This window comes from Strongylocentrotus purpuratus, unplaced genomic scaffold, assembly GCF_000002235.5.
Source record: "Strongylocentrotus purpuratus isolate Spur 01 unplaced genomic scaffold, Spur_5.0 spur5_scaffold_11, whole genome shotgun sequence".
In the NCBI taxonomy this organism is placed as follows: Eukaryota; Metazoa; Echinodermata; class Echinoidea; order Camarodonta; family Strongylocentrotidae; genus Strongylocentrotus; species Strongylocentrotus purpuratus.
Window position 1 is genome coordinate 6,926,649 of NW_022145596.1, and position 144,179 is coordinate 7,070,827.

General features: G+C 36.9%; 9 protein-coding genes and 1 long non-coding RNA gene across 11 annotated transcripts in view; 6 read left to right on the forward strand and 4 right to left on the reverse strand.

Moving 5' to 3' along the window:
• Window positions 1-13,687: 13,687 nt before the first annotated feature.
• Window positions 13,688-25,107, reverse strand: LOC115918492 (membrane-associated progesterone receptor component 1-like). The gene is made up of 3 exons (XM_030980500.1): window positions 24,626-25,107; window positions 17,588-17,743; window positions 13,688-16,228 (listed from the first exon to the last, which is right to left on the reverse strand). The coding sequence occupies exons 1-3, from the start codon at window positions 24,897-24,899 to the stop codon at window positions 16,137-16,139; spliced, it is 522 nt and encodes a 173-aa protein (XP_030836360.1). The 5' UTR covers window positions 24,900-25,107; the 3' UTR covers window positions 13,688-16,136.
• Window positions 25,108-36,326: 11,219 nt separating this feature from the next.
• LOC115922359 lies at window positions 36,327-75,004 on the forward strand. Its single transcript, XM_030981263.1, has 28 exons — window positions 36,327-36,513; window positions 36,909-37,088; window positions 46,347-46,519; window positions 47,288-47,396; window positions 48,102-48,311; window positions 49,231-49,515; window positions 50,015-50,557; window positions 51,338-51,493; window positions 52,231-52,367; window positions 53,413-53,575; window positions 54,860-55,075; window positions 58,475-58,609; window positions 59,189-59,392; window positions 60,287-60,484; window positions 61,294-61,454; window positions 62,661-62,955; window positions 63,444-63,623; window positions 64,408-64,602; window positions 65,994-66,191; window positions 66,590-66,693; window positions 67,259-67,418; window positions 68,235-68,392; window positions 68,590-68,869; window positions 69,499-69,763; window positions 70,165-70,339; window positions 70,721-70,931; window positions 72,519-72,727; window positions 74,292-75,004. The coding sequence occupies exons 1-28, from the start codon at window positions 36,381-36,383 to the stop codon at window positions 74,466-74,468; spliced, it is 5,610 nt and encodes a 1,869-aa protein (XP_030837123.1). The 5' UTR covers window positions 36,327-36,380; the 3' UTR covers window positions 74,469-75,004.
• On the reverse strand, window positions 37,748-42,757 carry LOC115918493 (RWD domain-containing protein 2B-like). The gene is made up of 2 exons (XM_030980501.1): window positions 42,374-42,757; window positions 37,748-39,173 (listed from the first exon to the last, which is right to left on the reverse strand). The coding sequence occupies exons 1-2, from the start codon at window positions 42,650-42,652 to the stop codon at window positions 38,463-38,465; spliced, it is 990 nt and encodes a 329-aa protein (XP_030836361.1). The 5' UTR covers window positions 42,653-42,757; the 3' UTR covers window positions 37,748-38,462.
• LOC115922188 lies at window positions 55,619-58,010 on the reverse strand. The gene is made up of 3 exons (XR_004063350.1): window positions 57,734-58,010; window positions 56,991-57,138; window positions 55,619-55,692 (listed from the first exon to the last, which is right to left on the reverse strand). It is a non-coding gene; the product is annotated as an uncharacterized LOC115922188 (long non-coding RNA).
• Window positions 75,005-75,471: 467 nt separating the features above from the next.
• LOC115918494 (thrombospondin-type laminin G domain and EAR repeat-containing protein-like) lies at window positions 75,472-81,134 on the forward strand. Its single transcript, XM_030980502.1, has 5 exons — window positions 75,472-75,778; window positions 76,637-76,884; window positions 77,403-77,599; window positions 78,862-79,014; window positions 80,266-81,134. Exons 1-5 carry the CDS (start codon window positions 75,716-75,718, stop codon window positions 80,313-80,315), a joined length of 711 nt encoding a protein of 236 aa, XP_030836362.1. The 5' UTR covers window positions 75,472-75,715; the 3' UTR covers window positions 80,316-81,134.
• Window positions 81,135-82,726: 1,592 nt separating this feature from the next.
• Window positions 82,727-101,560, forward strand: LOC592091 (medium-chain acyl-CoA ligase ACSF2, mitochondrial). The gene is made up of 13 exons (XM_030980503.1): window positions 82,727-83,094; window positions 83,646-83,811; window positions 85,239-85,421; window positions 86,351-86,469; window positions 87,140-87,305; window positions 90,454-90,549; window positions 92,835-92,983; window positions 94,291-94,459; window positions 96,408-96,515; window positions 97,318-97,469; window positions 98,628-98,769; window positions 99,627-99,737; window positions 100,848-101,560. Exons 1-13 carry the CDS (start codon window positions 82,928-82,930, stop codon window positions 100,965-100,967), a joined length of 1,848 nt encoding a protein of 615 aa, XP_030836363.1. The 5' UTR covers window positions 82,727-82,927; the 3' UTR covers window positions 100,968-101,560.
• Window positions 101,561-107,719: 6,159 nt separating this feature from the next.
• LOC593448 (medium-chain acyl-CoA ligase ACSF2, mitochondrial) lies at window positions 107,720-114,884 on the forward strand. The gene is made up of 9 exons (XM_030981264.1): window positions 107,720-107,872; window positions 109,794-109,976; window positions 110,716-110,834; window positions 111,277-111,446; window positions 112,194-112,288; window positions 112,821-112,969; window positions 113,366-113,534; window positions 114,448-114,555; window positions 114,852-114,884. The coding sequence occupies exons 1-9, from the start codon at window positions 107,720-107,722 to the stop codon at window positions 114,882-114,884; spliced, it is 1,179 nt and encodes a 392-aa protein (XP_030837124.1).
• A 56-nt stretch (window positions 114,885-114,940) lies between these two features.
• On the forward strand, window positions 114,941-118,301 carry LOC115922189 (medium-chain acyl-CoA ligase ACSF2, mitochondrial-like). Of its 2 annotated transcripts, XM_030980505.1 has the most exons (5): window positions 114,941-115,035; window positions 115,767-115,848; window positions 116,264-116,323; window positions 117,156-117,266; window positions 117,598-118,301. In XM_030980505.1, exons 1-5 carry the CDS (start codon window positions 114,965-114,967, stop codon window positions 117,718-117,720), a joined length of 447 nt encoding a protein of 148 aa, XP_030836365.1. In that variant the 5' UTR covers window positions 114,941-114,964; the 3' UTR covers window positions 117,721-118,301. The 2 variants fall into 2 exon arrangements, with proteins under 2 accessions (XP_030836365.1, XP_030836366.1); XM_030980506.1 differs by lacking the exon at window positions 116,264-116,323 and having other exon boundaries at window positions 115,767-115,908.
• A 3,913-nt stretch (window positions 118,302-122,214) lies between these two features.
• Window positions 122,215-131,758, reverse strand: LOC593435 (transmembrane protein 144). Its single transcript, XM_792908.5, has 9 exons — window positions 131,507-131,758; window positions 130,041-130,163; window positions 129,328-129,427; window positions 128,429-128,509; window positions 127,767-127,890; window positions 126,256-126,356; window positions 125,348-125,445; window positions 124,326-124,543; window positions 122,215-123,613 (listed from the first exon to the last, which is right to left on the reverse strand). The coding sequence occupies exons 1-9, from the start codon at window positions 131,613-131,615 to the stop codon at window positions 123,476-123,478; spliced, it is 1,092 nt and encodes a 363-aa protein (XP_798001.1). The 5' UTR covers window positions 131,616-131,758; the 3' UTR covers window positions 122,215-123,475.
• Window positions 131,759-132,317: 559 nt separating this feature from the next.
• LOC593424 (lipoyl synthase, mitochondrial) overlaps window positions 132,318-144,179 on the forward strand; it is a 13,754-nt gene continuing 1,892 nt past the window's right edge. Inside the window, exons 1-10 of the mRNA XM_003724425.3 lie at window positions 132,318-132,407; window positions 134,532-134,719; window positions 135,271-135,364; window positions 136,478-136,558; window positions 137,167-137,323; window positions 138,563-138,620; window positions 138,933-139,061; window positions 139,597-139,742; window positions 140,427-140,609; window positions 144,140-144,179. The exon at window positions 144,140-144,179 is cut by the window's right edge and continues 1,892 nt beyond it. Coding sequence (XP_003724473.2) covers window positions 132,354-132,407; window positions 134,532-134,719; window positions 135,271-135,364; window positions 136,478-136,558; window positions 137,167-137,323; window positions 138,563-138,620; window positions 138,933-139,061; window positions 139,597-139,742; window positions 140,427-140,609; window positions 144,140-144,179 — 1,130 coding nt within the window. The 5' untranslated portion in view covers window positions 132,318-132,353. The remainder of the gene's footprint in view (window positions 132,408-134,531; window positions 134,720-135,270; window positions 135,365-136,477; window positions 136,559-137,166; window positions 137,324-138,562; window positions 138,621-138,932; window positions 139,062-139,596; window positions 139,743-140,426; window positions 140,610-144,139) is intronic.

Consider the following 144,179-nt stretch of genomic DNA (forward strand, 5'->3'; position numbering starts at 1 on the left):
TGGATAGGCGAGTGCGTATGTGTGTTTAGGAGAGATGTGGTGGGGGAGGGGTGCAAGGGCCTTTGAATGTTTTTTGAAACAGATTTATGGCGCCATACAAATGCTGTTCATCATCATCATCATCATCATCATCATCATCATCATCATATTACGTTGGACAAGGTAAGCTCATTATCATTGTTCAATTCATCTATGCTTCACTTGGCCATTGCATAGAGACTTCATTATGGAAGAAGTGTGTACAATTCTGTAGCTTTCTTCTTATGAAAGAAAAGGAGCAATGCAACATGAATATGAATGTTATGAAACCAAAGCAATGCATTCGATAAATAAATAGGGAGGTAGGGGCTAAGAAAATGTACCTATATGCGTCCAAACATACGATGAAACCTTCAAAGTAACAACATAACGTAAATCCAAGTGGTGACGTCACTGGGGCTTTAAAAGGAGTCACTTTTACTTCCCTCTGCGGAAAGGTTGGTAATAAAAGATGCCTCAAAGTTGACTGCGACCCCTCTGGTTTGAAACGGAGGTAACGAGAGCAGTCATGACCCAAGTGTGACGTCATCAACCGCAGAAAAAATAAACACTTGTGTATTAAAAATATCTTTATCGCAATCCAAAATCTGTTTATATCATTAGAATAGTTGTCGTAATCTTTGTTGTCATTGCATCGCAGTCAATGTCATATTTGATGCAACAGATTTCTTAAAACATAATCATCAAGTACATGTTCTCTGAAAAAATGTTCCCTATCTGAACCTGAGAAGAGGAAAGTCTTTGGCCTTATCGACCTCTCCTTGCAGTCGTAACGCCCTCCCTCCCGCTTTTTTGATAAAATGATATCCCCTTTCTTTTCTTTTCTTCTTCCTCTTTTTCCTTCCCTTTATCCCCTCTTACCCTTTCCCTTTTCTTCCTTCTCTCTTATTTTTTGATTGGAGGGGGGGGGGGTGCAACAGCCTGGGAGGCAAGGCCTTTCGCCCCCCCACCCCCCGATCCCCTTCTTCACCTGTTTCTTCCTCTTCTTCCTCTTCTTTCTTCTGGCGCTACACCTCTTACAAAAACAAAATGCAAAAATATCCAAAAAGAGAGGACTGCAATGGGGAACTTTGATTTAAGCTACGCGACCATTATTCTCTCATTTCCTTTCATATTGTATCTCATAACCATGAGAATTGCCAAGCTATTGTATACGTTATTTCGTTACACGCACACACATAAACACACGCACACGCACACACACACGCACACATGCACACACACACACACACACACACACACACACACACACACACACAAGATCATAACCTGCACGAGACTACAAGGTGTGAGAAAACTCTGATTCAGGAAAGAATGCAAGGGTGAAAGTAAAAGCGAAAAAAGTGGACACTCTCACATGGCTTCCACGGATGCCGTCTTTGTTCTCTTTTTGCCTTCTTCTTACTCCTTGACCGTTCGCGCATATTTTTTTTTACAAAACTGTTTAGCCATATATAGTACACAGCGCTCAAAATACACGGGGGCGGTGGGCGATTCGCCCCCGTGAGCTACATAATTGCCCCCGTCAGGTTGCTCACGGGGGCGATTGCAAAATTAAAAATCGCCCCCATGGAATTATAAAATAAAGATTATCTTTTCTGTTATAACTTTAACACAATATTGAGTTTCAATTTTCAAACCTTAAACCAATGAAATGGAACTTAGATTAGCGTGCAAGATTTCTCGTTTTATGAGTAGGCCTAGTTATTACCGATTCAGCTCGCAGTGCAGTGCTGCCGTCATCAGTGGTTATAGGCCTACTGCGCCGTTAGTAGCGGTACTTGTGCACGCTGCCGCGCCATGTCTGCTGGAGCTGGAGGCGATCGCGCAAGGGCAGAAACATGGTCATGGAGAAGTTTTTCGTTGTGAAAGCGTTAACCCGCTGAAATCTGGTGATTTCAAATGACCAGCAAATAATGAAACTCGACCAGTAAATCAATATTAGGGACTTTTAAATTTGCACAATGACGTGGACTGCAACGTGTGACCTCCTTTTAAGCATAGACGTAATACAAAGGCAGTGCCAGTGCTTAAAAGGACGTGACGTGTGGCTGCCAGTGCCTTAAAAGGACGTAACACGTCCACGTCCACGCAAATCTAAAAGTCCGTATTGAGAAGAAGAGGAAGACCAAGATGTCGTGGAATGATATGGTAACATGGGCAGATCTAGGGGGATTAGGGGGTTTAACCCCCTCCTCCCGGCCCCCTTGGGCTGCCAAGTGAAAATGTGACATTAAAGCGGGGGGGGGGGAGATGCTGGAGAGGAGGACTACTAATCTATTTTATTTTTTTCAGGGGGGGGGAGTGAAGCGCCGTTTTAGCATGACTTTCTTTTTAACTCTTACTTTCACTCTCAGATAACCTAAGTTTTTGGTTGCTGCTTTATATGTATAGTTGATAATGCATGATTAAAATAAAGAGAGAGAGAGAGAGAGAGAGGGAGAGAGAGAACCACCATCATTTTGCAATGGTTCAGGGTTCGTGTAATGTACATTTGAAACCATTTCTTAGCGTCTCAACCCTAAAAAAATAGCAAAACTATTTTTAAGGAAAAGCATTATACTGAATTAAATAAAGATTAATAGCTTTATATTGGATCATACTAATACTGATACGGGCTAAAGACAATGTGGTAGTTGTATAGAGGTATTTCAAAATGACATTCTGATAATCAACATATTTTGTTCTGGTATCATACGCATTATACAACTGATCTTTATGATTTCTTAACCCTTACTGTACTGGGGGGGGGGGGCCTGGGAGGCCCCCCCCCCTCGACATTTTCGGAGATTGCGCCGCAACCGCTTGAAATTTTGAATTGTCGTTTCATGACTTTTTTCCCTGAAGTCTTACGCACGTTTTGATACCATTGTCGTCGCAATCGGATATACTTGTGAGGTGTTACATAACAATTAGTATGCGCATGTCATCAAAAATATGCTATAATTGCATATATTCATGTACGAGCAGAAATGTGAATACAGGTTTAGATGTATTCCTTCCTAAGTGGGTGATATGAATTGATATCGAATTGCTTTTATATGTTTCTCAAAGTAACTTGATGTATTCCAGAACAAAAGAATACATAAGAAATAAAAACAATAGATATAATAAGAAATTAAAAAAAACAATAAAATACATAAGAAAATAAATATTTGAAAATCGCATCAAATTTGCATAAATTATCATTATTAATTACATCCAAATAAATATTTTGTGTTAGAAAAAAAGTTTCATATGAATAATGAGTTTCAACGTTCAAAAAGTGAAGTTTGACACGTTTTCTGTAAAATGCATAAAATTAGCATTTTGCATAATTAATTAGGCTATAACGACAAAAATTTGCATATTCGCAAAAAACTAATTACACCATCTTGTTCGTTACGTAAATATCTACAAACATGCAAATTTTCGTGTTCATCGGACATCCTACGGCCGAGATCATAGGGGGGGGGGCCTCCCAGGCCCCCCCCCCCCCCCCCCCAGTCAGGAGGTGCTCAAAATAGCCCAGTACAGTAAGGGTTAACGTGACATAGCTTCTTCTCCCCCTGCAAACAAAAAAGAAAACAAGGTTATTAAATAAAAGGATCATGTGACAAATAATCATTGTGATTCAAATTGATGCAAGGATTTTTTTTTGAATAAGCAATGCTTTTCACCAGAATCTTCTTTGTAAAAACGACATTTACAAATCTCAGCCATGCAAATCTGCCACTGTGTTGTAAGATCACTTTCAGATTAGGAGAAGTGTATTCTATAATGAGTATTTTACATTGAATGGAACGTCACAACTCAGAAAGCATGGATGAGATTTGTAAAAGTTGTTTTTACAAAGAAGATTCGGGTGAATAGCAGTGCTTATTCAAACAAATATTCGCATCAATTTGAGTCACAATCATTATTTGTCGCTTAATCCCTTTTAATGACCTTGTTTTCTTTCTCGTTTGCAAGGGGAGAAGAAGATATGTCACAAAAGACATCATAAAGATCAGTGTTGTATGCGTATATATTATATACACAGGCCAGTAACAGCTATGTAGCTTGTACATTTTGTAAGAGGGAAAATGCTGATTGAAATGATAATGATGAAATAGCAAATAATTGAGGAGTATCGTAGGTACCAATTCAATGGATATTTGTATAAAAAAGAGCCCCCGTCAGTACTAAAAGAGCCCCCCGTGAGAAGGCTCACGGGGGGCTCTTTTTGGGGGAAGAGCCCCCGTGGACAAAAAATTAATTTGAGCCCTGATAGTACATGTGCAAGCACGTATACCCAGGGAAGGGAAGGTAATAGAAAAGGGAAAACAAAAAAATACATAAGGAGAGTGCAGAGGATAAGGAGAAAGAAAGACAAAGAAAAAAAAAAGAAATACATAACGGAAGGGCTTTTAGGCACCAAATTACGCATCTAGGGACCCGCCTTAGGCCCCTTGGTTGAGTCCAGAGGGCAGAGCCCCCGAAAGCTCAAGGACTTTAGGCATTTAATTACGGCCAGATGAGCAAACAGGGGTCCGCCTTAGGGCCCTTGGTGGGTTCCAGGGGGTAGAGCCCCCGGAGCTCATGGAAAAATACTGCCATTTTAGCAATACTTGTAAATCACTGGTATCAAATTGAAAATAACCCATGTTTAAATTGTATTGGGGGGGGGTTACTGCCCCCCCCCCCCATTGGTACGCCAGTGAAAGAGGCGGAGGTGACGGAAGGGACTACCCCCATAAAGCTGTATGATAAGTCTTATATGTAAACCCCTCACAGGTTTTTGAAGTTTTGTTGTGTTACAAAATTACATTCTTTAGCAAAACTATAGCATAAAAACAAGCAATATACTTTTTTCACGCTTCACTTTTACTTTGTGCAGTGTGCAGTCCGAAGGGTTGTAAATATTTACTAGGTAAATTTTAGTAAGTACTGAGCAGGAAGGGACTTCTTAAAAGAGCAAGCTGAATATTCATTTTTGGAACACTGATCTATTTCTATAACTTTTAATTTTGTTAACATACAGTGTAAACTGTACATACGTGATACCAACAGAATACGTATTTTCTACAATATTTACTTGTATATTTTTAGGATATTATGCGAAGGAGCGTAGCGACCGAGCGAGAAAATTTTAGCATTTCTATTAGTCTATACGCTGTACTCTTGGGCCCACCAGAGCCTTAAAGCGTGTTGCAGTCTTTATTCAGTATTTGCTATACATTTTGTTGGTGTGCACTTTTTCAAATTATCCATGGGGGACGACCCCCCTCACAAATTGAGGGAAGACGTGTACCCCGTCCTTCCCCCGGGATCGCCGCCCCTGACTCACACATTTCGCTTTCAATTGCAGAACGCTCTAGCTGTGTCCAAGAGAATAAATTCTCGGAATGTGGGGCATCTCGCAAAAGACATGGGGAAAAATGTATCGTGTGAAAAGCCAGGGAAGGACACAGATACAAAGGCCCGAATTCACAAAGGCCCGAATTCACAAAAGAGGTAATTTGTAGACAAAACCTATGTTTATGTGCGTCATAATTATATGACGCGTTTCAGACCAAGGTTTGTCTAAACCTTGGTCTGAAACGCATCGAAACGCGACATATTATGAAGCACATAAACATAGATTTGTCGACAAACCTCCTTTGTAAATTCGGGCCAAAACCTCCATGGGTGCGATGTGACCTGTGTGGACGTTGGCTCCACCTATTTTGTGTTTTGCTCAAAAAACTATCCACAAAAAAGGACTATGTATGCCTCTTTTGTGAAGCGACCTATCAATATTAATGTTCACATATCAGTCCCTTTTTGGATTGCCCTCCTCCCGTCCCCCCCCCCCCCAAGAAAAAATATTATCACATTGTTACATGTGTGCACAATATATATTGATGTGTCAACCTTACAAAAGTGGTGTTTTCATAATGATTATTGACCTCCTTTAAATTTATATTTATATGGAAGACTTAAGAAGACAACTGTTTACAGTCCAACTAAGGGTGTAGAGCATGCCGTGTAGACTAAAATGTGCAATGTTGTACAATTTCTGAATTCTTTGTTTAAAAAACTTGCTTGCTGTCAATAGTGTATACATTTTTATACATTTCAAATGTCTAGTCCGGTTAAAAATAGCACGTAATGATTTCATTATTTGACACGTACTTCACATTGATTTATCTTATCGATAAGCGTAACGATTTGCTTTAAATTAGTATCATATAACAAATATAACAGTAATGACAAGTATGGTTTTCCTGAAAATTGCATTATACAATGTATATTCATCGTTATGGAAAATGTTGTATAATATACAACAATGGGCATTAACATGTTCCAGACCAATTATTTAATTTCGTTTAATATTGAAGCTGTTGCCCTTTGTATATACATGAACTTGAAATAGTAGCCTTGAAAGTGTCGCAATAAATCATGTGTGAGTGAGCTTGAAGTTTAATGGTGTAGGTTTGTTTGATACTGTATAGCCTTTACTCTGTTTTTAATGAGATATATCTCCAATCAAATCAAACTGAGTGATATTATCGTACAACTAAACAATATCAATCTCCTGTTCTCCTAAATAAGCCTCTCTTTTCTTCTTTGTGAGTACGTCTTTTCAAGTGCGAGAAATTCCCCTTTTCACCATTGATATTTTTGCCCTTTTTTTTTTTACTTTGATTCGTGCCCTAAGCTTTTCCATTTTAATAAGTATACTTTTTCCTTCGTAATAAGAACCCTCTTTCATTTCTCTCAACCGCACATTTCATCTCTGATAAGCGCCCCTTTTATTTCGACACATGCCCCTTTCATAAGTGCCCCTTTTCCTTTTTTTAAATAATAATTATGAGCCTCTCCCCCTTTCCAAAATGCCCCATTTAACAGTTGATAAATGCCCCTATCAAAATCTGATAAGTGCTATTTTCCTTCAACAGATTCCCCATTTCCATGCCCACAAGTGCCTTTTTTTCTTTCCAGTGAGTGTCTCTTTTTAGGTGCAAGAAGTGTCATTTTCTGTTCTCCTAAATAAGCCTGGGAAACTTGAAAATTGCATTACAATGTGAATTCATTGTCAGTGAAAATGTAATATAATACACAACAATGGGCAAATAATTGTTTCCAGACCAATGATTTAAGTAAGAAGAACTTACATTTTATATTGAAACTGTTGCCGCTGTATATACATCAGGCGGGGATCCAGGATTTCTTAGGGGGGGGGGCAAAATTTGAAATTATGCGAGCCAAATATTGGTTCGTAATGGTGACCAGCAGTGACGTAATTGGGGGGTGGGTGGGTGCAGGGAGGGGCGAGTTTCCCCCTCCCTCCTCCGCGAAACGCGGAAGCTTACGTTTCATTACATCATTAGAGAAAGAAGACGATTGTTGTGTCGTTATCCCCTTTTTTTCTTTTCTTCTTCCTCTTTTTTCCTTCCCTGTATCTCCTCTTTTCCTTTTTCTTTCCCTTTCCTTCCTTCTCTTTTATTTTTTGATTGGGGGGGGGGGGGGGGGGCAACAGCCTGGGAGGCAAGTCCTTTTGCCCCCCCCCGATCTACTTCTTCCCTCTTTTCTTTTCTTCTTCCTCTTCTTTTTTCCCCTTTCTCTCCTCTTTCCCTTTCCCTTCTTTCCTTCTCTCTCTCTCTCTTTTTTTTGAGGGGGGGGGGGGGGCAAGGCCCGCTTGGCCCCCCATGGATCCGCGCCTGATCTAGGACTTATACATTATTGTCATTATAAATTAGGCTTATTTTTATTGTTCTTCTTTACTGTGAAGGGTTTCTAGCGAAACCAGCATTTTGCAGCCGGGAAAACTGGCTGAAATATCGTTTGAATACAATTATTTTGAAGAAGAAAAACAATCATCTTCCCATCTATATAAAGGACATTGATGTTGTAATGATCATTTTTGGTGTTCAAACTTAGAGGATTATGTTATAGTTTGATGTTAATTAAGGATATCTTCTTTTATCTTATTTGTTTACAGACCGTAATCATTGTTGAAGTCTACTGATATCGAGTGACACAAATAGCCAGATCTTATTTAAAACTGGTAATTCATCATCTATGTATTATAATATATAGACTAAACATCTCATTCAGTTGACTGTAATTCCTGGTTAGACAGACGCCACCCCCCCCCCCCCCACCCCTTACCCTCTGCGCATGGTGGGTGAACAAAACAACTCTATAAACACTCAGAATGTACACGACTGCTTGCCACCTCTCTGCATGTCGCACAATCACCTTTTTCGGTATAGCGCCAGCTTTTGGCAAACCATTTGAATACACTTTGCGTGTCTTCATTGATCAGTACCAAAGAGATATCTCTATGATCAGTACGTATTTCTTTGTTTAATAACGCCCCCATCGTTCATTTGTAGTTTGGGTGGACACAATCGGCTCACCATGCCCTATTTTTCAAGTAATTGGCATAACATTTTCTGGAAATAAATAGTCTTTCAAGAATCCGGAACCTGCAATTTAAGCCACCTGTTAACAGTGGCCACTTTTTCTGTTTCCCTTGGGTGACCATAAAAGACCGGTTTAACTCTATATACGAAATATTTTAGATGGTAGCCTTACAGAAAACCAAAATTTGTCATCTACTGCAACCATTGGAAGTACTTTTAAAGGACCCCAGTTTGCATAAAGGGGGGGGGGGGAGGGGGGAGTATCACCTGAAATGGTTTCTTTGATTCTTTGGGGAAGAAAGATAATAATTATATAAGTCTTTTGAGAATACGTCTATATTTGTATGCGTTTTTATTACTGACTTACAATGACAGCCTGGTATACTAGTATATAAAAACCAAGACTGGTATTACTTTTCTTTGTCAGAAATATGCCAGGAGGGGCAACCCCCCCCCCCTTCTTAAAATACCCCAGTGACTGCAACCACAATACTCTCGCACTATAATGTATTGACTGTAAACGTACTCCCTAAAAGTCGTTAAAAATATTATCTGTTTTATGTCTTTTGCAGGTATACCCATCAAAAAACGATTTTTATTCTTCTGCAGAACTGCTCATTTTTTTCTCAAAATGCCTCATATGCTTTACAACGCCTGGTAATGAAACTCACAGTGGCTTATCAAGGGGCAACCAAATAAATTGCCCCTGGGCCCCAAGGCCCAACTTAACCAGAGAGAATTTCTGGAAAAGGTGAAAATAAGTTGTCAGCCTTTTCATTTTTTTAAAATTTTAGTGGGGAAGAGTATCAAAATCGCCACTGAAAAGGATGGCTCTTCAAATACCCTCATATTCGAAATATGACAGGTATAACAGCTGATGAGATATGGAGCACAATTTTCATGCCATATGTTTGTGTACTTTCATAATTCATAAAGTACATTTCTGTGTACAATGCATGGGACTCTTCGCAAGACTGAGCCTATTTGTTATCATTTGTTAAGCTTTGATTTTTGTGCTACGTGATCAACCTTTCAACCTGCTCACTGACATACTGATGGGGGCTAGGGGGGGGGGAGTTCACCCCCCCACCCAATTAAAATTCAAACGTGGTTTATTTCTAATTCGATACCAGTGATTTATAAATATTGCTGGAAAGACTAGATTTTTCGTTTTTTCCCCTCACTTTTGCCTATTGTGGTAAAGACATAACTCCCGGAGGGGGGGGGGGGGGGGGAGGGGCATTGTGCCTCCAATTTTTCAAGCACCCCGAAAAAGCTCCTTTTGACATAGGACATTTGCCCCATTTATTTTCTAACAACTGTCCTTATCCTCTCTTTTCTTCTTTGTGAGTACGTCTTTTTAAGTGCGAGAAATTCCCCTTTTCACTTTGATATTTTTGCCCTTTTTTTTACTTTGATTCGTGCCCTAAGCTTTTCCATTTTAATAAGTGTACTTTTCCTTCGTAATGAAACCCTCTTTCCTTTCTCTCAAATGCCACATTTCATCTCTGATAAGTGCTCCTTTTATTTTGACACATGCCCCTTTCATAAGTGCCCCTTTTCTTTTTTTTTTTATAATTATGAGCCTCTCCCCCTTTCCGAAATGCCCCATTTAACATCTGATAAATGCCCCTATCAAAATCTGATAGGTAATATTTTCCTTCAACAGATTCCCCATTTCCATGCCCACAAGTGCCTTTTTTTCTTTTCAGTGAGTGTCTCTTTTTAGGTGCAAGAAGTGTCATTTTCACCTTTGATAATTGCTCTTTTTACTTTGACACGAGCACCTTTTCTTTTCGAATAAATGTCCTTTTCTCTTTTGATAGGTGCCTTCTTTTCCCTTCTCCATAACATGCAACCCTAATTCAAGGTGAGTTATAAGCATAGAGATATTAGTAGTATATATCTCTATGGTTATAAGTCACGTTTTCTTTAATTTTCCCTAGAGCTCGCCCTCTACGCTTGCTCGCATATTTTTTTTTTATAGATGTTATAATTATTATGCTAGTACTTATAAGAGAACTTTTCCGTCCGTCTTAGATTTTTCTTAATACTCGCAATAGCAGATATATATTTTTCCTAAACCAGCACAACATTTTTTAACATGCGACCTTCAAGTTTGACTTTAATAACTCAGAAATATAACATTAAAAATATGCAGGTAGCATTTATATTTTATTCAATTACATGATCCTACATATTAAGCGTTCATGATTAGACAGCCTCATTCAGGTCAAGTTTTATAAGGCAAATTAAATGCAGATTAAATTGAGCAAATAGTACATTCCTAGTTTGATACTTTTATCTTTCTATCTTCCTGTCTTTTATTCAAGTTATATATATAAATTAGTAAGAAAATAAATAAATAAATAACTACCAAATTTAAAAATGTCTTCAAATGATTATTTTTTTATATCAGATCATAGATGTATCAATTTTCTTAACATACATCAAATACATTAAAACAAAGAAAAGCAATGCAAAACAAAAATAAGGCAAATTATAAGAGAAATAGAGATAATCAATGATTTCAAATCCTTTAATGATCCTTACTTCAAAGAACTCACATTACATGTATAACATCATTCCTTGTTTTCTTTATTTACATTTCTTAAAACACAAAAACATTCAAAATACAATATGAAATGATGAATTACACTTAATCTTGAATAGAATATACAATGTGTGTTTAGATGAAGATCGTACATACATCGATAACCTGGAAGCATTTTAGTTTCATATACATCAGAGTTCAAACATAATGACACATTTCAAGCAATACAAACAATTACATGTCCTATACACCATTGGTTCTACACAAGCATAGTTATTTCTGAATTATGCACCTCCAGTTTAGTAAAGGGGTAAGGATTAGGGTAACCCTAATCCACATGTACACCTAATCCTTACCCTCAATGTGACTCTTTACCAAAACATCACGGGTGAACAGAGAACCAATGATGCATATGACTATTGGAATATCCACATCAAAATATATTCTGGCAAATTGTATACCTTCAGTTTTGAAAGATGTGCTATATGCCTTTCTCCTGTAGAAAAAATAAAGAATTGAAGATCTTACGAACATATTCTCTTTTTTGATGGAAATAAAGTATCTTTGGAACCACCCATCAACGAAAATAATATTATTCTTTTTCTTCTTAAAAGACATAAACTGTTTCTGAAGCTTGGCATGAGTTGAAAAAGCATATATGAAAATCACAACAAATAAAAAAAAACATAATAGCTGCAACTTAAACCATTGAAATACATGCCATAATTAGTGACTAATAAATTTCATTCAAAATATTAAACTGAATATGACTACAAAGGCTTTAAGCTGACACATATTTAGCAACCACTTACTGTTTGTTTTTTGGTTGTAGTGTACAATGTTTCTCAAAAAATATCAATTTAGTTTTCTTTACTATCGGCAAGGTAGAAATGCTTCATGTACGCTACATTGCAGGAACTTATCGTGCATGTATCATGTACTATACCTTCAAATCAGGCATGATGATTGAATAGCATAAATCAATCAAAGATACAAAATATTCTGTTTATTAAAAATATCCAAGACCTCTTCCTGAAAAGAGAAATGCTTTCAGACACCAAAATTGTTGGCCTCTGTTTTGTCATACTTTTGCATTTTCTCTGCTCTCTGTGGAGAAAACCATAAACAAGAACACAAAAGAGTACAAGGACAAACATCTCTTACAGCATTCTTTTCAACATTTTCAGTTGTTTTTCTACAAATATCAACGCAACTCAAGTGACTATCGAAAATTCATTCAGGGATACCCCATAGATTGACAATGTTGTTCTCATAAAGCCCTAAGAAGAGTTGTCAGAAGACCCATTGTACAATCTTGGAAAGGCCACTGATCTTGTGAACCTTCAGAAATCTTCTCAGAAAGCCTGCAAGAGCGATATTGTCGGTCTCATGGTCTACAGCCGACCCATTCAAGAATAACGTGCACTAATTTTTTCATTCATTTTATCTATAACACAAGAACACAACGATTGGCAAAAAGGGGTGCTCTATTGTACAGTAAATGCTGCAGAAGTGTAGCAGGCGTCTTTGCAGTGCACAGAGTTTGCGTGTTATGACAATATATTTGTGTACCTTAAAAAGCTTGCAGATGGCTTGCTGTAACGTTTGCATATTGATAATTGAATTCCAAAAAGATTATGTAAGGGTAAAATTGTGCTTCACATTTCTATAAATACAAGCATTATAGATGGGCGTATCCACTGGACCCCCCCCTGCCCCCACGGCAAATCTGGATCCACCAGTGAAGGAATTACTCATTGTTTTAATCTATAACATTATAACTATATTTCACAAAAACAGGAGGTAAAATAAAAAATCAAATTGGGTTAAATTTTCAGGACAAGAAATCACCTTTAAACCCAAACACCCTCTCCAACCCCCCCCCCCAAAAAAAAAAAGATAGAAAATAGTGTCTCAATATTGTAAAGCGCTTTGATATAAATGTCTTATAAAAAGCGCTATATAAGTAAAAGTTATTATTATTATTCTGTTACTATGAGACTGCCTGGATGGTTATACAGCTTTTGGAAGACCCATCTTAGTTTTCTCTGTTTACATATTATTCGTAAGTATCACTAATTTGATGAACAAAAATGTTTTGCAAGATACAATGTTTTGGAAAAATAGATGATTTATAAACCTTTAGGATATACCAGTAAAACAATATATATATCATTTATGAGAAGAAGAAAAAAGAAAAAGTACAAAATATAATTCAACATACTCTTTATCTCATCAAAAATAACGACAAAAAATTATCATTATACATGTAAAGGGGAATAAAAGTCAATGATAATTTGTGGTAGGGTGTCAAAGATGAGCTCACTTTTAAAAATAATTTCTATGAATAGACCAGTTCACGGTTAGCACATTACTGCAATGACCCCGAATATCCACAGATCTTCAAAACATGAAGAGGTCCCACTTTGTACATTTTGAAATAATCACTCCTACAGCGATGGAGGTGCTACATAAATAGCCTTTGTTTACCCTTTTCAAAGAATACTTCCACCTGTGTATCATGGAGTGCATAAATGAATAATGATTACATAACTTTCATGAGCACGTTTCCAGTATTTTGTCTCCGTGTATTTCACAATTTGTTCTGCAATGACCTGTATCTGCACATGCGCAGACTGCAACCGTGAACTGGCTTATTAACAAGAGAAAACAAGAATGAATATAATTCCCCAAAAATAAAGTGCTTTGAAAACAACAGGTGCCCAATATCCCAGAGCAAACTTTATTTACAAGCAATATGAATCAAGGACAACCATTATCAAACAGTTTTTTGAAATAGAAAATCCAGATATATATCAGCATAAAATATATCCATTCGTTCTTAAGTGCTCTTTTAAACAATTTCTAAGCAGAAAATATGTGTATCATATATTTTTTGTTTTGATTTGACCAGGGCTCTTATTGAACTTTCCAGAGTTAAAGCGCTCTCGAATTCAAAGCATACCAGTATTTGTCACTGACAGATCTTTGTAATTAAAGAAGAAAAACAGTCACAGATAGTCAGATACAAAATGAAATTTATGAACTTTTTATATCTTTTTCTTTACAATGTTAAAGCAAGTGAATCTGTTGCCTGGGCAACTAATCATAGGATTTACTTCCATTATTGGGAGATCTGTCAAACATTTTTCTTAGCACCCTAGTGAGAAAGAAAAAAATCCCTAAAAGGTAAGTATGAAGGCCTATTATATTTAAAATAGCAAGCTGGAAAACTAATCAATGTAGCATGTAATGTAATGCATGTAATTAATGGATTTATCAAAGAGCTCCTGGCTTTTCATATTAATTACATTAATAGAGCTTGGTTTTTACCCAAGTGCCTCACGTATGAATTAATGCTATCATTGTACTGGCAATGTGGAATGTTTTTTTTGCAACATTGCACAAAAAAGTCTTCAAAACGGGACAATATAAATGAAAAATCAATAGACTGATTTGAAGATCAACATCTGGCAGAAATGCTTTTGTGTGTGGGCAAAGTACCACAGCAAGTTCACCAACAATGATAGCCCGTACGGCAGAGAAAAACACATTCTATTCCACTTATTTATATTTATGTCTGGATTATGATTTTTATCCCATTATGTGAAAGCATTTAACTATCCACATAAAAAATGCTCATGAGAAATATGTGCACAAGCAGTATATTAATGAAGTGAAAATGTAAGGGTTGGTATTGATTAAATTTTTTTTTTAAATCTCGGTTTCACTTCCGGTTGAAAGCTGTATAGAGTTTGCATACATACACACTCAAAAGTAGCTAATTTATGAAAGATGCTTAGAGACATCGTAGATGTATTAGGCGCTACATAAATCTAGAACATTATCATCATCATTAATTTTACCTGAAGTAGGCAAACATTTCAGACGTCACGTAGAGTGCCTTCCAACAACTCATCTGTACTTGAACTCAACAGTATCAGCACCTGTTTCGTACAACACAAGATGATAGCCTCCAAACTACGGTTGGCAGTCAGTATGACCTCATCGCTGTGATCAATTCCTACCTCACCTTGAATCAGCTTTAACTGCTAGCTAATTGCCAGAAGGAAGAAATATACACCTTTAATGGAAGCATCCCTCTATCTATTTGCGTAGTAGTTTCGTAGTGCAATTCTGAATACTCATGGACTGCCATAGACCACAGGGCAGGGTTTCACAAATCAATCGTTGGCACAAATTTTCAGACATTCCATTGAAGCACCCGTTTTAACATCAACAACAATTTCAATAGAATGTTGCCAATTTTGGTATCACTGGTGGATTTGTGAGACACTGCTCAGGTCGTCTGTTAAGAACCAGAAGGCTGTTAACTATATTGGTTAAGAAGATTCAGTATGAATTCACTGTAAAAGTTCTACATCCATCTAAGAATGGCTGTGACCTACAATTAATTAGATTTGTCACATACCAAAGGTCGACTGTAGAGGGTAAGGAGGGCGTTTATACTCCAACCTGATTCTGTGACAATAGCCATAACAATTGGTCTTTTTTTACCCATCCAGAACAATATTTATCATCATTAGGTTTTGCCCGATATCTTGAATCACAGTCCTAAACAAAATATATCGAACTCATGAGCAAAGAATGCAAATATTTCTGAACAGTCGCGGCTCATTTTCTTTTGCATTAGCAAATATTACATGATACAAGAAATAACATAACATTAACTTAACTTTATTAAATTGGCAACGTGCTCAAATTCATGAATCTTAACTCTTCAATTTAATTTCATTTAAGTATTTCCACCTTCTTGTTGAAATGGTGTCACAGTAAAGCAATTATCAGCACTGCCAATTTAAAGAAGAGAGAGATAATCTATTTCTCCCTTTCAAAAAAATCCTGGTTTTAAATGGGTCAGAAAGAAAAAGGAAAGAAGTGATACTACAGTCTTGTGCATGGAGCCAACTGTGTAAGTAAATCTAAGAAATCTTTAAAACATCCAACGAATAAACAATTACTCAACATCCGCATCATTTGTGAATATCATCACATACACATGTATAGAAAGTGTCCCCAACGTACATAATTCATAACCCACGTTAATAATCATTGTGAGAATGGGGACGACATGAAACTTCGGCACTCTTGATTGAAGAAAATTGAGGAACAATGGCAGGTGCAAAACTTGAAGTCCGCAGAGGAGGATGTTAATTGTCCTTTTTGTCCGCTTCCTCCTCATCAGAATAGTCGGTGGGCTCCTCATTTGGCTTCAGGAGTTTCCCGATGTAGTCATACTTTTCTGTTTGAGGAACATCAAAATAGTAGAGTTAGAGCATACAAAGAAAAAGAAGAGAAAAGAGAAATAAAATGAAATCAAAATCACAATATTATAATGATGATAGAGGTGTTGAAAAATAATAAATTAATGAAGACAGGGATAGGGGAAAGAGAGGTAGAGTTAAGATACCAGGATCAACAAAGAAAATATAAATAATTGGTTAAATTAATTGGTAATATGGTTAAATTGAGAAATACAAACATAGCATAATTTGGGGAATGATTTGGAATAACTTTTAACTACTAACTAGCCATACAAAAAGACCTTTGATTGATTATAAAGTCAACATAATCATCATCAAGATATTTGTTCATTATATTTGCAAATACTTGGACAATTTGTTCAATCAAGCACGTGATTGTCAAGGTGCAAAGTTGGTGATTTGTATAATACCAGCAGGTCTACTTTTTGCAAAAAGTTGGCAAGTCTAATAGTCTATAGCCTTGCCTATACTGGAAACGTTGAAATTCAATCTGGATACATAGAAGTTTGTAAAACCATTATTCTAGAATTAGGTAGTTTAGACTCAAAGATCATGTGTTCAACTGAATGAATGAATACATGTTGACCTACACTTGAGATAGTAATTTAATATTTTCAAAGGTTTAATTAAATTTGTAAGTTCATCAACCTTAAGATTTCTATGAAGGTTTTTTTCCAAAGGATGGCAATCCTTAAAATGAAAACAGAATAATCGATCCCCAATTCCCTATTAAATGTAATTTTTGAAATTATGATCCCTATTTCATTTTGGGAATTGTGAGCCATTGGATAAAACAGCCTTTCAAAAATAATGGAACTTTTGCATACTTCAGAGTTATACAACAAATGTTTAGAATCATTTATTCTTTTCATTTTCAGAATTATAAGTAAAATCATGTTATGGAATTATGTTTCACCTGATTAATGAAATTTCATAAAAAATAACCGTTGGTAAAGTAAGAGCCCCCTGAGAAATCAGAAGCCTGCCATACTTGGTTAGAGATGGCCCTGGAGGACTTTAGGTGGTCAGTGGCACCTGGGCAACTGCTACATCACATCGAGAGTTCAGTGACACAAAGACGTAACTCCATATTTTGCCAAATGAGTATTTGATATCAAAATGTTCAGAAAAATGTGGGCTTTCCAGGAAACACAAAGACTTAACTCCACCCATCACCCCATTGAAGTCAATGGCTAGTGTAACATACACTTAACTCCTTAAGGCCCAAGTGCTCAGTAACTTTAAACCACTTTTTCTCAAAATGGCCAAAATGGAGTTATATCTTTGTGTCACTGACCCCTCGACATGTACTTTTTTTTATCTTTTCCGATATTTACCCATAAACTGCATTTCCCATTCTCTCACGCTGTCCATCTGTTCGGAGGTGAGGTCTGAAAGCTCATCAAACTCGTCTTTCAAAGTTTCCTTTTCCAGTGAGAATGTCGCTAACGCTCTTGATGCATCATGTCCAGCAAAAACACCATAAGGGCCCTCTGTGATTATAAAAAAGAGAAATCAGAAATTCTTAGAGTCAACATGATACATTTGTAATCTTTTGTCAGGTAATCTATGTATAAGTATGATGAGCTTTGACTCTCTCTCTACTGAAGTTATACAAATAGTAGCGGATTCAAAGGTTGGGTAGGGTGGGGAGGGGGTCCGGGGGGGGGGGGGGGGGGAACCAGATTTGGATCTGGCATACCTTAAGAACACAGTGAGCAAGGCATTTTATATAATTATATTGCCCCCTCTCCACCTAGGTGTTATATGGGTACCCAGTAGAATGCAAAACGTCATCGTGGGTTGATTAGCATACATGATATGCATGCTCATCAAAAGGCAACTAGCTGGAATGCTCCCCAAGGAGAGGAGAATGTGCACTGTTATGTGCAGAATAGTAATTGTAGTAATAATAATAATGTAAGTACTTTGGTCAGTTACCGGAAAATTGCTACATAATATAAGAAATAATATTATTATGAAAAAGAAAATGTGCCCTCTAATTTTGCCTCCCCAACCCCTGCAGCAAATTAAGACCCCAACAAAAAAGTGCATCTCGTTTGATCATTTGCTTGTCCCCCCCCCCCCCCCCCCGGCCCCACCCTCACCCTTGTGAAAAACATATATGTAAGTGGAAGCTAGAAAGTAAGACCAACAGCCTTTTCACACACAGCTAAAATTCATCGTATCTAGAGATGATTAGAATCACTCAACAGTTTTAAACATGTTTATAGACAAAATTTCCCAGTGTGAACATCGTTTATACGATGTTGGGATAGATACGAAGTCGCGTTCCATACGCCCCTAAAAGCAGGCTGCAGATACGAAGTTCGTATCTAGAGAGCTTGACATTTTGTGTGTGAAAGGAAATTCGTGTTTAAACGTGTTTAAACTGGATGGAGCGTGCGCTTTGATTGACATGACATGACCTTCAATGCGCAATGGCACTACTGCGCATTTTACGAGCAGAAGTTAATCACGAAACTATTAACGATCGCAACGAAATTTCTGTGTGTGAAAGGCTCGTGATTAGTTTAAACACGTTCGAAACACGTTTATACTAGTCATGTTTATAGAATTTTAGCTGTGTGTGAAAAGGCTGCAATTCAGGCCAACAGGCCTCATACACTGTATACATGTACATGTATATTAGGATACATGCCTTTGGCAACAGGCCTTTGGAAACAGGTTGTTTCATGTTGTTAAGCCACGTAGAGAGATTGGTGTTGTAAATGTACATGTATAAAACCAAGAAGGTTAAACCCCCCCCCCCCCCAAAAAAAAAAATAAATAAATAAATAAATAAAAGATGGGAGACTGCAAAGGTACCAAGGAACCCTAGTTGTATTTCTTTTAGGGTATGTTTATGCTCAACTTTTTCTGGCCAGAATCAGGCATCTGTTACGCGTTTAGTTTAAAACATGGTTGCGTCCTTTTCTCACTTTTGTAGAATCACTCACAAAAAGGTGCGTTTACGATCGGCGATTCTGGGGAAGCATAAATGCACAATCATTGGTAAACGCGTTTAAATGGGGTCAACGCACTGACCTCTAGTGGGTCTACGTAGCATGCGCAGTGCAGGTTTGCGAATCCAGCTGCAAGGCCACCCAGCGAGAATTGTCTGGAGGAGCCAGAGAAGTGAGCATAAACAGTACACCGTGGAACTGCGATTACAATGAGCGTTTACGATGAGCGTTTCAAATCGGTCATTCTGCCTTCAAAATTGAGCTTAAACGCACCCTTAGAATACACTCAGATGAAACTCTGAAATTTAAGATGGAAATAAAGACTGATTAGAGATTCTAAAACTACAACTTCAAGGCTTCACGCTAACAACCTGCCTAACACAGTTATAAATGATTTCAGATAATGAAATACTGTAGGCAGTTCGAGTCTAAAGGTCATGTCTAAGGACCTGTGAAATTGAAACTAAAAAGAAGCAACAATTGTCGAGACACAGTGCTTTGAATGACAAAGCACATGTATTCCATTTTCAACATGATTATCAGGTTGAGTCCCTGGAATAATGCATAAATCACTGGACTATATAAAGTACACGTCTCCTTACTCCTGTGTCAACAATCAGCACAGACTGCAAACTGGAAGGTACAAAAATCAGCCCATACATATTTACTCTTGAAGGCTACCCTAGTAGAGTATTCAAGATAAGCATGCCACATGATTATGTATACATAATGAGGGCTGAGCTATAAGAAAAATAGATTCCGTGCATTTGTAGTATACTGTATTTCAGAAGTGTCTTGGTATTTAAAAATATATATGTTTATGTATTCTTTCATCAAAAAGTTAGCTTGAAATAAAGTTGGCATGCAACCTATGATTTTTAAAAAGGCGGATTGTATAATAAATAAATTAGGAATTCACTTCTCAAAGTCAAGAACAATGTGCATGTAGGTCTGTCTAACATGTACAGCACATCATCTCATCACCTGCTGAACAATCAAACTTTTAGCCGAAGCAAATGAAAAGATCATTAGTTTTCATTACCATCTTTCCAAATATCAAACAGACCACTATTTCTAAAAAGTTTTTACTGAGTTTGGTATGTTTCCTCTGTATAGAAGTGAACCGTCTGTGGAAATCTAACTTTACATTAAAAAAAAAAAAAAAACAGCATGTACCTTTAAGCCGTTGAGGATAATGCCAATGAATTCTCTGGCTGGAGTTTATGAGAAATGTATGTTATAGAATAAAAACATCGTCAAAGGGTTAAGTTGATACATACTGTACATGTAGATTAGAATAGGCTATTTTCAAAATTTAATCAAATTTAATGCACAAATCTTTGTAAGTGCCTCGTTATAAATTATTTCATACACCTGTTACAAATAATTGTACTGTACATCAATAGCTGGAATGAGAATTGCATATGTACATTAAATGTTGTTAGGTAGGACAAGAAATAAAGTTTGGCCTACTTAGCAACAATTAATATATAGTCTGGTCTGGTAAGGTCTATTGCCTTTAAACCTGTACAGTATTGTAAAAAATTAACCAGCATACGTCTAGGCAAAAATAGGATGGTCTAAAAAAAGTAGTTCAAGGCAAAAGTACTATACACTGTACATTCTTAGCTTCTGCTACATAATCAATCTAAAGGTCTGTTTTCATTAGTCTTCTGGAGTTAAAAAAAAATTGCCTGTTGATTCTGGACTGGGGAGGTTAACCTGACTACAACTACACTGTACATGTAGCACAAACTACACAACTGAACTGTGCAGATAAGAGACAATTAGTGGACTATTTCCCCATTGTGCTTGGGGACTTTAGCCAAGTTATCATGCCAATCAAATTAAGGTTTAAAATAGGCCACTATTTGACCAATTAGTGCCTAATTCGCCAAGGAAGGTGTCCTCGGATTATGGTATGCTCTAAAGTTCTAGGTAATTCCCTGACCAAGCCAATTTGCTTGGCTCAGGCTAATGTAGACCATTTCAAGCTGATTTGTCTCATACATGTATCTTACAATCTCAAGACTCAAGCTTGAGCTCATGTGAGCTAATGAAAACAAGCCAACCCTGTATACAGCTCATAACGTCCTTGTGATTTTTTTCTTTTTATAGACAACAATGCAATTATTGCGGTTAGTGAATACTGAATGGCATTCATCATGTATGTGCAGATCCCCTCTAAACATTGATCCAGGGATGCATGGCTTCAAGGACTGCATTAGAAAGGGCTTCTAACGGTAAACACTAACATTTGACAAAAAACATATTTCCTCCAAACCTTTATTTTTTTTAAATTATGGGACTTTGTAGTTATAACCTTCACCATAAGGACTAAATTATTCATACCCCTTGTTAATTTGATGCTTTTTGTGTTTTTTCATAAGTCAAGAACTTGATGTACATTTTGGGGACATTTATGATTAGTAGCGCAATGTTACCTAAACATAAGTGCAAACCACTTCAAGTCTTCGAGGATTTTATACTTTCATAATTTGTGCCATATTGTGAGAAACATGATTCTTTTATAAGTGCAATGTAACAGTAAATCATATGGAACATGGTTTGGTTTTCTGACGCACCTAAGCCTACATGTACATGCAGATTATTTTGGATTATACTGGATTAGTTTAAATTAACATCAACTTTACATGAACATGGATATGTACATGTACATTTCAGGCCTGTACAAAGTTACAAACTACACAACTATTGATGTAAGGTACTGTCTGTAAGTACATGTACGGTTCATTGCACATTACATTTATCACAGACAAAGCTGTCTGTCCTTTGTGCTATTGTGCCGCTGATAAATGGAATTTTTTACACTCCTTACTGACTGCAATATCAAGTGACCTACATGTACAATTGCATGAATATAAATGGTACAACTTTAACATTTCCCCCCAAATACGGTATATACTTCAGGCCAACAATACAAAGCTTGAGTTATGATTTACAACAATAATCTGATACATGCTTTTAAATACATGTTGATGTTGTTACTTTCTGCTCCTGCAACTGACAAAGAGCAGACCATTTCCTATTTTGGAGACAGTCTCTCATTTGATTTGGGATATCAATTTCCTTTATTTACATTTGCTCATTTTGTTGCATTATCCCATTGCTTGGCACAAAATAAAATATTAGCAGATATCTAGTATCTACCAATATTTCTTAACAGCTTTTGTTAAAGATAAACTCCAGTACTGGTAAAAAAAAAAAAAAATTCTCACAGAATCAAACGAAACTTACACTATATGTTCAAGATTACAAATAAATGACATGTGCCAAACAATTTTGGAAGAAAATGTATACTGGCTGAGTAATGAGCATAGAAAGACAAGGAAATCAAGGTAGTACTAGCCCCGACACCATGTGTGTTGTCCCATATATAGCTTTTTATGTGAGTGCTTGTTACTTTACCAAGACTCGGTCAAATTTATTATGATTTTGATGACTCCAGAACCTTGCAGTGCACACCAATACTTACATGCTACATGATCAACTGTTTCTGATCCTTTCCACACCTTTTCTTTCACAATGCAATCGCATTACCAGTACTAAAGTTTATCTTTAAGATTCCCACATAATACTAATTGCAATGGTCTCCTGTACTCAAAGAGGCTAAAATTTGGCTGGGAAAAAAATAATATTCCACTTTTATATAGCGCTTAATACAAATGTCTCTAACAAAGAGCTTTACAGATATACTGCCATTTAGTTGCCATTTGTTGGTGTTGTTTTTAGTTTTGTAAGAAAGCAAGCAAACATCAAGAAGCTTGAGATGGTTCCACAGCGCTATATGTCCGCTTCATCTTCAATGACTACCGCAGTCCTGACAAGCAGTGTAGAAGCCATACTGAACCAGCTCAAGTGGCCAACATTACAAAAATGCAAGGCACTGTCACATGCTAAGGTGGTGATGATCTATCATATCACCAACTCGCTGATAGACATCTCACACACTTTCCTCACTCCATCTAGATCTGCATCCCTGGCTGTATAGATCTAGAGGGCATTCCAAGAAATTCATAGTTCCTTTTCCCTGAAAGCTAGTCTACTAGAGGAGCATCTTCCAAGATGCAGTAAGCCCCGGAGTCGGACTCTTCTGAGCTCTGGAACTCCCTCTCTCAGAAGAGTGTTAGGCCTACCGTTATTGTTAATTGTGTCTTGTCTGTGACGTCTACAAACATAAGCTTTCAATGAGTTTCATTATTGTACTGAATGAAAAGTAAATAAAGTAGTCTAACTCTAAGTATGAAGGGGTGACCAAAGTTCGCGGATATTTTTCTTTTCTTGCATATTTCAAAAAATCCAGATCAACATATATCATGTTCCATACGTCATAAGATTCGTAATTTATCATATAATCAGATTATATAACATTCCAAGGCTTTATTTACTTCAAATCAATGATAAGACGAGAATATCGGAAGCCTTACCACTACCGACGTCCGTCAAAAAGTGTGACCTAAGTTCGCGCATGATATTTACTGCCCTCTTGTGATGGGCTTTATATATGTAAACATTCCAAAAAGTTACGTAGTTTCAATCAGAAGCCGAACTTTATATTGAAACTTTGAAAAATATAATAATTTCTCTCTATCATTGAAATATTGCCCGATAAAAATACCCTTGTTAAATTTTGCAAATAAAAGACAATATTTTTCAATGTTTATGTGTTAATGTCAATGTAGTCCCTATCTGCATGTCATTTGTTTGTTTGAAAAAATTATCATGTGTCTCCATTTTATATGTCAGCCATACACGAGTTCTCGCTCTTTTCTCCCTTTGTCTCTCCTCTTTCCCCTTTTAAATTTGTATTCTTACGAACCATAGATTCATTGAAATTCACAAACACAGATACGGTGGAAGCAGGCGCGCAGGTTCCGTTTTTCGCGTAAGAAATTGGAATTTTATCATTATTTTTCGGAGTCGATCCCTCTAATAAACTGATTTTCATGTAAAAAAAAACACAATTTGTTATGATAAAAAGCGTGAAAAAGCTAGCTTATTCACATTTTTATGCCGCATTTTGACCTTTGGAGTTGTCGACGGTGCTCAAAGATTTCGTTGTCTCAGTCCCACACAGGCATCGCGTATCGTTCTCCTGTTATAAGCGCTTTTAGTGTTAGTACGCGAACTTTGGTCACGCGCGAACTTTGGTCACACCACCATATGTGTACAGTGTGATGACCTCTCCTGTCTCAGGACTTAAATCTAAATTTTAAAGTTGAACCAACTCAACCACTGAAGTGAGCTGAACCAGTGAGTGACCAGTCAACATGCATCTTGATCTTCAATTAAGTTCAACTGAACAAGTTAGATTTCAAGATTGATCAGTGTTATTGTTAAGTACATTTAAATTATTTCATATAGATTCTAGGTCTATTTCACACAAACCTGGGCCATAAAACTTTCTTCCTCTCGAGACATCAAAAACTTTTCCATTCACAGCAACCAAGATGCGTCCTTCGTTTTTAATACCATCATATTCGGTCAGTTCTGATACCTGGAAATCTTTCCTCTTCATCTTCGGCAGACGAGGCGGCTGTGGAGGCTCCGGTGGTGTTCTGTTGCCTCTGACGATTTTATAAAGCAAATAACCACATACCGACAAGAGACCAAGGTTGATTGGATTTAGAAATAGTTCACGCATCAGCTCTTCAAGCGCCATGATTAGTCCTTTATTTGTAGATTTTTTGCTAATAATTGCTAAATCTATGAAACTGATGCTACCTGTCTTGACCAATCTGCATGCTTTAACATGTAAATTCCCATATAGACTTTGCGTGCAAATGTTTCGCACATAAAACGGCGTCTGCTAGTCAGTTTACAACACGTATATAACGTACCGGTACGTACGTGGCCTGCGCTACGGAGATCGTACGATTTGCATTGGTCTTTATGCGATAACGTTACAGCGCGCGCGGGACAATTTGATAAGATTTTTTTTCCAGCTGTACCTCGAGGATGTAGTGGGTGTAATCCATAGAGATATATATAGATAATGGTGTAATCATAAACCTCATTGTATTAGGTTCATGATTAAAAGCATTTTTGGCGGATCCACTGTCCTATTTTGGAATTTTATATCTGTTGGTCCTCTGTTGGTGTATTATGGAGTTCAAATTTCTGATAAGTTGCAGCTCCTCGGTCCCCTCCCATCATTACACCATGAACCTATATAGGACAGTGGATCCGCCAAAAATGCTTTGAAAACACTATGGCTTACATCTCTTTCTGATTGCATTTTGTTTTCATTTGCTCTAAATAATCAGTTGCGGGTCGCTCGACATGTGCTTACGAAGCCCGTTCTGTGAAACTGAATGAAAGAAAGAGAATAGAATCAGAGAAGAAGATATATGGAGAGACATAGGAGAGAGAGAGAGAGAGAGAGTGTGTGTCGGAGAGAGAGAGAGAAAAAAAAAAACTGTGTGAGATTGTTTTGAGTCAAACCAACCGGGTTTCAGTTAAGCTTACAATCAGAATTTAAAGACTTGGGTGCCCCTTAACCAGGCGCGGATCCAGGATTTTCCAATAGGGGGGGGGGGGGGGGGGGGGGGGCCGGAAATTTGAAAATTGCGCAGACCGTTTTTCAACTCAACATACCAAAACTGACAAGGTCATATTAGAAGCACCATATGTAATTTTTTAAAACTTTTTCATCGGGGGGGGGGGGGGGGGGGAAGGCTGAAGCCTCTCGCCCGAAAAAGTAATATTCTGGTTTCACAATTCGGCTAATGAGCGAAGCGAGCGAGCAAAAATTTGAGGATAATATGTATTTTGTGAAAGTGTTATTTATTAGCAAAATATACGAGAAAAGACAGGCGCGGATCCAGGATTTTCCAATAGGGGGGGCCGGAAATTTGAAAATTGTGCAGACCGTTTTTCAACTCAACATACCAATACTGACAAGGTCATATTAGAAGCTCCATACCGGTATTTTTTTTTGACATTTTCATCGGGGGGGGGGGGGGGGGAGGCTGCAGCCTCTTGCCCGAAAAAGTAATTTTCTGGTTTCACAATTCGGCTAGTGAGCGAAGCGAGCGAGCAAAAATTTGAGGATAATATGTATTTTGTGAAAGTGTTATTTATCACCAAAATATACGAGAAAAAATATAACAAATTCATATTCGGGCAGCTCGCTGTTACCCCCCCCCCCCCCCCCCCAATTACGCGCGAAGCGCAGAAGATTTAATGTTTCATGAAATTATTAGAGAAAGAAGAGGATTCGTTGTACCATTCTCGACTCCTAATCCTTGTCTGACTTTAGTTCCTCTCCCCCCCCCCCTGCTCTCCCCCCGCGCGAAGCGCAGAAGTTTTGACCTTTCATTAATTGATATTAGAGAAAGAAGACGATTTGTTGTACCATTCTCGACCCTTATTCCTTGTCTGAATTCAGTTTTCCCCCTCCCGCGCGAAGCGCTGAAGCATTGACCTTTCATAGTTTAATGAAATTATTAGAGAAAGAAGATAATTCGTTGTTCCATTCTCGACCCTCAATCCTTCTCTGAATTCAGATTCCCCCCGCCAGCGCAAAGCGCAGAAGCTTAACGTTTCATTAAATTATTAGAGAAAGAAGACAATTCGTTGTACCGTTCTCGATTCTTAATCATTGTCTGAATTCAGTTTCCATACCCCCTCCCGCGCGAAGCGCGGAAGCTTTGATGTGTCATTAAATCATTAGAGAAAGAGTACCGTTCTCGACTCTTAATCCTTGTCTGAATTGAGTAACCCCCCCCCCTCTCTCTCTCTCGCGCGAAGCGCGGATGCTTTGACGTTTCATTAAATTATTAGAGAAAGAAGATAATTCGTTGTACCGTTCTCGATTTTTAATCATTGTCTGAATTTAGTTTCCCCCCTCCGCGCGAAGCGCAGAAGCTTAACGTTTCATTAAATTATTAGAGAAAGAAGACGATTCGTTGTACCGTTCTCGATTCTTAATCATTGTCTGAATTCAATTTCCATACCCCCTCCCGCGCGAAGCGCGGAAGCTTTGACGTTTCATTAAATCATTAGAGAAAGAGTACCGTTCTCGACTCTTAATCCTTGTCTGAATTGTTTGACGTTTCATTAAATTATTAGAGAAAGAAGACGATTCGTTGTACCGTTCTCGATTCTTAATCATTGTCTGTATTCAGTTTCCATACCCCCTCCAGCGCGAAGCGCGGAAGCTTTGACGTTTCGTTAAATCATTAGAGAAAGAGTACCGTTCTCGACTCTTAATCCTTGTCTGAATTGAGTTCCCCCCCCCCTGTCTCGCGCGAAGCGCAGAAGCTTTGACGTTTCATTAAATTATTAGAGAAAGAAGACGATTCGTTAATCTGTTCTCGGTTCTTAATCATTGTCTGAATTCAGTTTCCCCCCTCCGCGCAAAACGCGGAAGCTTTGACGTTTCATTGAATTATTAGAGAAAGAAGATGATTTGTTGTTCCATTCTCGACTCTTATTCCTTGTCTGAATTCAGTTTTCCCCCTCCCGCGCGAAGCGCGAAAGCTTTTACCTTTCATAGTTTAATGAAATTATTAGAGAAAGAAGATAATTCGTTGTTCCATTCTCGACCCTCAATCTTTCTCTAAATTCAGATTACCCCCTCCGGCGCAAAGCGCAGAAGCTTAATGTTTCATTAAATTATTAGAGAAAGAAGACGATTCGTTGTACCGTTCTCGATTCTTAATCATTGTCTGAATTCAGTTTCTATACCCCCTCCCGCGCGAAGCGCGGAAGCTTTGACGTTTCATTAAATTATTAGAGAAAGAAGACGATTCGTTGTACCGTACTCGGTTGTTAATCATTGCCTGCATTCAGTTTCCCCCCTCCGCGCGAAGCGCGGAAGCTTTGACGTTTCATTGAATTATTAGAGAAAGAAGATGATTCGTTGTTCCATTCTCGACTCTAAATCCTTGTCTGAATTCAGTTTTTCTCCTCCCGCGCGTAGAGCGTAAGCTTCTGACGCTTCATTAAATTATGAGAGAAAGAAGATGATTCGTTGTCCCATTCTCGATTCTTAATCCTTGTTTGAATTCATTTTCAACCTTCCGCGCGAGGCGCGGAAGCTTTGACCTTTCATAGTTTAATGAAATTATTAGAGAAAGAAGATAATTCGTTGTTCCATTCGTTGGTCCTCTTACAGCCCCTACCGCCCCTAGCTACGCATGCTTTAAAGGGAAAATAAAACAATCATGATTGTGATAGCATAAATGAAAGGGGAAAAAAAGATCTATTTAAACACCAACAATGAAATAATCGCGACCGGTAGCGTCATATCTTAGTTTTGTGTTATCGGGCGAGGGCCGGGGCGTGGCGACCAAGCGAGATTTTGCAATGTAGAATGCTGAAATTATGCATTCTAGAAATCCTTTAGTCCAATATGTACGTTCTTTCCGCTACATGTATATTTCTTTCTAGCTATATATCTAAATTTCCGGGGGGACGTGTCCCTCTATCGGGCCCAAGATCGCCGCCGCTGTCCATTATCACTACCAACATGAGTTCAAATATAAGCACAAGCGAGTTGGTATGAGCTGAATCCAAATGAAGGGCCAAATAAGAGTTGTGAAGCGGCCCAACCGTTAATTTAAAATTTGACTGTTTAGTATATAGCTTCTATTTGAAAGACATCCAAAATATTGTGCCCTTTTCAATTTTTTTCAAAAAGCAGGGGCTGTTTGTAACGTTTAACTTTGAATCCGTGGCTCGAGATTTTATGTGGCCGGCCCCTCTATTCAATAACGTTTCCCAAGCCTTCTGGAATGACCCCAAATCTCCCGATTACAGTTTTTCCCTTATTCGTCGTTACTGTCACTTAGCGCCATTTCCTTGTCTTTCCCCCTTTCTCACCCGACTTTTCTCTTCCCCTTCCCACCCCCCCCCCCCGCCAACCCACTCATTGTTATCTAGGGTACGCATGTATGTTCCCTCTCTTAGTTTGAAAGCACCCCTTTATCTTCGGTGTGTATAGTCATTGCGGGCCGGATTTGTGTGTATTACGGGCCGGACTTTGTTGCGTGAAAAGTAACCCTTTATCGGAAATTTTGGGAACACAAAATCGGTCCCTCCGACCCCGGAGTGGGAGTGGGAGTGAGGTGGGGGGGGGGGGGGTAGGGGGGTATCTTCTTCTTTTTTTTCTTTCTCTCTCTCTCTTTCTCTTCTTTCTTTTCTCTTCTCCTTTCTTTTCTCTTCTCCTTTTTTCTTCTCTTCTCCTTTCTTTTTTTTCCTCTTTTTTTTTTGGCGCCGCCAATAGGGGGGGCCGCGGCCGTTTCGGCCCCCCCCCCCTGGATCCGCCACTGAAAGATATAACAAATTCATATTCGGGCAGCTCGCTGTTCCCCTCCCCCTCACCCCCCCCTCCCATTACGCGTGAAGCGCGGAAGTTTTGACCTTTCATTGATTGATATTAGAGAAAGAACCCTATTGTTGTACCATTCTCGACTCTTATTCCTTGTCTGAATTCAGTTTTCCCCCTCCCGCGCGAAGCATTGACATTTCATAGTTAAATGAAATTATTAGAGAAAGAAGATAATTTGGTGTTCCATTCTCGACCCTCAACCCTTCTCTGAATTCAGATTTCCCCCTCCAGCGCAAAGCGCAGAAGCTTAACGTTTCTTTAAATTATTAGAGAAAGAAGACGATTCGTTGTACCGTTCTCGATTCTTAATCATTGTCTGAATTCAGTTTCCATACCCCCTCCCGCGCGAAGCGCGGAAGCTTTGACGTTTCATTAAATCATTAGAGAAAGAGTACCGTTCTCGACTCTTAATCCTTGTCTGAATTGAGTCCCCCCCCCCCCCCAATTACGCGCGAAGCGCGGAATTTTTGACCTTTCATTGATTGATATTAGAGAAAGAAGACGATTTGTTGTACCATTCTCGACTCTTATTCCTTGTCTGAATTCAGTTTTTCCCCTCCCGTGCGAAGCATTGACCTTTCATAGTTAAATGAAATTATTAGAGAAAGAAGATAATTTGTTGTTCCATTCTCGACCCTCAATCCTTCTCTGAATTCAGATTCCCCCACCAGCGCAAAGCGCAGAAGCTTAACGTTTCATTAAATTATTAGAGAAAGAAGACGATTCGTTATACCGTTCTCGATTCTTAATCATTGTCTGAATTCAGTTTCCATACCCCCTCCCGCGCGAAGAGCGGAAGCTTTGATGTTTCATTAAATCATTAGAGAAAGAGTACCGTTCTCGACTCTTAATCCTTGTCTGAATTTAGTTCCCCCACCCTTGTCTTGTCTGAATTGAGTCCCCCCCCCCCCCCATTACGTGCGAAGCGCGGACGTTTTGACCTTTCATTGATTGATATTAGAGAAAGAAGACGATTTGTTGTATCATTCTCGACTCTTATTCCTTGTCTGAATTCAGTTTTCCCCCTCCCGCGCGAAGCATTGACCTTTCATAGTTAAATGAAATTATTAGAGAAAGAAGATAATTTGTTGTTCCATTCTCGACCCTCAATCCTTCTCTGAATTCAGATTCCCCCCACCAGCGCAAAGCGCAGAAGCTTAACGTTTCATTAAATTATTAGAGAAAGAAGACGATTCGTTGTACCGTTCTCGATTCTTAATCATTGTCTGAATTCAGTTTCCATACCCCCTCCTGCGCGAAGCGCGGAAGCTTTGATGTTTCATTAAATCATTAGAGAAAGAGTACCGTTCTCGACTCTTAATCCTTGTCTGAATTGAGTTTCTCCCCCCCCCCCCCCCATTACGCGCGAAGCGCGGAGGTTTTGACCTTTCATTGATTGATATTAGAGGAAGAAGACGATTTGTTGTACCATTCTCGACTCTTATTCCTTGTCTGAATTCAGTTTTCCCCCTCCCGCGCGAAGCATTGACCTTTCATAGTTAAATGAAATTATTAGAGAAAGATGATAATTTGTTGTTCCATTCTCGACCCTCAATCCTTCTCTGAATTCAGATTCCCCCCTCCAGCGCAAAGTGCAGAAGCTTAACGTTTCATTAAATTATTAGAGAAAGAAGACGATTCGTTGTACCGTTCTCGTTTCTTAATCATTGTCTGAATTCGGTTTCCATACCCCTCCCGCGTGAAGCGCGGAAGCTTTGACGTTTCATTAAATCATTAGAGAAAGAGTACCGTTCTCGACTCTATAATCCTTGTCTGAATTGAGTCCCCCCCCCCTCTCCCGCGCGAAGCGCGGAAGCTTTGACATTTCATTAAATTATTAGAGAAAGAAGACGATTCGTTGTACCGTTCTCGGTTGTTAATCATTGTCTGAATTCAGTTTTCCCCCTTCCGCGCGAAGCGCGGAAGCTTTGACGTTTCATTGAATTATTAGGAAAGAAGATGATTCGTTGTTCCATTTTCGACTCTAAATCCTTGTCTGAATTCAGTTTTCCTCCTCCCGCACGTAGCGGGTAAGCTTCTGACGCTTCATTAAATTATGAGAGAAAGAAGATAATTTGTTGTTCCATTCTCGACCCTCAATCCTTCTCTGAATTCAGATTCCCCCCACCAGCGCAAAGCGCAGAAGCTTAACGTTTCATTAAATTATTAGAGAAAGAAGGTGATTCGTTGTCCCATTCTCGATTCCTAATCCTTGTTCGAATTCATTTTCCCCCTTCCGCGCGAGGCGCGGAAGCTTTGACCTTTCATAGTTTAATGAAATTATTAGAGAAAGAAAATAATTCGTTGTTCCATTCCCGACTCTTAATCCTTCTCTGGATTCAGTTTCCCCCTCCAGCGCAAAGCGTAGAAGCTTAATGTTTCATTAAATTATTAGAGAAATAAGATGTTTTGTTGTACCGTTTTAGACTTGTCAAAAATGTTTCTTTGTCTGCTCCTTTTCTCGTCCTATGTCCTCTTACTGCCCCTACCGCCCCTAGCTACGCATGCTTTAAATGGAAAATGAAACAAACATGATTGTGATAGCATACAATTAGGTCAGTAGAAATGAAAGGGGAAAAAAGATCTATTTATACACCAACCATGAAATAATCGCGACCGGGAGCGTCATATCTTAGTTTTGTGTTATCGGGCGAGGGCCGGGGCGTAGCGACCAAGCGAGATTTTGCAATGTAGAATGCTGAAATTATGCATTCTAGAAATCCTTTAGTCCAATATGTACGTTCTTTCCGCTACATGTATATTTTTTTCTAGCTATATATCTAAATTTCCGGGGGGACTTGTCCCTCTATCGGGCCCAGGATCGCCGCCGCTGTCCATTATCACTACCAACATGAGTTCAAATATAAGCACAAGCGAGTTGGTATGAGCTGAATCCCTTTCTCACCCGACTTTTTTTCCCCTTCCCACCCCCCCCCCCCCACCCACTCAGTGTTAACTAGGGTACGCGCATGTATGTTCCCTCTCTTAGTTTGAAAGCACCCCTTTATCTTCGGTGTGTAAAGTCAGTGCGGGCCGGATTTGTGTGTATTACGGGCCGGACTTTGTTGCGTGAAAAGTAACCCTTTATCGGAAATTTTGGGAACACAAAATCGGTCCCTCCGACCCCGGAGTGGGAGTGAGGTTGGGGGGGGGGGGGTATCTTCTCCTTTTTTCTTTCTCTCTCTCTTCTTTCTTTTCTCTTCTCTTTTCTTTCTCTTCTCCTTTCTTTTCTCTTCTCCTTTTTTTTTCTCTTCTCCTTTCTTTTTTTTCCTCTTTTTTTTTTGCGCCGCCAATAGGGGGGGGGGGGGGGGGGGCCGCGGCCGTTTCGGCCCCCCTGGATCCGCCACTGCCTTAACGTACCCTTCCCATGCTCTGGATATCAAGAGAGAGCATTTTGCTTCATTCAAAATTTAATTATTCGACTGAAGTGCCCTAATCATTTTCGAAGTGGAAACCGGATGGAAAAATAGTCCCCGGTAATTCCTTCTTTTTTTGAGCCACCTTTCCCTCAAAACTTACAACTTTTCATGTTATGTCGGTGTCTCCAACCATGGAGATTGTCCATCGCCCCTGACGGACCCCCGTTGTGGGTCATTTCAATCATTCTTGAAAACTTTGAATTTGTCATACTTATCGTTTACATATCTGGCAGTATTATATTAAAGCACTTTGTTCTTATCATGCGTGACTAGAGCACAGCGACCGGACAAGATTTCCCTATTCTGAATTTATGGAAAATTTCCACTGCGTATAATTATGATTGAAAGCTCAAACAGTATAGATAGCGGCGCACTCATCATTTATTTACAATGCATTTATATTGGAATTTACGGAGGACCTCCTTCCCTCTGGATCCCTCCATGATCCCTACTCTTGTATTCACTACACGTACTTTCGAGCTCATTGTTGCACACGGCACAGTAAAAACTTTCAACCAATCACAGCGCACATATAACACGCTGGTTTTCGTGACCGCTTGCGCTCGCGATGATTACGTATACCCTAAATCTAAAACGTAGATATCTTTATTAGTTTTTTATGCGGTTCAGAAATATTTCCGAAATTACATTGCGGAGTTTTACACATGTCAATGACCCCTCCAGGCCATTCTAGGCGGTGCCTGAAATATTTCAAGGGAGGAGCATCCACCACCGCCCTTGAATTGTAATACGTATCGGGAGATTCCATTGTGTAGCACTTGTAAAGCAGAGGAGAATCTCGGCCTTTGTAATACCTTCACAATATTGTAAGGTGCATCCGTTTGAGACATAATGAAACTTAATGTATTTTAAAGCACTTCAGAAACTAACTAAATACTGTGTTGCAGCCTTTACTCATTATTCATTATAAATATATATATTTCTTTTACATTTTGAACATTTCGGGGGTGGGGGTGGGAGGGGGGAACTATCCCTAATTAAACAAAAAATCACAGGAGAGGGGACTCTTCCCCTGTTGATATGCCTACCGGGCCCTGTCCCTTAAACAGTAGGTAAACAGCACGCCCAGTCAGAGTTTTTACAAACTATTTATAAGGCTTTGTCCAGTTAGGTGCTGTTTTTTTTTTTTTTTCGTCTGTAAGCCCTAAAGGCTTAGTACCAAATTAAGTGTATGTAATTTCTGGCTGGAAGATTCTGGCCTGTGAATGCTATGGCTACCGGGCATTGCCCCTTATATAAACTGTAGGTGAACGGCACAACCTAGTCAGGATTTCTAAACAAGTGGACGCCCAGTCAACATTTTTATAATGAGTTGCAAGGCTTTGTGAAGAGAGGACTGGTAAAGGATTTTTTTTTTGTTTTTGTTTTTTTTTTTTTTTTTGGGGGGGGGGGTCCAATAGATGTGGTCTCATTTTGGGCTGGCTGATTTGTATTTCGCAGGCAGGTTGGTAAAGTTATATAGGCCTACTGCTAAAGTGGGTCTGCATGTGATATCGAAATTCCTGTTCCGAATGACGGTCCAATATCCGCCCTTGTATAAATGTCGTATCCATTAAGATGGTACCAGTATATTGAAAGAAAAGCCAGCGTTACTCGCAGAGTGTCTAAGGGGGGGGGGGGGGGGGGGGGTTCCCTGTCACTGTAAGCAGTCAGTTTCAATCAACCTACCTTCTCCCGTTTGTAAATTTGTGGATACGGAGGTCCATTTCAATCGAATCGAAGTCAGTGGAACGGAACGACTTTTTTGTGGAAGTTATGGGGTCATTGCAAGTTGTCACGAAGACAGTGACACCAAGAGAAATGTTATCTTTGTTTGACTGACTTCGATCCTTTAACAAAGAATCCTTCAACCGCATTGTTATATAGTGATCTATTGTTTATAGTTCTTTATCTAAAAATAGTCTGGTCCAATTTACCCGACACTATTTTTGTGGTGAAAAACCTGCAGCAAATCTACGAAAGTTCGCGAGGTCTTCTGCTTTTGTTTCACGAAAGTTCGTGTATCGCGACTTGTTTGACTGCTTTCCTCTCACAACGAATCCTTCAACCGTATATAGCATTGTCATGGTGATCTATTCTCCACCATTCTTCATCACCACTGTTCTACACTCTCTTTGAAAGAAAGGACAATGACGTTCTTCCGACCCGGTCCCACGTAGAACGTAGCCAACACTGACGAAAACTACAAATAACACATCTAATCAAAGATACTGTTTAGAATCGTTATTGCTAATCAACGCAAACTATGACAAATATTTGAAAATGACATAACTATATCACTTCGTAAATATTTTTCTCTAGACGATGTCAGTCAGGGAGGATAATATTTTTCCTCAAATTTCTCTCAGATGAAACACACTTAAAGTAATGACAAAACCAGTTATGTATACGCTACCAGAGACTTATTTCTCTTTCAACATTGCAAAATATAATATTTTTCAAAAACCATATTGATTTTGAAAGAAGATGGATTTTTTGTTTAAGGGCAATCATTCCACCACCTCCATATTTTATCCCTGATCTGTCCGGTCTTTCATAAATCGGTCGTGTTTTACTTTTAAATATGGTGTTGGCCTTTTTATTATATGAACATTGTAATTATTTGCAGTTACCGTTCTTGGAAACGTGGGACCAGGGCTTCAAAGACGTGACCCCAAAATCTTTGAGTATCAAGGGATGTTATTAGCAAATAACATGAGCTCAACGAAGCAAACCAAAACAGAAAGAAACCTCCAATCAGTGAAGAGGATTCCAGTGCTCATCAGCTGCATCGGAATCTCATTTTATTATCTTGCATTCCTCATCGAGTCGCTTCTTCGTCAGGTATCACTGCTCTAGTTGCACCGCAATCGGCTTCATTTCCACACAAAACTGCTTCAAATTTCCCGCCGAACCTCAAGGTTGGTTCCTATTTTGTAGATGTTTATTTTGGCGGTCATCATTCACCAGATCTTTCATCAGACAGACATCGACATATCATGAAATAGCATTCAGGACATCTGATCGGTAAGAAGACATTTTTGTTAAAGCCATCTTCTGAATTTCGAATCAAGTAAACATGCACGTTCATAATTATATTCTATAATGAACATAAAGTACAAATCTGTGTCACATTGCAAATACACTTGCAAAATTTTACGAGTAATTCATTTAATAAATGATGTAGTGATGTGTTTTTTTACAAGCTCCTATATCTTCATACAGTACATCAACTTCTTAGCTGTGATCATAGACTTTATAAATCGATTTCATTATGTTCATTTTGAGGTCTCTATAGAAAGAATGAAAGTGTCTCTCCTATATACCAAAAGCCTATGATTAACTTTGTACTCTCTTTTTAAATTCTATATCAGAAACAAAAGAGAACATGGCTACCATAGTCATTGCCATGGTGATGCTTGGAATAGTGAAACAAGTGGATTCTATTCCCGTTGACCAGTTTGTCTCACCTGTCATAACAGATGGACAAGACAGATTCCTTTCTGGCAGTGGATTTTCAGGTGTGTTATCTTCTTAATAATTATTACACTATAAACGTGTTATCATGATTTATGTTATTATGTATACATTCACTAATTTGTGTAATACAGAAAAAATATAGCTGAAATACATTGTAATTTTGTTTGTGAATCTTTATCATAATCATTTCAATAGAATAATCTTGCCTGTCCCATTTCTCTGTATTATATTGTTGTGAGTTGTGTTAGGTGTTAGTGCTTTACAATTAAAATATAGACATGTATATCCAAGGTATACGATTGGTGTGATATGATTGGGTCAGTGAAAGTACATTTATATGTTATTTATAATTACATGTTCAATATTTATGAAATTAAATACATCTTAGAACAAAAATTACCAATAAAATATTGAAAAATGATTATTCATCATTCAGGTTCCACTCAAGTGCAGAAGGTGCTACAAAATCTAGTTCAGTATGCAGATAAATCAAGCAGAAACAACATGGAGAAGATACAGGAGCATCCCGACAACCCAATAACAAATGACAGATTGTCCAGAAGAAAGAGAAGTCACGAAGAAGAGACACAAAAGACACTGGATCAGTTGCAAACGGGTATGTCTAGTTTTTCAATCTTTATTCAACCTAGTTTGAGGAGTTTCATGTGGGATGTACTGTCCTCTGAAACCTGACAAAAATACAGATGTGATGGTAGTTTCTACGATGGAAAATTCTGTGCATTTTATGTTTTATCTATCATTTATTTTCATCAAAATAAGAAAATTCCTTGAAATGGCCATTGAAAAATGATTATTTGAATATAACTTCCATGAATCAGTGGTCACATCAAGAGACTTCCATCTTTTGATAAAAGAAACAACGGAAAAGTGCGTTGGTCGGGATGCATTGCATAAGAGTCGGTATAATTTGGTTCTTTCATGTACATGTAACTTTATGGTAAGCATCTATCCACATGCACAGTATCCAAAAATAATGGGCCCCCTATATCTCAAACTTGACCAAGTACGATGAAATAATGAACATGACCAACACTGAGAGTGTCCATTTACTAAGTGTAAAACTAGAAACTTTTGCAACATGAAACCTTCACAAACAGGTAAGGATGGCAATTTTCACAGTAGGAGAGTTTCGACCATTGGAAAAAAGTAATGAAGTGTAACTTAATTGAGGTTCAGTTCTCAAAAGTTTCAGGTTTTAATTTCATTTCATTCTACCCTAGCAGGGCTAGATCTATCAACATTGGGTGTTGGGTATGGATTGGAAGACCCGTTTTGAACTAAAAAAGTATTTGTTAAAATTGTAATCATGAAATATATTTAAAACAAATTGAGATTCAAAATGTATGCCAGTGCGCAATGTACAGTGTAGGTCATCAATGTCAAGTATTGTTTGTCGCATTCATGTTTTTACTTCTTAACCAGATTGACCTAAATTTGAAACCATTGGAAAAGTGTTCAGGTAACATAATGCTTTGCCACTAAGATGATGTGACATAGAATAATGTATTTACAATTGAGTTCTAAATAAATAAAAGAGCCTGTTTTAGGGGGAAAAGAGTATATTGAAATTTCTTCCAGCAACAAAATACATTATTTGAGGTAGGTTTGTCATGTTATGAATCTGAAATAATAAATCATTGCGATATATCTCAATACAGAGATATGACATAATGTCTGTTTGGAGCCAGAAAGGCACTTATTTATATCATCTTACACGGAGTTAATGCCTTTCTGTTTCTAAACAAGACATATGGTATTCATTGGTTGAAAAATATCATGAATTTTAAAAATAAAAACATTTATTTAATGATATTAGGCCTTCTGTCTTTCAGCAAGAGCTAAAGAATCAAATGAACATGTCTTTGAGCCAAAGTGCAAATTGCACTATTTAAAGAATTTAAATTCAATTAACATCCTCATCTCTCAAACTACATGTACTTAGTAAATTACAGCTGGAGAAGAAGTAGTTTCAACTTGTATCCTTTTGAGATACCCTTCCATCTACTCCCAATAAAATCTTGAATGCATCAGCACAGTCGTGCTTTTCAAGATATTGGAAAAACTGTCCTAGGTCCATGTGGTAGTCCCGAGAACCCCTCACAGCAAAATTAATCTCCTGAAAATCTGAGAAATGCCTGAGACGACTGAAATTCGTACTGAAGAGTTCTGTGTCATCAGCATCAAGGGCAAAATCTTCTCTGTGCTTGCTGGTCAGCTTTTTCCAGTTTAATCTCCGGAGTTTATGCCAGATTTCGTCCACATCCCCTTGGGATCCTTCGACACAAATAATGCCCGGTTTTCCTGGAAGACTAAACCCTGTGAGACCTCTCTCCTTGGACCAAGCAAAGATGTCCTCCCGTTTTGATCGGCTGTATATATGATGGCTGTGTATCCAGAGACGAGTGAAAGATGAGGGCTGCTGTTTTTTCTTGCTTTGCTCCTTCACGTTCCCTTGGCTAGGAACTTCTGCAGTTTTCAGGTAACAAGAGGCATTTTCCTGGAGCCATTGGACAGCTTCTGTAATGCACAGCTCTCCTCTGTCTAGGCTCTCTATGTGCTCCATCAGATCATCGTTGAGTATTCTGTACTGCTGTCTTGACAGTACATTGGATTGGACGTTAAGTTCTGGTAGAACATTGGGATAGTCTAAAGGAAGGCAGCACTGGAGATCCAGATCGATCTGAGTTCAAAAGATATTGATTTAAAAAACAAAGTAAATAGAAAGAGAATTGATAATGTTGCCAACTAACATGTACAACAGCCAAAACAATATTTTCAGGCATTGTTTTACGAATCGTGTATTAAATGAAAGAAGTACAAGTTTTGAAGTTGACAGACATCCCATCGACATGCATGTTTAATGTTTCTAAACATTTTCAATGGGATGACGGCAAACTGCATGCACTTGCATGGTTTTGTAAAATGATGCCCTGGATTTAAGAAATGTCAGGGGGGGGGGGCACAACCCCCCAAAAGGTTAAAATGTGTTTTTACATGTTTTTTTTCTCAAGGGGGGGGGGGGGCTGGGGCCCTCCAGGTCCCCCCCCCCCTCCCTGGATCCGCCACTGTCTAGATCTACTGTACATGTATTTCTAATTCTATCACTATTATTAGGTGGGCTGTATCTAATACAGACCACCTTATAATTTTGTTAAAATTGCCTTTATTATTATTTATTTATTATTTATTTTTCTTATTTCGACACACTTTTTTGTGAGCAAGATAACTTGAAAATGGTTCAATCAAATACCTTGAAATTTGGCACACATATGTATAGGCATTAGAACAAAACACAAACATTTTTTCAACCTTGACCTTGACTGATGACGTCATCTAGGCGCCATTTTGTGAAATTTTCTGAAAATCAACTCATGATCATATCTTCATAACCAAAAGTCATTTCTCATTCATATTTATCATAATCAAGGTCAATATCAGTCCGGTCAATTTCAGGTAAAAAAACGCGCGCGTGCGCGTACGTCCGCGCGTTAGTGCGCGCGCAAAATTTTAAAATGCTCAAAATCGTCTCAAATTTATTTTACATACGTTTCAGGCCATTTTAAGCATTTCATAAAAAATCGCGCGTACGAGCATGCGCGCGCGTTTTCGCGCGTAACACCATTACATAACATAGAATCGCCATTTTTTTTTCTTTCATGATATTTCATATATTTGTTTGTACAATTTGATACCACGTTCATATCTTTATGACCATTAATAACAAGATGAGCGTCCATTCAAGATAAATATCCGTGCGCGCGAGCTCTTATAATACATAGCATATATGGGCAAAAACATGCCTATAGAAAATCCATTATAGCTCTTTGGAATGCACCGGGATCCTCAATCTTTTTTCATATTTAGATAGAGTATGAGTCGGAAATATGATTTCATGTCTCATTTGGCCATTAAGTGTATCGTGACATCATCACAATGGCCTTGGAACTCAAAAAACGAATTTGCATATGATGACGTCATCATATATATGGAAAATTGATTGTATCTCTGTAAATTTTAAATAATTTACTTCCAAACTTAGATGAGACAATTCTCTACAAGATCAGTGTCCACTGTTTTTCATTTTGATGACGTCATCATGGTGAAAATTTCAATTGAAGGCGACATGTCAGAATTTTCTTCATTTGCGTGTATTGTCTATGGAAGGTGAATTTCGTCCACATCGTGAATCTACATGGCATTAATCTTTGAGCACTATCTCGCTTATTCGTGCTCTATTTTATCCCAAATTTTGGTATGTTATAGCTGAGACCATGGGCTACAAAACCGGTGTACTTTGTTTTTTGATCAGATGTTGGGATCATGTCGGAATTTTCAATCGAAAGTTGAAATTGCACATTTTCTAGAACTTTGAAGGATTTTCTTTATTATTATTAGGTGGTCTGTCTTCGACAGACTACCTATTGTTTTCGTCAGAATTTTCTTTCTTTATCAGGTGGGCTGTATAACGTACAGACCACCTTATAATTTCGTTAGAATTGCCTTTATTTATTAGGTGGGCTGTATCTAATACAGACCACCTTATAATTTTGTTAAAATTGCCTTTATTATTATTTATTAGGTGGGCTGTATCTAATACAGACCACCTTATAATTTTGTTAAAATTGCCTTTATTATTATTTATTTATTATTTATTTTTCTTATTTCGACCCACTTTTTTGTGGACAAGATAATTTGAAAATGGCTCAATCAAATATCTTAAAATTTGGCATACATATGTGTAGGCATATAAACAAAGCACAGCAAATTTTTTAACCTTGACCTTGACTGATGACGTCATCTAGGCACCATTTTGTGAAAATCAACATATGATCATATCTTCATAACGGAAAGTTTTTTCTTATTCATATTTTCCATGATCAAGGTCAATATCAGTTCAGTCAATTTCATGTCAAAAAACGCGCGTGCGCGTACGTCCGCGCGCCAATGCGCGCGCAAAATTTTAAAATGCTCAAAATCGTCTCAAAATCATTTTGCATACGTTTTAGGCCATTCTAAGCATTTTATAAAAAAATCGCGCACACGCGCATGCGCGGGCGTTTTCGCGCGTAAAACTATTACACAACATAAAATCGCATTTTTTTTCTTACATGATATTTCTTATATTCTTTTGAACAATTTGATACCACGTTTATCTCTTTATGACCATTAATAACAAGATGAGCGTCCATTCAAGATAAATGTCCGTGCGCGCGAGCTCTTTTAATACATAGCATATATGGGCAAAAACAGGCATATACAAAATCCATTATAGCTCTGTAGAATGCAACTGGAAACCAATATTTTTTTTTCATATTTTGATAGAGTGTGAGTCGGAGATATGATTTCATGTCTCATTTGGCCATTACAAATACTATGACGTCATCATAATGGCCTTGGAACTCAAAATACGAATTTGAATATTATGACGTCAGCATATTTATGGAACATTGATTGTATCTCTGTAAATATTGATCGATTTTCTCTCAAATGTTGATATGTTGTAGCTAAGACAATTTTCTACAAGCTCAATAGACACCAATTTTAATTTTGATGACGTCATCATAGTGAAAATTTTGATTAAAGGCCTCATGTCAGAAATTTCATAATTCGGGTGTTATGCCTATAGAAGGTGAAGTCATGAATCTACATGATATTGTTTTTTAAGAATTTTTAAGCAGTATCTCGCTTATTTTTGCTCTATTTTGTCTCAAATTTTAGTTGACCAGCCCACCTATACTTGTTCCAAACAAGTATTACATGTCTAGTTATTAACATTGCGTACGCGTACAGGAATGACTAGATTAGATACCACTTAAAAATAATCTGCAAACCTCCTCTCATTGGTCCTTGGAAAAAAAGTAACAAAATACTCAAACTTACATTTGGAATCCCATTATGCTGATCATTGATAGAAATCTTGATAGAAAACGACAGTTGCCTGATTGCGCCCGTGCCTCCTTTCCCCGAGGCTGAGTTACCAGAAATTCCTTGATCGGCTACGCCTGTAGACTCGGCGGATTTATCTACGAAAGTCTGTACGTCGGACAGCACGCTAGGGTCATCGAGGCAAAACTCGCCATCTCCAGGAAACATGCTATCAAGGAGTTCAATTTCTGATATCTGAAGTTCTAAATTTTCAATAAAATTTGGAGAAGCCATGATGCTCTATCATAGCAACAATACTTCCAAATTAGAATGGGCTGAATCCTTAGGAAATGACTAATGTAGATCTAGATCTAAATCCACTCACACGTTAACATCACTGATGACACTACAGTACTGCCCAAGCCTCTGTAATTTATCATCGGTATGGTAATCCCAAAACATTTTATCCTGACATTATACAATATTTTGCAAATAAATAAATGCTAATTACCTATAAATATTTAATATGATCCTGTAAAAATATATAATTTTGAGCTTTTTTACAATATTCCTTTAATAAAAAATGGAAAATAATTGTAATGTAAACGTGCAACGTTGGATCTGAGACTAGTTATCCATTTATTTTCAGCTGGTTAGGTGTTACTGTAAACACTATTGCGTAATCTTGCGCGACGCTTGAATAGGATCCCATTGACATCGTGCGTGCACCAGTGCGATCTTGTCGGAAAACTAGCAATCTTTCCATTCCATCGCCGATCACCAGCTTGTTCTCTGACCTTGCTACCTTATCTTCACTTCGAGAGATATGAGGTAACTAGACAGAACATAATTTAATTAAACTGAAAAAATAATGCATGATCATGGGACTGGGAGCTGGGAGGCCGGAGGGAGGGCGGCCGGCGACACACATAGGAGCATCACTTTTCTGGCTGTGTAGTAAAAGCTGTGCTTTTGATTATCAAACACCACTGTACAAAACACTCATGGTACACTCAAAATCGGTACTTTAGGGACAATTGATGACACCTAAATAGCTGTAAAACACTTTTGTTAACTTACTGATGTTAAAAAAAATAGTTTAAAAATTCAAATTGTAAGTCTACTGTCAAACTTTGCTTACAGCTTCAGCCGCATCGGCATGATTGTGTGCAGTCTATGCAATATTGTGTGGTGTGTATATTTGTGTACAGGGGTGGTATTCTGAACATTGTTGTAAGTTTTGTGTTATCTTTTGTTGTATCTTCCAGAGATAACACAGCGCTAATATTGTTGTAAGTTGGTATTCTGAACATCATTTTATCCCTGTGTTATCTCTCGAAGGACCGCCTCTATCTTATCTTTGACCACTATTGACACGCCCATATGTATGGACCCTACTAATCAAAATCTGTTTTATATAAGCATTATAAGTAGGTCAACCAATAGGAATAATTTAGGCCATGTCTAAAGATGAGCCTAGCGCATACTAATCTTGAGCGTAATTAGTTATTAGAGCACTTATTACGCGCGTCATCATTATGCGCTGTTGAATGTGGATCATGAAGACAAATCACGCTTTCACCATATTGGTTAAGATGAGAGCATGAAAATCGTCATATCCTAGCATGTAATTTCTTAGAAAGTTCTCATCTGTGATGTTTCCGGTTCTGGGCAAGAAATATTGCCGCCATTATATCACAACGAAAGATACAACAACCCCCTACCTGTTGTAAATATTGTTGTAAATACCATGCAAGATAAGATAAGATAAAAGATACAACAACTTTCAGAATACCAATTATCTCGACATATTATCTCTCGTGCGCATATGCAAATGAGGATTAAACGCCACTTTATTAATAATACGCACAATTACAAGCGCACCAAACTATGAGCGCAGGCGCGGCCAATGAGATGAGAGAAAAGATACAACAAAAGATAACACAAAAGTTACAACAGTGTTCAGAATACCAACTTTATCTTATCTTCAAAGATACAACAATATTAGAGATAACACAGGGTTCAGAATACCGCCCCAGGTCTAATAATACCTGCCTCACAGCAAGTATGCAGTGCTAGAGGTCAATACGCATTATAGCATTGACTCTCTATGCTTTGCTGGAATGGAGTGGGCCGCGAGGTGTCCGGATGCTCAAGCTCAACATACTTTGCCTTTCATGGATGATTTACAAAAAGTATGCATCAAATAGCACTTATAGTCTTATACCATCATATATTGATCCTTTATAAGTTTATGATATTGTCTTACAGTAACACTAACAGACTTATTAAATAAATTAGATGTATGGATGGTGAGTGTGACCATATAGTTTGTGTGTGACCTTAATTCGCTCTCTTAAAAATCGGTAAGACTTTGAGAATCTGATACCGCCAATGGAAAAAGGAAATTTTCTATGTACAATATTCCGTGTAAAATTATTAAAATATTGACGAAAAGATCAGCAAATTTTCGTAGTCAAAAGCTTTGCCATTTGGTAATAATAGAACCAATTAAGTTTGTGTATAGAAAAACAGTAGAATATGATAAATCATGGATCTAATATCACATTTCAAAATAATTTTTAAATCTCCACAAACTAGGCCATTGTGGACAAAGACTGTTTCTAGAATTATGTGTGCACTTTTGAGATTGCTGTCTGCGTTGCAACATCAACAGACCTGAATTTCAAAGAGAAATCACATTTCTAGAAAAATGAATTTCTGCCCTTTCATATGACACCTCAGTCAGGAAAAAATGAGCAAAGAATGACAAAGTTCTGTTTGTTATTAAAGTAGGGCTTGCATTTCCATAATTTTATTAAACAATTTCGTTTTCACTGGCTGTCTGCCGTAGAAACAAGCAGAATTGACAAAAGACTTGACTTCGTTTCGTTGACCATCAGCCATGCATGAAGTCTTTCGTCTATGGCTGATTGTTAACGAAACGGAGTTTAAGTCTTTTGTTAATTCAATTTGTTGCTACGGTAGGCAGCCAGTGAAAACAAATTCGTTTAATAAAATTATGGAAATGCAAGCAATACTTTAAACAAACCAAACTTTGTCATTCCTTGCTCATTTTTCCTGACTGAGGTGTCATATGAAAGGGCAGAAACTCGAAATTTCTAGAAATACAATTTTCTCTTTGATACCGTCCGCCAAATGACTTTTTGGTTTCTTCTCCTTAAGTTCATTTTAATCACTCATGCGTGAAATATACATTATACGAGTTGCATCAAATGAAAGAGGAGGATCTAAGCTTTTACCAATATGTGTCATTTATCAATTATAATTGTGATTAAGTTATGATAAAACATCAATAATTCTCGGTTTCGTTTTTTCTGGGACGCACTGTACAATGAATAATCTAATTGACGTATTCCTTCCTCATGTACAGTTTAGAGACTTGGGTCCATATTCTACTTAGAATTAATTGAAATCCAACCCTGGGTCTAAGATCATGTTTAACAAACTAAAACTAAGATCTCACTCACCTATAGAGGGCCTAGACTGACTTCCTTTGTTAAACCCAATTTTGCACAAGAGCGATAACCAAGCATTATACCAAGTACCAAATAGAATTACAGGGCCTTTTGTTTGAGAAAGATATAGCGTCGCTTGTGTGTGGGAGGCAATTAAAAAGCAAAGTAAATCACTATACCCTCCGGTCTCTCCTCCAGCCTCTCTCAGTATGACTGATTAGGTTTTTGCAGGTGGGCCACTTCACCAGGGTTTCCACTACACTTGTACGATTAATGCAGTGGGATTCTTAACGTGCCAAGGTGGCAAATCTTCTCTACGCAGGGCCTCCATTAAACGTCCTATCCGAGGGACTGAGCGTTTTTTTACCTGTAAGATGGCCTGCGTCTATGAACCAGGAGAGGCACGTTAACACACAATGCAGCCAAAGTCTGGAGGTAAGTTGTTGTTGGTTGGACCTGCTGTGATTCCTGCACTGGTGTTGTGAACATTGCCAATTTTCTCCTTTCAGGAATGGTGGAACTGGTATCTATCAGAGGGGTTCTGTCTCTCCCTGTGGACTACCCCAATGATGTGGAGACTTTGTTCTATGGTGATGATCTCTATATCATCATCACCCATGCAAGTAACACATCCAATCCATCTATCTGCGATGAAGTCCATATCTACAGATTTGACAACCAAGTAAGTTGGAGTCACTTTACAGTCCTGAAAATAAGATCAGTCTTTTGTGCGAGTGTTAATTACGGTAGCTCTTTTATTGTTTGGAAAATCTTTGAAGTATACAGGATAGCATTCCCCTAATAGGACCTCTCTGATATTTGGGGGTGAATTATCTATTCTGAATTGTTTTTTTAACTGTTTGCAAATCTTTCAAGTAGTTCTGTCACAGTATTGACTGGATAGTTATCCATATGTCTGTTTATGATTTCACCTCAAATACTTTATGAAAAAATATTGTTTTAGTTCTTCTGATATTTCAAATGTTCTCTATATATGCTCTGTCCCAGACAAAAATGTTACTTTTGAGCAAAATATTTTAACAATGCCTTAAAAAAAAACCTAGAGCTTCTACTGTCTTTATTGAGGATGTGTTAATTACACTGTAAGTGCTTTTGACCGGACAGCCCTTCTTAAAGTTTTGCCCTTTTTGGGGGCGTAGTTTTCTCAGGATTTTTTCCTGTATTTTAAGTTACTGAATGGATGTTTTTGTTGAATATTACAAATATGCATGCTTTAAAATGCACATCCACCACATATGCTCAAAATGCTCTTTGGCTTTAGTGCTCTTTTGATGGAGTATATACAGCTATTGACTTTCCATTTTCTGCAAAATAGGTATTTACAGTTGTCATTAAATGAATAATTATTTGAATAGTAGGATCTTGGTTTCTTAAATTTCATTGTGTAGATTGCTGGCATACATTTTCTTTTTATGGTTGTTTTTTCTAGACAGGGCAGGCAGAGTTGGTTCTTGTCCAAAGTGCTCCCGATGTCCAAGACGTTGACTTCTTTATTTATGATGGGCTCCATTATGTTGTGGTAGCAATATGTGGGGATGGTGAGTTGATGTTATTAGGACTACGGGACTGCATTCACATATTTATTTACCGGTATGTATTTATTCATTTATAATAATGCTGGCAAAGATATGGTACCCTTTCATGTCCTCTCAGTATTGAAAGGATACCTTTATCCCTACATAAAACATTAAAGAACGCCATAAAATATGGAGTGGAGAGGCTGGAAACATTTACTCCCGTCTTTCTTTACCTGAAGTCCGTGACCAAATGATCTATGTACCGGTATAGAAGATCATCGCACAGTTTGAAAAGCTTAATTTTAACAAAAGCAACAACATCAATCGTTACAATAGTCATTTTCCTTTCCCTATGTTTTCATGTGCCTATTAACAACAACATAGATTTTAATTAAATGGCTTCCCAATTTAAGGCACCATTTTAATTTACAAGTGCTTCTGCATGCTCAAGGACTTTGCCAAGCCTGGCTTGATGTTCTGGTAATCTGACCAACATTTGAGAAAACCATCATATTTTCAAGAACACCAACATCCCATTAAAATACATATCGGTATTGATTTTTCACATGTGTTTTACTGGGATGTCGGCGAACTTGTACTTACGATGGTTTCTTGAAATGATGCACTGGATCTTTTCATGCTACCCTGAAACAAAGATACAGTATTCATGTTTTTGTTTGTTTTTTTGTTGCTATTTACATATTTGTTTGTCTTTTCTCGTCAAAGGAAGCACAAAGTCTGCGGGACTTTTTACATACTTGTGGACCGTGGACCAACCCACCGATTCCCAGACTTTCTTTCAAGTACAAAGGCTAAAAATGTCAGAGCCGACTGCAGTGGAGACAATTATAGGGGGCAACACTCAATTTATTGTTGTAGTTGAAAGGTCCCATGCAATCCTCAATGTAGAGGCTGCCGTTATGTACGAATGGAAAGGTTAGAAATTAACATCTGGAATATAAAGTTTTATAATGTGTATCATTCTTTCTTGGACTCAGTTCATGGGCAAGTCCCAGGTATATCATTCCATATATGTTACCAAACAGATTTAAGATGTTAGTAAAGCTGGTGATTACATTCATTTGAAAACCCTATTACAGCTTGGATCAATAAAGCTTATTAATACATCTATGATTCAAAGCACTTTACAAAAATGTCAAACCAAATATGACTTTAAAATGATACTTTTTATCTGCTTACCACAGATACACATATGCAGCCAGCTTTGCCCAGACATTAACCAATGACTTGTCCTACTTTTGGATTTTTATGACAACTAACGTTATTTAACTAATAGAAAAGATGATATACTTTTCATTATATACCTTTCTTTAGAAATCTAGCCATCTGATTGGTCGAAATTGCAGTCACGATTTTTGCCATTCCCCTCATACCCGCCTACCAGTCAATAGTCTTTTTAAAGATGCCCGTTGCCCTGGGTAACAGGCCACATAAATCAATTGTGCTCAGATCCCCATAGGTTTACGTGTTAAAATGTTCTTTGTGTGAGCACGGACACCATACAGGGCTTTTTGTCTGCGATTCCCAAATGATTGAAACTTTCAGTCATTTTTCCAGCAAAGATAAACAGACAGTTTCTCAGATTTTCTGTGATGTTTTAACCAATCTTTACTCAATGAAAGGATAAGGTAAGAATTCTTGGTAGTTTTTTGTTTCAATTCGGCATATAAAAGACATATCGACTGCTTTATAGGCTCTCAGGAACTTGCACATCTTGCCATGACTATGGCAAGATGTGTGCACGCTCCCTTGAGCCTATAAAACAGCCAGGCCTCTCAAAGCAGTCAATATCTCTATAATATACCACCTCTGGTTCTACTCTGATTTCATGCAGGTGGTCATATGGATGAATTTGCTGCTTTCCCCAAGCCCAACCTGGTCAGTATCATACCATTTTGTGTCTTCAGTCGTGTCTTCCTGGGCCTTGCGAGCAGTGCATCAATGTACGATGAACCGATAACCAATTCTGAGATACTTCTCTACAACCTCCATCTCCATCAATTTGAGACCTTTCAGACAATCACCACATATGGCGTCCTCGATATGGATGTTTTCACGTTCGGCTCCGGCTTTGAATTAGAAGTTTTTCTTCTTATAGCCAACACTTATGATGAGCAAGGTACCGTACACCTGTTGCAATAGGGATTGTTGACTATAAATTGAGTTCTAAAGTTTTTAATTCTGAAAGGGAACCTCAGCTCAACAAATAAGTGTAAATATGCTGAAAGATGAGTTTTATTCCTGATTATGGACGTACAATATTTCTTACAAAGATGTACAAGAGATATGTAAAGGAAGATATTCTTTGCATGAAGTCATGTCTTTCATAATGACATGGGCGCAGCCTTTTTCTTTATAATGTGAGGTAACAGGCAAACTTGTACATGTATCATCATGCTCCAAGCTCTAGTCGGAAAGACTATTTGATTCAATAAAAAAACCTTTACTTTCCAATAAGGGAAAATCAAGTTGAAAATAATATTTGGTGAAAATATATGACAGACGAATTGTAACTCATTTATTTAGAATACTAAAATATAGCAGTTGACAAATCTAGATCTTTACCAAATTAAAAAAACATGTTTTCATCTCATGACATAATTTTATTTACATTTTAGGTCGAACACCAAGGTCTTTCATCTACAAGTACAACGAAAATAAATTTATACCATTCCAGTGCCTGGAAATCGCCGATATCCGTGGTTGGTACACCATTCTTGATGAGAATAAAGGTTTTGTCAACCTCATAATATACACGGCAACAACCATCACTTTCTACGAATACGATGGATGGCAATTCCAAGAATCAACATTGCAGTTTGAACCATCTTCTCTTGCAGTCCCAGTCTGCTCCATTTCTGTGATCGTTTCTGGTTACAGGGCCAACTTGGTCCTTGCAAGCCAATCGGAACAAAATGAAACGGAGATGAACCTGTTCAAGCTACAGTTTGCCCCCGTTAGCATTCTGGCAAACTATGTGGAGTTGTCTGAATCGGTGTGCGAATCCTCCGGGACTGAGTATGAGAACATAACCCACACACATACAACTATCATCACAAAGATTCCAGACCTGATTACTGTGGACGGTGGCGAATTTGATTTAAGCGGAAATGTTTCCTTTTTGAGTGGCATCACAGCTGAGGACATAGTCCTAAATGAAAGTAAGTGCTAGTTTAACATTCTAAACTCTTCTCGCTGTGCTGGTGTCTTGCAATCAATGTTCCACCAAGAAGTATGAACTTAACTTTTTTCCACTTCTTCATAGTATGAACAAAATCAAAATGCTTGTTGAATAATCCAATGTGAAAGAAAATGACAAAAATGTAACTGAACGTAATGCCACAAAATAGCGATGTTATAGGTTACTCTGGGTTGCCAATTTAGAGACTTTAATTATTAGTTACAATTAAATTGCTCTCATTTGAGAAAGGCACAATATACTGCACTGGAAATAGACTCAAAATTATCTGATATTTTTGCTCCTTCTGCTCATGTATTAGTGTGATTCCTGGCATTCTCGATTCTCCTGAGCATTGTAATCCCATTGTTGTAAAAAACATGGTATCTGTAGGAAATATTGAATAAATGTGATTAAACTATATATGTTCCAGCATGATTTCATTGTCAAAAGGACAATATAATTAGATTTGATTTTATAGAGTCAAAGTGTCTCTTGATCTTTTTTTTTTCCCCTTTCAACATTTTGATAAAAAAAATGTTCAATTTAAGTGCCTTGATATAAATCAATCATAGGTGATCTGAGAGTCACTTTTAGGGTCAATTTAGGGTCAATTTAGGGTCATGAGTGCAAGAATATTAAAGTCAAACCAATAAACTTGACAGTTTTCCTCTAATTTTTAAATGTAGCAAGTCCAAACAAAGCTCTTGTAAATAATAAAGCAAGTTTTAAACTATGTGCTTATTTTCTTTTTCCTTAATAGTCATAATCGAAGATGATGTTGTCCTGACCAACGCCGAAGAAGAACAGCTGCAAAGGATCATCAACAAGATGAACACCAATGCAAATAAGATTACTACCATGCAGAACGAGCTTCCCAATACTGTGCTCCTAAATACAACTCCTCAGACTATCACAGGTGTGTTAACATGCCCCTCCCCTGTTTTATAGAAGCATGCTAGGTTATAGTGGAAAACACTACGTCTCTTGGATAGGATGTTAAATGGAGGCCCTGTGTAGCTCTAGGAGAGTCACCCCCTTGGCATGTTAGGAACACACTGCAGTATATTCATATAATAGTAGAAGGAACCCTGCTGTAGTGGTCAACCGGCTGCACATCCCAATCCATACCGGTATACTAGGAGGAAGGGACCAGAGGGTTACAGTGATTTAGATCACCTATCCCCTCCCAGGCAAAGGTGACGCCATCTTGATAATGATACTAATAGTATGACATAATCTGGTGGTATGAAATTTGCTCTGGAAACATATGCTCTTGATTTACCTTTTCAAATAATTAAGATTAGGTTGTGGTTTCCAAGGCAAGAAATTTGCTCGCAAAAAGCCTGCGAAAGGCTGATTCAGAAATGTTGGCAGTCATGAGATAGGGGTGGGGGGGGTGCTTTCTAAGGGAGGGAACGAGCATACACGTACCCTAAATAACACTGAGTGGGGGGGGGGGGGGGGTTATGAAGACCACTTTTTTGTTTCCTTTGAAAATTTTACATAAAGACCCCCTGCCTATAAAGACCCTTTTTTTCTAGTTTCCTTTGGTCTTTATAATATACAGGTTTCAAAGTATATCAGAGAAACTGAAATTTAAATGAAACACATGCAGTGATTTATTTTTGGAAGACATTTATTCATTATGTACAGGTCTGAAGACATTTGCTTCCTTTGAGGCTGTAGGTGACCTTTCACCTTCGACTCTCACAGTAACCTCTGACCTTGTGAACACTGACATCAATATTCAAGATCTTTATGATGAATATATAGATAAAACTTCAAATGTAGTAAGTATCACTTTTATCTTCATTTTTATTTGAAATATGGGGGGGGGGGTGCTCAGAAGTATTTTGTTGTATAAGTTGGTGAATATGAAACTGCAAGTATTCAAAGAAAGAATATTTGGCAGGAGATTAGATAAAGATGTCAAAAGAATGACATTGTTTGTAAGATAATCATTTTAAGACCAGATCTCTCGCCATGTGATAAATGACAAAAGAAAAAAAAAGAATTAGCAAACAAGGAAAATGTGTCGAAGATAGATAATTGATATAAGTAATTGCTCTACAAGGAACTGTATTTGATCATCAATTTGTATCCATGTTTTACTATTTAGAGCACAAATAATGTATTCCAAATATGTAGTACATGTAGCATAGACTTTTGACAACATTTCAGACGTTGACACTTTAACTCTGATCATTTACTATGAATAATGGTCAACAAAGAAGTTACAGAATTTTTTGATAGTTTCTATATAAATGAAATTTTTGAAATGATATGTTAGTATCATCGGCAAAAGCAGTAGATATTCTACCTATGCTATTTTTCCCCGCAATATTTGTAATATAAGTCTTGGATATAGCAGTGTAAGCATTTGGAAAGTAAACTTTGTTTACATTCCGAAACAATCTTGGAACAAACAAAACCCCTTGGCTCAATAAGAGCTACCTACCTGGCTACCTGGCTGCCACCGTCAGTTGCTGGCGATTGGCGACCACATCTGCACATCTTCTTGTTTTCTTTCTCCATTTGTCTCTATCCTGTGCTAATCTTTTGGCTTCTGAATATGAACTACTGATGATGATAATTTATTCTATAATTTAAAATGAAATTATTGAAATGATAATGTTAGTATCATTGGGAAAATCAGTAGATATTAATATACAAATTAAGTATTCAAAATATGTAGTACATGTAGCATAGACTTCTGACAACATTTCAGACGTTGACACTTCAACTTTGATCTTTTACCATGAATAATGGTCAACAAATAATTTTTTGGCTTCTGAATATGAGCTACTGATGATGATAATTTATTCTGCTTGCTAGGATATATCTGTCTCCTTGCTGATCTTGGGAGGTATCGATGTGACAGGAGAACTGACCACGACGGGTACGGTGGATGACGTGGATATGACTGAAGTAGTCACACTCTCTGGAGATCACACCATCACAGGGGTCAAGACATTCACCGGTCAAATCACTGCAAACGGTAAGAAACTAATTCCTTAAAGCCTATCTGCACTAGTTTGGCCAGGAGGGATTAAACTACGAAGTGTGGTCTCTGACAGGTGGCTATCTCATCAACTCTCAATTAACATAAGAAAAAGGGGATCATGGGGGACCAACGGGTAACGCTTAGGCATTGTTTGCTATATAGAGGGCGCAAGTACCTACCAGTAGTGCAGTCCCGCTTTGATATTATTACATGTTTAAACATGTAGATGTTTTGTCATAGATACATACCTGCCAACCACCCCGATTTAGGCGGAGTTTCTCCGCATTTTTCATACCAACTCCGAATTCCGAGTGCATGCCTCAAAACTCTGATTTTTTTTAATTTTAATTTTTTTTTTTTTTTTTTTTTAATAATTTTTTTAATAATTTTTTTAATTAATATTTTGTGTGTGCGTCCGCCATTTTCAATGGCAAAATGTCCATTCTGTCCTGTAAAGTATCCTACAAGCATCTCACATCAGCAATTTTGGGATGTTTATTCATACCTTCGTATAGCCCACGTGTATTTATATTACATGTGCAGTTGATACACCGTGCATAAACACTGTATACATTGGCGTGTTTTCTTCAATGCTTGTGCGATGACTGCGATCGTGGAAGCTTGTTATTTACAGGACTTCCTCTGATTTATTTTGGATTACTACTACTATATACCTTTGCAAAATAGGGCTCCTAACTGAGGTGGGTAGTGAAACATGTAGTTTTGTGAGTGTTCACATTTCAAAAATTGTTTATGTGTGGGGCGAAAAGGTTGAAGGAAAAGACCCATTTGCACCATTAAAATGGAGAGAGAAAAAAAATAGACCCTAAAGTCCCCCCCCCCCCCCCAATCTACGGGCTACTACCCCAATCCTTCGGTGGTTCGCGACCTCGTAGTCCATCCAGAAAAATTTACTCCTAATTTCTCTTGTCTCAGGTTGGCAGGTATGTAGATGTATGGTTATGGTCACGGTTTGCAGTTGGGTTTTAGTTTCAATAGGTGTTAAGTTAGAGTTACTTTAGGGTTATATAGATATAGTGTTGAACAGAGAGTTCAAATATCCCAATTGAGAGTGTGCATTCACATATTTATTACCCTCGTTAGTAGTATTCCCTTGTCGGTAGCCTTGTCAGTACCATTGTCGGTACCCTTGTCCTTTTTTTGTACTGTTTTTTTTTTGTACTGTTAAGTGATTTTTCAATAAATCCAAAGAAAATGATTTTTTAAAATGAATACTGTTGAAGTTGAGCATTTATCATCAATGTCTCACCTATGCAGGAGATTTCGGTGTCAGTGGAACTGTCGACGGTGTCACCCTGACGCCTGCTTCCGTCCTGCAGACCAGCGGAGCTCAGACCGTGACTGGGACGTACACCTTCAGCGCCTCAATCACAGCTACAGAGAATGTCGTGGTTACAGGCACGGTGGATGGTGTGGACCTATCAGAGCTCAAGGATGAAGCAGTCTACCTTGATGGAAGTCATGACATCACCGGTAAGGGGCAGGACTGTTTCATGTTCTTATACGTAACATGCTACAGTCAAACTTGTCTATAAAGACCACCCAAGGGAAACAGAGAAAGTGGCCACTGTAGACAGGTGGCCTTTTAGACAGGTTCTACAATACACAATTCTCTTTCAAGGGAGACAAAATGCATGGCCACTATAGGCAGGTGGTCTTTATAGAGAGGTGGTCGCTAATACAGGTTTGACTGTACATGGCAATGACGTGCAGTGGTCAAGTTTAATCATATGGACTTTACATATATGTGTGTTGATTTACCCAGAGTAGCCTGGTACCCCAGCATTGCTAAGTGCCCATTCAAAACATCTGTGTTGAGAGGGACAAATGTAGACAAAACACCTCGTCCAAGGATGTATAAGCACAAGCATTGGTTGAACCTAGGACCTCATGTATAAGAGTCAAGAGCCTTGAATAATATACCTTTCTACTCCCACTGTAGCCCACACGTACATGTACATGTATATAAATGTCGTAGTACGTGTGAGACGATAAATGAAACTCGGGAAACGTGTGTTAGCGTAACCGGTGCTTTAATTCATAAACCGTTGATTCTCGGTGATTCATGCACGCAGAAACGGGAAAAAACCCTGCAATTGGCAGAATAATAAAACAAAACATGTTTTAGTATTTCAAACAATTACAAATGTCATCTTCACAAATACATGATTATATCAATGAAATAAATCAAAGTAATTACTAAACAGAGATATTGTATATCCTCTTGATTAAATGTCATATTAAGTATTATAAAATGGCTCTAGTATTTTAAGCATCGTGATTGGTCAATACGCGTCACATGACATTGAAAAAAATTTGATGCAAGCACGATTTTGCAGAAATGAGTGCAGAAAAAGCGCAGTAAAAAGTTATATTGCACGGTGCGTACGCGTGACCATGGAGATCATAGTGCGCGCGCGTACGTGTAGTACGCGCTCCCTCGAGTGCATTGCAATTATTGTAGGCTACGCGTACTTGTACGCTCCACCATGATCCCCAGCGCAACGTACGCGTAGCTTAGCTCTAGCTAACTAGCTAGATCAGAGCGGCCAGCGCCAGCGGGGTATTATTATAAAGGAAATTTTTATTTTACTTTTGCCTTGGATTTAGGCCTGTTTTGACTTTTGGATTTTATAATGAAGCCAGGAATTTCAGCTGTCTGATGTAGACTCGTCTCTAGACCCACTGTATGGATTTTATTTTTAATCAAGGCAATGAATCCCATTGACTTTTTGGTAAGCCTGCAAGGTCTTAGTCTAGAAGTAGAACCAACATAACTCTAGATCTAGATCTAGATCGAACTCTCGTAGACTCTAACTTATTAGATCTAAAGTTTCGTTTGTTGCTATTTGTGTCGCTATTTTATAAAACAAATAACGCACTTGACCCTGTTGTGCAAAACGTAAATGCAGTAAATGCTCGGTTTCTTCAGATGGTTCGCACTGTCAACTCGCCGCAAGCGGCTCGTTGCACAGAGCGGCACCAATCTAAAGAAACCTCGCGCGTACTGCATTCACCGCTATTGCACTCTGGGCCGTGCGTTATTTGTATAATTACAACTTGATCTCCAAATCAAATCTGTTTCATCTTGATTCTCTTGTAAAATCACTGAAATCAAATATTATAATCATTAACTGGAATGACATAATTATATCTAAACATCAAATCAGCTGTAAGAATCTCAAACAGTAATCAGAGCATCATACTTGCATCAGACAAACAAGAATACATGTATTTATCTGTAAGTATTTATAATACGATGGAACAAATATAAAATTGTCCCATAACATCAATATACATATAAATTGTTAAACACACTGCAATATTAGACTGAGTAAAGTTACACAAAGTCTGTTGCAAACTTTACCAGAATATCATTAAAACATACCCAAAGTCTTCAGCAATAAACCACTGAAGCTCTCAACTACAGTGGAGAAGGAAGTGAAGGGGAAAAGGGAGACACCAAGAAACTACCAGCAATCAACTCAGCTCAGCTCAGCAACAGAAGCTGCAACATGCAAGTCCTGATCTTGCCCCTATAATAATGTAACAACAATAACAGTTACAAGTATTTGCTCTCTAAATCACACTAAAGGAAATTCTCATATCATCTACAGCTAATAGTAAATAGCTAGACATAAACACCTAGACATAAACACCACAGGAAAATATCAACAATATTCTTCATATCATACACCCAAGGTGTATAAAACTATCATCAACTCACATCTAGGAATCAACTATGGGCGCCGCCATACTTGCTAGCTTATTTACATGTTACTGCCCTCAACGTCAAGATACATTTTTACTTCACATGTGTGTGAAATACAAAATGGGAAAATTAATCCTTAAATTATCTTTGCAATCCCTCAAAATATCTTTTCCGAAATATGACGAAAGAAAATGTTGCATAAAACAATTTTAGCACAAATGTCTCTGACATTTTATCTATAAACAGCGTAATATGACCAAATTAATGCCCTAACCAAAACTTCTGTTCAACATCATAAACAGGCATTCTTATCATCATAATTACTTCAAACAGACATCTATATCCACCTCAAACTATGCATTATCACTCACTATGATACAGGATTAAACCAAATATCTATTTCAATAAGCATAACTTACTCGAAAATACTGCCAAACAGTTGAACCAAAACCCTCGCTAAAACAAGGAAACCGCGTGACTCTGTAATACACAGCTACAGGCACAGCAACAACGTCCTCTCCGCAATTGAACGTGACATGAATGTGATTCAATACTAACATGTATGTTAACACATTAACATGGGCGGCGTATCACACAATAAATCATTCATCCGCAAAATCATGTGCAACACGCGTAGCGAACTAATTTGCATAATCGGACAAGTCCGCGATCTACATAAAACATAAACTAGTTCACATTCCCACAGTAACTTATCTGTTCACTCTCGTGAAAGGCCTCTAACTCATGTCATGTTTTCCCAACTGAGTGACCTTGCGGGTTACAAGACGTTTGATGGAGCTATTTAATACCATGGGTGCTGGTCATTGATGGTAATACGGTGAAGGGATGGAGGTCTAGGACCGTGATTCAGGTATTTTACCCCTCTTGATGGAATCACCTTGAAATATATTACAATTCAGTCCTTAAAAGTTCTTTGACTAAAATCCTTTCTAGCTGTCGATGCAGGGCTCATGGCATTCAATGGGATCTGACAATGGCCAGTGGTCTGACGATCAATAATGGTAATATGATGGACTGGATGGACTTCGAGGACCTTGACGCTGGCATTCTATGTCCGTCTATATCATTGCCCAGAAATATAGCGTAATTTAGTACTAGAATGTTGTTTGACCAGTTTCATCTTTTGTGTAACCTTGCAGGACCCATGACGTTCGATGGGGCAGTGACCATGGGTGCCGGTCTGACGGTCACCGCCGGTAATACAGTTGACGGAGTGGACATTGAGGACCTTGATGCTGGTATCCTTCGCCTGTCTGTGCAGCAGGATGTATCAGGTGAAATAGATGAAATAGCCCCACTGCACTACTTATAGCTACTTGCGCCCTCTATATATCAAACAATGCCTAATCGGTGACCATTCGTCCCCCATGATCCCCTTTTTCTTATGTTAATTGAGAGCTGATTTAATAAGATAAGCACCTGTCAGTGACCATGTAGGGAGGTCTTATCCCTCCTGGCCAAACCAGTGCAGTGGGGCTTTAAAAATCCCCATGGGGAGGGGAGGAGGGGGATGGGGGTAATTTTTTGTTTACGTTACCAAAGGATTTATTTTTTACATTACCATTATTCGAGCAGCTGTTGCCTTGTAATTAAGCAGCCACCATCTCATATTCTAGCAATGAGGATGGTTTATTTGTTCTTTTTTTTTTATATATCTTGTTAGTTTATTCTGATGACAAAATCAGATTGTCAAAATATTTGCTTGTCTGATTCAGCCACTCACAATAGTTGTTAACTGGTATGCTATTCTGGCAAGAAACATTACTGCTCCTAGTGAAATTATTACAAAGAGGGGATATCTCGTAGTTAAAACATCTTATAACAACTGATTTATGGTCTATTGGCTCCTACAGCGGAATACACCTTCACCAGCCCACTGACTGTAGAGGCCGATATAACTACAGACGGTACCGTGGACTCATTGAACTTCCCTTATGACGTTGTGCTGATTGATAACCCTAACATGGTTAACATTGCGGGACCTCTAAAGTTTGCAAACGATGTCACTTTGGAGTCTCTTGTTCTTCGGGACCACATCAACAACATCAATGCTCTAGGTAAGGAAGGAGGAAACACAGTTGTGTGACAGCTTGTTCAGATATGCCATAGTAGACCGCCAGAGTTTAGGCCTACTGCCGCCGTTTTACGTTTACTAAATGAACGGCAAGTGGGGAAGCATACACGTATACCCACTTATTTGTGTGTTATAAGATACAAAATATGTGAAGTGCAGTAAGCTAGAATGTACTTTAAAAATCCCTTTGGTAACTTGACATAGTTTACCACAGCATATGTTAACAAGCCTAAAAACAGACAATTTTGGGACCTAAACATTTTGTGATTATTTTTAAGATGGCCATTTTTATGGCAAAAAATGTTGTGCATTGCAAAGATGTAATCTAATTATTTGTTGACTTAATTAAAACTTTTTTATGATTTAAACTACTTGAGAAATTGTGAATATTTTTATTTTTATTATTTATTTGCCATTTTATCAATGCCTTCTACTTGATTTCAAAATGCCAGAAGTTGCTATTTTACCAATGCTTTCAAATACTTTCAAAATTTCAGAAGTTGCCATTTAACATATAAATACCTGTTTGTTGATTTCACAATTCCAGGGATTTGCCATCCTAATAATGCCTTCTAGTTTATTCTAAAATTCCAGGATTTGCCATTTTATCAATATAGAGTGGTCCCTATTGTTTGTGCTTATTGGCATCTTCGGCACACTTGAGAATATGCCTATCAACATTTGTGGCAAATTAAAGTTTGATATGTTTCCTTTATTGTAGTGTGAAGTTTGAAGTTTATTTGTTCCACATTTACATAAAAAACAATTCATTTAAACTGATGAGGAATAAAAAGATACAGGTAGATTAAACTTGAATGAAATATAACGTTCAGTAAATAAGTAAATTGTTGCAAGGGAAACTTTGAAATTCATCCAGAACCTTACAGGAACCTGGACCTCCTACTCACGGCTGCTACGAACACCAAGAACATTCAGCAAGTGAGTGGAAGCGTTGAGTTTAGCACTGACATCTACCTCAACGATGACACCATCATCAATGACAGGATCGACGGTGTCAACCTCAAGACACTGGTTCCCAAAACTGTCTTCAATTATGGGAACCAGGAGATTACAGGTTTGTCAAATTATAATTGTATTCATCAAGAATGAGGCTTGTTTTAATTTATGAATATTTATAAATAAGTAGATTAATTGTGTATTCTTCTTCGAATCACTACTGGGATTTGCCATCTTAAATGTAAATACGTAAATAAAAGTTGGATGAAAAAGTGAAGAAAAAAATATTGCTACCATTATCATTATAGCGTATAATATTGTATACGTATGGGAGGCGAAAAGCAAACTGAATCACTGTAACCCTCAGGTCTCTCCTCCTAGTATAACTGATTGGGGGTGTGCAGGTCGGTGATCCACTATACCGGGGTTTCCCCCTACTCTTATACGCATAGTACAGTGGGTTCTTAACGTGCAAAGGAGGTGACTCTCCTCTACACAGGGCCTCCATTGAAACAGGGGAGGGGCACATTAACACACAATGCAGGCGTCAGTCATCCCCCTGGGTTGGAATAGAATCCACGATCTTTGGTTTGACAGGCAGACGCTTTACTGATTGGGCAAACTAGCCTCCTCGTGTATGGTACACACATAGAAATAGATTGTGTAACCCGAATTTCTAAGCCTTTTCAAAGTGCTGCAAATGTTAGTTTTTTGTGTGCTTGGAATCATATTGTTTTATTCATCAAATCTAAAAATTATCAGGTTCTAGATTCATTTGATTCCAAAATCTTGCAAGACATTAATGCTCAAATTGTGTCTTCCACAAGTTCTATTGCCACTTGTTAATATAGTCTCAAACTTTCTAGAGGCTTCCTCCACAATGAATGTACATGCATGGTCAATATATTCAACGTTATCTTTCAAAAGGTGTGAAGACCTTTGCGAAGGATGTGGACATTCAAGCCGACCTGACGGTCAGTTTGCACATTGATACAGTGGACATCAATGATCTAGATGACAATGCCATCAAGCTCAGCAGTGGAGACCTGAGCTCTATTGGAGATCTGGATTTCAGTGGAAATATAGAGGTATTCTACAGTGGCTTGGCTAGGGGGAGATTAGGGACAATGACAAGAGAAAAAGAAAGAGAGAAAATGAAAGGCGGAGTTGGTAAGGACAAGAATAAAAGATGATAGAAATGGTCATTGTTAATTTTATACAGTTGCTTGGCTATAGGGAGAGTGGGGGAGACAAGAGCGAGAGGGGGAAGGATGAGAAGAGGAGATGTTACAAGAGGAGGGGTGAAAAGAGCAAAGAAGAGAAAGGAAAGGGAGATTTGGTAAGGACAAGAATAAAAGATGATAGCTAGGACCCCCTTCCCAATTAATGATTTTGTTATTGTTAATTTTCATTTTATTTACCGAGGAAGAACTAGCTACCTCCCTCAATCCCTACACCCTCTGCTGATGCCAGTACCCTCTCAATGGCTTGATCCATGCTACGATGTTTGTAATTTTGATATGTTTTCATATGTCATAGTATTGGTTAAGTAGTTCATAACGTCCTCCTTAAAAGCAAGAATTTCTCAGGCCAATGGCTTTTGTTATTACATTACAAGGACAGAAAGAAACTCACAGTAACACTCTTGAAAAAATAAATTTATGGTAATTGTTTTTGAAGTTAAATGGCATAGAAGGGGTTAAAGGTAATACAAAGTTTTGGGAAATGTTGAAAATTGGGTGGATAGTGATTCTTTACAATTTTGATACATTTGGATGCCCCTGTGGATGTATTATAAGCATTAGAAAAATTAAGCCCTTAAAACACTTCTGCTTTCAAGAAAAATTGAATATTAAAATTTACTGGTGCTCCCGGTAAATTGTGATAAATTTCAAATAGCGCCTAGGGCCGTTTAATGGTAGCTGCGACCATGACAATCTCAGAATATGTAGTTGTGATATATAATTTACAAATGGAAATAGCTAATCGGTCGATTTTAGTCAAGAAACATTTTTTTTGTATCTTAATTGATATCTTGACCTTGAGAGGGGGCTATACAACATAAAGAGTTATTATTTTCGATTTCATAACTTAAGACTCAATTTCAACTGCAACAACGATCACTGAATATTGTCGGATCGTATATGCTTCCAATATGTTCATTTGAACCAAATTTCATGACCCCATACCAAAACTTTGTATTACCTTTAAGGAGTCGGATATCACTTGACTTCTTATGGCCTGTCCAAAGCTGAGCAGTGCATTAAATAATTCATTATGTATTCCATCTGCAGTTCCAAGATGAAGTCACCACTAACAATGCACACACATTTGGAACCTCCACCACGCTCTCGGACCTGGTCACCCAAGGCACCACGGAGACAATCGCCGGCGCCAAGTCCTTCTCCGCAGTTACGTCCAGTGAGAATGTCCAGGTCACTTCGACCATCAACAGGGTGCCCATCGATAAACTGTACAGCGAGGCGGTCAAGCTGGACAGTGCATCAGAAGTGACCGTCTCGGGGTCATGGCAGTTCAGCAATGATGTAAACATAGGAGGGACCTTAAGTGTATCTGGTGATATTGATGGTAAGTTTATGTTTACATATGTTTCTTGAGTGTTACTAATGATATTGGGCATATAACTTATACGACATTGGTGGTAATTATTGTGTAAAACTAGAAACTCACAATTTTGCAAGTTGTGCAAATTTGAGGTTTCTTGCTGTAAATTGGTTCTACCAAACTTTTTTGTGTGTGCTACACAAAAGACAGTTTACTATATCGCAGAATTTCATGTTTTTGGCTTTACAGTTTGTAGCTGTGGAAACATGTAAATCTATGCAAGTTAAATGAAATATGAGGTTTACACTAGTCTTCCAGATAGGATACATTCTTTAATGCTACAGTGGTGGCAATCATATATTTATTTATTTGGCCTAATTTGGGACTCTTCTAGTAAGGACTGCTTGCATAACAAGCTTTCAAACAATCATCCGTTGATACCTGAACTGTCTGTTCTTTGCAGTTGCACAGTATATTAACACAAAACCTTTACCATTTCCTGAATGTTCTAGGCATTGACCTGGACAATGCAGTGACCATCAGCGGTGCCCAGACGATCACCAGCGACACCTCCTTCACCCAGACTGTGACCGCTTCCACCAGCCTATCGATCGGTGGTGACCTAGTGCTCAGTGGAGACTTGAATGGAGAAGACATCGAGGAGGTGGAGTCTGATACACTAAAATGCTCAGGTACGTTCTTTGAGATGTTACATCTGCGCCCCATCTTAAAAAGAGTTAATTGTATTACTAAATAATAAAAACGGTGCTTAGAAAGCGCTTACCACCAAAGTCTCTAAGCGCTATAACAAACAAACTAAAAGGATAAACAAAACAAAAAGAAAATGCAACTAACCCTACAAATTCCAATACATATGAAATATACATCAACGTGATTGAAATGGATTGATTACAAGACTTCCATGCAGCAGTTGTACATTTCCAGTCGTCCTTTTTGAAGGATGTATTTGCGATGGATAGCAAGCTAGACTTGAGTTGAGTTGCGATCAAAAAGAAATACATGTATAGGAAGTCCCCTGCTTTGACGAGTGTTTGGCAGGTGGTCAAGACATCTAGCTCAACGTTCTCATCTTTCTTTGTTCAATTAATCCTTTAGTAGTTGCGAACATTTTGTGTATATTATCACCTGATGAAGTGTTGCGGAGGTGCACGAAACATCGTCATCTTTTAGATCCCTTGTTGACCATACATTGTGAGACAAACGAATATCACTAGCGATATTATTTTCGATTTTGTGTATAGTTAGTTAGATTTTATGTGAAATTAATTTTATGTCATGACTCAAACACTTTGAACACTTTGAACCAAATCATTGATCATCATTGATGTTATGGGGACAAATCTAGGTGATATTGTCATGAGGAAAATATTGATAGAAAACTCATTCAATAGACATTTGTAGCAATACCATTTATTGCAGGGATGCCTTATACATGATGGTTTCTTCTTGTTTCAGGTGCCCAGGTAGTAACAGGAAGCAAAACCTTTGAGACTCTGACCGTACGGGACGACCTTGTGGTCTCGGGCACTGTTGGTGGAGTGGATGTCTCAGACATGAACGATAATGCTGTATTTACCTCGGGAAATCAAGACATTGCCGGTGCCAAGACGTTTGGAGCAAGCCCTACGTTCACTGATGTAGATTTTAATAGTAAGTTATCGCTCAGAATAGCCGGTTCACACATTTTCAATTATTCACAAAGATAGATGCAAATGGGGTATATCTATTATTCTGTTAAACAATCCTGAAAAAACTAATTAAATTTACCACATTTTCAAGCCCTATTTTGGTCTTAATAGACAGAGACACATTTTTAGCTCATCCGGCCTAAAGGGGCCGATGAGCTTATGCCATGGCGTGGCATCCGTCGTCTGTCCGTCCACAGTTTTCAAAATGCTTCTTCTTCGTTATTTTTCAACCGATTTTGAATCTGATTGTTTCATATGTTAGGGCTAGGAGGGGGATTTAAAACTTGTACACAGAATCGTGAAATTCATTATCTATGCTAATTTATGCAAATTTATTCAAAATCACAAAAAATGCTTCTTCTCCTTCATTTCTCGACCGATTTTGATTTGGTTTGCTTTATCTGGTAGAGCTAACTTTGGTACACTAAACTTGTACACAGAATTTTGAAATTGTTCTCTATTAATTAATGATGGTAATTTATGCAAATATATTCCAAAAATAATAAAAAAAATCACAAAAAATGCTTCTTCTCCTTCATATTTCGACCGATTTGATTTGATTTGCTTTATATCATAGAGCTAACTTTGGTACACTATATCTCTATGCAGAATTTTGAAATTTTTCTCCATTAATTATGGTACTTTATGCAAATTTATTTTGTTTTAATTCATCAGTATTATGCATGCATTGTTTCATTCTCTTGTTACCTCCTAATTCTTCAATTTGTTTAAATATTTTAACAATTTTCTCACACTAACTCGTTTTTGTCCCTTACGAAATTGTTATTTTGCCATATTATTCTGTTGACATTTTCTCACACCAATTTACTGACTATTTATACCTCTGTCCTTTTCTTATAATAAAAGGTGAGTATGTTTACATTTATCTCTTACTAAGTCATAAAACTATATATTTTTCAACCAATTTTCATTCCATTTCCTTTAGTTTCTATTTAAACTTGTACAGCTAAATGAAATTATGTCCCTTCCAGGGCATCAAATTTTTATTTTTTGACCAGTTAGAAAGTGTACCACATAAAATTTACGATATTTGTTGTTGCGAGATGCAGATGAGCGCTACGTCATTGATGTTCTGGTACTCTCTTTTATCAATATTCGACTCCAAACACATTTGTTTTGAAAATCACGCAGAAATGTGTCTCAATGACATCCTCTTTCAATTTAAAAAAAAAATCGTAGACAAAATTCTGTGTAGCAAAATTAACAATTACAAATTAAAGTTACCACAAAGACAGATTACCATCTTTATCTATACGGAATTCAGAATAATGCTTTTTTGAATATTGTTGATTAATATCATTCTGTTTGTGCTTTCTTTAATAAAAAAAACAGATGTAGTGAATGGAATCAGCGTTCCAGGCTTCTTCGACACAGTCCTGACCCAAGGCACAACCCAGACGGTCCAGGGCACGGTACAAACCGTCGACGTCGTGATGGAAGACAACGTCATTGTCAGCAGTACCGTTAATACTCTGGTGGTAGAGGATATGTGGACCCACTCAGCAAAGATCACGGATACTGAGTATACAAGTGAGAAGGGTTTAGGGTTTAGTGCGTCCTTTTGTTAATGAAATATATTTGAAGAGGGGGGATGGGAGGAATTACAGAAAAATGGGGTGAGAGAAGGATAGAGAGGGAAAGAGAGACATATAGAAGAAGATACAGATAAAAATATTTGAGAGAAAGGAAGATGGATGTAAAAAGAGAGAGAAGGGGAGAGAGAGAGAGATATATAGAGAAGGGGGAGGGGGAGTAGGGAGAAAGAGATAATAGAGATATTGGTTTTGATCCAGGCACCTTTTGGTCACCGGCCACTGCTCTACCCTACCACAGTGCCTCTAAGTTATAAGAGCTGTACATCATTAGAACTATTTGCTGATATGATTTATTTTCATCTTAAAGCAGCATTTCTTCCTTTTGTCTTTCAGTTCCAATCGAGTTCTCTGATGTAGACTCTGAGGATGATGTGACTGCATCAGGAGCAGTAGATGGGATTCTCATCAGCAGAGATGTAGCTATCTCGGCTACAGCAGTAAGATCACACTTCCTTGAACATTGATTAGTTATACCAATGCAATATATGGAAATGCAATGAATACATATGTTTTGTATCAAGGTTAAGTGATAGACCAGTGATCCTATCTTGGATACATCAATAAGATCACACTTCTTTGAACATTAATAAGTAATACCAAATGCAATGTGTGGAATACAATGAATACATGTACATCGTGTTTTGTTTCTAGAGAGACCCTGGTCGTAAAACTATAATCAAGGTTAAGTGATAGACCAGCGACACAAAGTTAAGGAGAACCAAAGAGTTTGCTATGTGACTGATCAATACTTAACTACTTGTTAAACGCTAATCATTGAATAATGATATACCAGTAAAAATGGTAAATATACCTGTAAAACAGTTTCTGTATTGATCCAAGGATAAAATCAAGTGTTAAAACACTTTCAAAGGTTCTGACTATTTAATTTAATCACACTTCAGAAATAAATAATTTCTTCATTTTACTGATGCTACATATTATTTTTGACAAATGCCATTGTGAATCATGTGAACTCCATTGCATAAATTCTCTTAATTTCAGGATCAAGTTTTTACAGGAGCAAAGACCTTTCAAGCTGCAACCTCCTTTGGTGCAGACATCAATGTTGAACTGGTCAATACTATTGACATCTTGCAGTTGTGGAATAAGGTCGTTAAGAATGTTGGCAACCAAGATATCACAGCCGGAAAAACATTTTCAAGTGAGTGTCAACCATGTAAATCAAGTCAACTCTGCTATAGAATTGATAATTTTGTAAAAATGTAGTCATTTCGTGTTTGGGAGTGCTAGGGCAAGATTTGTCCAACACAATACTACTAATTGGCTAACGTGAATTTTGTATACGTTTGTAATAGTAATAAAAAAATTAAAAAATTGAAATTCAAGATGTTTTGTTCTACTTTCCTTTGGGGGATGTTCATCACCTACAATCTAATTTAATTAATTTCATCATCAACATGATCATTTTATTAAAGTCAGAATTGTCCCACTTATATTAGGGGTTACCGACTTTCGTGCCATGATGACACTCCCTCCCTCCACTTTTTCTTGTCTCGAACATCCTCTTCTTTCAGACCAACCTTTCTTTCTTCACCATATCTTTCTATGAAGTCTCGGGTCTTCCTTTCCCTTTTATGCCATCCACTTCCAGATCCCACCCTCTTTTCACAGGTTTATCATCTTTCCTTCTCAACACATGACCCACCCATCCCTCTCAATGCACTTCACTTTACCACCTCCACCATAGTTTCCTCCAGACCAAACCTTTCCATGACCTCCCTTGTGTTGTACTTCTTGCTCTGTTCTATTGGACAGTTACAATGCATTGAAATCAAATGGATCAGTTTAATCGGTTGACAAAGAAAACCCTTGTGTAATGTTGATTTTGACTTTTGGTAGAGTACTTTTCTTCACATAATGTTTTGACAGAAAAAATTATATGATCTTTGCTTGAAGATTGTCACAACATAAGAGTGATCTAAATGTTGCACTGTGCTGGTATTTCTTTTGCTTTAAGATGGGATCACAATCAATGGAAACCTAGCAGTGACAGGGACAGTCGACGGCGTTGATGTATCTGACCTTGCAGCTCGTGCTGTGGTGACATCGGACGTTAATAATGCTGTTCAGACCATCACTGCAGCCGTCACTCTCTCGGCCGTTACTGCTGAAATGGTTAGTTGACAAGCATGGTGTTATGTGTCCTCTAATAAAAGAATGATCCCAATCAGCAATAAACTGTAGAATATTTTTTTGTTTTTTTGTTTTAGTCACATGATTATATAGTCATAAACCTGTGGGTGACTGTGCGAGTTGTGTCATGCAATAGTGTAAGTGCATGTCTAACTAAGAAAACCCTATCCCCCATCCAGAATGTCAACTACGGTGGACACCTCCAGACAGTCGACATCCAAGCCTTGGATAGTTCCTACTTCAGCCGTTCAGCCTCCTCGCAGACCATCATCGGAAGCAAGCGTTACACCGGCATTGTTACCATAGCAACCGGTGCTTCTATCACTGTGAATTCCCTGGACCTAGATGGGTTGTTGAACACGTGGGACATGGACCAACTGCATGAGGAAGTCTGGATGGACGACGCGGTGGATACCGTTTACGGTGTCAAGACGTTTCAGCAGTGTATTTCTATTAAAGGTGCGTTCATAAAATATGTACAACATCAGTAATGTTAAAGGGTTTATCTGTATCTGTATTATTTTTTTCTCTGCTATGTCCTGATGTCGATGACCAACAATTATGTTGGTGTATTATGAAGTGGAAAAAGATTTTCAATTGGAGTCCCTTTTCTCTTCAGGTGTGTGGAGGGACTTGCACATGCATGGATCCATGGTACACCTGCCCTCAAGTTCATACTGCACAATATTTACTATTCAAGGTGTCTTTCTTTATTCATGCATGTATAGATCTATACTGTTTGAGTCATGTTCAAACTATATCTTCACTAGTTAATTCGTGTTCATACAGGATATTTACCATTCAAGATGTGTTCACATATAAACTTTTCACTGTTTAAGGCATGTGCACCCTAGATCTTGACTGTTCAAGACATATTTGCACTATTTTTTTACTGTTCAAGATGCGTTCATACAAGGTCTGCACCGTTCAAGATATGTTAATTCAGTTTACTTACTTTTGAAGGTGTGTCCATATAGGTCTTAATACAAGCTAGCCCTGAGAGAAAACATATTTTAATCCAAAAGAGTCATGTTTTGGGATGGCTCTCCTCAAGAAACAAGTTTCAATCCCTGTTATTCTTTGTCTAGGTGACTTGCTTGTGGACGGCACCGTCGATGGTGTGGACATCTCGGACAACGTGATGGTGACCAATCAAGTCCAGTTGGTTACGGGATTCAAGGCCTTCACCTCGGACGTCGCCATTGATAGGCAGAATCTCAACTTTGAGAACAGCATAACCATTGACGGAGTGGATGTATCGGACTGGGGAGGGCATGCAGTCTTGAAGGCCTCTGGCTATACCATCACTGCAGATCTAGCGTTTGAATCGATTCACTTTGATGAAGATGTAGGGTGAGTGATCCTCGGTTTTGAGGGATAATGGTTAAAGATAAGTGTTGGTAATTTGTAGAAACAGCGTGGAAGGAAATGTTTGCTCCATTATTATACTCTATGCACTACCCGGGTGAAATGTGAATTTTGTTGAAGTCGTTTCTACCTAATTACTCTACACTCTTAGGTGGAGTTTAAACATTACCTTTAGTAATACCGCTTGCAAGAATGTGGACTGAATCTGTTCTGGGTCTGTTTTAGATGACCGGGGTAATAATATGTCTGTAAATCACTTAGAGACATTGTGGATCTAAATCCAGAATATTCCTGCATTTTTTCCTCCTCCTTCCTTCCTTCTTCTCTTCCCTCTCTCTACTCCATCTCTTCGTCTCCCTCCGTCTACTCCTCCTTCAATCAAACAGGGTGACAGGCCTATGCAGTGGGCTGAACTTCTCTCCAAGAACTTTCATGACCAAGTCCAGAGACCAGACAGTCACTGCCATCAAAACATTTCAATTTGGGGTCCTTTTCTCTGGAAACATGGATGTGACTGGTACAGTCCAAGGAGCTGATGTACAAGACATTAAAACAACTTCTGTAAGTGCACAGTATATAATGTGTAATGAAATATTATATTTTAGGATATACAGTCGAACCTGCTTTAGTGACCACCTGTCTACAAAGACCATATTTTTAGTTTCCCTTGAAAATGATTTCTCATTGAAACATGCACTAAAGGAACCTTTCTACAAAGACCACGTGTCTATATAGACCACTTTTTGTGTTTCCCTTGGGCGGTCACTATATATATATATATATATAGACAGGTTTGAATGTATAACACTTTTTCTATTGTGAAAGAGGGCATTTTTAGATTTGTAAATTGTTGAACTGCACAAATTTTTGTTTTGCATCACTGTCAATCGCTATGGTAAAGACTACAATTAATAATCATATCTGAAATTTACTGTCCCCCAGCTTCTAGTATCGGGCGAACAAACTATCACAGGTCCTTTGGTGCTGCAGACCCGTCCGACCTTCTCAGACATCACGACGACGGCTCTCATCGACGGTGAGGATGTGGTAGAGCTCTATCTGCGTACACACAGTACACCAGCTTTGGACGACTTTGAAGATTTCCTGGATGACCAGTGTCATCTCCTTGACGACATGCATGATGCATTCCAGAGTAAGATGATCTTTTGTGCATGTGTGTAGGATTCATGAATGTTGGGATAAGTTATACTTTTAAAGGTACCAATCACCCAAAAATATTATTGTGTTTTATATACCTCACTTAAGAAATCCAGCCATCTGATTGGTCGAAATTGCATTCATAAACTTTAACTGTTCCCGAAAATTCCCGGTAACCATGGTTAAAAAACAGTTAAAAATCCCAATAACCATGGTTATTGGGAAAATAGGTCAGTCTCCATGGTTACCCCATAGGTTTACATGTTAAAAAATGGTCTGAGCGATCGAGGATACCTGCGAAGAATTGGTCGGTAATTTCAATACAATTGAATCTCGATCGATCTTACCAACAATTTTATCTTGCATTGTTGACATGAAGACGAAAATAAACTTCCAAAAACAAAAAAACAACATCTGCCGATAGATCTTGATCTAAATTCGTGCCAATATGCATTCCAAAAGTAAAAGAAGGGCCTGTTTAATGGAGCAGCCGCGAAGCATCCACAACGCGAAGCCGTTTCAATCCATTTTAATGTATGTATAAGAAAAAACTGCTATAAATGGTAACAGAGCGCGATAGCCGAGCGGTTTAAAGCGCTGATTTTAGTTACCTCACCTTTTGTACGCAAGAGATCGAATCCCATCTTCAAAAAAAGTTGTTTTTTTTTTCTTTTTTCTTTTTTTTTTTCGTTTTTTTTGTTGTTTTTTTTGGCATATAAAAGTATTAATGACTGCTTTAATATTCGAGAAATAGTTGTTTTTATACGCTCTCGGGAAGGTTACAATTGGGCTATCACCCCCGGCACGCCTCGGGTAATAGCACAATTCTAACCTTCCCTTGAGCGTATAAAAACAACTATTTCTCTCAAAGCAGTCATTAATACTATAATATGTTAGGGGTTCCATGTGACTATACTATAATAAAATTTAATCTTAAAATATTACTGCTATAAAGAGATATACTGTACATATAAATATATTCTTGATGACTACAAAAGTGACTTGTTAGTAGACTACCACAGACTCACCCATACGCGCTCGCATAGAATAGGGGCGGCAGGGAGCCCAAGTTGGACTTGCGCTCTGTACACTTGGTCTAATATCACTCTTTTTTTCTTCATTCATTGCCCTATGAAATGCCAGGTAAAGTTTATTTTAGGTTGATTATTATACATTCTAGCAATATATCTGTTATTTTACAGATTTACCAGCTGCATTTCAAAATCTTGCTTCCGGCAATTACCAGAAAGCATCATTTTTAAATTTGCATAATTTGACTGTTAATACAATGGATGAAAATTATCCTTAACACGAAACATTGATGGTATCGATTCCCATTTTCTTGCTTGCACAGTTTTGTTGTTGATAAAATAGATAATGATACTACTACATGTTCAATATTTATGTTCAGGATTTTTCCATTCCTATCAAGCCTTATGTCATCCACAAAGATGGCTAACCATGCATGTACATACTGCATGTATATGTTTTAAAACCTGTTCTTAAAACAAATGCTAAACAATATGGTTGCTTTAGAATCCAATGTTCAAAATTCTATTCATTGGTCCTTGTCCTCATGTAGACCAGGCCTACATTTTGAGATACCCAGAGCTGGTCCAAACCATCCAGACCAACGGGCGTGGCAAGATGAGGGGGTACTATTTTGATGGGGTCCAGTGGCTATTCCAGGCTATGGGTGACCCCATCTTAGACTCGACTGCAGATAATTCATGTCAGGATTCGTTCATCTACCAGTGGAATGACGTTAATGACAGATTTCAGAGGTTTAAGGTCAGATCTATTATCATTCCAATTTCATGAAAGTTCAATTCAATTCATTTCCACAATTTACAAATCAATAACATATACATATGAATAATAGTGGCGGGATCATGGAAAGCACTAAATTGGCTTATAGAAAATGACCCCTTAACATATATAAACATAACATACAATATTATACATTGTAAGAAAATATCAAAAATTATAACAGGAAAAACATAACAAAAAACATAACAAAAACGTCAAAATTAAATTTTTAAAAATTGATAAGGAAGAAAAGATAGGAAATATTAACAAAATATTATCATTCATTCATAAAGTAAGATATTAGCTTTTGAGATGTGTGTGTCAGAGAAAAGTGCTTAGAATATATATCTTGGTTTCAATGTAAAACCAATGAATTTGAATCAGATGAGAAAACATGCTACCCTGTGTCAAATGATTGAATGTTGGAAATTAAAGAACAGTATATTTAAAAATTTCTGCTTCCATTATGATTACTTCTGCCAAAAAGACATTGCAAGTTTACATACTCTATAAAATGAAATTATAAGTGACCTGTGAATAGTCTGATAAATGAACTGTATGTGTATGCACTCGCATTGATCCCACTTCTATATTTAATATTTTGATGGATACAACCCCCCCCCCCCCAAATAAAAAAAAAACCTGTCATAATCAAACGAAGAAACTTACAAAAAAAAGGCACAGGCGAAGATCTATCTCAGGCCCTCCCCCCCTTCCCCCCCGCCCTGCCAAAGTTAAAATTCAACATTTGTTTTAAAGGTACTATGTCCCTTTTGCAGCCTACCTCAAATTATGTAGAACTTTGCAGGAATTATGAATATGTCATGTATGTCCTATCTGTGAAATTTAAACGTTAGCAGTGTCCTCATATTCAAATTATGCAAGGAAACTCGTTTACTTGCTAGACTTAACTGTCAGACACTATTGAGTGACTGACTGGCTTTTTTTCTTCTTTGGTATTAACATACATGAAAAGAGTTGTAAAGGGTACATGAGCATTTGTCTACATCAATAACCCACTTCTTTTGATGGCCAAGATTAAACTGATTGAATCTTTGCGCAGCATAAAACGTATGACTATTCGGTACAATTGTCTGAAAATCAAGACTATTACTTTTGGGCTCTATAGCCCTAAAGTCGATTTGACAACTAATAGTCATTTTTTCCCACTTGAAGACATTTTCAAGCCCCACCTTTTTTAGGGATGTTCTAAATAAGTGTTATCTTTCAAATGCAGTTGGAATTTAACTTTTTCATTTTTTTGGCCTGCAAATGGGACATAGTACCTTTAAATCCAAATAAAATTGATTTAATTAACAAATTACAATGACTATAAGCTCATGGCATTTGATGGGCTAATATGCAAAAGGTTCGTGGTCCTTTCTTTTCTACCTTGTTAATCATACCATCTACAAAGTATCTTTATATCTATCTGCTTTTATTATATTGATTCATTAAGCCTTGTTCAGATTGTGATGAATATAAGAGCATTAATTTAGTAATGGTATTAATTTAATAGTATTATGATTGTTTTTACTTCATGCAGACACTCAAGCTGGCGTACATTCACGATGTTGCATTTTTTGATCACGAGGGTTGGCTGTTCATGGCTGTCATCACCTCAAACGTTGCCAGAGGCTGTGAAGAGCTAAACTTCCTCCCGCTCAGTCTTGAACCATTTAGATATAACGCCTATAACCTGGATGGTAAAGTATTGATATGATTCTAAATGCTCTTTCAGATGTGATGCGATAAAATGCCATAGTTTATGTATGTGTTACTGAATTTTCTGAGCTTTGTGTCATGAAATATAGAAATGTGAAGAATATTACACTTTATGTCATCGGTTTACCGCTTAATATCTGAACAATGTATGGTGTGTTGATAATTGTTCTGTGGTCATTTCCTACCCCTAGCTTAAATTTTGGACCAAACAGTATATCTTACCCTAGTCTACATATCTTTACTCTATATCTTTGATGAAATAAAGCACAAAGTAAATGCTGCAGGAGCAAATGTTAAATGATCAGTGACGTATTTCTCTATTTTGCCCTAAAAAATCCACTGCAAACTTTATGATCTGACTGCAGTCCAATTTAGGTAAACAATGACCTGCCCCCACCACCCATTGAGTGGTGAAAAAAGCAAGAAAAGCAAGAAAAGAGAAAAAGGGGGAAAGGACAACAACATTAACACCTGGGCCCATTGCATAAAACCTACCATTGATGGTAACTTTGCTATCAATATTAACTACCATGGCAACATCACTCAACAGCCAATCAAATCATTGTTTACATGGAAGTTACCAATAATGCCAAAGTTAACGTCAATGGTCAGTTTTATGCAATTAAACCCCGCACTAATGCCAGTAATCAGAGGCCTTGTAAATCTGCATTTCATTTTCCAAGTGAGGATGGTGCCCCCCCCCCTCCCAATTGTTCCACTGTCCCCTCAATAGGTGACTTATGCTACGCCTCTGGTTGTCGAATGTCGTGTCTGTTGTTTTCATAGGCTTCCGCCTTCCATTGTTTATAATCCAGGCCTGACACTAGCAAGTGCCCACGCACAAAATCTAAATGCCAGACCCCCAAATTATGATTTTTTTTTTTACATAGGGCTCATACATAGAGACCTTAAAAAGTTCAGTCCGGCTCCCTTTCAACAAATTACTGAGGGAGCCCTGGTGTAATCATTTCACCAGGTATGTAATGAAGGTTCTGTAATATTTCATGTCTTTGTACAGTTATCCCGGCAGCCTTTGAGGGAATCACAGACCGCTTCATTCTCATCATCGTGTGGGCCCCTCTCGTGGACCAATTTTTCGTCTACCAACGTCTCGCTGGGGTGGGCTCTGTGTCCGTCGACCACTACACCGACCCGCAGACAAGCCAACCCTGTTTGGCCATAGCCAACCATAAGGCCGTGGTCTCTGGTAATGTGACCTCCGAGGTCCAATCAGCAGTGTACTGCATGGAGTTTGTGGCATCTGGTTTCAACCACAACAACGTCATAAACACTCTGGGAGCTGTCAAGGTAGGAGATGCTATTTCCTTAAAGGGATTGGGTGACTTTGTCTCAGATTCTGAAACAAAATCCTGGATTTAGCTCATGATGCAATGATAATTATAAACCTTTAGGTCAGTCAGGAACCCCATGACTTTTACAAGCCGATCGCATGTCTTATTATCAAGGTATTTATGATTGGAAATCGAAATTTGAAAATTTGTTTTCTTAACGGTTTTCATAAGACTACAGTCTATTTGGGAAAATGAGTATGGTAAAACTGGTCACTCAAAGCTTTTTACTTTTTTGAGGCACTTCATGATCATTTTGAAGCGCAATTTTTTTAGGGCTTCAATATTACCCCATATCACAGACACTGATAACACGTAGGGCCATGCATCTCAGATTTAACATTGTTAAACAATGCCTTTATACAAAACCAACAAAACAAGTGATGAAAATGCAAAGGTTCTACAACACTGGTTCATTTACAACAGCTCCATAACCTTTTCATGCAATTTCAACCCTGGACCAAGCAAACACCTACAGTAGTGTAAACCTCATCCTAAACGTAACCTAAGATCCAATTGCAACAGGCGCCCTTACCCATATATCATTGATGGAATGAAGCCTATAGCAGATGAGTATAATCACTGTTTTGAATATTAAAGATCAAGAAAATTGTTCAGCTAGATAGCGAACTGCAGATTTCATTCTTTATCAGTGGTTGTGAAGAAAAAATTATCATTCTGCTAAATTTATTTGATTATATCAAGACTGTTGTATTTTTCATGATTAATGTTTCTTTTTATGAGAAGAAACAAGCCTGTGTATCATGTTTTTCATTGAAAGGGTAATCAGTTTTTCTTTTCTCTTCATCCTTCTCAGATTCATCCCTTCGTCTACGAGGGCATCCTTCATCTGGCTGTGGCTAACCGACTGGACACATCAAAGAGAACCTTCATGGTAGAGTCAGCTATCTGGGGTGACTTTTTCAAGGAAGTAGTCATCACCACGACCGCTGCAGCAGACGTGGCTGTCATGGAGTTCCATGGGACCTACTTTGTGGCCTTTGCCAATGAATTTGAGGGTCAGTTGGAGTTTGAAAACTATGACGTGCCTGTTTCTATATACACGTAAGTGGCGTATTTTCTGGACGTAAATCTTACTCTATTCGTGGATTACAAGACTGCAAAAAAAAAATAGTGATTTTATAGATTTAACAAAGTAATTGCACTTTACTATCAAATCTTAATATCTGATACATTGATTTGAGTATTAGGAGTGTACTTTTTTTGTTGAGTTTGCATCTCTGACTTTTAGCTCTATATTTCACGCTTATTCATTTGGTAGTTGCATTGTATGCACAAGCAGAACTATGTCCGATCAATATTTTCCGCTATACTGCCCAGCAGTCAGTAGCAATATCCTCATATGCGGTATATGATTTTGAATACCATTTCAGTGTGAATACTGAGAAACATGAAAAGTACATATGGCGAGAATAGTGGAGAAATATGTCAATAGTAAAGATTTCTGTGTTACGGTAAAGAGTACATTGTAAATATGACTGAATAGTGACAAGTATGATGTGAAAAGTTCAGAATTTTCTAGTGCAAATTGTTAACGATCTAATTTTTCCTGTGACATACAGCTATGTCTATGATGCTGATGGTGAATCTCAGGTAGACCTCTGGCAAGAGCTCCCTGCTTTCCGAGTCAAGTCCTTGGAGTTTGTGGTGCTCCACGACCAGCTCTTCCTGGTGGTCATCAACCGAACCAGCACAGTGAATATCTTCCGCTACGAGGGCATGCAAAAGTTTCAGGTCATCCACACAATTCCGCTAGAAGGTTAGCAACAGTAGACCAAGTTACTGACTTGAAGTTGGAAATAACTGCAGGATGCTTCTATAATGCAAGTAACCCCTGACCCTAATGTTAAATGTAATCTTGACCCTAAACCTGACCCCAGCCCTAACTCTGACCCTGAACCTAACCCCAGCCCTAACTCTGACCCTGAACCTAACCCCAGCCCTAACTCTGACCCTAAACCTGACCCCAGCCCTAACTCTGACCCTGAACCTAACCCCAGCCCTAACTCTGACCCTGAACCTAACCCCAGCCCTAACTCTGACCCTAAACCTGACCCCAGCCCTAACTCTGACCCTGAACCTAACCCCAGCCCTAACTCTGACCCTGAACCTGACCCCAGCCTTAACTCTGACCCTGAACCTGACCCAGCCCTAACTCTGACCCTAAACCTGACCCCAGCCCTAACTCTGACCCTAAACCTGACCCCAGCCCTAACTCTGACCCTGAACCTAACCCCAGCCCTAACTCTGACCCTGAACCTGACCCGGACCCCAGCCATAACTCTGACCCTAAACCCAACCCCAGCTCTAACTCTGACCCTGAACCTGACCCCAGCCCTAACTCTGGCCCTGAACCTGACCCTAGCCCTAACTCTGACCCTAAACCTGACCCCAGCCCTAACTCTGACCCTCAACCTGACCCCAGCCCTAACTCTAAACCTGACCCCGGCCCTAACTCTGACCCTAAACCTGACCCCAGCCCTAACTCTGACCCTAAACCTGACCCCAGCCCTAACTCTGACCCTGAACCTAATTCTTAACCTACTCCTGACCCTAATACATTGTACTGTCATGGTAGGATATTCTGAAGTTAAGCCAGTTAAATCACTGTTCATACACAGAAGCATGAAGCATTTAACTTGAGCAAAATTCATGCATTTGCAAGTACATTTACTAATTATTCTTCAAAATTTGATGATGCTCTTTATAAAACATATATTCTAAGATTTCCTTTCAGCATTTCATCTTAACCGATTTTGCCAATACTGTCTTTCTTAAAGCCTGTCTGCACTAGTTTTGCCAGAAGGAATTAGACCTCCCTGCAAGATCACTGACAGGTGGTTATCTCATCAAATCAGCTCTCAATTAACACAAGAAAAAGGGGATTATGGGGGCCAGCAGGCACCGATTGGGCATTGTTTGCTATTTACAGGGCCCAGTAGCTATAAGTTGTGCAGTAAGGCTTTAAGACAGCTTTACAGAACTTAACTTGATTATCAAATGTTTTCCCCTCTCTCTTAGGAGCTATGGATGTTTCCATCTACCCTTTCAAGAACGACCCAGAAATCATCCACATGGCTGCCATGGCATATGGCGTACGACCCACTCTCTTTGCCAACGCTCAAGTCAGAACGAAAAATGTTGATTCAATTATTTTCCGGTTCTTCTTTGATGGTAAGATTTTATTCATTTTTGTATGCCTCCGTTACGAAGTAGCCGGAGGCATTATGTTTTCGGGTTGTCCGTCCGTCCGTCCGTACCTCCCGTTCTCGTGATCGCGTTATCTCAAGAACCGACTGATGGATTCCTGCCCTACTTAGTTCATGTATGTATCTTGCAGAGCCAATTAATTGATTAGATATTGGGGTCATAGGTCAAAGGTCACAGGGCTCATTATGTATGCAAAAATAGCTTGTGATCACATTATCATTAGAACCGATGGATGGATTCCAGCCAAACTTAGGTCATATATGTATCTTGCAGAGCCAATTAATTGATCAGATTTTAGGGTCACAAGGTCATAGTTCAAAGGTCACAGGGCTCATAATGTATGCAAAAATAGCTAGTGATCGCGTTATCACAAGAACTGATTGATGGATTCCGGCCAAACTCAGGTCATGTATCTATCTTGCAGAGCCAATTAATTGATTAGATTTTGGGGTCACAAGGTCATAGGTCAAAGGTCACAGGGCTCATTATGTATGCAAAAATAGCTTGTGATCACATTATCATTAATACCGATGGATGGATTACCATCAAACTCAAGACATGTAATGTATGTATCTTGCAGAGCCAATGAGCCAATGAGTAGATTTGGGGGGCATGAGGTCAAAGATCAAAGGGTCATACATGTACATGAGAAAAAGCTTGTAATCACGATATTCTGAGAACCTGTTAATGGATTACAATCGAACTTGAATTTGAAAAATTGCTCTATGACGGAGGCATCATTTTCGACTGGGCGCAGTCAAATTTCCATCTAGTTTCTGGTTAAATTAATGAAAATAATATTTAGTTTGTATTTTGTTAATTTCCAGTGAGCAAGTCCAAGAAATATGAAAGACGTAAATGCAATCCCAATTTTAGGTTTAGATGATATGCGAAAAGTTTTTGATTTCTTGTTTCTATTATTTATTTTTTTAATTATTAGTCTAATTATAGAGATATTGTCTAAGATTTAAAGCCAATTTAGAGACTTTACTGTTACCAGATGGTTTGTTAATGTACTAAGTTTTAATTCTTTGATATTCATATCATTCAGAGCTACAATCAATCACAATGTTCCATAGCTAATGCAATTAAAATTTCTCTAAAACTCAAATCACGGTTTATTGTGTGTGATGGGCTTAATTCTCTATTATTGTAAGCTGTGATTTGCAGGGGTAATAATAGATTTTTTCAATCTTTTCCCCACAATATATGCAGGTTTCAAGACGGACACAACAGGTTGCAGTCGTCCTTTTACCGGTATATGAATATTTTGTCCTACTCCAAAATGCTGTAGTACAGATCTTTGATGTTCACTGAGATCTTTCAAGGCCAAACTTGTGTGAAATGGTAGCTTATAGCAGACACACACACAAAAAAAAAGAGAAAACCTGATGGTATGATATCACAATTCATTTTGTTTGGATTATTATGTCTTAATATTAAATCGTTATGATACACACAAACAAAATTCAAGCCATTTGAGCATACAAACCCTTACAGATTAACAGTTTGATTCTGACTGAGCAATGTTTTCTACTTAGAAGAAGTTGGCTTGGAATGACTTGCTAATGTGTCTTTGCTTAACGTTCTCTTTAAATGGCATGTATTCAAATATAATAGAGGTTTCAGTCAACATTCCAATTTTGTTGAGACATGGACAGTTATTCAGTAAAATCTTATATCTGTGTAGAAATCCAAACTCTTTCTTTCTCGTGTTATAAAATATTCAAAATATTTGCATGGTGATAGTAGAGTCTAAAATTGGCAATCAAATTGTCATGATATCTGATTAGCTCAAAGCTCTTGTTCTTTATCAATTAAAAAAAATGACTTTGCTGATGTGAGAATTTGCTCTAAGCCTGATTATTATCTGTCCCATGTAAAAGTATGCATCTAGCAAAAATTGTAATTTAATGAATATTGATACCTTTCTACTTAAAGTGAGAATGGATGCACCTTGCAATACATGTAATAATATTAAATAGTGATGACAATTTGATTGTCTTATTGAGTTTATAGTGAGTATGGTATTAGTGCATGACTTGCAAAGTATGTTCAATCCAGAAATATTTCATTTTGTTGCCGAAAAAAAAAAAGATAAAAATAATATTGATGCTAATATATATATGGAAAGTCTTGACTCAATTGAAGTTTTATAAATTAAATTGCTATGTAATCTGTTAAAATTTCTATATCTTGATGTCATATATGAAATATTGATGCCGCTAAATTTTTGACTGTCAAGTATGAAAAAAGATATTTAGTCTGTACAAATTGAACAAAATATCCTGATATTTCATGTTGACACAAACTAATCAACTTTTAAATATAAATTATATTGTAATGTGTATTAAAATGTATTGAAATGTCTATATTTCTGCCTTATGTATTTGCAATTGATGTTTAAGGCTGCTTGAAGATAATGGACCTACATTGAGTTATTAAGAGATCTTAATCATGTACATGTACTATTTGATGCTATTGATATTTACAAAGTACAAAGATGCCAGAACCATGTAGGCTCTACCTCAAACACAACTAATAATGCAATTTTGAATGAAGTTGGAATATCTTTTTTTCCTGAACAATTTTTTCATAGTAATTAGTTGTGTGACTTCTTAACATCAGTATTTTCTACAAATATAAATCATTTACAGCACAGTTCAAAACTAATATTTAACCCAAAAGGGGATGCTGTTTATTTTAATCTGAGGTTACAAATCTTTTGACTTTATAAATTTTTTTTTAGAGAGATTCTATTCTTTCAGAAAATTTCTTCCAGTCATGATGGTTTTATGTGATATTGTAATATAGGCAGTTATTATTTTCTTTTTTTCTCCATTTTTTTCTCCATTTTGTTTATTTTGTTTACCTTTTTCATTTGAAAAAAATTTGTCTTTGTTCTAAACACATGCAATAAAAAAAAATTATATTTGTCATACAAATTCTAGGCTCATATTGTATCAATAATAAGGAAAGATAGTTGTGTTCATTTATGGCAATAAAAGGAAGAGAGGTGATAGAAAAGAAGAGACAATGATAGAGGAAGAAACATATAGAAAGAGGGAGAAAGAGAAAGGAAGAAAGAAAGAGATAAATACTTCAGAGAGAGAGAAAGAGTTTGACTGATATAAGGAATGACAGATTGAGAGAAAGAGAGAGAGAGAGGGAGAGAGAGAGAGAGAGAGAAAGAGAAGGAAAGAGTCAGTCTGAAAAGGAGAGAGATATAGAGGTAAAATGCAGTGTCGGAGAAAGAGGAGCAAAACTGAAGAATGAAAGGTGTCATAAATATTGAATTATATACCAGTGGCGGATCCAGGAGGGGGGGGGGGGGCACATGCCCCCCCCCCCGACCAAAAAAAAAATGTTAAAATTAGCCCTAAATTCGCCCAAAATGTATTGCAAAACAGGGACGTGCCCCCCCCCCCCCCCCCCCCCCCGTCCCCAAAAAATTATAAAAAATTTAATTATAAAAAAAAAAAAAAAAAAAAAAAAAAAGATGATGCCAATGGATTATAGGCCTCTAGTATTGTGAGGATCTTATCTATGTTTAAATTCTTTTAAAGGATGAACAAAAATATTTTAAGTAGAACGTCATATCAGGAAGTTTATTGGTCAGATCATGTGAACCATATTTTTAAAGCACACAGCGGCGGATGAATATCAGACTACACCTAACAGAGCTCCCTAGAACCCTGGCCTGGGATTGCACTGGTGTACGTATGAAGTGGAGCTGGAGAGAGCAATTTATTAAGTAATTTTACGAGGTCAATGTTTATGGCCATTACAACAAATCTGCAGGAATCGTCGTGCCAATACATACTTATATCATTTCGTTAATTCGATTTAGTTGGCAAGCTTCAGAAAATAAACGATAATGCTCCGATTCCGAACCTTCGCACAACACGGGAGGCGTGTCTCCTCCGCTGGAGCTGTGGGCCTCTCATCTACCACCACTAGTGCCACCCCACCATGCCCAAGCTCCGGGCTGGACTGTTATCGCCTTACGGTAGCGTTAACAAGCCGCTGTCTATCCACCACTAGGTAAAGTTGCTAAGACAAATATTTATCTTATTTTCTGAACATTTGTTTTCTCTCTACCTCTCCTGTTTGATTTATTCTGTCATATCCCCCTTATTCTGTTTTGCTTTCCTGTTTTTTCTATTGCAATTTGGCTTTTGCCTTTCTCTAGCTGTCTCTGAATCTGCGCATGATATTGATAATTTAAAAGGCTAACTAAAGTCTAAAGTTTTAAAGTTACATCATAAAGATTGAATGTTGCTACTTTGAAGTTTGAAATGTCTCAAATGTGGAAATTTGAACATTGGTCATGACAGCTAGTCAGCTAGTCAGTTTACTCGTCAAGTTATCAAGTAGCTAGTAGTGAGTAGTAGCGGGGCTTAAGACCAATATAGTCTAGATTCTATATTTAAAAAAAAATATAGAATAGAATAGTACCCAAAGCCAAGCATTCTATATTTAATTGTTGATTGCTTGTGCCCTTTTATCTTTCATTGCATGAATATAACTTTCCTCTACAGGTTGTTATAATTGCCCTGAACTAATATAAAACGATTCTATCCTTTCTGTTTCAGTTGTGTTCATAATCTAAGCTACCGCCAGGCTGACCCCGCTCTGCCCCTCCTAGGGAAGACCATCGGTCAGATAGTGGACGATACAACTGAGAAGTTCCCAGACAGAGAGTATGTTGTCTTCTCCAGAGACAAAGTTAGAAGAACATTTTCACAATTTAGAGAAGAGGTGAGAAAGTAGTAAAAGTACTATACTGAATATTGTAAAAACAAAACTTTTGCGTGCACGAAACATGAAATTATCAAATCGCATAATATTTTAATCACTCATGCGTGACATATGCATCATATGAGTTGCATCAAATGAAAGAGGAGGATCTAAGCTTTACAAATATGTGCCATTTATCAATTATAATTGTAATTAAGTTATGATAAAACATCGATACTAATTCAGAATTCTCAGTTTCTTTTTTTCTGGGACGCACTGTATATGCCTTCACAGTGATTATATGGTAGGATTATTCCCATGGGGCACACATACATGTAGAATGCTTGGATAAATGCAATGCCGGGCCAGGGTAGTGATAATATCTGTAAAGTGCCTAGAGATTTTTAAGATTTATTAATCGCTTTATATATCCAGATTTATTATTAAGATCATTAAAAATTGTGTACATGTTTTTGTCTTGAAAAGGAAAAAAAAAGAAGTATTTAATTTAGTCCATACAGTACCAAATTTGATTTCTTGGACATGATATGCCACTGTCAGCAATGTAAGATACAATGTAGGTATTGGTTATTTAATGATATAAGGCATTTATGTAGTATTATAGCGCCGTCTATCTAGACAATTCTATTCCGAGGCGCACTAGAAAAATAGAAAGAATAACAGAGTTTGGATGAGTGTCATAGCTCCAAGTACAGGTATTGTTAAAAAAGATGAGATTTCAGCATGGATTTAAAGGTCTCTAAGGAAGTTACGATTCTCAAATTAAATGGTAAATTATTCCAAAGAGAAGGTGCTGCAGCTGAAAAAGCCCTTTATATTAAGCACTTTAAAGTGATCAGCACTCAACTTGAATCATAGAAGATGAAGATTAACCTGATCATGCACCCTTGGAAAGGAAAAGTGCAACTTGAAAAGACCCTGACCCAGCTTCCTTCCCTTACCTGACTAATACACACTGTGGTTTACAATATGTACTATTATTAGGGTTAATTTGTATTCAGATAATTACTGAGCTCTGTTATTACATAATGAGTGGCTCATACAATACTCTCATGGAAACAAAGAATGTGGATCCAGAAAATGGAATATGATGATAGAATGATTATATGAGTATTTATGATTTGACAATAGCAGTTGACCAGTACCACTTCAAAAACTATATACTTTATACAACAAAAATGATATTAAAGTCTACAGTATGTATCATGTGTGCATTGTAAACCTTTATACTGAATAAGGACTGTGCATATTCATAACCAAACCATTTTTTGGAATGATAAAATTAATAGATAAATGAATGACAGTCTAAAAATTTATCTATCTATCTAAGTATCTTCTCCTCAATCTCCTGGTTCGGAGGTTGACTGCAACATCTCTCCATTTCACTTTATCTTCTGCCAGTCTAAACATTACTGCTTGTCTTTCAGTGTGACCGACTGGCAGCTGGATTGCTAGCTACTGGTGTCGGGAGGGATGACTGCGTGGGTATCTGGGGGCCCAGTACCCTTGAGTGGGTTCTCACTCAGTTTGCCACCGCTAGGATAGGTGCTATCCTGGTCAACATCAACCCAGCGTACCGCCAGGATGAGCTCGAATATGCCTTGAAGAAGGTAATGATTTAATGTCTTCAACCTTCTTTGATGTATGCTATAAAATTTTGGATTTTGGATATACAGTCAAACCTGCTTTACTGACCACCTGTCTACAAAGGCCACATTTGTTGTTTCCCTTTAAAATGGTTTCTCATTGAATCATGTACTAAAGGAACCTGTCTACGAAAGGCCACTTTTTGTGTTTCCCTTGGGTGGTCGCTATAGACAGGTTTGACTGTATTACAATTGCAGTAGATATGATAAGAATTCAGATTTCTTGTATCATCAGAAGCGGATAAAATCAGTGTTTGCAATTATGAAAAAGAGGAAGGAAATGTGATTTCCTTAAAAGTACACCCCTTTTGCAGGGGTCACCATAATGAGGCAATTTAGACAACATAACATGATCACACATTGCTTACATGTGTTAAAGACTTTATAAAATATAGAAGAGGAAAAATTGTGATTTTTGCTATTTAGCATAAAAATGCATTTTTGTGATAGTATATGTACATGTAAATGAAGGGAGTCAATAACATGCTTTGACAAATTAAACATGTCATGTTGTTGTTGCAATTCTGAATAGTTGTCATATGAATACTAAGTTGCCTCCGAATTAGGGACAGGCATATTTGTACACAAGAGCATTTTAAGTGTTAAATTTTTATTTAAAAAAGTGAGGGGTAACATAAACAAAAAATGAGATGGGTGTGGTAATTGGAATGGCCGAGAGCAGGTGAATGCTCAGTATGGAAACCTGTAGAGAACATCTTTAATTGTTCAAGAATGAATGAACCTTCATGAACATTATTATTCTTTGATTATAGAAAGAAAGTCATGGGAAATGAATTTTCATCATTGGAGGAGCCATAAAGTAGCATTTGAACAGTCTAGGAAATTTTACAAAAACGTTTTATTCCATATTTATAATCTTTGTTGTGATTTAGGTTGGTGTTAAAACCATTGTGTCGGCACAGTCTTTCAAAACCCAGAACTACTATGAAATGCTGAATGGAATCTGTCCAGAAATGACAACAGCAACACCAGGCAATATCAAAAGTGAAAAGTAAGTTTCTGAAACTTACTCCTTATCTAGCCTTTTATGATGGAATGGATTGCCATTGATACTTAAAGCCAAAGCATACAGTGGATATATAAAAACTAAACATCTCTTGCAAAGTTCGATTTTATTCAATACCAATAAAAGCGTTTACACGTACATATTAGAAACACAGAACATATGTGAATTATTATTCATGGACTCAAGGGTACCATATAAGACCAAGGCAGTCCTGTCAAGATAGTCCCCTTTTAAATAAAGTAGAAAGTGCTTGATGCAAGAGGAGAGTAGAGTTAAACATTTACGGTATGTATGTGACAATACAAAACAAAACAACTACAACGAAACATTAAAAGATGTAATAAGACACAAATAATATTTCAGTCAATAAAATACTTTTCATTTGATAATTATCCCATTTTTTCCCTTCTAAATAGATGAAGATGTATGAATGTATTGATAAAAACAATTGAATATGAATTTATGTACATGTATTGATAACCTTATGAATATGCTTATATGACTCTGTATGCATAAATTTATTGATATAAACAATTGATCATAAATATATGAATAAGTATCAGGGTATCAAACAATTTCAATGTAAATTCATGAATATGTATGAATATAAACATTTTAATCTATATTTATTGATATGAATGTATTTTTGCTTCAGTCTTCCGATGCTGAAGTCTGTGGTGATGATGGGCAAAGGTAACTTCCCAGGGACATTCAGTTTTGATGATGTGATGGACATGGGAAAAGAGGATCATTTTAAGCATATAGAGAAAATGAAATCTGTTCTACAATTTGACCAACCAGTCAATATCCAGTTCACATCGGTAAGTAAAGATACATTTTCTTTTTTTCCCCGATGTTGTAACAGCAGAATTTTTTTGATTTGTTTTACAATGGCCAGATTCACAGTAGTATAACCTATACATGTAAGTGACATGATCAGCAACACAGTACCATTTGTTTAATAATAATGTATTTATATAGCGTATTTTCCATATATGTTCAAATGTGCGATACAGTTATATTGTTAGCAAAAGAGGTGAGTTTTTAGATATTTTTTGAAGGCATTGAGAGATTGTTGGTTACAAAGAGATATTGGTAGATTATTCCACAGTTTGGGAGCAGTAGTTGTGAAGGCTTTGTCACAAAGTGTGGGTAGCATCTTCGAAGCTAGGTGGTTCAGCATACGTGATGCCTTGAGAGGAGGAACACACCTGTCATTCCGAAATGCCTCTTCAATCGCTACTCAATCGCTACTCAATATTAATCATTAATGAAGCCTAAGCCTGAATTTGGCATTGTGAAATAGCATGGTATTGGTTCTGATTTTTGTTCAAATATCAGGTATTACCACTGAATATCAACTTAATGGTGTTGATATACAAGATTCAATTGTTGAGATATTAATATTTAAGAATATTAACCAAAAAGAATCTTCAAGTGCGTAATAAGCAAACATTAGTGGGTTATGTTGTTGTAAATGCTTAGGAAACTAGGCTCGCTCCGTACCTGATTGTCACTTGAAACTGGATAAGTTTATTTATTCAAATCTGTAGAAAGATACAATTAATCAAAGGGCTCATAAATATGTGCACATTTTATGCCATCATTAATGAATGCAACTCTTCAGTACATGTATAAAAAGAGACTTTTTCTTTCTTTTTTTACACTTTGAATTATCCATATAAAATTACAACTCCATTCCCGTTCAGAAGCCTGTATTTCAACTGAATTCAAATAAATCCCCTATGCACCCCTCCCCCCTTCCTTGGATCCACCATTATATACTTGTGTTTGAATGAACACAAAGTTAAAAACTAGCACCTTTGTTACGTATGCTTTGTTTGTTAATCAGCTTTTTAGGTTTTGTTTGATTGGTCTGTTTAACTTTAACATAGTCTACCCCAATATAGATGGTGAGCTCTATTGCTCCCTTACTCAATTATAAGCAGTTCCTTGAAATGGTGAATACACACTGCTGTTTGCTTAGAAACTATTAAAGCTCAATACCATACTGTGTAGTCTTTAACATTAGGTGAAGCCTACGTGGCAGCTGCTTGCATTGGTTGATGGATTACTGTACTGTATTTTGAATTTTGATACTCAATTACATTTTTGAGTGTGTTTGATAACTGTACACAACATGGCCCAGTTCTGCAGATAGGAGGAAAGTGCTTCATTTATATGACTTTTTCTTTGGGCTAGCTCGCTTGTCATATTTTCATTCGTTTTAGATACGATGCACCCGTCACATACAAGGCTGAGATTTTGTTCGGTTGAAACAATTAAATTATGGTTGAAATATTGTTGACTCTCACTACCCACTAGTCCTGCGCTTCACCCTTGGGCAATTCCACGGTAACGGAAGGACACTCAGACAAGATTTTTGAACTTCAGGTTCATACTAAAAGAACTGTTTTATTAGTATAAGATGTGAAACAGTACAGATATAATACCTATATAAGTGCCTTTAATTCTCCCCCAAAAAATTGTCATTATAGTTAAGTAGTTTAAGAATGTGCATATTAATTATCTCGGTAACAGAAGGACATAAAAATGGACATGGTTTTTCCAGTTAATTAGTGTTTATCCAAACTTTGTGAAGTTGATGAAGCTTTCCACTTGACTGAAACACATTTTGTTCCCCATAGTTGAATACATACTAATAAAACATTTCTTTTAGTATGAACCTGAAGTTCAAAAATCTTGTCTGAGTGTCCTTCCGTTACCGTGGAATTGCCCCCTTCCCCTTTTCCTTCCCCTGATTCCTTCCTCCCCCTTCCTCCTTTCCCAGTTCTTAGCAAGTCTTGGAGTGCCTGTTAAAGAGAAAAAAAGCCAAATACGTGCACAATTGGACAAAACCTATATCCTATAATGCTTTTTTTCCTTTTTGCATGACATAATACTATTTTATCAGTTACAGTCTATGCAAACAAAGACTCAAGCCCTAATCTACATTAGTCTGCTGGTACAAAAATACAATAGCTTCCTATATGTACATAAATTTGCAAATCTTGCTATCAGGAAATCAATAGATGCAATGTGAATGTTCAGCTAGTATGCAGACTGCTGAGGAGGATTAGATACAAGGAGAACTAGAACAAAAGAGTTACATGTATGACTTCAATTTAACATCACAGCAACCAGTGTTTTTATTTTAAATCAATATAATCATAATGCCTTATTTTGTTATAAGAAGGAAAAGCAAATAAGAGTTACATAAGGTATTAGTAAATGTCATTAGAAACATTTATAAGCTCTTTAAGATTAAAAGTAACCTATACATGTAGATGAACTTTGTACCCCCTCCCCCCCCCCCCCAAAAAAAAGGAAAAAAGAAAAAAAAGATAATACAGCATTTGAAATGAAAATACACATGTTTGAAACTACAGTTAACATCCATGTCAGTACAGACATCTCAGGTAGTTATTTTCCTGAAATGTTCATTTATCTATAAATCACACTTGATTGTAATTTACAGACTAAATGCCTACTCTAATACCTTGGTCATGATGTCAAACCGACCTCACACCGCTTCCAAACTGTCAGATTTTTGGCCATCCGAGGTGATGCCATTTATTGTTCGGTCTGATGTCGGTCTCATTGATGTAACTGAAGGCAAGGTTACAAAGACATTCTCACATTGATCAAGATGTGATGATCTGTAGAAGACGCGAGCCTCTATTATGAAGGCTGTAATAGAATTATGGTACAATACAAATACAATGATCGAGACTGTCCTCTGTCCTCTCCAAAGCTAAGAATGTGTTTTACAAAATAAGGAAATAGGTTTGAGGGTTAATTTTTGGTTTTATATTTGCATGGAATCACTTTCAACCAGACATATGAATTTCATGATTCTGTACTCCCTTTTTTTTTTAAAGAGACTGAAACGAAACAAAATAAATTGAAAAAAGAGGAAGAGAAAAAAGAAGAAGATATTGCTTTAATTGAGATGTTTTTCTTCCACAGGGAACCACTGGGAAACCTAAAGGAGCAACTCTCACTCATCACAATATAGTGAACAACAGCTACTTCATCGGCGCTGTTCTGAAATATCATGAACAGGTAGAGTATTAAACTTCTCTGTCTTCATGATACATGATTTTTGCGGGCTTTATTTCTTCAAAAGTGTAGGGTTAGGGTTAGGGTTAGGGTTGCTATTAAGTTTTATTTAGGTTAGGTTTAGGGTTAAGTAAAGTGTTGGGTCCAGGGTTGAAGTTGGAATTCGTTTGGTGTAGGAACTGACCACAGACCAAACTTCACAAGAGCATGTGTCATACTACCATCTACATGCAGTAAACATGGAGAGCTTTTGTGCATTAATCAGGATAAATTTTACTTTTTTTTCTTGAGGTGCTCTGATTTTTATGCCTCCGCCACCGAAGGTGGTGCCGGAGGCATCATGTTTTCGGGTTGTCCGTCCGTACGTCCGTCCGTCCGTCCGTCCGTACGTCCGTCCGTCCGTACGTCCGTCCGTCCGTCCGTACGTCCGTCCGTACGTCCGTCCCGTTTGACCGTTATCACAATATCTCAAGAACCATTTAAGATTTAAACTTAAGACTCGGGAATAGTATTTATCACCATAGCAAGACGATCTGATTAGATTTTGGAGTACGTAGGTCAAAGGTCACAGGTCACAGAGGTCAACTTATGAAATTCCTTGTATTGAGTTTGTTAGCGCGATATCTCAAGAACCATTTGAGATTTAAACTTCAAACTTAAGGATAGTATGTATCACCATAGGAAGACGATCTGATTAGATTTTGGAGCACGTATGTCAAAGGTCAAGGGTCACAGAGGTCAACTTATGAAATTCCATACATTTAGATTGTTATCATGATATCTCAAGAACCACTGGAGATTTAAACTTCAAACTTAGTGATAGTGTGTATCACTATAGGAAAACAATCTGATTAGATTTTGGAGCACGTATGTCAAAGGTCAAGGGTCACAGAGGTCAATTTATGAAATTCCATACATTGAGATTGTTATCATGATATCTCAAGAACCACTGGAGATTTAAACTTCAAACTTAGTGATAGTGTGTATCACTATAGGAAAACAATCTGATTAGATTTTGGAGCACGTAGGTCAAAGGTCAAGGGTCACAGAGGTCAACTTATGAAATTCCATACATTGAGATTGTTATCATGATATCTCAAGAACCACTGGAGATGTAAAAACTTCAAACTTAATGATAGTGTGTATCACCATAGGAAGACAATCTGATTAGATTTTGGAGCACGTAGGTCAAAGGTCAAAGGCCACAGCGCACATTATGAATGCAAAAACAGCTTGTGATCGCGTTATCTCAAGAACCGATTGATGGATTCATGCCAAAATTAGGTCATGTTTGTTACTTGCAGAGCCAATGAACTGAGTAGATTCTTGGTTCATAAGGTCAAAGGTCAAAGGTCATGGGCCCATTATGTATGCAAAAATAGCTTGTGAACGCATTCTCATTAGAACTGACAGATGGATTACTATTTAACTCAGAACATCTTGCAGAGCCAATGAACTGAGTAGATTTTATGGTCATGAGGTCAAAGATCAAAGGGTCATATATGTATATGAGAAATTGCTTGTAATCACAATATTCTGAGAACCTGTCAATGGATTACCATTGAACATGAATTCAATTTTTTTTTTCTGTTTTGGTTTGTAAAATTGCTCTATAACGGAGGCATCATTTTCGACTGCGCGCAGTCGAATTCCATCTAGTTTTATTTATTTTTATTTATTTATTTAAAAAAAAAAAAAAAAAATTGGGGGGGGGGGGGGTTGTGAATAGTTGCATAAAACCCTATGTACATTTGTAGCTGTGAAGTTATATTAAAGTAAGAATGTGAAATCTTAAAGCATACTTCTAAAAGTATTCAACACAGGCCTAGCTAATTCAACCAGTCCACCTTTTATTCTTGAGATACAAAAGACACTAAAACCTCAAATTTACGAGGGGTAGAAATAGTTTGATAGTTATTAACTGTATATCCATAACTAGTTTCAATGATAACAGTAATGATAAAATGGTAAAACCTGAATGGTAAAATTGTTGGGGGTCTAGCTGTCAATCAAACATGATGGACACTGCCCATATGATCTCTTCTGAACTGATGTCAAATAGAAGGAGTAAAATCATTGGTTCACATTTGTTATTGTTGCAATCCCACCGAGACGAAAAAGAAACGTAGAGGGAGGCTAATAAGGAAAAAAATTGTTGAAATCTGACCTTCAACATTGATTTCCAACTGCACTTGCCATAAAAACAACAGGGAAGAAGTTTATGATCAATTTTATTAAAATTACCATCATTATCTGTTGAGTAATACTTACCTGTTGTTTTGATGTAGGAGCATCGGATTGGCGTGCCTGTCCCCCTATACCACTGCTTTGGAATGGTAGGAGGTTCTTTGTGTGCCATGGTCCACGGTAACACATGCGTTTTCCCCTCTCCAAGCTTTGAACCTGAAGCAAGTCTGAAAGGCATCCAAGAAGAAAGGTAATAACAATATCCTAAATCATTCTCAGTATGTTTTATGTAAAGTAATGTAGTAAAAACTTACAAAAATCTGTTATTCATATTAATATCAATGTTGAAATATTTGCACTTATTGCTGAAACTACTTTTTTTGATGAAAAAGTGTTTTTGTCACAATTTTTCAATTTTCATGTACTTATGACTCCAAAAGAAGAAGAACAAAAACTTGAAAAACTAAAAGAAAAAACAAAAATTCAAGATTAAAATAAAACATGAAACAAAAAACTCTATTAAAGGGAAAATCCCTGAATAAAGCAGGTGTACAGTATGGTTTCAACAGGATGCTAGTTTGGTTTTAATTATATCTCCTTTAATACTACTTCCTGTTCATACTCCCTGATTGTTCCTTTTCATTTGACCTCATGACCTGTTACTTGGTAATCCTTCCTGTGACTTTCTCTGACTTTCTCTGAATGTGTATTGGTGAAAAGTGAATAGATGCCGAGTGCCGAGGGCAAATTACCAAAAAACTTCTTTATTTAAAAAAAAAGGAAAAATGAGGCCTTAAAAAAAAAAATGATATCTGTATTAAACACTGCTTCCTGATAGTTCCTTTACATTTGACCTTTTGACCTGTCACTTTCGCTGATATCCTGCATGGTGCATTGTTTAAATGCACCCATTAATGTAAAAGATTATATCTCAAAATTCATCATTTAAATGTCTTGCTGTACTCTACTTCCTCCTAGATTCATCTTGTGACCCCCCCCCCCCCTTCACCCACACACACACAATCAGAGAACCCTGCATATGCTTCTGGTTGCATTTATATGTCATTCATATCTGTATCAGTTTATGCATGAATCTTTTTCATTGAATCCTTCTGCAAATGTTTTTGTCCCATTGTCGTCTCCCATGTTCATTGGTTTAAAACACACAAAATAATGTAGATCTACATTCAAGAGTCTCTTACATGTACATTAGCATTTTCACATCATACTCCTTCAAACAATATTTTGTCTAAAAAAAAGAATGATCTAAACACAAAAAATGAAAAATCTTTGAAAAACTATATGCAGGGCTCAACTAACCGGGGTTTAATGTCCATGGGCCCCCAAATTTGGCCTCCAAACCCCCTCAAAATTTTGAAAGTTGAAAGAGGGCCCATGTTGTAAGACTCTATTGCAAGCTGGACTCCCTGGAAAAGTGAAAAGAATAATCTTGCATGGTGCTTCGTTTTAGGGGACATTTAGTTTTCATGAATTTTGATTTATCAGTATTTCCATTGATTGATGGTGATTAAAAAAAATTATCTTTCTCCTATCCAGGATAACATCACAGTACGGTACGCCAACCATGTTCATCGATATGCTGAACCATCCCAACTTTAACCAGTACGACATGAGTAGCCTGACTACAGGAATCATGGCCGGGTCACCATGTCCCATCGAAACCATGAAACAAACAAGATCACTTATGAACATGAAAGATGTCTGTGTAAGTTGATTAAAGCGTGAATAAAAATGACCCTAACCTTGCCCCAATATTCTCTCTTCTCCTCTCTCTATCTCTACTCACCCGCTTGTCTCATTGTCTACTTTTTCCTATCTTGAGCTCAGCGCTCAAAATACACAGGGGCGGTGGGCGATTCGCCCCCGTCAGGTTGCTCACGGGGGAGATTGCAAAAATAAAAATCGCCCCCGTGGAATTATGAAATAAAGATTTATCTTTTCTGTTATAACTTTAACACAATATTGAGTTTCAATTTTCAAACCTTAAACCTATGAAATGGAACTTAGATTAGCGTGCAAGATTTCTCGTTCTATGAGTATTATTACCGATTCAAACAACAGAAGCTCGCAGTGCAGTGCCGCCGTCAGCAGTGGCTATAGGCCTACTGCGCCGTTAGTTGACAGTACGTGTGCACGCTGCCGCCCCATATCTGCTGGAGCTGGAGGCGATCGCAAGGGCTGATGCTGAAACATGGTCATGGAGAAGTTTTTCGTTGTGGAAAGCGTGAATCCGCGGAAATCTGGTGATCTCAAATGACCAGCAAATAATGAACCTCGACCAGTAAATCAATATTAGGGACTTTTAGATTTGCACGAGAACATGGACTGCAACGTGTGACCTTCTTTTAACCCATAGCCTGCCATGAGGCTGCATGCACGCTACCTATTGAGTGCCATGTGCGTGCAAGGGCGCTTTCGTAATAGCAGTTATTGTTCATGCTTATTGGGCTGTGCTGTGTGTTTTGCACTCGCCATTCATAGAACCATCCCGTTAATCAGATTATCTCCAAAACAACCTGGCACAGTGGGGATTAACCCTGTGGCACGATAAGAGTTAAGGTAGTGCCAGTGCTTAAAAGGACGTCACATGTGACTGCCAGTGCCTCTTAAGGACGTAACACTTCCACGCAAATCTAAAAGTCCCTATTGAGAAGAAGAGGAAGACCAAGATGTCGTGGAAGCAGTAGCATACGCAGGATTTTTTCAAGGGGGGGTTTTAAAATTTGAAAAATCGGAGTTGACCCCAAACCCCCCCCCCGTCTGCGTACACGCTTGCGTGAAAGGATATGGTAACATGGACAGATCTAAGGGGGGGGTAGGCGTTAAGGTGGTTTAACCCCCCCCCCCCCCCCCCCCCGCCTTGGGCTGCCAAGTGAAAATGTGATGTGCATAGAAAAACGTCATTATGTGTCCAGACTCCAGACCCACACAGTATTAGAAGATGTTAGTAGATGCCAAGGAAAACATCACTTACGGGGGTTCAAAATTGCAACAAAAAAAAAACTGCCTCGCTGCTACTGGGCTCAGTAAAGAAGAATGTAAAAGGTTGCTCAGAATAATGAGGAGGAAATAGTGTGCAGAACGGGAAGAAATCAAGAGAATGTCATCACGGTATAAAAGTCAGTAACAGCTATGTAGCTTGTAAATTTGTAAGAGGGAAAATGCTGACTTAAATAAATGATAATTAAGAAATAGCAAAGAATTGAAGAGTATCATAGGTACCAATTCAATGGAAATTTGTATAAAAAGAGCCCCCGTGAGAAGGCTCACAGGGGCTTTTTCTTTTTGGAAGAGCCCCCGTGGACAAAAAATTAATTTGAGCCCTGCTTGAGCTACATACACATCCACCAAAATCTCCTTCAAAAATTATTCCATTTGTCAATTTATTGATAAATCCCCCCCCCCCCTCTCCCTCTCCATCTCTTTGTCCCTCTTTTCCCCCTTTTTTTCTCTTCCCTCGCTTTCTGAATCTCCTTTTCTATCTTTTTGTGACTCTCTATGCTACGTTTTCTGTCAGTCACATTTCTCTTTCTAATCTCTTTCTGTATATCTGTTGTGTATATATTAAAACATTCTTTCTTTAATATATATAATTAGTACCGGTATCCACTTGTAAATTCATGTTGTCACTTCGTCATTATCTCCCTGAACAGATTGCCTATGGCTTGACTGAGGTGAGCCCGGTGATCTGCCAGACAGAGATGCACGACCCGGTTGACCTACGGGTATCCACTGTGGGAAAACCTTCACCACACAACGAGGTATTATGCATGAATAGAACTTGTAAATCAAGGGAGGGATTCAGGTTTTTACTGATTCTGTTATCATGCCATTTCTTTTCTGAATTTCTATAGAGTAGTGCATTTTCTTCTGGAGGGGTTTTATGTTGTCTTTCTCTTTTTTGGAGCTCATTGAAACTAAGTTATTTCAAAATTGCATTTTTATTACCAGAACTAAACATATTCTATGAAAAAAAATGTGTAGTTTGTATACCTGTATAATTTTCTGTCAAAAATGCAGTCCCATATCCAGAACTCATGGTCAATAATTTATACCTCTGAACAGAAATTTTCATAACAATAATAGTGATCTGTTTTTATGTAACACATATCACATCTTGATTTCACATCCCTTTGCATTTGCATAGAACATTATAAATTATTACCTGGCCTTAGCTCCAAAATCTTTTATAAGCACATGGGGTATTTCATGAAATAAATCCTGTCATGTATACCGGTACACAACATTTGAGTAGAGATGGAGAGGGAGGGAGAGAGGGAGAGGGAGAGGGAGAGGGAGAGGGAGAGGGAGAGGGAGAGGGAAAGGGAAAGGGAAAGGGAAACGGAGAGGGAGAGAAGGATGGAGAGAAAGAGAGAAAGAGAGAGAGAGAGAGAGAGAGAGTAATAAGAGGGAGAGGGGGAGGGTCAAATAAAATGCCTTGTATGAAGACAATTACATTTTTCAAAGATTTTAACCCTCGACCTCTTGATTAAGTTTCAAGGCAATGAACCACTGGTGCTCCCATGCTTAATCTACTTGCCTGTGTATGTGTCTCTGTCCTAGATCAAGATAATTGATCCCCAGTCTGGAGAGTTGGTGCCGTATAACACCCCAGGAGAGCTGTGCAGTCGAGGGTACACCACCATGGTGGGCTACTGGAAGGATGAGGTCAAGACAAAGGAGGCCATCGATCAGACTGGGTGGTTCCATTCGGGGTAAGATTTCAACTGTCCTGGGGTGTTTCACAAAGCTTGTCATCAGTAACAAATGACAGTTTTTGTTAAAAGCTACTGAAATCCTTGCTTCTGATTGGTCATCAGCAGATTTTTCACTGATTTTTGTCAATTATCATTGAAAAAAGGCTTTGTGAAACACCCCTCAGATCAGTTATAAGGGAAGACCTCCTCCCCCAGTGATACAAATACTTAAGATTTCAATGATGAGACTGGAATGAGCCCTTTTTAGCGTGAATTGACGAGACGAGTTGAGACTTGTAGCATTGATAAATTTGCCTTTTCCACTAAACTATATCGGACCTATTAATGCATACACAAAGATTACAGATGTAGTGAGGTTTCAACCAGTGAGTAACACCCTTGCTGCCAATACAAGTCAAGAGGGAATTTACGAAACCAAAATCCATGGAGAACTCTCCATGCAAACGGTACCAACAAGGTCGATGAATATATTAGTGCATGTGCTCTCAACCTGCAAAATTGTCTTTGTGTTCCTAAATGACCCCAGGGGATGCTGCAAGCTCTTTAACTGTATTATATAGTCAAACCTGTCTATAGCGACCATCACAGGGAAACACAAAGAGTGGTGTTTGTAGACAGGTTCCTTTAGTACATGTTTCAATGAGAAACCCATTTCAAGGGAAACCAAAAATGTGGTCTTTGCAGACAGGTGGTCTTTGTAGACAGGTGGTCACTAAAGCAGGTTTGACTGTACTTAATTTGGAACAAGGGTAAACCATTCTTGCAAAGAAGGTTCTGTGTAGTTATATACTCATTGATACAAGGACCTCAAAAAGTCAGCCAGTGATCCTCTCCGTCTCACATTTTCAGTTACCCGCACATTAGCCGGTGATAGGACATTTACTGTATTTGTTTCAAAATACTGGAATGATCTACCAATTAGAATTAGTCTCCATCAGTTATTACCTTCAGAAAGGCCTTAAAAACACATATTTTTTTTGCAGTTTGTAGTTGTAAGACTGTTTTTCTTATTATATGTATTCATGCTATTTTGATCTCATTCACTGTAAGCACTTTAGGCCTTTTGGGAAAAGGGCGATATAAGTAATAATAATAATAATAATAATAATAATAATAATAATAATAATACATTTTTTACCCTCTTCCACCCCTCAGTGACATAGCCACGATGAACGAAGAAGGGTACATTACCATGGCAGGACGGATCAAGGATCTAGTGATCAGAGGGGGTGAGAACATCTACCCTACAGAGATTGAACAGTTCCTCTACAAGCATCCCAAGATTGAAGATGTACAGGTAATCCACAAAATCTTTCACAATTTTTCAGGGAAAAATATTCTCAAAGGCTTTGAAAATCAACTGAAGGGCAGTTTCAATGCACCATTGTGCACCTATAGAAATCATATTGGGATTATACGATACCTCACTGTAATGTTCACACATTCCAAAGGTAATGGACAAGGCTATTGAAATTGCCTTGATTTTTCAAGTCTTTTTATAATGTTGAGAGAAGGTTAAGTACTGGAAAGGGGAACAATTTTATGTCTAGTATCCTTTTAAAGTTTGTTTTCATTTGAAACTTGATGTTGTTTTTGGTGTGCCTTGAGATGATTCAGATGTCACGTAAGTAATTGAAATGTTTAATTTGAGAAAACTTTACTTGCGTCATTTTGAAGAGATTCGTATCTCCCTGTTGGAATGAGTGTGTACTGTTTAAGAAGTGATGCATTGTGATGTAATTGTGTTTAACACTGGGCTCAATGAACATTACAAATGACCTTTGCACAATGTGTACAAGCATTTATGCACCCAAAGTCATACAAACTTTGGACATACTCTAGAAAATGAAAGACATTATCTACCTTTACTGTTCTTATATGAATCAAAATCAGAATGTATTCTTCAAGTCTTTGTCCAATTCCTTGTTTATCACAAAATTCCAAAATATTATGAATATAAAGGATGCAATAATTTGCATTTTTGCTCTAAAGCTATCTTATATGTGTAATTTTCTTTTCATCTCCAAATATTGCACTTGCAGGTGATTGGCGTACCAGATGAGAGGATATAAAGGATGAAATAATTTGAATTTTTGCTCTAAGGCTATCTTATCTGAATGTTTTTCTTTTCATCTCCAAATATTGCACTTGCAGGTGATTGGCGTACCAGATGAGAGGATGGGTGAAGAGTTGTGTGCTTGGATCAGACTCAAGGCTGGACAGGAGGCTACGCCAGAAGAGATTAAAGCGTTCTGTAAAGGAAAGGTGAGTTTTTTGTCATCAATCTTCAACAATGTTACCGGTTCACTTTAATATGTCGCATTATTGAGATACTTACAGCCCCACTGTACTACCAGTAGCTACTTGCTCCCTCTTTATAGAAAACAATGCCAAACAAATGCCCGTTGGTCCCCATGATCCTCCTTTTCTTATGTTAATTGAGAGCTGAAATGATGAGATAGCCACCTGTCAGTGACCTTGCTGGGTGGTCTAATCTCTCCTGGCCAAACTAGTACAGACAGGCTTTAAATCATGACAAATAAATTATTCACATACTTTTAAAAAAATATGTACTTAATTGGTAAGAGTATGAATAATTTAGTTGTTAACTGTACAGTGTATGTATAGGTTTATAATATGGTGAAGTTGTAATTGAAAGATGTTGAGTTACTTTGAAGTAATAGCATTGCCTTTCACACCACCAACACACTTAACATGTACACACATTTGAAATCATATTTTACATTGATAAGCCATATTGTTGCTTAGCTACATGTACAGATATGAATTTTCTATGAGTTTTTTTTCTTTAACATCATTTGTTTGTAGTCTTTAATATTCAGTTTTGGGTTGGTTTTTTTGCATGGGTCTAATGATGGCTCAAGATTTTATTTTTCACTCCCTATCCAGTAAGAGTTTCTGATAGATTTTCAGTAATGTATACCTCTCCCTCTATGCTGGAACATTTTGTGGGAATAATGGGGGGGGGGGGGGGGGGGGGGGTGTTTAGACTCACCTATTTTTTTTTTTTTTTTTTTTTTTTTTTTTTTTTAGGGGGGGGGGGTAGCCCAAGCTCCTTGTGTTTTACACTTGACTTTACATTAGTGGCACCTCAAAGAATACTGTGCTTTCTTGTCCTGGTAGGAAAGAAAAATTCAGTTTATATAGTGCGGCAGTTACAGCAGTTTAACCACCTGTGAAAGTCAAACAGACCTTGGGGTTGAGAATATGTGTGTGAAGCCCCCTCCCCCTCCAACATCTCCCCCCCCCCCCCCAAAAGGAAAAAAATGAAAATAATGAATGAATGAATGAATGAATGAATGAATATGTATATATATATATATATATATTAAAATTGTTATTTTCTTACTGCAGATATCTCATTTCAAGATCCCACGCTACATTGAGTTTGTGGATGAGTTTCCTCTGACGGTGACAGGCAAGGTGCAGAAGTTTAAGATGAGACAGGTCATGGAAGCAAAGATGAAAAAGTAGGATGAAATCTTTGTTTCCTTCTTGTTTCGTTCCACCGATGAATTCCACTTGTAAGATGCAGCTGGTAATCTAGAAAATTCCCCAACCTGTTGTGTGTTATTTCTTAAACTGTGCCATATTTTACATTTTGTGCGGTAATTATAAATCCATGTAATGATTGCATAAAGTTTGGAATCACCCCACTACATAAGTAACCATAACCTTAACAAACCTTCATTATAACTCTAATCCTAATTGGCATCCATTATGTGTTCAATCAATCAATCAATAAGATAGAAAAGTCCCTATTTAATGTCCCATATGGCAGAATTGGCCATTATACATTTTTGCTGTAAAGTCAATTATAATTATCAAGAGTCCGAGCCCCACTCTCGATCCCCTACGTCCAACAGATATTTTACTTAATTCATGCATCATGACCACTGAAACAACCATTGGGGAAGAAAACCAGTGTGATGTATGAGTAAATGGTTTCAAATGCTTCTCAGTCATTGAAATGGATGAAATCATGTCCTGTAATTCAGATCATATGATAGAATGCTTATGGATTTACCTTATTTAAAGTGCCTTCAATGGCAAAAAAAAAAAAAAAATCCTGCATGACCCATATGGGGTCAGGGTTCATGACCCCTAGGCTATGAAATCCTGGATCTAAGATAGCAAGGCATCATGACCTCATATGACCTATGCTGATCAAGCTGCCGAGTGCTAAATTATATTGTGAATAATCTGAAATTATGAATCAATTACAAATATTATGTCATATTTGTATGTTAACAGATACATATATTTTTTAATAGAAATATATAGAATTTATTTTGTGTGGTGCTGATACAAAATTGTTTAGAGAACTTTTACTAAGATCCATAAGATTTTTGAATATGATTAGACAGCCATGTTTTAACATTTCATTACTTGTTCATTATGTGCCTGCTTTTAATTGTACATAAGTCTTTGTTTTAAAACATGTTATGCACAAGCTAGGAACAGCGGAAATGAGGGGTATTTTTATAGCTTTTATAAAACTAACCAGTCCTTGCGCCATTACAAAATACACATATATCAGGAAAGAGATGGGGAAAAATAAGTTGAAAATGATAAACTATTAACATGGACCAAGGGTAAATTTCCACAGTGAAATATGCCTAATTCCTCCCCAATCCACCCACCCCCCCCCCCCCCCCAATATCTCAAAGCCATTCTACTTTAAAAATGTGCCACTATTACACAGGAGTGTAAACAAAAGAATCCACATGTTTCAGTACCCTGTATAAGAAAATCATTTGTTAAGAAAATCATTTGTTTAGCAAATGTGTTAAGAGGTGTTTGCTGATATTATCTTCGTTTCCTGAACTGCCATTTAGTAGCAATGAGAGATTTCAAGGAATTTTTCAAGTTTTTTTCTACCAGCTGCTAATTTATTATGCAGAAGAAGAAGAATATTGGTAATCATTTGATTTATAGAGCACCATTCCAGAGGATACAAGGGGCTGTCCTTTAGTCTATGAGCAAATTGAGAAGAATTGTATAGAAGTACATGATTGTACAGTGTTTGATTCGAAAGCATTTTTTGTTGTTGTTGATAGAATTCTGGTAAAGTGCTATTTCTTAGATATGCAGGAAGTTTGTGCCATAGGTGTGGGGGCAACGGACTGAAAGCATTTGATGGCCTTGAGAGAGGAAATATGTTGAGAAAATGTACAAGATATCAAACTTCACCTTGTATTTAAAAAAAAAATCAACATAAAATAGTGACCATGGTGCTTTCATTAGTCTTCATAAACAGGTGTATATGATCAATTTTTTTCTAGTACCTCTTTCATACATACATATAGCAGCAAAATGTTATTGAAAGATTGAACTTTCTCTCTGATGACAACTCATAAGATATAATGTACAAGTTATGGGCCGTCTTTATCGAAGTGTGAGAAATATTTGTATTGAACTTTATTACCAAACTTACCTGCAGCAGCAAGAATCATGAAATGCCCTTCAAAAAAGAACAAAAAACAGTACGATCTTGAATTCTTGTTTTAAATAATTGCAAATGAATGATTAATTTGTTAACCTTTACACTTTGTAGTGTACATGTGTACTATGTCAGTTGAGATCATCTGTCTCTTCAAGTTCTAAACTATTGTTTGGACCGAACAAAAAAAGCATTGATACTGTGACACCCAACAGTACATACATTTTGGTAATGAGAAGTGCAGATTTGGTGTTTAGTATAACTAGACAAACGTCATTTTTGTTTTATTTTGTACTGTATTATGTGCCAAAGTATATTCAATGTTTCATAAATTTGATGGAGGGTGATAGAAAACCCTAATGTTATTAGTTGATTTATCATATCATTAATTTGCAGGTATTCAACAACAAAATGTCTATAATATTCTTTATTTAAAATAGGAAATTCTCACTCTGAATTGACTACCATCATATATTTGATAATTAGATGTTTAGTAAGATACGGTAGGTGATGTATCATACAAGAGTTTTATTCCAAATAATTCCCTCCAGTCAAAGTGTGCCTAGTCAATCATAGAATTGTGTAAGTTGATGAATTATATAGCATATGAAATGTCATTTATCATGTTGATTTTGATTTATTGGAACTTTTGGTTAGAGCAAGTGGGAAAAAAAAATCTATGGCATTAATAAAGTCCCATGAAATTGGTCATAGTATGCATTGATTATTGCACAAAATTTATGTTTCTTTGATGTGTTCGTGTGTGGCAATATTCAGCCTTGATGAATTGTATATTGATATCAAATGGATCATATTGAGATTTGTAATGAACATTAGAATCTTCAGGGAGAGGAGTTGTCACATCCAGATTAACTCTTTGTATACAGGGTTTCCAGTTATTGTGGAAAGCAGGAAAAGGAGTTCTCCTTTTTCAAATTGCGCAAAAACTCTGGGTATTTGAAGAAAATCACTGGAATCCAAGAAAAGTCAGGGAATTTCATTAAAACTCAAAGAAAGTCATCAGTCCGTTATTGCGTTATACATGTAATTTTGGTCTCATGTTCTAACAGCATATCCACTGGATGTATGCAACAAATGTTCATTACAGTTTTTTTTTCAAATTAGAAATTAATTTATTTACGGTAATGATCCTGAAAATTCAGAGAAAATCAATGGAAAATCAGGGTCATCTCCATGAAATGCTGGAAAGTCTGTTAAAATATTATTTTCATCATGTATTTAATCTCAAATCCTCAGGCACAATATGATATGCAGTCAAACTGCATATTCCAAACTGCTGTATAACTGAACTATCATTTATTCAATGTGGAAAAAGGAATAGTTTTTGTAACATTAGTGTAAAATTATCAATTATTCTGTTAAAAATTTAAATTAAAATTTAAATGGAGGGGGGAGGGGCAAATAAAAACCATGTATGTCATGCTAAATCCTCTTGGTGCTGAGTTAATGTACAGATGAATGGAAATAAATGTGCTATGACTATGAGGGATAATATAAAGGAAATTATGATATGAATATTTGTTTAGATGTTTTATTATTAATTTGTAAATCAATGTACTAAACGTAATGTAAAATAATGTGAAAACAAATAAATTGTGATATGAATATTACTTTGATGTTTTGTAATGAATTCGCTTGTGAATTGATTTTCATGATTAATGTACCAGAAGGTGTTTACATGCTGCTTAATATTAAATGACAAATCAAGTTTTACAGATGCAATATCAGTACATGTGTGAACTACACTGGACTTATCTCGAGGGAAATACACAAATAATTTCAAACATTTTTTCAAATTATTATGTATTTTTTGATCAATATGATTTTCTATGAGACTTGTACGATTTCTGAGACATAATTGTTAGTATCAGCATGAAAACATTCTAACTGAGGTAAGCAAGTAAAGTTCATCTCCTGAGATTATTACCTAATACTTTTGATACAAGTATTATATATAAATGAATTATTTTACATGTCTGAAAGGAATAAATCTGAATAATCAAATGAGAATATTGAATGATTGTTGTGTTTTAAGTTGCAAAGTGATAATAATAATGATATTTATTACTTATATAGTGCATCCAAAATATTTTTAAATATCTATAGATGAACTTCTAAAGAGGTCTGGATTATTACCCCAGCTCTAGACTAGCTGCCCTGGTGAAGGTGCTACAGCATTAAATGAATTAATTTCTACCAGTACCCATTACCTTCACATAGCCCCCTCCCCCCCCCCCAAAAAAAAAAAAAATAATAATAATAATAATAATAACAGTAATAATAATAATAATAATCATAATCATAATAATTTCAAATAAATATAATAACTATAGATAAAAGTTTAATACAAGATTAAATTTAATGAATAAATAAATAAATAACTTTATTTAAAAAAACAAGAAAAAGAAGAAAAGAAACATTATATATGTGGGAATTTTTAATTTAATTATATACATGCCAAACGAGAGGATATAGAACACTGCAAAATATGTCCCTTTTTCACCATCAAAATTCAGAAAAAGTTGGGAAAATTGAGGGGTCATACAATGAATAATAGTATTGAATGGCTTTTCTTTTGTGAGATACAATGGTACATTGCACTCACCTTGAGGATATTTCATTAGTCATGCCAACACGTTAAATATGCTCATCATCTTATGGGATATATATACCTCTGTATCCCTCTCAACTCTAGGCCATTCAATATTATATAATAAACCCCCAAATTATCTTACATCCCAATCTGAGTGAATTGTATATACCATGCATCTATCTTCATCCAAAACAAATGGATGAGAGAAAATAAGGATGCATATATACAAGAAATATCTAAAGGCCCATTTATTTTGTTACAGGGAATGGATTCCTACCTGTATTTTTTGCTCAACTAATTTTTAAATTTTGTTTTGTTTTTAATTATAGCAGCCCTTATACTTCACTGTTGCCCATGAAGTTGTAATATATATATTCTTTATCTCTTTTCATGACATGATTGTGACAGTATGAATAATTCTTGATAAACAAAGTTTCTTTCTTCCCAGAATTTTATTGATCGATCTCTATGACTCTTGTATATTGATCAAGAAAGTTCTTAGAAGATATAAACTTTAACTATCAAGAATAAATCATACTGTCACAATCATTTCAGGGAAAGAGGTAAAGTAAATTTATTCCAACTTTAATGGGCAATTGTGGAGCAAAGTGTCAAACACTAACTGCAAGGAAGTAAGAGGTCAATACCAAAATTGGCTTCCTGCAGCTTAGACATTAAAGTCTGTGATCCATATACATATGTAATATGTTTGATTTGATCACATATTACCCGATTCAAAAACTGACCAAAAAGTAAACCCTAAAGGTCAATTACAGGGCTTGTTTAAATTCATGCTGACCCAGTTATAACATACGGTATTGACAAGACTGTATTAACATAAACCAAGGAGAACTTCTTGCATGTGTCTGAAAGTCTATCCCTGGCCTACATAAAGGTCAAAGCCTCAGACTGGGGTCGCGCTCTTGCTTGATCTGTCCCTATTATCTTGAGGGCAAAGTATAAGAAAAGCAAATTTGTTTTTCGTCTCAGATGTGAGCCAGTGACATTGTGAAATGCTATACTAGTATCCTGTCAACAAACTACAGTACATGTATATGGCATCCGGCCAACAGTGCTTATTTACTCAAATCAGTTTGTTTTGCCTAGTACCTAGTCCTTTTGGTGATGATATAGTACCGGTAGCTGAAAATGCTTCTGCAGTGTGTTAAGAACAGTCCGTTGATACAGTTGAGAAGTGTTAGATTCGTTTCTGGTCGCCATATCTGCATTAGCAATATGCCAGCCATGTTGAAGCCAGGCCTACGCTGTCCAACCCTGGGCAGCGGACGTCTTCAGAGTCAGCTAGCAATGTTGTTCAGCATCCGTTCTTACATGGTGGGTGTCAACAGGCAAAGGAATATCACCGAGTTAAACCCTATGATGAGAGGGTAACTATATGTTTCTTCATTTCTATATACCGAAAGGGCCTCATTCTTCTAATAATTATTTCAGTCCCATATGTCCCATATTATTATTATCATCATTATCATTGTCATCATCATCATCATATATTTTTATTATTATTGATTAATCATTATTATCATTAACTTTTTCTCAAACTCTGGTTAAGAAATTTGTTAGCTCTAGAAATGTATACTTGTATTGTCATTTCTATCAATTTATTCATGTGCAATTCAGTTTCTTGTTACTGTGATATCTCTTGAAATGTATACTTTTTTTTCCATCAACGTTTTATTCAGTTACTTGTAACTGCGATACATGGAAATGAAGCAATAAATACCATTTATTTATTTATCTATCTAGCTAGCTAGCTGTGTTACCAGTAAGCATTATTTTCCCAAATTTTGTTTTATACTATATCTAATGATTTTCTCTTTGAATCTATATGTTTGCAGATCTCAGACCTCTTCCAAGCCATCAAGCCAATACCACGCCCCTCTCAGCTATCACACATCAAGGTCTTTAGCCTCCCAAACATCACCAACATACCAAAAGAGGTTCCAAGATCAGAGATACGTTCATTCTATGTTCGGTAGCCAATCATTTCTTTCCAATGCTTCTTCAATTTCTTCTTCTTCCATTTTATCATCTCCATCATTATCCTCTTCCTCTTCCTCATCAACATCACGTTTCTTTTCTACCACCTCATCATCATCATTATCATCATCAGGAGCAAGAGGGGCACTAGATGGTACCCCGAAGTACACCATGAGCTATGTTCAGGGGAGCTTAGAACCACCCCTCATGGGCAAGACTCTGGGCCAATGCATGGATGACATGGCAGAAAAGAAACCTGACCATGATGCTTTCGTCTTTGTGGAGGAAGGAGTTCGTTGGACCTTTAGCCAGTTCAGAGAACAGGTTCGTAAAAGATTCTTTAATTCTGTCAATACCAAAGGTATGTATACCGGTATATATTTATAAATGTACTTATAAGCCTTCAGGTATGACAGGCTGAGGTTTATTTAAATATGTAACAGCATTGACAAGTAGAAACAAGAATTATATTATCACAAAGCTACTTGGTAAGAAGTATATGATTAAGTTTTACAATTAGAGGAAAGCTTTAAGAGTAATTAAGATGACTAATCATATGTCAATATATAGTATGAATAAAGAAAAATGAGCACTCTTACAGTATTTTTGGATCGCAGGAATTAAGATAACATACAGTTACAAATGTTGTACATGAGTATATGTTCTTTTCAAACCAATTATCTTTTGTATTTTCATGGGAATTCCCAATTAAAAAATCTCTCAATTGATTATTCAAATAGGCTTGTCTGTTTAATCGCAATAAACTGTTTAACCATAAAGTACAAGTTTTAGAGTAGCAAAATCCAAAACATGCACCCATAAAAAGAAACTGCAGGATGCCAGCATTAGTAATAGACTATTTCAAATCTTTGATAAAGAAATGTCTTATGAAAATAGTATCCTACTTAAAATTGTTTACACATGCACTTGACAAAAAAAGACGGTACAGAGTTTACTCAGAAGACAAAAATATATCATTGCATTACTTTGCTTCCTTAAGTAAATAATATCTTCTAAAAATACCACACACAAGAGGGAAAGATACACATTTCATATCTTACTTAGTTATGTTGTTTTACACACAATGACAAAATAGACCATTTCAGGTCATTGAAAATTTAAATGTCTTATCAAATTACAAAGCATATGCTGCCATAAATCATTTATGCAAAGGAGATACGAAACAAAACCTTTGAAAACTGATAAAGTATTATCTTTTCAAAATACAGAACATGCTACCATAGTTTACTCGAAAGACAAAAATATCCCATTTTATGTCTTTCCTTCCTTGAGTAAATAATATCTGACCAAAATACAAGAATGCTACCATAAATAGCACATCGGGTACTTGTGCAGTGCAGTAGATTATGTTTTATGGTTTCTGCACTTTATGAATTTATATAATTTCATCATCATTATTAGTCTACAATTAAACAAAGAAATCAAATCTGTGAAATTTGTATTACATTTACATTATTCTCCATGTACTTGCCATCCAACCAATTAGCTTTCTTGTACCAATGTTGTATTCCGTGCACTCTGTACAATTTTACTGTTTAATCATTGTATTGCTTGAGTCGACTGCATTCAAACATACATGGTTATGTAACAGAACTTCATTATTTTCCCTTTAACAGTTTGACGAATGAAAAAGAATATGATGATCATAATAAACCTGTAAACTTAAAACAATACCAATCAAAAAGACACTACCGGTACCTGATTTTTTTATCAATACTTAATGCAATATGCCTTCTAGCAATTAGAATTAAGTTTATCAAAGTAAATTCATCTGGCAGTGTAGGATCACCACAAAATATGTACTCTCAAAATTCCAATTTCGCTGCTTCAACTCAGTACACTATTATCTTCTCATGATGAGAACTCTGTTCATTTATCTATTTTGAAATGCTAGAACGCCGCAATGGCAGCACAGCTAAAGCCAGGGTAATAATCTCCAAGTTTGGAAGCGCTTAGTGATTCTAATAAGAGCTATATAAAAACTAAGTATTATTATTATTATTATTATTATTACATATAATCTTTCTATGAATGTATTTTGTAATCTTTATATTCAAGATGAATCAGGTAGTAAGCTGTAATATTGAATATCTGGATATTGTTGAATAAAACTCTTATCAAATCAAATCAAATCAAATCAATGAGATGAGACAAAATTAATGTGATTGAATAGAATTGATTAAATTAATTTCAATCAAATCCAATCAAACGCACTTCATTTCAGGTTGACCGTTTGGCCGCTGGATTCTTGGCCATTGGTCTGAAGAAAGGAGACCGGATAGGGATATGGGATTCCAACACCTCAGAGTGGGTTCTGACTCAGTTTGCTGCTGCTAGGATTGGGGCTATTCTGGTCACCATCAACCTAGCCTATAGACCCAATGAGCTGTACTACACTTTACAAAAGGTGAGTTTTATGTGAGGGCCGACTTCCCAATTGACGACCCTTCAAATAATAGCCTTTATTACAATTTGACAACAATTTTGGTGGTGAAGTCTGAACACTTTGGGGATTGTTATCAGTACATTATACATGGATATACTCAAAACTTATCGTTATTATGGGTGAAGGTCTGACCAGAGCCGGTATTCATTTCAAGGATTGTGTTGGAAATATGAGTATTTTACTTAGTGTTCGGCTTACATAAAATGCTTAGCCAACTTTGGTATTCAGTTCAAGCTTTTGGCTAAGTATTCAGTTTACCCTAAATTTAAGACAGCTACCTAGCAGACTGAAGCCAATTATTTTGGATGCCAATTGGTAGGCATGGTTTCCATATGCAGTCATAATCTGGGCACTGTAGTATTAGCACGCATATAATGCGATGTGTTTATTTCACATGTGACATCACAATGCATAATTATCAGTACAAGGTAAGTCATTTACCTTAAAGTCTGCTTAAAAGTAAAATGCTAAGATGTAATCTAAAAATGAGTTAATTAAGACATAACCAATTAAAATGCAGAGTAAAATACTGGCTTAATCCACACACTGAATTGAAATAGGGCCCAGGCCTTTTTTAATATGAGCCCTGTGATGTAACATTGATGGGATGGCAGCGGTGGGATACAAACCCATTGGTGTTTAATACCATAGACAAGATTTAACTGTGTGAACCATATGCTTTATCAACTATACCTCCTAGGCTGGTGTGAAGGCAATAGTCTCGGCTCAGAACTTCAAGACCCAGAATTATTATGAGATGCTTTCCACTGTGTGTCCTGAACTGGCAACCTCAGCCCCAGGCAGACTAAGAAGTGAAAAGTATTGTAAAAGCAATTTGTACTCCATGTATCACAATTTAGTTTGTTTTTATTTCATTATAAAGATAAAAGCAGTTGCCAAAGGTTTAGTGACAACAAAAACTTACTATCATGTAATGGAAATAAAAAGTGCTTTCTATCAACATAAAAATTCAGTCACATATTACTTTGTCAAGCTCCTAGCTACGAAGAATTATACGAAGAATGAAATCAGATGAGATGGTGTTTTTTAGGGGCAGTAAGGCCTTGTATCAGATTTAATAATTCTTTTGATTAAGATATTTATTACAAAGGTTTAATACTTCATAATGATTGATTCAAATATAGTTTTTTTTTGTAATATGTGTAGGTCCAAATTATATTTATTTTCAGTATAATTCAATCAATTCTTTATTCTGTTATCCAATTCTTTTTTATGATATTTTTATCATCTTAAAAAACAGATTACCAATGCTAGAATCTATCATCATGCTGGGAAAAGGGGATTTCCCTGGTGCCCATATGTTTGATGATGTCATTGACATGGGAAACATTGAGCACAAGCTCATGGTTGAGGGCTATGCAAAGACGGTGCAGTTTGATGATCCAGTCGCCATTATGTTCACCTCTGTAAGTATACTAGATTTAGGATTTTTAATGATTTTCAGTTTTACTAACTAGAATATTCAACTGTATAGCATGTTTGCTAGTAATAAGCATGAAAATTAGTAATAATAAAGGTAAAAGTTTGATGGAGATTGGACAAATAATAAGAGGATTCTGAGGAGAGGACTAGAATAATTTGATACAGTATGTATTTGAATGTACAACAAACAGGAGAGTTGTACCCAATCTCATTTGAATTACCAACTTACCAAAGTAGATGTGTCATAGGGTAATAATATCTATTAAGCAGTTAAAGACAGTATGTTGTATTAAAGCGCTATATCTCATCCAGATTATGATCATTATTATTATTTCAATGGATATTCATGTACATTCAGTAATCTCAAATGTCGAAGCACAGATACATGTACATTGCTTTTATTTGTTCAACTTTGTTCAAGCTTTCACTTACCATATATCCTCTGATATTAAAGTGAGAAAGGTTGGAATGTCATTTCAAGTCAGATTCAAATTCTACTTTCTTTAAAAATGGAATCGGTCTGTATGGAATTTATCATTTTCAAAAACATAATGGAAGTGTATTTCTTACTATTGTGACGAATTGCCTTTGTTTTTCAGATATATCAAAATCAAAAGTTTATCAATACCATCTGTGTCATTCACTGAACCAATTTAAAAATTTAAAAAATTTAAGCCAACAATATGGCAATATGTAATTATAATTAGTAATTAAATCTAACCTTTTTTCTTACAGGGTACCACTGGAAATCCAAAGGAGCGACTATGACTCACCACAGAATTGTTAACAATGGCTACCACATCGGCTGTAGAGTTGGCTATGATAAGGCAGTATGTACAGTAGAAACAATGTTGATTCCATAAAACAGTATTAAAAAAGATTTGGCTACCATAAGGGTTTGTAAAAGGCAGCGACTTGATCGAGATGGTATGGTAGGGAAACTGACTACCGTAAAGGAGTTGGTTGCCATAAGGCTTTAGTGGTATTAAATAATTTGCAATATGAGAATAAGGTTTGATATCTTAATTAGGCAGTTAAGTAGGAGAATACACATATCATAGTTGACAAAAGGTCTGTCGAGAATCACCTACTACATGTATTATGGCCAGTTTTGTGTTACATATAAGAATGACTATACCGGTAATGTATTTGCCTTAAAATTGCATGAAAACAACATAAAATACAAGTCCCACAAATTTATTGACTTCTGACCCCAAAAAATAATCTTACCGGTACTTGTTTTCATCAGAATTTCTTCAACAAAGCATTATCAAGTTTTCAAGATGCTGCTGCAAGAATCAAGCCTGAAAATGAATCCAGATTCTTTTTCATTTGTTCCATTTTCTTTTGTTTTTTATTCAGGAGCATATAATGTGTCTACCTATACCCCTCTACCACATCTTTGCTTGTATTGGAGGGCCACTTGTCGGTATCACCCACGGAGTAACCAACGTCTACCCCACCTCTGGATATGAGCCTGTAGCTACCCTCAAAGCCATCCAGGATGAGAGGTATGGATGGACATGTACAAAATAGTAGTGGCGTAGCTACAGGGGATCACAAGGGCACCCCCCCCCCCCTGGCCCTCAATCAAATGATACCAAAAGAGAAGGAAAAAGGGGGAGGGGTGGGAACATGACGCCACAAACTCCTCTTATGTCCACCCCTCCCCCTAATTATTGACCTTGTTAATTTGCATTTCATCCTCTGAAACCACTTTTCTTGTTTCACTGGAACAGTCTTTTAATCGATACAGGGTTCTCTGTACAAGCATACCTTACCAAATAGCTAGATTATATACAAGTTATAATGATGTTAATTTCAATACCATTTCAATGAAATTCAATTCAATGACTGGGCGACATCAACCTGTCCTGATATTTTTCTCTATGTGTTGCACGTACTAGATGCACATTCGTCTACGGCACACCCACCATGTTCATTGATCTGATGAGCCAGCCGACTTTTAAAGACACAGATATGAGCAGCGTCCATAGTGGTATCATAGGAGGAGCACCAGTCTCTCCGGAAATAATCAGACAAATGACCAAGGGCATGGGCATGAAATATGTTGCTGTAGGTATCATCATCATCATGAACAACATAATCGTTTGTTGTTACTGCTATCATTCCCTAGCTATCAACATTATCATCCTAATGATTATCATTCTTTGTTGTTGCCCTCATTGTCATGATCTTCACCATAATCATCATCATCGTTTGGTGTAACTGTGGTTTTCTTAATCGTTATCATCATCCTCTCCATTATCATCATCATCTTCATCATCATCACTATCAACCTCTCCATCATCATCACCATCATCATCATCATCATCATCATCTTCATCATCATCATCATCTTCATGATCATGCATGATCATCATCATCACATTGTTTGCTGTCACTGGTATTGTCATAATAAAAACTATAACCATCACGATTGTCACTATCATCATCATCATCATCATTCATTGTCATCATCATCATCATCATCATCGTCACCACCTAGAATGATGAAATTCAAAATTTGAAAGGAATAGAAACAACAGTCTCCTGTTAGTGTACTTTCCATTCATTTCTCCTTTGATTTTTTTTCATATTCTAAAGTTATATCACTGATAATTAAGGGTGGACAAAATTCTTAAGTGTCCCAATCTAAGTAATTGAATATACATGTACATGTAGGACTATGGTTAGTGAGGGAAATTGACTATGAAGCAATTGTTGTCAGAGCATGTCTTGTAATATTTAAGCGTTTGCCTAAAAATGCTAATAATGCCTATTAAATATACTCATGTAATTGCTATTAGAAATTTTGTCTTGAGGTGTTCCCTCTACCCCTCCCCCCCCCCCCCCCATGCATATCCTCCAGTTGCTTGTTATCATATTGATAAAAATGTTATTTTTTAAAAATGAGAAAGATCTTATTTGTTTGGATTTTAATCAATAAAAATTTAAATTTGAATTGAATATTGATTGATGTTTACAGGTTGGTTTTGGTATGACGGAAGCTGGACCAATGATTGCTATCGTTGATGAGGAGGACCCACAAGATAAACAATTCAACACTATTGGAAGACTCTGCCAGCATATGGAGGTATGTTCTCACCATGTTTTGCTCCCCCTCCCCCCCCCCCTCTCTCTCTCTTTCTCTCTCTCTATCTCTGTCTCAGCCTGTCAATACCTGTCTCTTTCTCTCTTCTATCTCTCTTCTATCTCTCTCTCTCTCTCAATAAACGTCTCACCTTGTTTCCATGTATACTCTCTTTATCCTCTCACTAATCTGCCTATACCACTAGCTCCCTCTCTCTCTCTCTCTCCCCCCCCCCCCCCCCCTCCCCTCTCTCTTCCTCTTTTCAACAATTAACATGTATTTCACACTCTCTAATCCAGCTTTCTATCCATTTACTTATCATCCCTCTTTAGGGCAAGGTAATAGACCCCGAAACTGGTCAAATTGTCCCTGTCGATGTACCGGTGAGCTGTGTGTCCGTGGTTACGCTAACATGATTGGTTACTGGGAGAACGAAGAGGCAACCAAGGCCAGTATTGACGCTACAAAGTGGTACCATACAGGGTAATTCATTCCCATATTATTTTTTATTATATATTATTCATATTAAGCGGGACTGCACTACTTGTAGCTACTTGCGCCCTCTATAAAGCAAACAATGCCTAAGCGGTCCCAGTTGGTCCCCCATATAATCCCCTTTTTCTTCTGTTGAGGCATGCAGGTCTAATCCCTCCTGGCCAAACTAGTGCAGATAGGCTTTAAGTTTTTTTAGTGATTACAATTTTGAGAATAAAGCTTTGAATGAAGATATATCAACACTCATCTTGCACTCATCAGAGCTTACAATAAAGACCCCCCCCCCCCCTTAAAGAAAACTAAAAATAGAAAACTAAATTGAAAAGATGAACTTACACCCTCATCAATCAAGCTCAGACTGGGTTCTGATAATGATAGAAAAGGTGACAGAAGTCCTAGATGACAAGGAAAATTTAGAAATCCTCCTTATTATCTGCAACTCTTGTAAATAGTATCATGGGGTGTTACATCAGTTGAATTAAACTTGAGCTCTTAAAGTTGATTTTTAAAGATGGGCAGTGGTATTTTATGTACAGGTTTGTATTACACCTTTCAGTGACAAACACTATTCAACGGAAGCAGAAAGTGTGGTCTTTATAGACAAGACAGGTGGTCTCTCTATACAGATGGTTGCAAAATTAAAGCAGGTTTCACTGTACTACAATGACATGGTTTTATATTTATTATCATCATTTATCTTATTTTCCTTTTTTCTCCAGGGACATGGCAACTATGGATGAAGATGGGTACTGCCGCATCATTGGTCGGTTCAAGGAACTCATCATCATGGGAGGCAGGAACATCTACCCTGTGGAGATAGAGAAGTACATCTATACACATCCCAAAGTAGAAGATGTTCATGTGAGTTTATGTTTGTGGGAATGAATAAATACATGTAGAAATTAACTTGTTGACAGTCGACTCAGCATGGGAAGCAGGAACATCTACCCTGTGGAGATAGAGAAGCTATACACATCCCAAAGTTGAAGATGTACATGTGAGTTTATGTTTGTGGGAATGAATAAATACATGTAGAAATTAACTTGTTGACAGTCGACTCAGCATGGGAAGCAACATCTACCCTGTGGAGATAGAGAAGTACATCTATACACATCCCAAAGTAGAAGATGTTCATGTGAGTTTATGTTTGTGGGAATGAATAAATACATGTAGAAATGAACTGGTTGACAGTCAACTCAGCATGGGAGACAGGAACATCTACCCTGTGGAGATAGAGAAGTACATCTATACACATCCCAAAGTAGAAGATGTTCATGTGAGTTTATGTTTGTGGAAATGAATAAGTACATGTAGAAATTAACTTGTAGACAGACGTACATATCCCACCGCTGCATGCCACCATGTTTCAATGTCATTTCCAACTCTCTCAGTCATACTCTGTAGAAGACTAGTATACAAATAATGAATGCTTATGAGTTCAATATTGAACGTATAAAAAACATTAATTATTTGTTTTATACAACATCGAAGTAGATCTAATAGAACGTTAATCTTTCAACAAATTATGCTTTGCTCCCTATATTAAAGATAAATTAAAGTTGGAATCAGGCCTTCTTGATTACATTCAGGTTGAATTCACGTCAGATGCCTGCAGAGAGATATGCAGTCTCCATATAACCAAAAATTGCACGCTCGTTGAATATAGTACTACGGCGAATAGTTCCAAAAATGCACGTCCGTGCAATAGTACATCTATTGAATTTCATGTGACCAACAATCCTCCAATCAAAAGACAAGGATCTACTTAGGTGTTGTATAATACAGAATAATGTAGGTCTACAGTAGGTTAAGGTGCCATGTTGTGAGGAATGTCTTTTAAACATCATCGAGGTCACAGGTCATATCACATGTAATGTTCAGTATATCACATATTGAAACATCATAGGGAGAAAAAAATACAATGAAACCTGTATATAAAGACTGCTCAAGTTAAACAAGAAAGTTGCTCTCTCTCCATCTCCTCTCTCTCTCTCTCCTCCCTCTCCTCCCCTTCTCTACCTCATCTCTCTCTCCCTCTTATCTCTCTCACTCCCTCTCCTCTCTCTCTCTCTCTCTCCCTCCCTCTTTCTCTCTCGGTTTCTTCATAGGTGATTGGTATACCTGATGATAGACTAGGTGAGAAGGTGGTGGCTTGCATCCGAGTAAAGGCAGGAGAGAAACTCACAGAAGAAGACATCAAAGAGTACTGTCAGGGAGAAGTGAGTCTCATTCCAATAGTTTTGTTAAGAGCTACATGTAGAAGGGAGTTAACCCTTATTCACAATAATCTACATTAGCCACTCTCCACCCAGGTGTTATACTGGTACTGGTAGGAAGGAACTCCTTGAATACTGCGAGCACTGAAATCAATAGCCTAACAGAACGGTGGTAATATCGGAGTGTCTTGACTCATAGCGAACAATAGCCAGTTCAGGTATCAACAGATAATTATGATTATTATTATTGCTAGTATTTTGATTATTACCATTTTGATTATTATTATTTCATACTGTGTGGAAATTGATAAACATCTTCTTGTACTCTGTCCAGATTTCTCACTATAAGATCCCAAAACACATCATCTTCATGGAGGCGGAGGCCTTTCCTATGACGGTCAGCGGCAAGGTACAGAAGTTCAAGCTTCAGGAAACCATCAGTGAACAATTGAAATGAGATAATATCAATTTTAACACCAAAGGCCTCAAGATTCCTTTCATTCACTCAACTGCCCAGATACTGCCACAAACATCTCACTATGATAAGCTATAGGATTATTCTATAGCTATTGTAATGATATTTACTTGTTGTTAATCTAGTAAACCCATTAGCTAAGTACCTTGTTGTTCCTCAGGCAAGTGAAATTCTGAATTGTCAAATTGGTCTTAATTACTCTACTTGGGACTTTTGATCTCAATATATACATGTATATTTTACAGATACATGTACAAAATCTCTTCCTTTTTATTGTGTCTTCTATTCACTATCATCTTACATTCTAAACTAACTTCTGCTTTTTGTTGTTGAAAACACATCAAGGAATCTTCCATTTTAAAGACACTGTCAGAAGTGAAAATTTGAATAGGTGAATAATATATCAACAGAAAGCTTATAAGCCATAGATTACAATAATATCAATTATATGTTATTTTATTGTCTGTTAGAGGAGTAACGCCTCTTTGAAAATGGGAAGTTGTCGACATAAAAGAAAGCTAAAAATTTTATATCGATTTGATGACATCATCTCAAGTGTAGTATATAGGCATACCGAGGGAGTCAAAAAAAAGTTAACACCTTGAAAATTGCTAATTATTTTAAGAATCATCAATAAACAGTAAATTAGTATACATTTCATGAAAGAGTGTTTTATCCCAAATCATTTGGTATCTTTTTGTGTATTGTATGTGTTCATGCTTGGATGAACAGGATGTATTGTTTGCGAGAGTGCAAAATCGACTTGCGCCAAAGTGGAGTGAGAGAATGAATTGAATGTACCAAATGAAATGCACTGCATATGCTGTTTGTAGGAGCTAAGGCAAACACACACAAACACACACGCACAAATGTTTGTTGATATTTGATATTCAATATTTGATATGTGTGGCATGGTTTTACTTTTGTTAGGGATGTTATTTGGATCTGCAAAGACTGAATTAATACCCAAATCCCAGTTGTTTTATTCAAACATCACATGAGTAACTTTGGCACAAGTCGATTTTTGCACTCTTGCAAACAAATCCTCCTGTTCATCCAAGCGTGAACACATACCACACAAAGTTATACTAAATGATTCGGGATAAAACACTCTTTCATATGATGTATAATAATTTACCGTTCATAGATAATTTTCAAAATAATTAGCAATTTTCTAGGTGTAATCTTTTTTGACTCACACTGTATTCACAATAACTTTGCATTAAAGCAGGCTCATCACATCAGCTGTGTAGGCAAGCTGATTGGGTCCACATGTTATGTCGTCACCGTAAAATCAGCAAATTTGACCCCTGTTGACCCGTCATACGGAGGGGGGTAGAGAATGATGTTTTAAATTGTGTTTGTGCATCACTGAAAGGGAAATATTTTTGATACTTGCAAGGTGTTATTATTTCATTACTGTTGTGGTTTTTTGTGTATAAATGAATATATCTGTTATCTTAAGTATACTTGAGATCCATATCATTTTCATATGGTTTATGCTGTAGTCAAGATATTTTTTTATAATGACCCCAATAAGGGGCATCTGACAACCCATCAACAACATAAAAGTTATGTCATTAGGATAAATAATAAAACATAATTAAAAATACTTATATTTTCATACCAACAATAGTGAATACAATCCTACATAAAATTTTGATCCTTATCATATTATTGGTTTTGAGTGATTTATTCTTTGTTGTTTGAAGCAATATACACCATATTGTTATGGATATGCTTAGGCTTAAGCTGTTTTGAGAAGAAGAAGAAGAAGAAGAAGAAAGTGGAGGAGGAGGAGGAGGACACCTGGACATTAAACAGTATAAAGTTGCACCTGAAAACACCTGGTGCTTTTTGTTATAACAAAGTCTTTCAAGAAAAATATATACAGATTCAGTTGATCCTGTTTTGCAGAATAATACTAATAATGACATAAATTGATAACGATAATAATGACAACGACAACAACAATAGTGATAATATATGTATATATCCTCTTCAAATTCATACATTCCATAGTACATGGGTTTACATGCTACAAAAATCATTTAGTGACCTGAGAACTCTTTCTTAAAAGTATTTAGACATGAAAAACACATAGTATCATGAAAGATGGAGTAATCTACATTTTTCTTAAAACCACATAACTCTTGAGCATAAACTTGCCTTGTATTTTAAGGCATTTGCAAGTCATTTTCTGACTACCTGTATGTGTATTATGTTAAAGAGAAGGTTGAGTTCTGGGAAGAGGTGAAAAATAATTTGTGAGCGTTATCATTCTTATTATGCAAGTGTGGAAGAACATCAGATAAGACATGTTCCCTGAAAAGCATGGCTCTTCAAATGCCTTCATATTCTAAATATGTCATGTAACATCGTAAAAATCCAGGGTAGGATTTTTATGCCTCGTGTTCATGTAGTCCCATATACAGGGGCGTACGCAGGATTTTTTCAAGGGGGGGGTTTTAAAATATTTTGCTCCCGAAAATTTGAAAATCGCGCCGGCCGAAAAGTCGCTCAGTGGGGGGGTGGGGGGGGGGGGTAAGCGGACACTTTTTTTTTTTTTTTTTTGGAGGCCAAAAAAATCGCAACGACTCAGCCGGCAGAAAAGTCGCTCAGTGGGGGGGGGGGGGGGGGGGGGGGGGGGGGGGGAGCGAACTTTTTTTTTTTTTTTTGGTCTCAAAATTTCAAAATTTGACATTTTTTACGTATGGGGGGGGGTTAGGTCACCTTATTTAGGTTAGCCGTGGGTATAATTAAAAAAAAAAAAAAAAAAAAAAAAAAAAGCCAAAGGGGGGGGGGGGTTTTAGGTTTTTTTAGGGGGGTTTACATACATTAAATACCAAAGGGGGGGGGTTTGAACCCCCAAAACACCCCCCCCTGTGTACGCCCCTGCCCATATACATCTTTCTGTGTACGGTGTTTGTAACCTTACCAAGAATTGGCCAATTTCTTATCATTTTGATGATTCCAGAACCTTGCAATACACACAAATTCTTATATGCTAGATGATCAACCTTTTCTGGTCGATTCCACACCGTTTCTTTCACAATGCAATTGCATGACCAGAACTCAACTTCATCTTTAATATGTTTATTGCACTAGTTGAATACAACTGAATGCACACAACAATACTGCACAATTGAATACAGGTGTAACAGAGTATATGAACTAACAAATTCAAATTTTCCTATATGAGTATAATTTTACCATGGCCACAGGCCACAGTCAGGTTGAAATATTATATGATAGAGTGGAGGTACTTGGTTTGGAGGTAAACATATTTTATATTGACCACAAATATATTTGCGGTATATATTATATAAAAAGGGGAGTTGTATTTTCTACGCTTTGCCTTCTTTCTTATTGAGTCAATCCTTCTCTGTTTTATACAATTACTGTTATAATATAATATATAATAATAATAGATAAAAATAAATATAATATATATATAATAATAATATAGATATAATGATAACATAATAATAATAATGATGATAATAATAATAATAATAATATAATAATATATAATAATGATAACAATAATAATAATAATGATAATAATAATAATATATAACATTTATTTACCCAGGGTAGCAACTTTTGAGTTATGATAATTTTATACAACACTTGTATAGAGAAACATCATTTAAAGAATCATTGTATATTGAAAGTAGTGTACGCCTGTAAAAATGAGTATAGTAATAAACGCCACATAAAAAAAACAGATTTTGAAGATGTCAATTGACTGATGTTTAGTGTTAGTCTAGCAGAACCCATGATGAGCCCTGCTAGTTTTACATTTTTTGTACGATACAACCTTCACTTAAGAAGTGGACCCTGAATTTTCATTGAGCCCTGATTTTTCATTGAGCCTTTGCATTCAAAACAATTATGCCCAAACATCAATATTGCTATACAATGTTTTGTTGTACAATATTCTAGAATAGAAAAAGGTGATTTTAATTACTATATACACAATGCAGCTAACTAGCTATATTTTGTGTATGGCTATCCAATTAGTTTGGGTAGTCTGAAGTACAGTTCTTATTGAAAGTAGTGTACGCCTGTAAAAATGAGTATAGTAATAACGCCACATCAAAAAAACAGATTTTGAAGATGTCAATTGACTGATGTTTAGTGTTAGTCTAGCAGAAACCCATGATGAGCCCTGCTAGTTTTACATTTTTTTGTACGATACAACCTTCACTTACGAAGTGGACCCTGATTTTTCATTGAGCCTTTGCATTCAAAACAATTATGCCCCAAACATCAATATTGCTATACAATGTTTTGTTGTACAATATTCTAGAATAGGAAAAAGGTGATTTTAATTACTAAATACACAATGCAGCTAACTAGCTATATTTGTGTATGGCTATCCAATTAGTTTGGGTAGTCTGAAGTACATTAGGGGTTAGACCCCCCCCCCCCCCCCCCCCCCCCCCCCCCCCCCCCCCCCCCCCCGTTAAGCCACTAAACCACCCCCCAAAATATTTGCTTGCAAATATCCCATCTTATATGACTTATTAGTTCTACATGTAGTTAAAAGTCCTTTTCATGATTCGCAAATGTCTGACATTAGGTTTTAAAAAATATCAAAATGTATCAATAAATGATCCAGTGATCTAAATAGCATTTTAATTACAATACCCACAGTACAAATTTGAAAATATATAAAAAAATTACCAGTATACAAAATATTATGGATAAAAGCTCTATGCAATACATTATAGAATTTGATAGAAAAATATATATTTCTCGAAAACTTACATGATCATTTAAAGAACCTGACGCCCTAGTCTACTCACATGATTATGTACTTCAGTAAATCATATTGAAATTATATAACAAGTTCTACTTCTATACAGTATTTATATTTGTTAACAGCTTAATGAAACTGTATCATACAATTATAAAAATGTACAAAGTCAGATTCAAGTAAAAAATTATAGATAATGTGAAAATATAAAGATCACACTTTACTAACACCAGCTGCAATATCTAGATTTCAGATTATTCATGCACAAAATTTGTTAACACATTATGGCTTTTCCTCACAAAATAATTTCACATTATCAAAAATAAGAATTAGTACCGGTAAGTTAATACTGATAGAAAGGCAATAGTGAGAATGACCTCATATCAACGGCAGTACTTCAATATCCTTGTGGAGATGATTGCTCCTGTTTTGATTAAGTACAGCTATAGCTATGTACAATCTTATCTTTTTGAAATCACAGAGGTAATAAAAACAAATATTGCAAGTCAATGGTAGAGGTAAGTACTCCTAACTGTTTGGTGAACACATAATAAAGTTAACAACTAAATTATTCATACCCCTTGTAAAAAGAAATCTTTCTTTTTTCATAACTCAAAAATGAAAAGTGGACTGGTTGAATTAGTGCCTTTAAAGAATACTTGATGTGAGCTTTCATTATGCCACATGCAAAAAACAAAAATTGGAATGTATCAATTTTTGACATTTCGTTTTCATTTTTTTTTAAATGGTAAGGGTATAATTAATCTAGTTGTTAACCTTATGTGTGTTTTTTCTTATCAATTGAGAAAATAAAAAAAATAAATGCAAGTCAATGGCAGAGTTGATTGATTCTTTTTAACTTATGAGTTACAAACACATCTTTACATTGCCTTCACCATTTGATATCATAAAGTTAATGACAATGAAATTTCAATTCAATGGCAGTACCTCAGGGAGAGATGCTTGCACCTGTTATACTTTAGAGAAAGCGGTACATACAACTCCAGCCGTAGCTACAGTAAAGGCAATGACGAGTAGGATGTAGTTCTTAAGTCCACGGATCTCTCGGAAATAGAACACGCTCCACAGGCCAGCAAGGATAGAAGGACCCTGGCATGGAGATAATTACAGGATAATATTATACAAATAATGAATGGTTATGACTTCAATAGTGCGCATATTTTCATGAGTTGAAAGATTAACATTCTATTCAACGAGGCGTCAGCCGAGTTGAATAGAATTAACGTTAATCTTTCTACAAATGAAAATATTCGCACTATTAAACGAATGAAAAACATTCATTATTTGTTTTATACAACATCGAAGAAGATCTAATAGAACGTTAATCAACAAATTATGCTTTACTCCTTATATTAAAGATAAATTAAAGTTGGAGTGAAGCCTTCTCGATTACATTCAGATTGCCTTCGTATCAGATACACGCAGGGATACGCGCACGGCAGAGAGGTACACAGTCTGCATATAACCAAAAATGCACACTCGTGCAATATACCATCTATTGAATATCATGTGACCAACAATCCTCCAATCAAATGACAAGGATCCACGTAGGTGTTGTATAAAATGTAATAAATATAATACAACGTGATATAATGTGATATAATACAATATAATATGATATAATATAATGTATTGTAAAATAATTTAATATAATATATGATCATATCACATATTTTATCATATAAATAGATACGCTAATACTATTAAAAGCTGGAAAAACAAGTATACATTACACAGCTTATATTTTGAATAGAGTATTAAGTGATTGGTACACTTCAAGAGCTGTTTATGTTTTACTTACCGTTGTGACGATAGGAAACGCCACAGATTCAGAGAGGTTTGTATTGGCAACAAACCACCCTGCCTGAGCAACCGCCCACATAGCACCACACACTAGACTAGGTAGGACAAGGCTCTGAGAGTACTGGGGCTTGTTCTGCTTGTAGGCAGAGTAGATGAGAAAGTAGGCTGTACTAGTAGCGTAGATCCCACAGAAATGGGCAAATACATAGTCTAAACCTGGAAAGGACAAAAAGGACAGTGAAAGACCTTGAAATTAATTAATTTAATTCATAAGAAAATGTTATTATGAACAAATTTGATTAAACCTATCAACAATAATTGTGTTGCTTTATGTGTCGCTTTATGTGGTAATTTGGTGGAGGCATATTCATAACGGTATTTTCCTTGCAGAATTCTAGGATATTGTGATTAATAACCAGAGAATCCACAAAAATTGATATAAGGTAATGCATTAATGCATATTATTTTCATTTTCAGTGCCCCAAAGTGTAGGCCTGAAAATACACAAATCTTGAACTGATATCAGATGAAATATTACATTACTCTGTTCCTTAAGATATCTCATAACAAATTAAGCCAATATGGATGCTTCATGAAAGAACTATCTAGTTTAAGTTCTTAGCCACAGGCCTAGAGGTTAAACATCGGTCGACACTAATGGGCTCCAAGATTCTTTCATTCATAAGGTTCTTTCTTTAATTATTCTTTCATGCGCACCTTTGGTAACCTTTAAGGTTAGTGATAGGGTTATAGTAATCATGCAATCCCACCTTTCATCAACCCATTGTTAGGGTTTGAATCTCAGTATTTATTCAGTTCTATTTTTTGCCTTTATAAATAGTGAGGCAATGCAATAAATAATCAAAGTCTAATTGTCTGTGAGGTAGGCACAGCTAGCTAGAGCTGTAAAAATTGTGACCTTTACTTCAAATTTACTAATGAATGAATCTTGGAGCCCATATAGTGTCGACTTTAAACATCATTATGCCCAAGGAAATGGGTAATACCAATTCTTTTTACCCTCTTGACTGGCTCCTTTGACGTTATCCTGAATCCATAAACATGGAATGAAGTTGAAGCCATATAGAACGCCAGATATTGTCGACAGCACACAGCCTCTGCAAGAAACAAAATAAAATATATATGGTTTTAGAGATTAAAGCAGAATACACATACAGTGTGAGTCAAAAAAAAGTCTACACGTAGCAAATTTCTAATTACTATTATACACTTATGAAAGAGTGCTTTATCCCAAATTATTTGAGATTTGGGTATTAATTCGGTCTTTGCAGATCCAAAAACATCCCTTAAACAAATTAATCATGCCACACATATCAAACATCAAAGAACATTTGTGCGCGTGTGTGCGTGACTTTGCTTCTGCAAAAAGCTCATGCAAATATGCATCTCATTTGATACATTAAATTCATTCTCTCACTTTAATACTTTTGCGCGAGTCGATTTTTTGTACTCTCACAAACAATGCCTCCTGTTCATCCAAGCGTGAACACATAATACACAAAAATGATACTAATCGATTCAGGATATAACACTCTTCCAAAACATGTTATGAAAACCTTCCATTCATACCTGATTTTTAAAATAAATGACAATTATATTAGTGTAAACATTTTTTTAGTCACACAGTACAGTCAAATCTGAGTATCTGACAATAAAGAACAACTGATAAAACTATGAAACTGCCCATTGTATACAAGTGGCATTACAACACAAATTCTACTGCAGTCAATTTCTTTCACAGAACATGTTGTACCCACAACATTGCATACTGTATACTGTTCATTTACAATATGGAAAAAGTTTAAGGTTAACCACAGCATCACATCTGAACAGGAATTTATAATCACACCAACCAATGAAAGATTTGTTTAATTTTTGGTCAATTATAGATATTCAATTGTACCTACACTATTCTCTTCTGCAAAGTAGACAGATTGTCTACCCATGATGCATCTGTGGATGATGGCTGATCGATCGCTTCATGGCTTCCTTCTTGTGATACATTTACCTGAGGGTAAAACGAAGATTGCATTATAGGCAAACTATTATTTGAAACACATGTGCATTGAAATAGGCTAAATACTCATGAAAATGACAAAGATGGATAAAAATGCTTTAAGTTGCAAGTACGGTAGCCAAGTATCATGGTTCAATATTTATGCACATCTTAGAAAAAAACTTATCTTAAACATAGTTTTATGAGGAAAACTACAGTATCCCAAGTTATTGTACTTCAATTATCAGAAGAACAGTTGAATTCATGAGCACCTGCTATACCAGGAAAACCTCAGAAAAGGTCACAGAAGTCAAGAGTATTATTTTTTTTATAAATCCTGTTGGAGACCCAATCTCCCTTTTAGGCTTAAATTACTTTCATGGTCATTTTAGCTAGTTTTTTAATGTACAATTCTTCATTTTTATATAAAGTAATGGCTCTTGTACTTTAAATTTGCCGTTGAGGAACATTTAACCAACACTGATTTTGGCTAAGAGATAAATATAAACCTTGTATGAGAATTAAGGCTTCTGCATATCCACCACACTTTGCTCATGTCCAACAAGAAAGTGAGAGGGATGATGAGGAGTTATATAGGGACACACGATCACCTCGTCACAATTGTAAATAGAAGACAGCTACAGTGGTTTGGGCATATAACTGGATGGAAGAATAGCTTGGCAAACACCATCTTGCAAGAAGGAACTGATGGGAGAAGAAACAGGGGCAGAACACTAGGACATGGACTGACAACATCAAGTAGTTATTTGCCGTTGAGGAACATTTAACCAACACTGATTTTGGCTAAGAGATAAATATAAACCTTGTATGAGAATTAAGGCTTCTGCATATCCACCACACTTTGCTCATGTCCAACAAGAAAGTGAGAGGGATGATGAGGAGTTATATAGGGACACACGATCACCTCGTCACAATTGTAAATAGAAGACAGCTACAGTGGTTTGGGCATATAACTGGATGGAAGAATAGCTTGGCAAACACCATCTTGCAAGAAGGAACTGATGGGAGAAGAAACAGGGGCAGAACACTAGGACATGGACTGACAACATCAAGTAGTTAGCAGGAATGTTGTTTGAGTGGCTATGGAATAGCTAAAGACAGGAAGTTATGGAGAAGCTGTGTCTCAAAGTCCACTTCAATGTCGCTTGGCCAAATGGCCTCGAAGCTATGGGACCTAGCCCTTCTAAAAAAGAACCATGGTAACCATGTTTTTTTTTCTCCAAATTACCACCCACCATGGTAACCATGGTATCGAACAATGATAAACATAGGGTCATCAAACAATGAAAGTCATTGTTCGATACCATGGTTACCATGGTGGATGGTAATTTGGAAAAAAAAAACACATGGTTACCATTGTTCTTTTGTTTAAAGGAGCTAGAAAGATGGATAGTAACTTACTGCATGCTGATCATCATTAAGTAAAGGATTGTTGTCATTAGATGAGCTTGCAGAGGTCGATGAACCCAGTTTCTTTTGTTTTAGACCAACTGGATCTGGCTTGACCCAAACAAATATCACCAATCTGAAACAAACCAGAGGTACAAGCGATCAACTATCAAGATATTTTTTGGAATAAATCTGTCTAAGCTTTGAATCAAAGCACAACTCTCATGTCTCGGTTATTCATTAAAGCAAAACCTACATGTAATTTTCAACAAATCACGTAATGATAAAATGAATGATTGGCAAACTCAGGATTACACGTCTGAATACAGGGTAAACCTATATTAGATTTTGGAGAGAGAGAGAGAGAGAGAGAGAGAGAGAGAGGGGGGGGGGGGGAGAGAGAGAGAGAGGGAGAGAGCGGGAGCATATTTTTACGATGTTGACAGTAATAGTTTCCCTGGCATTTTATCTAAAACAAATTTCTGGATTAATTTACGATCAATGATTGAAAATTTACAGCCTAACACATTCCATGAAAACTAGGTGTCTAACAAATACATTCTATTCATATATATACCATACCTTCTATTCAAGATAATATATGGTCTATAATATTATAACATTTGATGATCCTTTTAGAGATTCCATACAAGATCAAAGTTTAACCTTTTTACCTCATAAACGCCAAAGCAAATCCGATGTAATTCAGAGTCGGTCGTGTTAACACATCTTTGTTTAAGCCGAACCACCCAAAGCTAAATGTAATACACAAAAAATGTAATAGATGACAAATTTTCAAATACAGATATATGCATTTCTACCCTCTATTAATTAATAGAAGTGCATTTATCTGGATTCTTGTAATTAAACTGGTACAGTTCTTCTCAAAGAACACTCATGTTATATGTACATCATATTGTACAATGTTTTGCCCCTCCCCCCCAAAAAAAAAAAAATTCTTAACAACAAGAGAACTTAGTGAGCTAAAAAAAAGTGATGGGAAATTTTGAAATATATTCAGACAGATAAAGAGAACATATAAATGCGATTTCATGTAGGTTCTACATTCATTTACATCAAATGATTTGAATTAAAAAAAGATTTTCTGATGATTTTATTGAAATATTTGATGTCAGTCACATGACCAAGACAGGGCTAGCACTGACTTGGGTACGAGGGCAATCTGTCATTTCAAAGTCACAATGACCTTAAATTTCTAAGAATTATTAAACTTAGAAAAACATGTATTTTAGTATGATTTGAAATTCTCACCAACCCCCCACCCACATTTCCCTTAAAATGCTCCCAAAATATGCATTTTTTTTATAGTTTGAAGTTTAAATTTATTTGTTCCACATAAACATATAACAAAAAATTAAGATCCATACAACCTGTACAGTAATAAAATAACACAAGTAGATAGCTTCAATTAACTTTAATGTACAGCAAAACCCCAAAATTGAGGAGCCTAAATAAAAAGCAAAGCTCGTACAAGATGAGGCTCCTGTGAAGAGTAATATTATGAAGTCTGATTACTGATCATCATATAGGCATAACTTGACAATGAACTTACTGTCCACTGGCCCATCCAGCTATCATATTGACTGATGCCCAGATCAGTAAGCCTGGGCCCAGTCCGATGGTCTTCAAAATTGGCACCACCATTATGTTTCCTGAAATGCAGATATAACATTTGAGGTAAGGTATTGGGTCAAAATCACTTGACATACAAACGCCATATAGGCATATACTGCACTGCTGCACTACATGTTAATGATGGAATGACTTTCCAAAGAGATATGACAGGTTTGGAGTTGTGACAGGTCTCTTGTCGCGGAAGTTGTTGCTCGTCTTGGTAAAGACAGTTTTGTAGAACACTTAATTAGCAGACAAGAAGAGCGAAAGTGTCAAGATGCTGTTGATCTTGTAGTTATGACGGTTTTGATAAACGACTGCCAGTTGCTTAATCCCTGTTTCATAATGGTTCTAACAAAAACAGACAATTCATTACAGTATATTGAAATTCTTTATAAAAAATTATAATACCTTTTTACTAGTACGCTATCAAGAGCTTCAGTCCATTGAGTATAGGGGTTACAAATATATGCTGTTAAAATTAAGACAATTTTTTGAATGATTTATTGTATCTCTTTTCAAAAATGATATTGGAGATCATGCACTAGACAAAAACTCATTGCTTTTACAGCTAGTTGTTACACAGTTCCACATAATATTGCTACTTTTTACTTGATGATTAATGTTACTTTAATATAAACTGTCACTAACCTGTAGCCCAGAGGAATCCACCGAGCATGGAGAGAGGATAGAAGATTGGACTGTAGCGGAATAAATTGATCATGAGACCAACAAACCAAATACCTGAGCACATTATCCACTGGAAGAACACACCTGCAAATTACATGTAAATCAATTCTGTGTAAAAATAAAAAATTTATATTCACAATGAAAATCATATTTGCAGCTTCTGTTATTAAAAGTCATACGTGTACTTCACTACTTGTTAAAGGGATCGTTTAACAATGTTAAATCTGATATACACGGCCCTACGGTGTTATCAGTGTCTGTGATATGGTGTAATATTGAAGCCCTAAAAAATTTGCGCTTCAAAATGATCAAGAAGTGCCTCAAAAAAGTAAAAATCATTGAGTGACCGGTTTTACCATACTCGTTTTCCCCAACAGACTGTAGTGTTATGAAAACCGTCAGGCGAACGGTTTTCAAAATTTATAATTCCAATCATAAATATCTTGATAATCAGACAGGCGATCGGCTTGTAAAAGTCATGGGGTTCCTGACTGATCTATAAAGGTTTATAATTATCATTGCATCATGAGCTAAATCCAGAATTTTGTTTCAGAATCTGAGACAAAGTTACCGGATCCCTTTAATGAGTATAATGTGACTTGGTAAATAATAGATCTAGCTAGGAATTATGTCAATGAGATTTAGATCTTACTATCTTTGAATTACTACTAAAACATTATATTACATTAAGTACGATGGATTAGATGGAAACGATGTTTAAATCGCTGTTTTGATCAAGATATTTTTAGAGTTCTGAGTTAAGCCTTTCGGGGCATATGGAGAAAAACCTGTTCTTTCATATGACAACACATTTGTTGTGCATCGCCTTCAAGCTCAAGAGTGATACAGTTTTGAATCTCGATTTGGTAATAAAAATATTGACCAATTTTGCATGAGCGCGCAATGCACGTAGACTGGATAGGGATGCCTGCAATCTCTATGGGAAGGGTTTTAGCACACAAAATTGCAGGCGTGATCAGACACCCTAATCAAAGAAGATAAAATAATGTAGGCAAAATATCATTCACAAGAAAGGAGAGTCATGCAGGAGGAGAGAAAATTAGGAGATCATCAGAGAACAGAATTTGTGATACTATAGGAGTAGACTCTATTAGCAATCACAAAATATATATGTCATCAAACTCAAAGTAAAGAGTGCATGTGCATTTGGAGATTATTAAAAAGTATAATCAGTCTGAAAAAGTCAGGTTACAAAATTGTGGATTATATTCTCATTCCCCCCTGAACAATAGGTATTATACGTAAGGATTTACGCCCATGATTTCAATACTCCAATAGATCTAGGTCTAACTCTTTGAAATTCCTGATCCACCCACATTTAATGGTGCACCACGTACGCGACCCACCGGCCCGCGGCTGGTAGCTAGCAAAGTCCGATTCTATGAAAGAAACTCGACGAAACTTACCATCTCCCGTCTCTACGTGTTTTACAGGAACAAAGTTGCTTCCAAATCCAACAATCGCTACTGCAGACCCTATGAATCCTGCAGTATTACTGCTTATCCCAGAACCCATCGTTACAGCCGGTAGAATTAAGTCTTATCTCTTCAATAAATGCAATTAGATTTACTAAGTTTTCCGATGTGATGCCTGGTGGTCATTGGTTGAAAGTTTATGACTGCGCGCTGATGTTCAAGAAAATTTTCATTCGGTAGTAATGTCCAGCTGATCACGTCACATGATTAGATCAAATTGAACCTTGCGATTATTTTCTCTCTAAAATACCAATATACGGTATCTGTTATCATTTCCAAAATGACAAAATATGAATCCCAGTGAATATCATAAACTTATATGTACGTGTGTTGTGATTTATATGACCATGAACACCTTTTAAATGGCTAATGTTGGCTAAATTACAGGCAAGAAAAAAGCTGTGAAATGAATTTAGGTCGGTCTGGGAAATTTAGACATTGCAAGCATGATTACGTGCTCCTAGTTATGTAGTTTAGTTTAGTTTAGTTTAGTTTATTTCTTTATTAAAAAATCACACCCGTCATCAGACGGCCGGCCTAAAAAGGCCTATGAGTGATACATCAAAAATAACAGTCATAAACAATTTGACATGATAACATAGTACAAATATAAGTATAACATAATTACAATCACAGGAAAAAAAAGAAGAAAAAAAAAATTATGTATGTTGATTCTGTACAACTTAAAGACACCATAATATACTTGAAACAGATCAGACTATATTGATCTCCTTATTTCACATATTTACTTACGCAATCGAGATGATATTTTGTGAAAATGGCATCAATAAAGCCGTTATATCTTTCCTCAACAATACATCAAGTTCATTCGGTGAGTTTATGAAATGTCTGATTAAAAAGAGTGACTGGATTTTGAGTTCAAGACTTAATATTTTGCTTTTTCCTCGATCGAATTCCTTCTTCGACTTCAGCCGACGCGTTCGGCCGTCGACAACGGCGGCACTGCACCGGTCTCTCAGGCCAGGAGTTCCGGCGGCCGGCGGTCGCTGGGTGGAATGTCTTGGTAACCTTACTCTAGTTTGGATTAAGACATTTAAATTATCAAATCATTTCTCTGTAGTCTGTACGATGCATGGGGGTTGTGTGTCTAGACACTGGCATAAGTTGTCTTGGCAGCAATTCAATTGTCAGATTGTATTTTGTTTTAAATGGCGCTTGTTCAGAAACCTATCCAAAATTTGACCCGTAACTCCGCGCCTGTGTGAAGTTATCTACCGTAATGATGATCTGAGACATTACGGTAGATAACTTCACAGAGGCGCGCCCCCGTCCGCAACCCGCGATCGGTATGTACTTGTATTGTGCAGCGGTTTGCCTTGAAACCTGTGAAAAAGCGTATACTAATATCAATGTTTATCCAAAAAATACTCAAGAAAATACATGTAACAAGAAAATTGACACGAAACAGGTAATAGGGTCTAAACATAACAACTTTTAACTCATGATCTTTATTTGGACATTTAATAAATATTTACTTCATTTTGGGTATGTTTTAGTAGGGTATCTCCACGCCGTAGTTACGGGTCAAATTTTGGATAGGTTGCTGTCTTCTGAACAAGCGCCAAAAAATAATATTCATCAAACACTTCTACAAATATTTTTTTTAACAAAGGACGTCGATTGACATTGTCATTAAAATATTATACAAATAATGCACAGCCCAGCGTTTGTTAGTGGTGAATGCAGTGCATGCAAGGTTTCTTTAGATTGGTGCCGTCTCTGTGCACGAGCCGCTTGCGGCGATTTCTCAGTGCGCACCATCTGAAGAAACCGAGCGTACACTGCATTTAGTAGTTGTTTTATAAAATAGCGGAACATGAAAATCAAAACAAACGAAAGTCTAGATGTAACGTTAGAGTCTAGGAGAGTTATGTTGGTTCTAGAAAATGAAAAGGTAAGACCTCGCTACTTGCTCTACGCGTACGCTGCGCTGGATATCGATCTTTTAGCGTGCAATATCACTTTTTATAGCGCTTTTCAGGCACGATCGTGCATGCACCAAAAATAGTTGCATGTCATGTAACGCATTTTGGCAAATCACGATGCTTAAAATACTCAAACTATTTTATAAAAGAAATTATTGTTATGTATAATCAAAAGAGGTTGAAAGTTAAATGAAGAAAAAAAAATCAAATTACGTGTCGAAATTATCTAAATTTCTGACTGGAAACGCAACAGACATGTCTGGGCTGGCTAAATGTGCTAGAAATCATGTGAATCACAAAATGATTTTATGAATATCATGACTATGGGCCAGTATGGCTATGACTGAGTATATGTATGACCATGACTAATGAGTGTACCAACAAAATTTATAATCCAAATTTCTTTCTTGATAAAATTCATTGAAGTTTTAACAGTTTGATTGTATTCTGATCTTCAGTCCTAACTTTACTCTTGAAGTTGAAGAGTGAACTTCAATATTTATAAAAGATAATTAACTGACATGTAATACTGCATAATAACCCACAATCCAAGGTTAAAATTGTATGTTTGGACTTAACATAATCTTCTACATCCTGTTGTAGGTCAGGTCGGAATGGAAAGAAGAGGAAGAAAAATTGATTTATTAATTATGAATCTGAACCCTAAGGCTAAAGATATAATTTCACAGTCTTGGAAAAAGGGAGAAACTTGGTGAAGAAAAAAGTAAGAGAGATTATATTGTATAAGGCTATAATTTGAAAAGCTTCAATCATAATACTTTTTTTCCACAAATGATATTGTAGAGGACAAGGTAGGCCAATTGCTGCCTCCTCCCCTTGCAGCATTCTAAAAAATATTTATTATTAATCTTAGAAGAACAAACATTAAAAGATTTATACAACTATACATCCAATGTTCCCAAGGAAATGTGCTAATTATTAACATTTAAAACAACAAAGATGCATACCGGTATTTATGTTCTGTGTTTTCCTACCTACTTTCTGCACAGAGGTTGGCAAGTACATTCAGTTTTAAGAGCAGATATTTATGCAGAACATATGGAACCCTCACTCAAGAACAGAAGGAGAAGATAGCCGAGGGACCCAGTCTTGGGGATTTCATTGAAGGTGACTTTGAAGTGGAACAAGAAAGTCATGGATATGAAGGAACTTTAAAGAAAGAAAAGGGTATAAAGAGGTAAATTAGCCCCCAAGCTGATTATGAATAATATCAAGAAATTTTAATAAAACTTTTATATGTGTGAATTGAAATGTTTTGATTGCCAGTGAATATTTGAATTTCATTGATATCTGGAAATGCATGATTATGCAATGTGAAGTAAAATTTTGAATTCAAGAAGTTGATCAATCAATGTATATGTGTACAAAAAATGTATATATTGTAACGCAAACTTCTAAGATAGACCAATAAATTGTGAAGTCATTCAGCCTTGACATGTAGTTCCTACTAAGAGGGATTAAAATCGTCCTCTAATAGCAAAAAGAAAATAAACATGATCAAAAGGACGTAAGGTGTGAGCCATTTCACAATCAAAAGCTGCAAAAGATCTTTTTAAAAAATAGAAGAACTCTAGTTTTTAAACAAAGTCCTGATATTAAAATTGATTAAAGAAATTCTGCTTTTTAACTCTAGTACTAGTACCGAATCTCCTCAAAAAAGCTACAGTGAACAAAACATCTATTTTTTTAAAAATAATTATGTAATTTGTATTTGATTTTATCTCCTAGGTTACGTCTTCCTCCATGGTTGAAAACAGAGATACCCATTGGGAAAAGCTACAGCGGTATAAAAAAGAACCTTAGAAGCCTCAATTTACATACAGTAAGAACGAAATAACACATTCTGCCTCATGGGTTAAACTCTTTTTAAAGCTAATCTTGAGCTCTGGTATGGGAATCGTATGTATAACATGGCTATAATTCATTCTGGATTGTTTATCCTGCAGTAGATTGATTGCTTGAACCATTAAAATAAAAAATATAAAAACCCACAAAAACTTACTGAAAATCATTTTAATAAAAACCACAACTCTCATTCGCACATAATGACCTGTGTTTAATAACCACATGGTGTCAGGCCTATTTGCCTTGATTTCCTTATCTTTATCACTCAGCCCCTCTACAACATGTCACTTATTTGTAATCTTGAACATTCAGTGTAAATTGTGTTGGATTCTGTGAGAATTTATTTTCTATCATTACTAGAACTCAAGCTCATCTTTAACTTTGTATATGTGTTAATGCCCATCTAGCTATAAATACAATTTTTATGCATGTAGGTTTTCATGTACATGTAGTGCCTGTACTCTGTTTATTTCGTTTTGAACAGGATCCTTTTAGTGTTAAGGAATTCAATTGTTTGCAAGCTTTCATAAAGTGTAGCCGTTAGAACGTATCAATCTGTATCATAGTGAATTTCAGTGATATCTGTTGTTATATCTGCATAAATAATGTGAACAAACATATTATGTTTTTAAAATAATAGTTTGATAAAGGCATGATAATCATGATAATCCCCTTTTTAAGCATACATGTGATTATGCTATATTGTTTTAACCAAAACCCATTCTTATTCTATTAAAAGCATTTTTTAACAATATTAAATCTAAGATGCATAGCCCTACATGTTATCAGTGTCTATGATATGGTGAAATATTGAAGCCCTAAAAAAATTGCACTTCATAATGATCATGAAGTGCCTCAAAAAAATAATAATCTTTGAGTGACCTGTTTTACCATACTCATTTTCCCCAATAGACTAGTGTTATAAATATCTTGATAAGCAGACAGGCGATCAGCTTGTAAAAGTCATGGGGTTCCTGACTGACCTAAAGGTTTATAATTATCATTGCAGCATGAGCTAAATCCAGGATTTTGTTTCAGAATCTGAGACAAAGTTACCCAATTCCTTTAACTCTATGGTTGTCTGTGTTAGGTATGCGAGGAAGCCAAGTGTCCTAACATTGGAGAATGCTGGGGAGGAGGAGAGCATGGCACAGCTACAGCTACAATCATGGTGAGAAGGTCCATAGAGATATGGTTCATTTGCTTGACTCTCAATCTGAAGGTTGCAGGTTCAAATCCCTGCCTAATGCATGTAGCCATACAGTTGGCTCTCTTGATTCAGGTTTAATACAAAAAAAATAATAGTGACAGGATTTATTCATTTTAAATGCTCTGGGCACTGATAATAATAATAATAATAGTAGGTTCTTGTATAGCGCTCATGTCAGTCAGATTTGACCCTCCTGGCGCTCCCGATTATTACCCTGGCTTTAGCACGACTGCCATATGGTGCTCTAGCATTTCAAGGAATAAATTCCTACCAGGCTTCTGAATTTGAAAAGTAGGACAATTATTTCCAAACTACTGCAGAAGTGCACAGGGATTTTATATCTGATAATTATTCATTGTTTATATGTCTAGTTCATGTATACTATTGAAATATTTCGTTATTTTTTTCCCCCAAAAGTTTTCAAATGTGTGGGACCGTGTCGGAAAATAATGAGTAAAATGCCTATTTGCCTTTCCTTGTGCCTTTATCAATGTTTATCTTTATATCTTGTGTTATGTCATGGCCTTTAATATCTTCCCTTTTGATTTATGTGTCTCTCTATTATTTAGATTCTTGGGGATACCTGCACAAGAGGCTGTCGATTCTGCTCTGTCAAAACAGCGAGGAAGCCACCTCCACCAGACCCTAACGAACCAGTCAACACAGGTACTGCCATCGCATCCTGGGGAGTAGACTACATAGTCCTTACATCAGTCGACAGAGATGGTAAGAGATTTCTTCACAGATACCTAAATTATCTCAGCTTTTTGAAGTTCTGAACATTTTAAAGATTTCATTTCCAAAGTTCTTCAAATAGGGATCTTTTGATAGGACTTTGTGAAGATCAACTGATGACTACTTTCACAAATATCAAGGATAATTCTTGAATGATCATTTATTTCATGAGGATACCAATGAATTTGTATTTTACCTGTTTATATTCTTGTGTATTTATCTATTTAGTTCTTGCTGCTGTTATCTGTTTTATTATTACCAAACAGGGCCTCATGGAAGATTGGTGATATGTGCCACCCTGTATAAATATCAGAAATAAATAAATAAAAAATACCATACATACTGATACTTGCTTCCTTAACTCTTTATATACCATACATGTAATTCTTCTGTGCCACAGTGTATGTATCATGGGATAGATATACCAAAAGGCTTCAAGATTATATAACTGTTTCGAGTGGAAGATTAATCTATACTGGTGTTAAATGGCCTGTCATGGAGCTAACCATGACTGGAAATGGATACTTTTTCATAGCCATTATATTACACAAAGCAATACTTATAAATTCAAGTGGTGCCTACTGTTTTGGGCAAAATTGCATGTGTGGCAAAGGAGTAACCGTGCATAACGGCGAAGAAAGCAACCAAAGTGTTAATGAAAGTAAACAATAGTCCAATCAGCCAATCAATCAAGCAAATACTATCTTGTAATATCAACTAAAACATCTCATTTAGGTGAGACTTGAGACCAACTTGAAATGTCTGCTTTTCATCCTTTTATTCAATGTTATGGTGAAGGTTTCCCCAGGCATAAGATAATCTGAACTGATAGTATCATATTTCATGTCTGTGATATTATGTTTGTAGAATGGTCAAGAGGGACTTCAATATGTTAGAAAGTTAAATTCTATTTACAAATGAACATTATCAAATTGGATTGAAAATAGCCCATGATAACAATAATAATAACATATGTCTTGTTTACCCAGGGTAGCCTCATCAGTATCAATAATGTTCTCCCTGAGGGCCCTGCAATCATATCATTAGCCTGGCTTTAGTATGATAAGGCGCACAAGCATTCCAGGAATTTCTTCCTACCTAGTATCCATTTACTACACCTGGGTGGCTAGTGGCATACATAGATTAATATCTTGCCAAAGGACATTAGTTTATATATTGTTTCATATTGTTATTATGTCAAGCATGTTTGTCTTATTATTTCACCTCTAGATTTACCAGATGGCGGGTCAGCGCACTTTGCTGAAACTGTAAGGGAGATTAAAAGACAGTAAGTTCTCTTTTCTTTTAAACATCGTACATTTACAGTGTATGATTAAAAAAAAAAATCTTATTTATGTTCTCTAACTCTTGAATGAGTAAAAATCAGATGATTGTTGATTGACCACAAGCACTTATATTAATAAGTCAACTGTAAGTCCCATAATATTCTCACACCTTTGAAGCAATTTTTTTTTTTTTTTTTTTTTTTTGGGGGGGGGGGGGTTATTAGTGAAGTGGTTGCTGCTTATTTGATTGTTTCATGCAGTGTTGAGCAATATTAAATAATTGATGCAATATGACACTTTTTTGTGCCCTGCAGGAATCCAACTATCTTGGTGGAGTGTCTTACCCCAGACTTCAGGGGAGACCTCGAGGCCGTGGAGAGGGTAGCAGCGTCGGGTCTGGATGTATACGCTCACAATGTGGAGACAGTCAGCAAGTTGCAAAAGTAAAGAACCATTTGTCTGCGAAATTTTGATATTTATAAATAATTAGATTCTCACAGAAATTTTTAATGACATTTTTCTGGATTGTTTATTTACCGCTATTATATCGACTTTGTCTCTAAGTTTTCTTTCGGAATTTGAATTACTGTGCATGAATATTATCTTTCTCTTTTTAAATTAATGTGATACAAATTTTATGTTTTCATAGATGTTCAAAGCAAAACCAGTGGACAATTATTCAAACTGTTTTTCCAATTGCTTTGCTGGTTCAGGGCTTGTAACCCCTGTGTTACTGATGTTCACTTTGGAAGTTTGAAAATAGAAATTTATCAGATTTTTATTTTTTGACAAATCAAAGCCATATGGTGTATTAATGATTATAAATATAGTGCAAACATTGAGCATAGTATACAACTTTGACATCCTTCAACTTTTTATGGTTTCAACTTCACCTGATATATGAGATTATACTTTTGAGTGATCTAAAGTATTGAACTTATTATTTATACCTGTTACTTTATGTTTGAATTTGAATAGGTTTGTACGAGATCCTAGAGCAAATTACAAGCAGTCGTTGACTGTCCTGGAGCATGTAAAGAAAGTCAACCCAGATGTATTCACCAAGTCTTCCATCATGCTTGGGCTAGGGGAGAAGGATGATGAGGTCTTTCAAACTCTCCAAGGTAAGTCAATATCAAGTCTGTTTAGTATCCCCTTGACCAGGCCTTCTCAACTGGTGGCGCAGTCAGTCGGAATGGTGATGAAAGATTAAAGACATTTAAAAAAATTATATTTTAAAATTAAAAACTCAGCAAAATCAAGAAATCACCATCGAGTTAAGCCAACTTGACATTTCCCGTGTTCACCGCATCAAAATAATACATATAAATTTACTTCCAGTGTAATTGTACCCAGGAATTGTTGTAATTTTTTCACATCAATATCAAACTATGATTATCAAATTCCACATCTGGTCCTCAAAAAATGCCCTAAAGTCCACCAGCTTCCAGGGGCTCTGCCCCCTGGACCCCAGCCGGGGTTTCGCCCCTGGACCTCACCTGTTGGCGGTTAAGTTGCTACGCTCCCCCGCAGCACAGTCACTAAATATACAGGTTGGCACTTCAACTTCAATAACATTTTTGTTTTGGCACTTTCTAATACACTAGTTGAGAAGGCCTTCCCTAGACAATTCCCATTCCTTCCAAACCCCCTCCAACATCTCACCCCCTGTCTTCCATCATGTTGGGGATAGGACTAAAATAATTTTTGCACTGCACTGAACTGACTATAAATGCCCCCCCCCCCCTTAGGTCATATGTACATTCAACAATCCTGTGCATATCAATATCACATGTCTCTCCTTTCAGACTTGCGATCAGCAGGAGTGAGTTGCCTGACGCTAGGTCAGTACATGCAACCTACCAAGAGACACCTTAAGGTCGCAGAGTACGTCACACCTGAGAAGTTCAACTACTGGGAGAAAGTTGGGAACAAGCTGGGCTTTTCCTACACAGCAAGTGGTCCATTAGTCAGATCATCTTACAAAGCAGGTCAGCATTCATTGCAGAATATTATTTTACAACTTTCTTAGAAAAGATAAATATAACGCCTGCACCTTGTAATAGCAAAAAAATAGATGGATGATATAGACAATATAAATGTGTTATACGTGTATATTACTGTTATTATTAGCAAGAAGTCATATTCAATATGTAATAGTTACTATGTTAAGTTTTAGTAGTTATACGATTTGTATATTTCTCTGTTGATTCCATTTATGTGATTATATTTCTCGTCATTCATGCTCGTACAGCGCATAGAGAAACTTGAGTTTATTATGCGCTTTACAAATATTGTATTATTATTATTGATCTGGTAATAATCTACTCTTCTGTTCTGTAACTACTGAGGAAATACCATAACTCTATGGGCTCAATTTAAGCAATATCTAGTTATATGTATCAAACTTCAACACAAAGGCAGTACGTGGGCTTTGAAAGCTGTAATTATACATCACTAAATGATGTCATAAATTTGCCTTATGACATTTACTTTGGAAAGACAAAGACAAGGAAACCAAAAACAGGAAGTGTCGCATGTTTTAAATGGGAGAGAGGGAGTGCCTACATTACTTCAAGCAATTAAAAACAAGTACAGTCATGTAGATGTATATTAATGGAAGTTTCGTTATACCTAGTTTCACTTTCAAATGTGCCATTTATCATTAGCACAACTTTCCCTGTTTCATATTACCATGAACGGACTATATCACTGTCCTCTTGAAGAGAAGTGCTTTCAATTTAATTCAGAAAAAGCATTGCTTGTGAGTCATTAGGGAGAAACATATCGGTAGTTCATGTGTCCCATGATGCTTCTAAGTGGTGTTGAAAGCTGACGATTGGAATTTTCCGCAATTACATCAGCATAACAAAGCAACTGCAAAACTGGTCAAATATTATCTTCCTGATGACATATTTCTTCAGCTCTGCCGTGCACATGGTGTAAAACGTCTGATTTGACGAGTATTGAAGTTTCTCAATAGGGTACATGACAGTGGTAACTGAACTTGGTAACTGAATGGTAGTGTGATCAGCTGTAACATTGCTGCAGTGAGGGATCTGTAACACCAAGCAACAGGCATTATGATTTTTCTGGAAGCAGCGAGTGGACTTCATGTTGGCCTAGCTGCACTATGCATTGGATTTATCGCAATCTGTGGTGTTGTAACAGTTAAACTGAAGAAGAAGGGTTGCTTCAGGTGTCCATGTTCGTCATCCGATGATGCTACATCTGTCGGTGAGAAAGAAACACCCAACGAAATACTGCCTACAGTGCAGCTAAGAAAGGATGTCGGGAGGGGCGGTGGAAGGTCTAACACGTGGCCTTGGCAGAACAAGCGGCCACCTTGTTCCGAGAAGGGTCTCCATGAGCCCCATGAGGTCCCAGGACATGGGAGCAGCAGCGTGATCTTCAGTAGCAACTCCCTCTGTCTCAAAGTGGTGAACGATGAGGAAAGTGACCTGGGTCATCAGTTCAAAGGTCATGTTGAGGTCTACAACGGAGAAGAGGAAGAGAAGGACAAGGAAGAGAAAATGGATGACATTCAGTCAATTGTGAGCGATTTCGAAGAAGAAGTACTGAAGGGGTTAGATGCATTGGACTCTTCCACAGAAGGTATGTCTGATTCTTTGAAAAATGTTGCAGGATCCCTCAAATCAATGAGTGCAGATCCTAATGCAGGGGGTGAAGTTCAATGCAAGGTCATGTGGGTGGTTGGTGATGAAGAATCAGATATTGGTGATCCAGTTGAGATGACAGACGATGAAGGGGATGTGGCATTATTCATCTCAGATGACGATGATTCAGATGTACCAACACACAAAGACATGGTTTCCCTACCGGACATGATCATAACTGAAGCAGATAGTGAAACCGACGGTTTTGATAGCCTCGATAGCGCAGAGCTACCCGTCCACCCCCGTAGCTCTTCCATTATGAAATACCGTTACTCTATGACCACAGAGGAGATACTGTGCTGCTCGTCCAACACCTCCTCCCTCGCATTAGAGTCCCCACACCTGGGCAGCTTCAGCGGTGAAGACCTGGATCTCCGTTATTGCCAAGGCTTCCCAAACAGTCTGGACCCACTGGAGGACCAGCGCTTGAGTGCGTTGCGCCCCTTCATGCTCTATCGCTACTCCATCTCCCTTGAGGAAATCCAATTCCCTACCCATTCACTGTCCCGAAGTATCCCTGCTGCTCTCCTCCCGTTGCCCCTGACTACCGCTGATGACGAAGACAGCGAGGTCTTCTATGATGCTCTCTCCACCATCGGGAGCAGGCGATCTTCCATCATGGATCCCCAGATGGAAGGCCAGAGTAGGAACAGCCTCGCACTCAGACCCCCAGGCAGACGATCAAAGTTTTTCTCAACTTCCTCTGATAAATCCACTCCTAACGTTAGGAGATGTAGCAGCTTACATGACCTTTTATAAGATGATTTTATTCTTGCTACGAAAGAGGCAAGAGGTGAGAAGGAGTAGTGTTTGCAGCAGAAAGTCTCTTGATAAACTTTGAGCATATTGAATATGTCGACATTGCTGCAACCCTTGAGGAGAGGGAGGCAGCAGTTGAGGGTTGGAGCTGCAGTATTTAACAGTTGTACATTGATATATGAATTATTCATAATTTTTGTCTTCGTGTTAGGACTTGAAAATCAGTTTACGTTTTTTTAACTCATGGTGTATACTTCTAAAATGAATAGAAAAGAATTCTCTTTTGTTCCATATCAATAAAAAAAAATGCGCAAAATTTCCTACTGTTACACACTCTCTAGATTTTGCATGGATATTGAGCGAATTAATGATAGTTTGAATTTAACAACCACACAGAATCATATTGCTACTCAAATATACATGCACCTCCACCATACTGCAGTATATAAGCAGATATGAATCATTTTAAAGCACATGTATGTGAAGTTGAACGGCTGCATGCAAAATGTTATTGTCTTTAAAAAATCTACAATTTACGAAAAGTAGATTTAATTTACTTCATATGCAAAATGTGAAAGTCTTTGAGGACAATCAAATTCATCATATGTTACCAATTTTTCTTTGATTATATAATTAAATTGATACATGTAAAAATGTTTTTCACCCAAATTATTCCCCTTACCAGTACTGAAGTTTCTTTTTAAAGGGAATCTACCCTGAATTAGTAATTCATCTTTACTTTGTATGCCAGAGTTACCCTTGATTTATTTTGAGTTTTATCTTTATGCCATATTTTCATCATAAGAAGAATAACAGCCGACCTGATGGAGAGTCAATTACTCTTCCCAAACATGTACTTCAAGTATGAAGTTCTTGTAAATCTAATGTACTCACTTGATTAAAAAAAGAAGAAGATATATGTCACGTATCTAACCATTTTGTCTATTTTTCTCCCTCTATGTCACCTCTTCCCCCTCTCTCCCTTTCTCTCTCTCTTTCTATTTCTCTCCCTTTCTCTCTCTCTCTCTCTCTCTCTCTCTTTCACCCTCTATCTCCCTCTCCACCTCTCTTTTCCACACCTGCAGGGGAATACTTCTTAACCAACATGGTAAAAGAGAAGAGGAG

Excerpts from the sequence above, each read along its gene's own strand:
- LOC115918492 (XM_030980500.1), bottom strand. The coding sequence starts at position 24,899 with ATGGCGCTTGAAGAGCTGATGCGTGAACTATTTCTAAATCCAATCAAC. Across the intron at positions 17,744-24,625 it reads AAGAAAGTTTTATGGCCCAG|AGGGCCCTTATGGTGTTTTT; the intron begins GTTTGTGTGAAA and ends TTATAATCACAG. Across the intron at positions 16,229-17,587 it reads ATGGGAAATGCAGTTTATGG|AAAAGTATGACTACATCGGG; the intron begins GTAAATATCGGA and ends TTCCTCAAACAG.
- LOC115922359 (XM_030981263.1), top strand. The coding sequence starts at position 36,381 with ATGGCTACCATAGTCATTGCCATGGTGATGCTTGGAATAGTGAAACAA. Across the intron at positions 47,397-48,101 it reads GGTAGCAATATGTGGGGATG|GAAGCACAAAGTCTGCGGGA; the intron begins GTGAGTTGATGT and ends TTCTCGTCAAAG. Across the intron at positions 55,076-58,474 it reads TGGAAGTCATGACATCACCG|GACCCATGACGTTCGATGGG; the intron begins GTAAGGGGCAGG and ends GTAACCTTGCAG.
- LOC115918493 (XM_030980501.1), bottom strand. The coding sequence starts at position 42,652 with ATGGCTTCTCCAAATTTTATTGAAAATTTAGAACTTCAGATATCAGAA. Across the intron at positions 39,174-42,373 it reads AGCATAATGGGATTCCAAAT|ATCGATCTGGATCTCCAGTG; the intron begins GTAAGTTTGAGT and ends TTTTGAACTCAG.
- LOC115918494 (XM_030980502.1), top strand. The coding sequence starts at position 75,716 with ATGGAGTTTGTGGCATCTGGTTTCAACCACAACAACGTCATAAACACT. Across the intron at positions 75,779-76,636 it reads ACACTCTGGGAGCTGTCAAG|ATTCATCCCTTCGTCTACGA; the intron begins GTAGGAGATGCT and ends CATCCTTCTCAG. Across the intron at positions 76,885-77,402 it reads GTGCCTGTTTCTATATACAC|CTATGTCTATGATGCTGATG; the intron begins GTAAGTGGCGTA and ends TGTGACATACAG.
- LOC592091 (XM_030980503.1), top strand. The coding sequence starts at position 82,928 with ATGCTCCGATTCCGAACCTTCGCACAACACGGGAGGCGTGTCTCCTCC. Across the intron at positions 83,812-85,238 it reads TTTCACAATTTAGAGAAGAG|TGTGACCGACTGGCAGCTGG; the intron begins GTGAGAAAGTAG and ends CTTGTCTTTCAG. Across the intron at positions 85,422-86,350 it reads TCGAATATGCCTTGAAGAAG|GTTGGTGTTAAAACCATTGT; the intron begins GTAATGATTTAA and ends GTTGTGATTTAG.
- LOC593448 (XM_030981264.1), top strand. The coding sequence starts at position 107,720 with ATGAGCTATGTTCAGGGGAGCTTAGAACCACCCCTCATGGGCAAGACT. Across the intron at positions 110,835-111,276 it reads GGCAGACTAAGAAGTGAAAA|ATTACCAATGCTAGAATCTA; the intron begins GTATTGTAAAAG and ends CTTAAAAAACAG. Across the intron at positions 113,535-114,447 it reads TGGGCATGAAATATGTTGCT|GTTGGTTTTGGTATGACGGA; the intron begins GTAGGTATCATC and ends TGATGTTTACAG.
- LOC115922189 (XM_030980506.1), top strand. The coding sequence starts at position 114,965 with ATGATTGGTTACTGGGAGAACGAAGAGGCAACCAAGGCCAGTATTGAC. Across the intron at positions 115,036-115,766 it reads ACAAAGTGGTACCATACAGG|GGACATGGCAACTATGGATG; the intron begins GTAATTCATTCC and ends TTTTTTCTCCAG. Across the intron at positions 115,909-117,155 it reads CCAAAGTAGAAGATGTTCAT|GTGATTGGTATACCTGATGA; the intron begins GTGAGTTTATGT and ends GTTTCTTCATAG.
- LOC593435 (XM_792908.5), bottom strand. The coding sequence starts at position 131,615 with ATGGGTTCTGGGATAAGCAGTAATACTGCAGGATTCATAGGGTCTGCA. Across the intron at positions 130,164-131,506 it reads ACACGTAGAGACGGGAGATG|GTGTGTTCTTCCAGTGGATA; the intron begins GTAAGTTTCGTC and ends TGTAATTTGCAG. Across the intron at positions 124,544-125,347 it reads CAAAGGAGCCAGTCAAGAGG|GTTTAGACTATGTATTTGCC; the intron begins GTAAAAAGAATT and ends TGTCCTTTCCAG.